General features: G+C 45.4%; 1 protein-coding gene across 1 annotated transcript; it reads right to left on the bottom strand.

Annotated features, from left to right (window-relative positions):
- Positions 1-17,023: 17,023 nt before the first annotated feature.
- Positions 17,024-77,381, bottom strand: KCNIP1 (potassium voltage-gated channel interacting protein 1). Its single transcript, XM_067304844.1, has 8 exons — positions 77,273-77,381; positions 38,503-38,627; positions 30,198-30,267; positions 27,142-27,212; positions 24,668-24,775; positions 23,470-23,574; positions 22,825-22,887; positions 17,024-20,597 (listed from the first exon to the last, which is right to left on the bottom strand). Exons 1-8 carry the CDS (start codon positions 77,379-77,381, stop codon positions 20,550-20,552), a joined length of 699 nt encoding a protein of 232 aa, XP_067160945.1. The 3' UTR covers positions 17,024-20,549.
- Between the last annotated feature and the right edge of the window lie 30,323 nt (positions 77,382-107,704).

Below are 107,704 nucleotides of genomic sequence, written 5' to 3'. Positions count from 1 at the left end.
CCCGGGCTCCCTCGGGAAGAGCCTGCCCCGCTCCCACGGGCGCGAGGGGCCGTGGTGGGCACCGCCGCAAGGGTCCTGGCCGGCCGCGGAGCCGCGGGAGCCGTGCCCGCAGCACTGCACGGTGCTCCGGTGCAGGACACAGCTTAGCCCGCAAAGCCGCGCGATGCGGCGCTGCCCACGCTCCCGCGAGGCCCCGAGCCCGGCGCAGGGCGCAGCCTGCGGCAACGGGCTTCCAAACCTGAAAAACGGCTTTTGTGCTATAAATAACTCGCTTGGCCTTTATTCAGGGTTCAACAGGGTAAGCAACGCTTGGCATATCTATTCTCGGCATTAAGGGCGCGTGACAGAAGAAGTTACCGAGTGCCACCAGTGCGCCACTGCTTTCCAACCCGCCCTCAGGTCGCCAACCATCAACCACACCACGTAAAAGCCACGAGGCCCGACACAGTCCTGGTTAATTCAGCGGGAGTCTCTCAGCCTGCAATCCCCAACCTGCTAGCTACGTATGCTTAAAACACCCCGCAGGTCACAGGGCGACTCTTTCAGCCTTTGCAGTGAATGAAGTTGCGGGCTGAGCAGGCTCCGGCAGCTTCACCAACACGCAAGGCACGTGTGCGCCCGTTAATCATCCCAAGCCTCCTGCCAAAGCCTTTGCCCTCTGCGCATCGATGCATCGACTGTAGCCACGTGGAAGCCAATGCCGTCGCCTTTCATTAGAGCCGTATTTCACGCCACAGGCCCCGACGCTTCCCGAGCGGTTTTGCAATCCTGCAACCTTCTAGGAAGCGCTGCAGCTCGCTAGAAGATGACCCAGCAGCAGCAGCAGCGGGGCAACACCTCGGCGTTCAGTGTAGGCACGCTCCCATCGCTTGCATCTCCGGCCACGGATTTGCCCATCAGAGATGTTTCCCACATACAGACACGTTGCCCTTCCTGTGCACTGCTGTACATTGCATGGCGTTGGAAACCAATGTTTTCAGCGTAGCACAATCTGTTTTGCTGCCTCTGTACGTCCTTCGGGACGAGGCAGCCCTGGCCAGGTAGCTGCCAAAGCAAGGAGACGGCTGGGCAGCACCCCATGGCCCGCGGTGCTGCCTGTATCGGCCTCCCGATGTCCCTGAACGCCCGAGGGATGTATAAAGCGGCGTCCAGAAGGCAGAAAGACATGTAGACTTGTGCCACGGGAGACACAGCCCCAAGAGCACGCCTGAAATTCCTCACTCGCGCCTCAGCTCAAAACACAGCCTAAAAACACTCCCGTTCCTCGGACAACCCGGCTACACTGATGCAACCTGCAGACAATAACCAACAGGAATACTACGAGTGGAAAAAGTCTCCGTCTCATCTCTGTGCTCAGGTACCGATTTGACGAGGTTTTGCATTTTGATACCGAAAGCCCCGTTTTCTGTGCTAAGAGCTCCCCGACCGCTTCTCAGCCCTGGCTTATCAAGATCACAGCATCTCTCAAAATTGGATGCAATGTTTCCAGTGACTACTTTTTAATTCACACATATTAAAATACACAAAAAAATTCAGTCCCTAACTGCAAGACACGCATAAAAGACACAAATCCAGATGAAAAAATAGCCCCACTAACCCACCGACCGCACTCGACCGAAGCAGAAAGGTTTGCAGAAGAGACCACGGGTTCAGCATACTTCTTTCTCTTTAGACATAGAGAAGTTTCATCAAAAGCCAGCCGCAGAGCCCCGGTCAGCAACACAGCGTACAAGCGGGCGCTCCTCCTGGGGACCGTTTCACGTCACGAGAGCAGCAGTTCCCTGAGGCACCGGCTGGGGACGCAGCAGGTACCAGCGCAGAGCAGACGCCACCAACAGGGGACACCGAGGCCATGCCCGGGTTCCTCTTGCAAAGTTTCCTACCTGTAGCTATGCTTCCTAGCACCCTCGAGGCTTGGGATAAATATAGTCCCAGCTTACAGGGGCGAGGAATTAAGAGAAGGGGCACCGCTTGCCTGTGGCCTGAGGTGAAGGTTCGGCCACGGCACGACCACGCGGGGGCAACAGCCCGACACGGGGGGCCGCTTGCGCTCTCCCGTTATCCCAATAACGGCACAGCTGAAAGCGGTCTGGAGGAAAACCGAGGTTAGAGCAGCGCTCTGCAAGCTCTCCGCGGCACCCTCCCACCGCCCGCCCGCCTGGCCCCAGGCACCTGCCGCCGCTCCGCCGCCAATGTCAGCCGCCTGCCGGGCTCTGCTCCGCCGCAGGTTATTCCTTAATAGGCTCCCGGGCCGGCGTCCGTGCTAGCGGCGGGTGGCGAGAGGGAGGAATGTGTTATCAGCGCCGATCTGGCAGCGCCGCGTGTTTGCTGCTCCGGTCCTGCCTCGCAGAAGCAGGATTAATTGCCGGGCTGGAGCAGGCAGATAAATCAAGCCGCTCGGACCGCGTTTGCTTTCTGCAACGCCGCCGCGTGCTCCCGGCGGCAACACCCGCTCCGCCTCGCTGCAAGCCGCGCCGAGGGTCGGGCTCGCGCCAAGGCAGAGCAGAGCTAGGGAAGCGCGCGGCGGCTTTCCCCAGCCGGGGAAGCGGCCGGCGCTCGCGGGCACCGCCGGGGAAGGCCGGCACACGCCCACCCCGGAAACCTGGGAGCGCCACTCGGGCGCGCCGGCATCTCGGCTAGCTACGCCCTCCCGTCCGCTCCAACCTCCGAGGCGAGCCAGCGCTCCTGAACTGCCTTTCTCAACAGCTTCTTCCCGAAATAAATGCACGAGAGGATTGGAAAAGGAGGCGGAAAAGTGATGTGCTGAAAAAAGAAACGTCATTTCACACTGCAGGCTTATTTATGGCAAACTCCGTGACTTGACGACAGTGTCTACAGCAACGGTGAAAATAAAACAGTGAATTGTTACCAGCGCTCTCGTTTTGGGTGAAACGATAACGCAAACGCAACCCCCAAAGGAGACTCCTCAGGCCACACCGCAGCTGCTTCCCGGGCTGCGTTTTTCCACCCGACACAACCGTGGGGTCCCGGGCCCCGACCCTGCTCCTACGCGCTGGCCGCAGAGTCAATCAGCGGCAGCAGGGGCAGCTTTTTCCCTGGAGTGTGCAAATCCTGGTGGGTGTCGCTTTCTTCCCGGCTTCCTTCACATCCCCGCGCGGGCGGCGTGAGCAGCGCGGGGCGCAGCACTGCCCCACGGTCACCGCTCCCGGCCCTGCATCGCCCCGCGGCTGCGCGTTTCCTCCTGTTCTAGGAAAGTGGTGTTAGGGGACCGGTACCCACCACAAATCGGAAAAACAAAGGCCCGGGAGATGTGGCGAGTGCTGGCAAAGCTTTTTCCCCCATCACTTACAAAGCTGATCCAACACAGCGATTTTTCTTGCCCTTTAAAGTGTTCTTCATCAGTTAAGTGGAAAACAGACAGACAGACACCTCTCGCTGCCCCGTGCCTCAAACGTGAACCTCACCCTCAGTCCTGCGGCTGGCAGCTGAGAGCAGCCAGCGGGGCTCCCCCAGAAAAGCTGCATGCAGCAGAGACCTAGCGCTGGGCACTGCGAGCCGCCGGCATGCAAACATCCGCCAAACAACTTCCTAAAAAAAAAAAAAAAAAAAAAAGAAAGAAAAAAAAAGAAAAAAAAAAGTACATCGCCAATCTGTGCCGGTTTCTCAGGATGGGCCGCTCTCCTCTCCCCGCGCCCCAGCCCAGTGCCAAGCCCTTGTCCACATCTGACCCGGCGCTGTAAATTATTCATGGCTGAGCTATTTGCTGGAAAATACATTTCAGGTTCCAGCTGCTCTGTTAAAAACAATCAATGCTAATAACAAATTCACAGCCACCAATATCTAAACAGCTCTAATGGGCTAATCCCTCTGATGCTTGCACCCAACAAACATTTGAAGCAGCAACAAAAGTCCTGGACTGGTACCAGGCATGTTTCATTTTTCCAGTCCAAAACCCTGTTTAATTATTTCCATCGTGATGTTGCCCGTTACAACCTGAAAGCATTACTTTATCTGTGTGCACATCAGCACCCAGTGTTCATGCCTAGATTTTCATACCTTTTTCTAACTGCACTTTATAGATAAAGAATACACTTGAAAAGTAAGAAAGGTCAGTGTAACCTCTTGTCAGACACACGAGTGAGCTTTGGAACAGGCAATTAACTGGATGCTCAGTTTCAGGTGCACAATATTTTGTTATTAACTGAGATTAACGCAGAGTTGTGCTGTAATCTTTAGCCAAAACTCTTAAATATGACAAAATACATATCCCACCCATGTAAAAGCCTGCACCCATCACAAGCTGGGGGGGATATTTTAACCAACACTAGCAAGTATCTGCCCTGTTACTGTTGGAAAGTGTTGCACATTTTTATGTTGATAGGGTGAAATACACTCCGAGACAGTAGATCAGATGAAGATGCACACATAGACAAGCTGAAGTAAGTAGTAGTTTCTGGACTGCATGTTCACGAGAAGGAAGCTCTCTACTGGTAGTGCATGTTTTGGGGAACTGTTTTGAATACCATAAGCATACAAGAACATGCAAAGGTGCTCAATTTTTTAAAATAAAGAACTTTCTTTCCCCAAAAAGGGCTTACACCTATATTGGCATATTGTTTTCTTCCAAAGGGCAAAGAATATTTTAAAGAAAAAAGTTACATATCAAAATATTTGCACTAGCACATAAAGCATGGCACAGATACTTTATGCTTCCTCTCTCTGAGTGAGGTTGCACCTCCTGATGGCCCTACACCACCTCCGGGGCGCAGCGGTCTCCCGCCGATGTGGTTGCAATGCCCAGCAGGAGCTGACGATGCACTGGGGCCCAGCGCCTCTGCGGTTCTCGGGAAACACTGCACCGCTGCAGCTGATTCAAAATCTTGCTGTTTTTCATTTTGTCCCAAACAGTCATGCACAGTCTCCAGAGTGCAAGATGACACTTTATAGCATCATTTTCACTATTCAAGAAGAGTTGTTCTTGTTGCTACATTATTTTTGAACTGAGGAGTCCAAGACAGTGGGAGACATCAGATCCACATCAGCCATGTGGGACATGAGAGTAGCAGTGTGCTGTCAGCAGCCGAGTAAACCAGTGCAGATGTTCTGCGCGTCTCACCCAAACCTCCTTCCTTGCTTAGGTGGGAGCCGCAGCCCCACGGACGCTGCCGCCCAAGGAGCACTGGGGCGGCCGGCACGAGCACTGCTCCTTTGTGTGCGCACGTGTGCTTGCTGGCCCCAAGCACACATGTGCTCTGCATCTCCACGGGGAAGAAAACCTTCCAAAACTTTAACTACAGAGCAGCTAAAATAACTGCCAAGATTAAATTTCCAAGGCACAAGCATTTTCTGCTCCTCGGAGAAACCAAATTAAGTGGAAAAATCACCTTGGGGTTCACGTGGGTTTAGCTGTATGTTTAGCTTATAACATAGTTATGGTAGGTTTGTCATGAGAAAGGCCGCTGTCTTATTACCTGGAATAGGGGAGGTGTAGCAGTCTCAGAAATACCTCAACAGTAAACAGTGTAGAAACATATTTTGTGTTTAAAAACAGTCTCCGCTGTTGTTGGAAGGGATTAAGCAACGTTTCTTGCCTTTATCAGTGCAGCATAGAAGTAAGGACAATGTGCAAAGGAAAACTGTTGTTAAACTCTGACTGAGGAAAGGCTGCTTCACCTAATTTATGCAGCCTGAGGTAAAACATTAACTCAGCTTTGAATTACGATGGGATGTAAAACAGCCTGAACAAAACATCACAGGGCTTTCTCTGGAGGGCATGAACTCAGAGGTCTTCAAAACTGCGTCTGAGCCCTACCTCAGCACAGGCCTTTCATCTCAGTTGAAACGCTCCTTGAAATGCTTATCACTGGAGCAGATGAATCTGAGCCCTGCGGAAACAAGGAAAAGGGGAGAAATTGCCTATGAGTGAGGTTTCTCAAAGGACGACTGAAATGTTTTTAAAGGGACAACCATAATTGCAGGCTTTCCTTCACTTTTGCATTTGGAAAGATTAAGAAAAGATCCAATTACTTAATTCAGTCTCTGCTGCAGGCAGGGTTTCCTACCGTTCCTTTGGGATGAGAGCTCTGGCACTGGCTCCTGATGGATGGACGGTCCGAGCTGGGCGACGCTCTTGGCATGCCCGGGATAAAGCAGGCTTCGCCTCCTGCTCCGCAGGGTCGTGCCCAAGGCGCCTCCTGATCTCTGGAGCATGTCGTGGCCGTAGACCTGTCTGCCAGCGAACACACGTGCTGCACATGCACGCGAGGGACTCTGCTAGGAGGAGGAAGAAAGCTGACATTGCCACGCATATGATTATTCACAATTTACTTTTGCTACTATAGTAAAGTAACTCCAGTCCTGAATTATTTGCTTGAACAACAAATAAAATACAAGTTGCTGCTATCAGAACTCATTGAAACAGTTGTCAGCTGAGGGAGAAGGCGAACATTTGTATGCCACTGATAGCTATCAGACAAAGAGAACATGTCTGGTGTCCTTAAAGGACCTATAGCATATTTACTGCTGCATCTAGAGTCACCTCAGATCATCAGGCACACCTGAAGGAAGTTACGTGACATCTGAAAAGGTCCGGACCAGTGTGTCCCCATGGGACCACTGGCACCAAGTGCCCAAGCAGAGCCCCCACACCATTATCCAAGGAAACTGCTTGGTATTATGGCATTTCGTTTATGATTAAAGTAATGATTTCTAATGCTGACATATGCATAGGACTCTTATAGTTTCAATATATTAGAACTAACTAAAGTTTATTTGAATTACCAAGCTTGAGAAATATCATTTTGTCCTTACAAAACCAATGAAAGTCTTACAGCCAAAAATTTGATCTGAATGCAATTACCTCTCTTACAGGTGACAGAGATCTGAGCCTATTTTTTTGAGCATCAAATTGTAAGCACCCGGGCACTAATCTCTCCGGTAAGAGCAAGCATCCAGGCGCCCTCCAGAGCTGCCCTCCAGCAGCCGGTGGGATCACTGCAGCGAGCCCCAGCCTCCCAGAGACCCCAAAAACGAGGGTACCGGTGCGGCGAGGCCGTGCGAACCCCCCGGCTGGGATCGGGGCGGGCACGCGCGGTTGGCCGTAGGGCGACGCTCCCGCAGAGCCACGCTGGCGCCGCGCAGGTCGCTCGGGCGCCTCTTGGCCGTGCGCGCCCTGGCTTCCTCTCCCCGGCAGCGCGGGCAGAGCCGGTCTGGGGCATCTGCAGCCCCAGGGGAGACGGGCCCCGAGGAAAACAAAACGTCGTAGCACACCCTGGCCATCACGTAAGAGGCTACCCCGTGGGGGCAAACTGCGGGCTAGCCCCAAAGCACTCCTATCATCACCGCTGCTTTTCAGCTATAAATACGGGTAAGGTTAAAGGTCCACCTATTAAAAAAAAAAAAAGTCTGTCTGGAATATTTGAAAGAGAGAAGAAAGAGGAGTTAGGAAACTGTCTTCCTCTAACACAGCGTGCTTCAAGACAAGGAAATATGATACTTGAGCCACTTATCTCGGGTTTCTCAGTGCATCGAGCCGTGCAAACACTACCTTTCCTCTGCTGAGTCTCTCCGTCACAGGCCACTTGCAATCCACATTTGAACCTCAACTCTACTTTCCAACCAGGGCAAGGCAAATTTGGGCTCTTTCGCAGACAGCCTGATACTGGAGTTCTGTTTCGGTGTTTGATCTTCAGCACAGCAGAGAGACGAGTGGAGCAAAGCAGGGATGACGGGTTCATCCTTTTCATTCTGGCTCTTCAGAGGAGCGTCTTGCAGAAGGTCTCGGCAGGAAGGGCCGCTCCAGCGCACGTTGCGAGATGGCCCGGTGGTGACTCCGAAGCGCCCATCTCTGCTGGCTGTGGCAGGACCTGTGCAAATCTTGAGTGCTAAAAGCCCTTTGGGGATGTTGAGAGCGGCTCTGCGAACCCGTGTGCTCTTCCCTGTAACATTTCACAAGGCACCCTCTTGAGAGAAACCTGATGTCACGTCAGATTTGCAAAGAAAAAATTTAATTAAGATTAATACACAGGGACTAGCCACCACATTTTTTCTGATTGGCTTTCATTAATTTTCTCAGCCAGTGTGAGCAAACAACACGGCCTTTTGTTTTTCCGTTTGCCAAACAGGTACCGCAAAAAGCATAGCCTGTGCTTGCCCTATGTGGTAAAAACGTTTTCCTCCTAAGCCCCTGTACTGAGATACTCCAAGCTCTTGGATCCTGACATGTCCCTTAATGGCCTCTGCCTGGAGGGAAAATTTGCTTTGCAAAGGTGGAGCAACGTCTTGCCCATTATTTGCGAGTGAAACAACAAGAAAAAACATCCTTTCCCTTCTACGCACCTGCTCTTGCAGTCCCTGCAGGGCAGCGCTGCTCCTCAGCTCTGTCCCCGTCCCCCCACTCACACGGCTCCTTCTCCACCAGCTGCTTCTCCTTTGGCCGACCAGTCACCTCCCGGCAGGGCACAGACCCCTCGGTGACCCATAAGGTGCATATCACCTGCGCTGTATGGGGGAAAAACAGGCAAATAGAGTGCACCTGCTTGTGTCTAGGGTGATTTAGACCTAGTCTCGCTGGAGAACCTGCATAGGACACTTCCTCTGGTGCACATAATCCATCACAAGGCCATTGCTAAAATAAATGCTCAGCACTGAACACACACGTGTGTGCATGCATACACACAGGGCCAGGGACGGTCCCAGCTGCGGTATTTACAGGTTAAATACTCGGGGCAGGAAAATCATAAGCTATGAAAGAAAGGAAATTCCCAAAGAGACTGAGACTTTGCAAAAGAGCCCTGACTCGCCACTTCCTTACCAGTTATGTTAAATCATAAATCCAGCAAGGTGCACGCAACTCGAACACATACCATGTCAGGACCAGCAAGCTGCAGCTATGCAGGTTCCTGAATTAAGGTGGAAAAACACACGAAATGATGAAACTCATTCTGTAAAGTCATCTAAGGTGTCACAGGTTTGCAGATTTGAGCAAGACTGCAGGATTTCATCAGCGATCAGCTCAAGCCTTTAGCAGCTCTTCTGAAAACCTGTTGGGGATTTCATCTGCAGCTGCCTGGGAACAGTGAAGGAGATGGAGGAAATGCTGCGTTCAAGCCAATTCTTTCCTAGTATACTGAATATCAAATGTTTAGAAGGACCGCACAGTTCAGACGATCAGTCATGATTCTCTTCTGAGTTTCAAAGGTGCACTGAACAGCTGAATTACGCCGACTTTAGGGGCTGAGACAGCTGAGCGAGGCCTGCTCTCCTGCCCTACAGCAAAGCAGGAACAGAGAATGCAAACGGCAAAATACTTTTTCCCCCCATGTGAACTTACCACATCCAAACAAAAAATGGGACGTAGAAAGGAAGGATCTTGTCAAAGACCAGGCCAGAGGGACTGGATTCTCATGTTCTGGAAATGAGTCGCCTACTGCTTTACAGCAAAAGGCTTCCCATTTCTTCTCTCCACAGGTTTGTTTTTGCTGCGTAGATCATCCCTTATCCATTGCTCTGAAAGCTAAAATTCATTTTCATAACTGCCTAAGAGTCTCCATCATAGCCAAAGACACCACTGTACTAGGACGCCTCTATTCCTTCACCTGACCGTCAAGCACCAACAATGCTCCAAAATATCCCTGAAGGCTGGATAATTCCACTGCGGACACCAGATTCCCATTCCTGTAAATTCAACCTGAACGGCACAAGCAGAGAAGCCTCTGAAAGCCATTTTGGAACAATGAGTCACATATACAAGTGAGAAAATTCCCCATGAAGTCTGAAAATTGAACACTTAAAATATGCTTGGAACAGAATAGATTCCTATAAAATATTTTAGTGGAATATTTTATTTCAATGATTGACATTTTGGTGTTAAGAAAAACACTGCACCAGGAAATTCAGGCTATACAAATATGTGTGATAATACTTCCTGGCCAGTGTGTGTTTACTATTAGATCTATGGCACGGTCAGAAAGTGCCAGTGTTGGGTATTTTGCCCAGATTCCCGTCGCTCTGGGTGACTGCGTTCTGCAGTGACCCCTGGAGTTTCAGTTGGCTGCTTTTCCTTTCACCCAAGTTGGCTGCAACCTAATGATATGTCATCTATAACGGACTGCACGATTCTTATCTGTCACTTGAGCTGCTGGGAAAGACAGATCACTTGCTATTTGCCGACTGTTCTGGCCTTTATAACATTTCATGACTTCTAGGCTGAGTACAACCTAGTGAGCTAAATATGGGATTCAGGAGGTAGCAGTAACACCTAGAGCAAGACTTATTTAAATTTCGCAGCGTCTGCTCTCACACCCACTGATTGCTTTCAAGTTTCTCCGTGGTGGAAATCCACCTCAAACGCGTATGGGCTGAATGAACTCTGCTGGAGGCAGACATGCAGCCCACCGTTTGCTTACACACCATCATATCACCCAGTGCAGCTACGCAGGGATGTCTCGCAGTGTCCCACCGATGTTTCTGCTCTCCCGATGGCAGCGTGAGTTCAGCATGCAGGACTCAGCACCTTTAGGAATTCCTGTTATTTCCTTCCTCCCTCCCCTTCCACGTTAAGTCTGAAGTACTGGCCACTCCAAGTGTTACTGGGTGCACTGACATGACTACAGCACCACGTGCATCAGACTTTCCATCTCCCGATGAAATGGCCTCTTAAACAGGCAAATCTCCTTCCCTTGCCTGGCTTACCTCTATGTTGTCCATCAACATCTGTGCTAAGCTTATTTCCTAGCTCACGGCCTTCAGGAGGGCAGCGGTGGGGCAGGGCATCTTGGCTGTCCAGAAGCATTGCTTAACTAGGGAACAGACAGAGGAAAAAAGGGAGAAAGTCTTTCAACGACTGCCTTTTGCCTCCTGTCACCACTTCACAGCAGGTCTTATCCCAGAAGCAGGGACACAGGCTTGGACTGCAGCACCTGGCTGGCTTCCAGGAAGGACCGTGGTGCTGGTCCTGGGACTGCACTGGCCTCTGTGGTCAGAGCAGGTCAGGCACCCATCTCCAGGCCTGCTGGGCCAGAAACAGGTGCAGCCTCAGCCGCAATCATGGACCCCTGGTGACACCTCAGAAACTTCATTTCCTTCTCTGAGACCAGCTCTGGCCCAGTCTGAAGGACCAGCCCAGCAGGCAGGAGATCCTGGCTTGAGGGCTGGAGCAGGAGGCCCTTGGAGGTACCTCCAGCCACGGGACGGAGGCAGGCTCTTCCCATGGGGGTCTGGTGTGGGCCTCGCACTGTTTGCTTCTTTCTGTCCTGAGAAAGCCATGCCCCAGTGTCTGCATGCAATGTCTCGCAGGTTAATTCCTGGCTCCACAAAGACTGCGGGTGGGAGTGGAGGGTCTGGGAGTGCCGCAGAGTTGCCTCTCATCGAAAACAAGGAAAAAGCTAGAAGAACCATGGCCCAAGGTGCCCATCAATCATTGCACTAAAAATACCTCGAGAGCGAAACCACAGAAGACCAGCCAGACAAGATCTATTTCTCCCCTTTCTTTGCCAAGTGCTAAAAAAAGCCAAGGGAGAAAACCCTAGCACCGGGAACAGGTTTGACCTGCTTTGTGACATTTTTGTGCTCGCTCTCACTCTCTAACACATAGACCCACACAGGGTTTTGTCTGTCCTGCCCAGACTCCCCCAGCACCCTGGGGTGTCTCATACCTGAGCCCAGCCTCCAGCCCCTGTCCCTTCCCCAAAGGAGCTTTATCCCACTGCTGCGGGCTTTCTCCAAGCGCCTCCAACTTGACCTCTCTTACTCCATGGACTTGTCCCCGCAGGGAAGGAATAACTCACTCATTTAGCATGTAAAGATGGGCTTGCTTCCCAGCTCTGCCAAAACTTTCTCCATGATCCTGTGTCTTCCCTCAGCCCCACACAAACACAGGCATCGGGCAGTGCTTCCCGGCCTCACGGGCTGCTGTGAAGATAAATACGGGAGGCAGCAAGGTGTTCAGAGAGTGATCACGAAGGTCCTACAAGTATTATAAATACTGCACCAAACCCATTTGAAAGCTACAGTAAAGGAACAGTACATCTCTCCTTGTCTACTGAATTTCTAAACACAGTTTTTACTATGCCTAAAATTACCTACAGGTCTCTGCAATGTCACACCAGTTTCTGCAATGATCTTTTTTTTTTGTCCTGCTGAGTTGGGCTGCTCAAGCCCTAGAAGAGCCTCTTCACAGGCTATAATGAGATTTCTGTTCCAAACAGGCATTAAGGCAAATACTGTTCCCAGAAATGACCATTTTCAAGTTCTGAAATTCTGCTTTTGGACTTTGAGGCTTTCAAAATCTAGCCTGTGTTTTCCTGATTTTGCATTTTTAACACTACTTTATGGCATGCACAAAACATTCACTGCTACTGTAAGACCTAAACTAAAAGGTAAAATATTCTGTTGATTTTATTGCTAAAATCTCCATAGGGTATTGCTCTGATTGAAATATCTTACATGCTTTTCATTTCAAAGTGCCTCTTATTTGCTTGTGCCCAGCCACTTCATTTTAATACAACAGGAGACTGATCTGGAAAAAAAATCTGATTACTAGTTTGTAGCAGATATCCTTAAAGATTTTTAAGGATTACAATATCACAACTTAATGCAAAGTAAAACAAATAATTTGCCTATTAACTACTCAATAACATAAAATTTCAAAATTCTGAAACAAAAATTCAGAACACTTTAGAAATATTTTTGCAACTTGGTTTGTCATGGAAACGCGCAGATTTTTTCCAAACAGTTTTACTAATTATCAGTTACAGCATGATAGCTTTTGTCTCCCACCAGTGTAATGCCCACCTGCATAAATTCCCATTGCTTTTCTTACGTACCACTGTTTGGTAACAGAATGGTGAAGGCTGTCATGCCCCATGACAACTAGCATCTTGTAAGGGAAACATGAATTTCTTGTACGGATCTTTACATTCCAAGTTCTCTAAGATCCAGAATATCTGTCCAGACAGAAAACATTGTGTTGACTTTTATCTCTACTTACACTGTTACACACTTTCAATTTATATTGGTTTATAAGTAAATCAATATGATAATTAGAACAAAAAGGTTGGATAAGTTTCCCTTAAAATGTCAACAAAATCAATCTAACCCTGGGACTGTAAGATCAATCTTTGTTTTTTTTTGTTTTTTTTTTAAATCAACACTTTCCAATAACTTACTATCCCTCTGGAAGGATCTGGGTCAGCTCTGACTTTTCACAAAAATTTTAACAGAAGGGCTGAATGTACATTACTACCATCGGTACTTTCACCTTCCTCGTTTACAACAGCAGTGTACATTGGCCCTTGGTTTTCTCTACAAGTATAAAGAGTACACACGTACGCTAAGAAAAGCGGGAAGCGGAAATTTGATTTTATTGATTCTTATGTCCCCCAGAGGCACCCGAGCTGCGGCTGCCCAGGGAAGACTGCTCCAAGAGGGGACGGAGGCCAGCAGGAGGACACAGTCCCCATAAAGCCTGTGGCGCAGGCAAGGGAGGCCGTGGGGCTGTGCGAGGAGTGTTCAGGCTGACCAGAAGAGCCTCATTCTTGCGTTTCTTATCTGGATTCCTGGCCCTGGGTGAGGGCAGTAAACATCTAGGCTCATTTTCTTTTGCAGTTGAACTTCAGAGCAGAGTTGATGCCTAGGAGGGAAACATTGCCTTGGTCTACTGCGACCCCATCCGCCGTCTCCTGTTTCATGGCAGCCGGCTGTGCCTGCAAATCCACAATTAGCTTTAAACGTGTCCCTGGTGTTTCAAGGAAAGTTCCTTCCCCCCTCCAAAGACTGCAGTTTCCATCAGGGCAGTGCCTGATCGCCAGGCCCGTGACGGATAGCCCAGTCCCGAAGCGCGGCTTCCCCCGGTCCAGCACCCAGGAGGCAGCTCTCCGCCGCCAGGGCTGCCAGGCAGAGCCCCAGCAACACCTGCACGAACGGGGGGCAGGACACGCTTTTCTTTCACGAGACAAAACCGCGCCTCTGAACAGAACAGCCCGGAGCAAGCACGTCCCCTGCATACACGGGAACCTCGGCTCTTTTCCCTCCTCAACCATTTCCCCCTTCTGGGAGACACCCTGCCGCGAGCGGGGTCATCCCCGGAAGGACAGCAGTCCACAGTCCCTCTGTTAAAACCCCGTCACATTGCATAAAATAATTCGAGCTGTGCTGGGTAAAAATAAAGGAAGAAGGGTGAGAATGATGCTCCTGCATGGCTGCTGAGACTCCCACCTGGAAAGCTGATGGTCTGCACTGTGCAGAGCCGGAGCGGGATCCGTGCCGCAGCATCGAGCCTCCCGGGAGCATGGAGGAGAAATGCCTAAAGCAGGTGGCCCCGAGACACCGAGTCCGTCCGCTCCGGCTGTTTTGCTCCTGTGGCCGTTACGTGTTGGGAAACGGCCATGACTCCGGCAGCCGCGCTGGAGGGCAGGTCCAGCGCCAGCTCCCTGATAGTTAACTGGGACGCGCAGGATTTCTGCTTATGTGGCTCCCGTGCCGGATCCCAGCAGCGCACGCCTGATGTGACAGAGCGACACAAAATTTTGCTTCAGTTAGTTACTTCTTTGTGAATTAAAAATAAATATTTTCCCCTAAATTCTGTATTTCAGATTCACCTTCTCTTAGCCATATCTGCATTTTAGACATATCTTTAATGGTCACAGTTATACATATATATATATATAAAAATCACATGGACCAGTCACTCCCTTTGCTTGCTTCTCCCAGCCCGTGGTGGGACATGCGCACGGAGGGAAGCGTCCGAGCGGGCGCTGCGCGGCCCGGCCGTCCCCAGCCCCTCGGAGAACCAAGGGGCCCCGTGCGCGGAGCTGCTCGCTGCGGCCGGCGGCGCCAGGCCGGCGTTCGCAGGGGCCTCAGTGACACCTAGCGTCGCCGCGAGCGCCGAGGAGCCGGCGCGCGCCTGCCCCCGGATCCGCGTGCCGAGTTGTTTGTGGATCAGACGCAACAGTCAGCGTTTAAGCAGGAGCCGTAAATCAGGAGGAGGGCAGGTCATTTTTGACAGAAACCAGAGGTATTTTCCTAGCTGCGAGGCACGGCGTGGTGCATACGTACTTATCTCGGCCTCCCTTTCCCCCTTTCCTAAATTGATTGGGCGCTCCCCGCAGCCCGGCTACTCCAGGGACAGGCCGGGACGGGAGCGTCGCGGAGGAACCGGCGCGGATAACGCGAGGGGCCCGCGGGCAGGGGCCGAGGCCCCGCTAAACCACGCCGACTCGCGTGCTCGCGGTTGCTTACCCGCCAGCTCGCCTGCACGGCTGCAGTAAACCCGGGGTTCAACCCCACGCTGCCGCCTGCCTTGCCAATTCGTTTTCATTTTGGCTGCGGTTGTTGTTCTCCAGCCCTTAACCGGGGTCCCGCGGAGGAGCAGCGGCCGCGTCCTCGAACCTGCCTGCGCGGCTCCCTCGGGGAGGACGGAGGCGACGGGGGCTCACGGGCCTGGAAACACTTGCACAAGAGGAGACAAGCCGAGGAAGCAGAGCTCGGGTACCTGCCGTCCCCGGCGCTCGCCGCCGCGCTGCCGGGCTCCCCGCACGTCTCCGTCTTGGATGCGTCTTCCGGCCCCGAGGGCAGCCGTGGGGCGGCAGGCGGTGCGGCCCCGGCGCTGCCAGGCCTCTCCTCTGGCGGGGCCTGCGGGGACCGCGTGGCTCGTCTCGCGACACGGAGAAGCGGCCGTGGCTGGGTACGGCGCTCCCGGGGCCCTCCCGGCCGCGCCGCGAGCACGTCCCGCGCATCCCCGCTGCGCGACGCAGCGCTCGGCCTGCGCCCAGCGGGGTCCAGCGCCCCCGAGCCGCAGCCGGGGCTGCGGACGACCCGCGGAGCGGAGCCAAAACGCAAGCACAGAGCAGACCCGCGTGCCTCCACGCCGCCGGCGCCGCTCGCTTCGCCTCGCGGGGCGGGCGCCACGCTTCCCGAGCGGCCGGCGGGCGAGAGCGGCGCCGCCCCCGCCCCGACCTCAGCGACACCCACGCCACGGTGCGCACACACAGCTTTATTTGCACGTTTCTGCACGTATGCAAGAGAACGGTCTTCTTCTCGGGATGTGCGGGTAGGTATATCCTACAGGATGGAGCTTGGCAAATTATAGATATTTATATATGTATATATATATAGTCCCACAAAATTTCTTCTGCATTTCCCCATGTGTCAGAATGGACGTTTTCAACAAACCAGAGGTAAAGGGACACTGATAGGTTTCGCTTTGTTTTTCTTGGCTCTAAAACAGAACAGCGCTTGCATTTTTCTACAACCTAATCAGCAGTTCTCTTGGATGTACCTAAGCAAAACCAGCAAAAATGCTGAAGAGGAAAAAAGATGTCCATAAACTTTCATTTTCACTATTCCAAGATATTACCAGTGATGCAGGCAGAGCATTTTTGAGCTCTGTTTACACAAGGGCCAGATCATCAGTTAGGTACGTCACTGCGCCAAATATAAGAGCATCCCTGCATCAGCAAAGCAAATCAAACATTACCATGTAAACGTTACGCTCACAGCACAGTTTATCGGTTTCACAGCCTCTATGCGGATAAAGGGGTGTTTATAGCAGAACCCCGTTTTTCAAAATCTGGCTGCAAGTTTTTAACCTGACAGTGTCCCTTCAGAAAAAAAAACACATACTGGGCTTACAAAAGGACACCCCCCTACAGATATTTGCTTTTTAGTATTAAAACCAACATTTTTAAAACCATTCAACAAAATTTAATACAAATTGCCATTGGATAATAGCATTTGTGAGAGCGAAGCTATGCATTGCTGCTCCATTAACATGGCTTTAGTTATCACAAGTTATATTATTTGCACACGTTTCCTTAAGTCTTTCATGGTGCTTCCATGAAGAAGGAGAAGAAAAGGTTGTTACACTGCTGCTACCGTCTTATCAGAGAGCGCACGCCGACACAAAGATGTTTGGCTTCAGTAAGTGTCACAACCCAGCAACGTCAAGGTTCTGCCTACAGCACCTGAACCCTATGGTATCCGTCCCGCCTGGTTTATAGCTTGACTCGCGATTACTCACAATATTGCAATGCTTTCAAAGGAACGGGAAAACGAACAGCAACGATAACAGACACGCTACAATTTTTTTTTTTGCATTAACATTAATCACATTCCTATTTTTCAACAGATTGTTGCCTAAAATACATATTAGAAATGCTTTTTTTTGTTAAAGAAACTGCTGGCATGACTACGTAGATTAATGTTGGTAACTAATGAAACAGACTAATAACATAGACATTATTTAAACATTCACAGCTTCGAGAAAGTTTGCACAGCTGATAGCACTGACAGAGTCTAACTGTAACTGAGAAGCCAGCATAGGAGCTACCTCCCACGTATGGGCGGTGGGATTTAGGAGGGCAGGAGATCAGACTAGCCTACTGCATTTTAGTTAGAAAGCTGCAGCAGCAAGTATTTGCCATAAATGTTGCAAGCGCCATTTAAGAGCGACAGGAGGCTTTGTGAGTCTGCAAACTAACATTCACCGAGAACGTAAAGAATGAACCCAAAAGACACGTCCATGCGGAGGGCAGTCCCCTCACGGGCACTGGACCGCTCGGCTGTCTGTCTGGTGCACAGTGCCCCGGCGGCTATCCGGGTGCCGACGAGTACCAACCTCTGGCTGATGTGCAGGGGAGCGTATACAAGCGCCAGACCACAAATGGTTTCTTACAGGTGGTTACTGCGTCACGGCTGGAATTTGCAGCTCTGTGGAGATCCAGCAAATCTTAGCCCCAGCGGACTCAACCGGAGCAGAGAGGTAGCGACCCAGGGCTGAACACCAGCTATGCTCAGATGGGGTCTGGACTGCTGCAAGACTGACAGTGAGGTTGGTTACGTCTCTGGCTTCCTCGAGAGCAGAACCAGGACCACTGACGCTTTCAGTGTCCACCTCTGTCCCCACCACATGCACCCTGCCGCCACCGAGAGCTGAGACCAGCTGTGTGCCTGTGGAGCTGCAAAGGAGATGCCAAAACTGCAAGGTCACTAATGGTAGTCTGAATTCAACATTATACTTAAGCATATACAGAGAGCAACATTCAAACATTTAACATGTGTTACCAAACCAGGGCCACACTCAACGGAGAGCAGTTACAAGCCCTACAACACAGGCACCTGCGTCCCTCCTACAGCGGTCAAGACACAGAAAATACAGCAGAGGCCAAATTCGTCAAAGTTACTCTAGAAATTAATGTGGCTTCAGAGACCATGGAATAATGCAACTGATAGTGGTTTTGTCTTTTTGAAAAGGGCACCTTCAAGTTGTGAGAACTTTTCAGGCTGCAGGTGCCATCTCATGAGCGCGTTTGGGGCAACACTGCTTGAGGAGAAAGGCACTACCCTAGCCTAGTGAAAATGCTCGCTGCCCATTCTTCTCTGACCACTTTTCCCTCAGCTGAAGTTAATTGCTCAGACTGACAACAGCCAGACGCTCTTTCGGTATGGAAAAAAAGCAGGTTATGCATTACACTAAATTCTGTCATTCGCTAAAGTGGTTGCAAGAATTAAGAAGGAAGAGGATAAACATTCTGCATTATTCCAGCGATAAGTGGCACCCTCTTCATCAAGTGCCTATCAAATAAAAATTAAATGGACAACAGTTGGAATCAATAGAGGACAAGACTACTCTCATAGCATCACACCGCTTTTGTGAATCACAGCAGACTATTGGAGTTGCTATGCTCCGTATCATTGCTAGGAAGCAATTAATTGATAGTATTTGTATGACAGCTAATAAACAGACTAGACTAAGGTATCGTTCCTGCCCACATGTAACTTCCCTCCCTTGAATAGCACTTTTGATGACAAACGGGCTACTCAAGGGAATAAAGTTGACCATGCAGGAGTGTATGCAAGAGCACAGTAAAAGGGGAAACTTCCCATCTTGAGGAATAAGCACAGCATCACACTACTACTGATCAGACCTATTTCTATAATCAGGAATATTTCCATAGGTTATTTTTTTTTATAAAATATAGGGCTACAGAAATGAGGCATCTATATATTTTGTGTTATAAAAAGCTTCTGCTTACATAATATTTAAAATATATTTTCAGTGCCAACAGTATATTTGTAATATAGTGTCTGATACAATAAAAATATATGCGTACTGGATGGCAATGATCTTGGACTACGGCAGGGGACTATGCATTGCGTGTGGTTCAAGCAGCTGGAAAAGCTGGTTGTTCTCTCCTTGGTTTCTCAGCCATCAGCTGCCAGGAGATTACAGCGGTGCTCTGATAACATTAGCTTTCTTGGAGTCCTCTGCAGAGCAGGCTGGGATATGGCACAAGGCATAATGAATATGCCTTAGCTGACAATTACCGGGCAAAATCCAGCTTCACTATGCGACTCTTTCTGTTTTACTACTTAAAAAAACAAACTCCTAAACCAATGCTCTGCTTGGCATTAGTAAGGAAATAGGACTGGTACAAGTCACGGATGTCCCAAGAAACTGCCTTGTGAGATTACACAAAGGGACATATAGGCCTGGCAGCTCTGAGTCTAATGGCAACCAAGCAGCCCCCAGTTAAGCCTACAGGACACTCTGGAGGTGCCAAGGTCTGTATGAGGAAACACAGCTGCCTCACCTGGACCCTGCGCAACTAAGCAAAACTGGAAAGCTTAAATAAATTCATAAAGTGGGAAATGCTTTGCTTTAATATCCACTGGAAAAATACAAACATTCAAATGATGCATCCATGCAGTGTGTGCCCAACCACAAGGAAAGGACCATGGGATGGGGCCACAGTGCTGCTGAGAGAGGCACCCTATTCCTGGAGAATCACCTGGTGTCCCACTACATGCTGGAAATACTGTCAGTACACATCCTCATGTGGCAGCCCTCATCAGCCTGTCGGGTCTTCCAAGAACATACCATCATTCAATGGGATTTGTTCTGTAGTTTAGAATTTGCATATGCAACACTTGCTTTGCTCCTTTCTGGCTCACACTGGCTTGAAACTCCTCTAGCTAATGTGTTCAGGGATACCTCCACCCACCTCAGGGTGGTGGCACCAGTGCATGTGAGAGGAAAAGCAGGATCTGTGCAGAAATGGGGATATTAGCTACGTGGGCTTTCTGCTTAACACACTAGGTACATTCAGCATTCGTTTTTACAACCTCACAGATCGCCCCGGTAGATTAGACTTTCGTCAAAGCAAAATAACGGCAAGGCATTCATAAAGCATTTTGCCGTATGGTGCTATGGACTGAGCGTTTCACTCGTAATAGATGGCCGAGTAAATTATCGACATGTGCTATCATAAGTAATCAAGCTTGCTAGATTAAAAGCAGGACTTGTGCCTAGCAAACAGAACATTGTATATTACTCATTGAACTCTGAGCAGCAGCTCTCTCTCATCAGGTTTCATTAAAATATTTGCATGCTTCCAAAATGAAATAAAGTTCCACCAGCGTCTCTGAGAAGGAGATATGGGATTGGTTGCGTTCGGTTGCCATTTGGTTGGAGATGTCATACAAAATCCTCACACACTGGACATGGCTGAACTGTAAAAAGCTTTCACCCAGAAAGGAGGTTCTTCGTTACACACAAAGTCTCTGACTCCTACAGCGCTCTCTCGAGGCGGTTACATGACGTTCTCAAAGAGCTGTAAGGATCGCATGATATTGTCATCCTGGAAGCAATGAGAAGACATTGTCACAAAACCAGTACTGACAAAGCCCTGTTCATAACCTTGTTTGGCCCAGGAGGTGCTCTGCAGTGCTACAAAATGCAATAGCCTTGCTTTTGCATCACTTTTCATCCTTGACGAGCTTAAATTGATTCAGGTCTAGGTCTTGCAAAGAAGTCCCCTTGTACTTTGGCACCTTAGTCAGTTTGAAGCATGCAAGCACAGGATTCTCTCATATTCAGCATGTGCTGTGCTTCACTAAAGAATAGGAGATATCAGCATTTAAACTCTTTCCTGAGCTGGTGACTGCACTGAGCCCTTGGACCTGAGTGCCCACACAGAAACTCACTGATCCTAAACACAAAAATGTGCACTTAACTTAATATGCTCAAACAGTCCAAATAAAATTGCAAGCTTTGAACTGAAAAGTAAGCTGCCCTGAAGGACCACTTGATCCCAGAAACACAACCAGCTCAAAATTCAAATACATGAAATCCCAGCCTCTCTGAGGTTCTTAGCTCCAGCCGAGAAAGTTGGAGACACACAAGGGAAATACTAGACTGTTTCTTATGAAGTGACTTGAAATATTACTTTGAGGTAATCACCAGAGTAATAGTCAAAAAACATGAGATGATTTTTTTCCCCTAGGAGCTCAGTTATTCCAAAAGTCAGAATAACTGTTTGGCTGTAATGCAACTTAGAGATCTACAGCATCTCATTCCACTGTCTTCTTTAGAGGCATTGAAAACGTGGCCATCTTTACACCTGCCCAAAAAAGCAGCATCCACCCATCTCACCTCCAACACGGTTTTGCAGGTACTAGTACTGGGTAGCGCCTTGCATGGGAAACCAACCATCCTCTCCAAAACAATGCTTGAGTTCATTGTCCATGAGTCATATCCTCAAAACGGGCAAAGGTATGCATTATAAATGCACATTTGTTTGTTTTGCATAAAGGAAAAAAAAAGCCTATCTTAGTATTGCGGGGCTCCTATCTGCAAGGAAAGCACGCATTACAGCGTATCAACCTGCACAGCTCCTAATGCAAGCGCGTCAGCAGCAACCAACCATACCAAGACTAGAGAAGAGCATTAAAGAAACTCTAACGTTTCCAAGTGAAGTGAAGCTGCTTTAACACTGGGACCACTTTTCACAGCACTTATCACACACATCCAGCTTGAGGACAAATTATGAGTGTGATAAATAAAACACAACCTGGAGACAAACACTCAGATTAAAGAAGAGGCCAGAAATAAACCAATAATCAGGAGATATCAAAAATGTAACTGAAATAAATTAGCCTTCCATTATGTTTCTGCTCACAAGGCATTTTTCCCCTGAAATCCCTGTCTGAGAAAGTCCTGCATGTTACCAGACCCAGACTTTACGCACAAGGGGTGGGATGGGAGCCCAGTCCCTCCACAGTGAGCGTCTTCCCGTCATTCAAGTACGGGCTTGGACTGTCTGCCTGCAGAACGGGACAGATTTCCCGGGGAAAGCAAAAAGCACAGGATGGCTGGTATGCAATTATTTGCACCTCCGACCAAACAGTCACACAGTTAATTACAGTCTCAGACAACAGACATTTGGCTGATTGCATATTCATGCAGATGTTTGTCTTTGTGCCAGTGCTAAAAATACCAGCAAATATTTATTACAACCAATTTAATGCATGGAATTTGCAAGAGGGAGTTCATTGTCAAACCTGAAAATTACAATTGCCATGATTACAGCATTTATTTTAATGTTTGACCTTGAAACCACCGGCGGGTTTTACAAGACTACTGTAACTACAAAGGTCCTAAAGAGACTTTCAGCTCCGGACTGTTTCAGCAATGTGGTACCTGTTAATGACAGCCAGGGACAGGTCGGAGAGACACTGTCAGCCTCTTAAAAAAGAAAAACACTGAGGAAGGTTAAGGGCTTTATTAGCTTTCTCGAGAGTTATGTACTTGTCACAGAATCAGGTATTGCAATTCACTCAGGCAAATAAAAGCACTGGGCACGAAGAGGCTCTCCCCAGCGCTCAGCCTGACCCTGCGCTCCCTGATCAGTAGCAGGCTTCCCAGACCCCAACCGCAGACCGAATCCTGCGGCTGCTTTTTACGCAGCGCAAAGGAAACCTGGGATCCGGAGGCAGCAGCTCATTTCAATCAGAGTTCACCCCAAGCGAACGCAAACACTGTGGCACAAGCTAGTCCTTTCATCGCGGTTACAATTTTGGCCTTACCTCCTGACACGATTCAATAAACTCATCTAAAGTTACAACACCATCTTTGTTTTTATCCATTTTCTGCAAAATAAAAACAAATATTTTTGGTTTCCATATGTAACACTGCAGTTGTAGTATAATACCATACTTGATACAGCTTGAATAAATCTAGGGCACTTTACAGGCTCAGATTGCAGATGGAGTGTCATTGATTAAATCTGCTGGCAGCTAAGCACTTGTCTATTCTGATATTTCTGACTTTTGAGGTCATCTCCAACTGTTCCCTCCCCAATGTACACAGCAATCTCTGCCCGTCTTACACCATTTATTTCTTCAGTACCTCACTAACTGGCACCCATACTCCTCGCTCTATTTTTAATGGGCCGTTGCGAGGAGAAGCACCTCTGGGCTGGGAGACAGGACATCTCTAGGCTTGCTGGACATGCCACATGGACACGGACGAGGGGTTGGGCCAAGAGACAAGCGGGATACCTTGGAGCCAGGAGCTCAGCAGACACTGCAGTGTTCGGCTGGATGGCAGCTAGGGTTCATTTTGGGATGCGTAGCATAGAGTAGCAGTGACCTTGGGACTAACCTTACAGTAAAGCATATCAGTGCATAGCTCAAATGCTAAGAAAAACACGCCAGAAATCAAATAAGTACCTGGAAGAATACTTCTACGTGCTGCCTCGGAGCATCTTCCTTGAGCACTGGATATGTGTACTTTCCCATCATATCATAAATTGCCTTTACTATATCCATCATTTCCTGCAGTAGTGACATGACATCAAAAACACAAAAGGGAAGTTAATAAAAACGATAGCATATTTATTTCTTTTATTGCCCTTTTCTTCACTCGCTTTCTATTACAAAGCGGTGCAGACCTCAGGCTCATACCTGCTGTCACCCTCACGGAAAGCCTAGACACGTGCATGCAGACAGATGTCTCACCAGCTATGAGTTAAGCTAGAAAACCAAGTGCATCTTTCTCACTGTGCCATGAGTTGGCATCAGCCCTTCGTGAGGCTCCTGTGGTCCCACGCCCCCGTTTTTGGGACCCGGCTGCGCAGCGTTGCAGCTTCCACCATGCTGAAACAGCCCGGTCAGGGCCACCACTGGGGACAGTGCTGCCACTGTGACACACATCTCCAGACCTCCGCCAGGGCCAGGAGCTCCACATCAGCCCTGGGAGGCCACTCGGAGCCCCTCTCTGCGCCTTGCACAAGCTACTGCATGGCTCAGGGACCAGTAGTGGACCCACAAGCACACTAGGTGCCCACAGTAGTTTCAAGATGATAGATCATGTCCTACATGTGGCTGGTCAGAACGGGCCCACTCCCATGCGTGCCTTCATGCAAAAATTTGGCAGTGGTCAGGTCATCATACTCAAAACCAAGGCTTCCCACAGAGAAAACAAGAAATGCTAGGTAATAAGAGAACACTAGATAGCAACACTGAATTGTGAGCAGGGTTGTGGACTTGCAGCACCTTGGGTAAGCCCATGCCATCATCCCAATGCAGCTGGATGTACCTGAGCTACCTGGATGATCCTGCACCTCAGTCACTGACTACCCAATGTCCCTGCTGCCCTCCCCTTTGCACAGGTTGTTTTTGTGGATAGTTATAACTAGGATTTTGCTCCTGGCTAAAGCAATCCATTAAAAGCACTATAATATAGCAAAATACAGCTAAAAAAATACGCAATACAAGATCACCATGCACTTTATTTAGACACAGATAAATGCTCAAGTCCAGTCTGATTTGCATTTAATTAGCTGCTTGTAAAATTAATTATGCTCTGCAACAGAAACCAGTCAGCTCTCTTCAGAAATAACTGGACATGTGTCAGAAACAGCCTTACCTCCTTGTTTATATAGCCATCCTTATTTATGTCATACAGGTTAAACGTCCACCTTAGCTTTTCATGGACTGTTCCTCGCAACAGAATTGACAATGCCATCACAAAATCCTGGTTCGAGGCAGAAAGAGAGATGTGAATTTTAATACCATCCTTTTCCGAGTCACTGTCTTCATAAAACTGCTCAAAAGACCCTTTTTTTTAAGGATACAACACGCAGCCATCAACCTCTCTGCCCCCCTTTCCAAAGCCGTCTCCTCTCTGCGGGAGCTCAGTGGCCACAGTGCAGTGCTAAGATGACCTGAGTAGTGCCTCACTGACAAATGGGGATGAGGTAGTTGGAAAATCAGGAAAATCCTCAGTTATGTGACCGCAGCGCACCCAAAGGCTGAGCTGACGCTACGGGTCGGGCTCCCGAGCGAGGTCGAGGGCAGGAGGACCTGGTGGGTGCCGGAGCCGTGAAGCCTCCTCGCCCGCGGCCGGCGGGAAGAGGCTGCGGAGCTGGCACCAGGCTGCTCCAACCGGCTCCTGGCAAGCCTCTCCCGAGGAAAGCAAACGAGGCCTTACCCTTTCACCGGGCTTACTTCTTCCGCCGGGGGGAGCCGCGGCACAGCAGGAAGCTGCACTCCCCTGCCGCGTGCCCCGATGGAGTAGCAGCGTCTCCCTGCACCGACCTCCGCTCTCGCGCCCCGGGCCGAACCGCGGGCTGCCTCCAGGGGCAGGCGCGTCCGGCACCCTGGGCTGCTTCCGAAGGGCGGCCGCGTCCTCGCTGATACCCGGCGAGAGCCCTGGGGCTGCTTCCGAAGCGCGGCCGCGTCCTCGCTGATACCCGGCGAGAGCCCTGGGGCTCGTCACTCATTAGAGCCGTTGCTTGGGCAGGCGCAAGAGGGGGGTTTTGGTGGTCACTGCTGCTTTTTCCTGCTAACTTGCTAATCCCTCTCCGGGATCACGGCCCCAGTCTCCGGCAGGCTGTGGGCGTAATCAAAGATCCGGTCTGAGTCAGGCAGATCGGGATCACGAAGGTCTCCGTGGCCTCTTTTGAGAGGGACCGGGAGAGCCCGGGCTCTCCATGCCACAGCATATTCCAATGCGGAGAGCCTCAGCCTCCCTCCTCCGGCAAAACCCCCGACACATTTGTCAGATATAATCCTTGCCACTAATTACCCAGTCTGGGACGCAGCTTTTTAATTGTTTTCTGTTTACAATAAAGTTATTGCCTCCAATAACTTTGATTTATTGTCTATACTGCCTAATGGCTCAGGTACTGACAGCAGCGTCACCACAGGGATTTATTAGCAGAGGCAGAGCTTCAAGCCAACACGGCTACGCCGCTCCTGCTACCTGATTTAATTTACCTAGTCCTTCCCGCGTCACCTCCGGCGGCGCTGCCGAGGCAGCGCACCACAGCTTAGAAACCTTTGCTCCTTTTTCCCGGGGCTCAGAGAAATTTGAATTTGCTGAACAATACAAAAAAAGGGGACAAAATGCTTATGTTTGACAAGTACTAAAGAGACGGGTTTGCCAGGAAGGAAAGCTCAGCACTTATTTTATTTTATTTTATTTTTTAAATACTTATCTAAGCATTTTGCTGCATTTTGGTCTATTTAGGTTTCTGGAAAGCTCTAATATTGTACTGAGTACGTGCCGTATGCATAACTCCCACTGCAGCTGCCGCCAAAGGGAAACACATATACGTGCACTAACATTTCCTTTTCCATTTGATAAGTGAAATAATTTCTCAATCTCACCTGGGACTTGCTGGGAGTCTTGACCATTTGATAGCAAAGGAGGGACTGCGTATTATTTCTGGTTTTATGATCAGCCAGTGAACTGTCCTCCAAACCATTAAGTCCATCCTCCTCAGGTGTCCTGCTCAGCACCTCCCTCTGCTGTCGCCTGCACCTCTACGACTGTGCGCGTGAGCTTTAAGGGCGGCTATTTGTGGCCGCAAGAACAGGCCTTTTTAGTTAATGGGTAGGCTTGCTTTCCGTGAGGAGCCAAGTATCTGAGATGCTTGTTCAATATATTAAATAAATAAGCTTTAAAAAAAATTCCAAAAATACAAGGGTTACCCTGCTACACCTTTTTGGATGGCTGCAGAAGGCCTAGGATGCACTGCCTTCCTCCGACCTCCAAACCATCTGTGCTGCTCGCTGGTGTCTTTTCATACACCCTCGTCCTCAGCCTCTCCTCTCTGCTGCAAAACTCGCCGCAGTTTCGCCCTCCAAGATTAACGCTGCCTGTGATATTGTCTAATGTGAATCACGTGTTTCTCTAGTCAAAGGAAATGTGCAACTCCATCTGCATGGAAAGCCTTAACCAAAATGAATCAAATTTTAAAACACCTAGTGATTTTGGTCTGAAACCTCTGAACCGTAATCCATCGAATCCTGCCCGTTTCTAATGGAAGATGGATGGAGAAGCTTCAAAACACAAAACTGAGAAAAAGGCATCAAAATAGGACGCAAAACAATTACCTCAAACTTCACTGAGCCATTTTGTGCAGTGTCAAATGCATTAAAGAGATAATGTGCATACATGCTAGCATCTGAAAAACAAAAAAGGCACCGATTGATATAGCAGTTCATTATAGATAAATGGCTCTAAACAGTGTTCATGATCATATTTTCTTTCGGGATAAAAGAAAACAACCTTGCAGCTTCTTCAGATGTTCCATGAACTAGTAAAAATTACTGTGGAATTATATAACCCTCCCCCCGCACCTCCCCCCCAAAATAAAAAAACAGCCTTGAAATGCAAAAGCTTGCATCACAGTGGTAATGACCCGGATTATGGGACTGTACTTAAAAAGCAAAGAAGCACCCAAGAATGTCTCTGTTTGCCAAATCAGACAAGGGCATCCAAACTTCAGCTTTGCCAGGCTAAGTCCTTCAGCATTAGCCACAGGAGATTCATGGAAAACAACCAAGGAAAGCTGGATGTGCTGGTAAGGTCTTGGTGGGAACCTCAGTGGCACCAGGATGCCAGGGAATGACTGGGGCAGAGGGAAGCAGGAGGTTTTCACTGGCCCAAGCTCGAGAAGAGAGGAGCATAAGACACATTTCCACTGTCTGTTAAAGAGCAATCTCATCCAAAACATATTTTCATCCTTTTGAATTTGAAACTGCTGGTCTTAAAAAAATATAAATATATATCTTTTCTATTGATAAGAACAGCCTCTACGGCCATGTGAAGGACAGCTGTTAATGGGGAAAAACAGTAACAGTATGCAGAAAATCAAATGAGTGTTTGACCTCAAGATCTTCATTGGCCTCTCTCTGCTCTGGAGACAATTCACACTTCTCCCCAGGTTACTAGAGGCAACTTTTAGCAAATGGAAGCAACTGGAATTAATATCACCCAATTATTTCATTGCTATTCAAGGAGCCATGTGTTTTTCTCCTCTGTTCTTTGCCTATGGCACACAGAGTTAGTCTAGCTTGAGTCTTCGTACTCAGCGTTTGGGCATCTGGTGACACTTAATGACCCATGCTGTGCAGGCCCTCACATGGAATGACCTCAGCATCTCTTTGGTCTGAACCCTACGAAATGATGAAATATTCTCACATTATTCAAATCCAGGGAAGAGTAGCAACGTGCAGAAAAACCAAATGCTCAGGTTACTGTCATTTGTAGGCATAGAATATGCTGGACTCCAGGATAAAAAATTGGCTACTACATTTTTAAAAGAAGGATTCAGAAAGAAAATATCTCCACAAGAAAAACATGGAATTATTAGTGGCACACTCCTACAAAAAGCCTTACTAAGCTAAAGTAAAGGATTTATTAAAATAACAAACTAAATGTTTTATTTCAATAGCAGATAATATACATAAAGAAATACTAGATCACTAGCAACATTTGATGGCAAATTAGCAAAAATGAAAACCTGTCAAGGATATAAGCCTTGTGCAACAAAAATACCACAGCCTGGGATGACATTGCACAAAGATTTGCGATTTGGAGGTACGTCACTACATGTGAGATGTACAAATTTATCTGTACGGAGAGCCATAAAAGTGAGAAAAATCTCTGAGGAATCTGAAATCCCCCAATTTATGACACTGTAAGGTTGTACAAACAGTTTGGAAACCAAGTGAAAGAAAACAGTGGAGAACGTGAAAATACTTCTGCTGTTAAACTGACTGATCGTTAGGCACGGTTGCACTACTAGCATCATTAACTGAGGGAGAACCGTATTTCAGTGGAATGGGACACAAAAAATAATGGCACATCTTCGTCAACCTCAGTAGAGGGGAAAAAACGTATCTATCTATGAAAAGAGGTGGTTTCTGTGCCCAACTGTTCTTCCCACATAGGAAAGAAGTCACCTCAGGTGTGTGCCACTTCACAAAAGGAGTTAGTGCATTTACTCAGGGTACCGGGAGCTCCTTTGGGTTACTGGAACTTGGGTTGGAAACATGAAATACATCCAGAATTACATTAAAATTATAAATGCTTAATTTTCTGCATAACTGTTAAAAAACAATGGTCTCGTTGCTTTTTAAAGCCAGAAGAAAAGCAACAACAAAAATCATCAAGTCCATAGTGAAATTTAACATGAACATTTTCTAGGTGTGTATCTTTGAGGTCACATGCAGTGTAAAACTGCATATAATATAATAAAAATAAGCATAGCATGTTTTATCTTGACACTTAGTTCAGAAACCACTTACTAATGATGACCTCCTTAAACTAAATGCACATGCACACACTTGCAGAAACCTCAGTCACCTTCCCACAATGACGGTACTCCGCAGCTATTACAGAATAGGATACATTTGGGAAGCCTCAAACTTTGCATCTTTTATTAAAAAGAAAAAAGCTTAAAACCATGACCAGTTTCTTTCATATTTGGAAAAAAAAAAATCCCTACAGAACATATCCAGTTACATGAACATATAGATTTTTGACGTTTTCAGAAGGTGGCAACAACATATGCTATTTGAGAGGTTTAATGCAATACTTGAATATTCCAGTGCATGAAGTGACCCTGCCTTAATTAGTTACACAAACACCAAAAATTATTATTTCAGCTGCCTAGGTGTTCATAGGCCAACTGAAAACTGCTCTACCACTTCTAGGAACGTTTTGATTTATTTATAGGACAAAAACAGGTCTGGGACACTTCTGTGCTAGATCTTATATGCACCGCAGTCCAACAGAGGGGGAAACAAAGACGCACCGGTGGGAAGTGCTTTAATTCTCTGCCATCCAGAAAGTCGGTAGCAGACAAGACAATCAATCCCCAATTTCTATTCCAGACTTGCACTGTTTACTGTAGAAAAAAGGGCTGACAGCTAGTAGCAATCTTCAATGTGGGTTTGTCTGTATTCTTGTGAAGTAACTATTCAAAGGGCCTAAATTAATTTCCTTACCTTGCTACTTATATTTTTGTTTAAGATTTTGCAAAGCCTAAGCGCAATTGAAATTTCTAGCCCAGATTATCTGGCGTAGTTTTGCAGCCAGCTGGCAATAATGAATGTTAAGACATGCTTCAATAAACCTGACAGGCGCAAAGTACTCTGCTTACCTCCATGTGGAAAGAACTGTGCATAGATCTGTTTGAATGTCTCTTCATTAACAACCCCACTAGGACATTCCTGTTGGAAAATCAGAAGAGGAAAAAAAAAAAAATCAAGAAAAACGCGCCGCTCTTAAGGTTCATTTGCAAAACACTACAAGCCCAAAGAGAGCAGTTACACAAGTTGCATCCCTGCTCACACAGTGCACTGGATGCACTGAAGAAATTAAATAATTCAGACTGGAGTTCCACATAAAGCATCTCATAGGATGGCTTCACCATTATTACTATTTTTACTGGTGTTTTCAACAGTGTTTAATCCCTGTTTTATAGGGTGAGCTGGAAAGGCAGCTCATTTTCTGTCATATGGGGCCTCTCCCTCATAATTACAAATAATCTTACTGCCACTAACCCGTCCCCTTTCTGTGCCTCCACATACGTTACCTCATTAATCCTCAGCAGAAGATGGTAGCTAGATAACTGATACCAACTCCATGGAGGCTCACAGACCGTACTAGCAAGTCGTCACAAACAAGCGTTGGCGTCTGCCTCCAAAAGGCAAGCTCATTTTTAACTCGTTTAGCCCTTCTGCATACTTCCGTGAAGCTGGGCTGTGCCCATGCAAATGTTCCACCTGGAAGCCCGTGGGATTATTTGATTTTTCAGCTCGGGTACTAAAACGCAGTGCATTTCCGGAGGTTGCACTTGCTCTGCTGCAGCCCAGGAAAACCTAAAGGCAGGAGGGCAGCCCGGGGCAGGAGGTGCTCCCTGGGCATGTTTGCAGAGGTCACGCGCTGCCTAGCACCCACGCAAAGGGGGAGGCAGAAGTTAAGAGGGGCTGGGCTCCCAGGGGGTTTGCCGGGGGGTGATATTTGAACCCAGCTCCTCATGTCTTCTGGGAGGGCTTTACCCAGCCGGGTGCTGGGTAGAAGGCAAAGCAATACCTGGGTGGAAAACGGCACAGCACCTGTCTCCCTTTTGTAACTCTTGCTTCCTTGCCCTCACTTTTTTCTAATTGCAATTATTTGGAAAATTCAGGCCAAATTCATGAACAGTTTTAGCCTAACTATTTGCTTTGACCAGTCAGCTTTACAACCCCCCCCCCCCCCCAAATCCTCAAAAAACGAAGCGAAGCCGGTAGCGTGCTGCAGGACGAGACCCCAGCTCCAGCGGCAACCCCCGAGCCCTGCTGCCCGCTCCTGTCCCGGCTGCGGCCAGGGAACCTGTCCACCATCAAGGCAGTGTGTCCGGCCCTCCGAAACGCAGCTCAAACCTGCTGCAGCCGGACTTGGTGCCCCAGAGCCCTTCCTCCCCTGCAAAAACACACCTTCCCCTTTCCTGCTATTGGACTCTGGGCTCCAAAGCCTGTTTCGGGCCATTACAACTGCTTAAAAGACGTTTGTTTAAGGACTCATCCATCTTGCGACTCAATAAAGCGTGCCTGAATTCAATCACACAGATCTTTACACTCTTAACCAACCAGCCTGGTTAACAATCCTTTCTTTTCTGAAGCAAATCACAATTTATGCTTAGTGCTGATGGAGAGAAATGAGCTGGAAGGAGCACAGAGCTGCACAGCCCTCGCATTCAAACACACGACTACCACACCACGCGAGCTGGAGCATGCCTGCTACATCAGGCGATGTTACCGGGGATGGAAATGCCCATCATCTCCCAGTAATTCTGTGCTGGGTCCAGACTTCAATAAAGAGCAGCCTTTGGAGCGCGGGTCAAGGTCCCGGGGAGGTTTGTAAGCTAGCGCAGAAGCCTCCGCTGCCATCGCCGCTCGCGTGCTGGCAGACGGAAGCGAGCGTAGATGTGTACACTCGCCGTGTGTCACACCCCACGCTGCGGCGTGGATAGATCCAAAGACAGACAAATCTTCTAGTAGCGTTACAGTTTGCCGAATTTGGGATGAGCCAACTTGAAGTCTAGAAACTTTGAATTGGTGACACAAAAAGCTGGAAGAAGACTCAAGTCTATGACATCTATTGGTGAGTTCTGTAGATATCTTTTAAGAATAAAAAAGATTTTGTCAAGAAATTCTTCCACCATGAAAAGTTTATAACAGAAAAAAGACTCCCCCCTGCCCCCACAAACCTCTGGCAGCATGCTGATGTGAATTCACGAACCAGGGAAGCGGACAGAACAAATGAGAGCAAATCATTTTGTCCTGTCCAAGCCACGGAAGGAGAGCAAGGAAGAGATACTGCTGGTGACACTAGCGACCAACTTGTTAATACCATGCAAGTTAATACCTGTTCTCTATTGAAATAAGGGCAATTAGATCTGAGTTCCTTCCTCCAACCCAGAAGAAATCCCTATGTCTTTTACCCACTATCTGGGTAAAAACCATCAATGACTTGATAGGTTTGAACAAAACAAAGGATAATTTGTTGGTTGAAAAGCCCTAAAATTATCCTTCAGCCAGCGTCTTCATGTCCTGACAACTGTCCTTCCAGTCTGAGTGTCCTCTAACAGCCAAACCTGCCCCTGTGGTATCAACCTTGCCACTCCTCCAGTGTCAGTATTCAGGACTTGGTCCGCAGCAAGGGGATGAAAAGACCAGCTGGAGTATCTAATATCTGTGCCCACAGGTCCAGACCTTTGTTCTTCTTTCATACAGAAAACTAACAGTTCTTTCTAAACATACTTTACAGCAGAATTCCCAGTTAGACCAGAAGCCTCAAAATGCTCCAAAGCTCCTAACAGAACAGCCACCTACTGGCTTCTTTGTTGCGAGAAAAATGACTACTTTTTCATGAGTTTCTGCCACTTCTAATAGTCTAGAAGCCATTTAAAGTAACTTAAGCGTACAGTTACCGGGGGAAGTCTCCATCCTGTTCGTATTGCTCTCTTCTGCGTTAAGGAAAGCAGAGTTTTAACCCAGCAAGTTGGCCATTCTTTTTAAAATCCAAGCACAGCACAGCTCCTAACCATGTTTTCCAGCATCGTTCCACTGGATGACCACACTACGTGAAGCTGTATTTCTTTTGCTCGTCTTAACAAATACAACTATTAAACTCACTGACAACCGTCATTTCCCATGCTTAAAGACAGTTTATAAATGCATCATTATTTTCTCTACGCTTTCCACAATTGTAGCGCTGCTCCGATCTCTCCATGCTATACTAATAACCCAAGGTTGTTAAGAGCCCCAGCCCACCGCCAGGGACCCTTGTGATCGTAAGACTGAAGGAAAGGCCTGAGAAGGGCAGGCGCAGAGGAGGGACTGCTGCTGCTGCTGCGCTCTCCTCGCACGGCAGTCGTGCCCTAACAGTTTGGGCCATCGTGCCCGATTAAATTTTCTGAATTTCCACATGATCCTTATTGCTTCTGATGCTCCGTCTGGAAGCCAAAGGAAAGTTTGCATCAAGCCTGCAGGAGCGCTGGGGAAAGGCAGCGCTGACATTGATCACCCTGTTTAGCTCGCTGTAACTGGATTGCTTTCAGACACATATGCTAGTACCAATTCATTTGCCCTTAATTGATCACAATTTTGTTTCATAAGAGTCAAATAATGCTCAGGAGGCCTCATTAGGGCTATGGCATGACTGAATACAGCTGACGCCAAAGATCTCTCTAAGCAGGTAAGCTTAGTGTCAGGTTAAATTCCACCGAAGACAGCAAAGCTTTACTCCTTCAACACAAATGCGTTACCAGCAAGAAAGTCCTTAACAGCCATAAGGCTGTGGGTTAGATTTCAGGTAAACAGCATTCATTTCTTTAACCTACGAATTCTTTTTAAACGTCAAACACGAAAAGTGAACTTTTTGGGGGGAATTGTTGTCAAGCACTCAAATAACCCTTCGTTTTCAAAAACCACCTATCGAGCACTGGCATTGACCACACAAGCCGCATACATGAGTCTACCTTCTCGGGCTTCTTTTAAAATACCAGACCACAAAGGAGCTGAATCCACATAAAAGCAAACAAAGATTGGGCTTGCTCTTCTTTTCTTCAGCTGGAATAGAAATCAGCTTTATTGATTACTTTAAAGAAGCGCAATGCACACAAACAGGGATTATCCGTGGAACTGAAGTGGGGGCTAAACGTATAGCTACCTGCCCATCCGACTGGTCCCATATAAGTCGGCCAGCACATGGAAAGGAGCCCTCGGGGCTCGCATTTTGCTAAATTGGAAGCATTTTCTATCCGCTAAGCGGTCGGAGCACAGCCGGGCTCCAGTATATTCTCTCTCAGCGTGGCTCTGCAACCCGGAGTCGAATCTCCAAGCACCCACATACACCGCACACGCTGCAGCCCTTCCTGGGTTCCCCCAGACACGCAGGTATCTTTGGGGATTGCAAAAACATCAGAACACCCCCACCTCGCGCGCGCTGTTTTAGTCTCCCAAAGCCTGCTCTGCTGCAGATGATTACTTCACATCCTACACTCCCTCACCCCCTGGCAGTCCAGATTCGCTAAAACAGTCACACCAAAGCGGGGTCGCACTTCTCGTTTAGCATTAGAGAAGGATCCTTTGCAGCCAACAGCTGTTTCCCCTAACAGCACAGGGGCCCTGGAAATGGGCAAAAAGCCCCATAAGAATCCCAATTCTTTTAAATCCTTGCAATGAACTCCAAAGAAAATATGCGCTTAGAAACATGGTCTAAAACACACGCGTTGGATTACTGGGCTCAAACCTCTGTCATTGTTAGTCATTCCATTAGTCATCAATTTATCAAATTTCATGTTAAAAATGGCTAGTTTCTCACTCTCCTCCCCTCCGTTCCAAAACCGTTCCCCAAACTTCGCTCCTCTGCGGGGTAGAAACCTCTAATTCCAGCCTATGTTTTTGTTCATGGCCATTTTGTTCCTGTGCCAATACTGCCTTTTAGCTCAAACTGTTCTCTTCTGATGTATTTATAAACAGTAAGCGTCACATTTTGTTAAGCTAAACCAAGGCAAAATCCACCAGAAGCTCTGCTGGTTTTTGCAGTCGCCGTTATCTTGCTTCTACAGAACCACAGCCATAGTAATCAGGCCAAAAGCCTTGAGTTTAATCTGGCTGCCAGTCTGACAGCCAGCTAACTTAAGGTGCAAAACAGCCTCTTCTGCATAATGCAGACTGCACCTTGGGGGCAGAGATAACTGCGCAAATAAATGAAGCCTTTTGTCCTGGCATCTGGAGAAGGTGCTAGAGGAGAGCACTATTTCACAACCGTAAAAAAGGCTGAAGACAGAGAGAGGACGTTTTGGCAGCCAGCAAGGACAACGGCTTGGTTAGTGGGCTCTGCTTCTCCAGAGTGCAACGGATCTGAATTTGGTGGGAGCCTCCAGTGGTCCAGTGCAGAAACGTGAGACCTGACCAGTGACACACTGGGAAGCAAATGAGGCTGTGGTTTATTATGGCTGAAGTGCTGGCTGACATCCAAGAGGGAGACTTTACCCTCCTCTCTGTGCCCATCCACATGTTCCTGCCACCTTCCTGCAGCAGCCCTTACTCTCAGCTTGGAGTCCCGTGTGAACCAGCCAAAATGCCATGATTTAGTGAGGGAATTGCTTTGCATTGCAGAATTTGGGCTCTCAGAGCAATGTGAATGGTCACTACTTATTTTTATTGACTCAGAGAAAGACAAGCTAGCAAACAGGGTTTCAGCCTTTCAGTTCTTTGCCAGAGCAGCTTTACTGGCTATGGAAACCCAACCGATAGCATAAAAGTCTATCAGGAACTTTGAATGATGAGGATAACTTGATCAAAGGCTCTGAATTTCTCCAAAACTCCAGAGCTATAACTAACTTTTCTTCCCAGAAATCACAGATCTTTAGAACTTGCTTCTGCTTGAGCAACCGATAGTTTTTGCTGTGACCAGCTCAATCTGTTTTGCCAGTAACTTTAGACCAGCCTCTCCCTCACTTGCTTTACGCTGCTCCAGCTGAGTACATGCTCGAGCGTGCAAACATCTCCGAGTGCCAGCACACCTTGCACCCACCACCAGCCGGGCGCCGCTCGGAGGCTCCTCCAGCCCGTGCTCAACTGGCCCTGCGCCAGCCACAGCAGATGCTGCAGCCGAGCCCTGGGTGCATCCCAGCTCCCGTACGGCGCCCGGGACGAGCGGCGCCTCGTTACCGCCGCACCAAGCGTCCCGTGTAATAATCTGGGGGTTGCCTGGTAATTAAGCAGAACCCGCGCAATCATTTGAGAGCGGGCAGTAAGTACGAGCCAGCGAGAGGAAAAATGACTCTGTTCCCGTGGGGTTTTGAATCTCCAGATGGCACTGCAACATCGTGCCCAAAAGCAGACGGCTCGATACAAAAGCAAGTGTGGCAACAGCTGAGTCAGCCTGCCTGCTGCGCCTAATTACTCATCCCATTGAGACCACCGCTTACAGGCTACGAATGCCGGAGCTGCCCTTTCGTTTCAATTTAAGCCTCAAATATTAAAGCCTTATACATACTGTGTGCATAGCAGCTGAAGAAGAACATACTGTTTCGTCCTAACAATCTGACATAAAACGAGACCTTGACAGCACCATAAATTAATCCCAAGACCTACAGTGAGGTCTTAGGAAAGGGTTCAGGCCGCAAGTTAAGCGAGGTTGCCTATCATTATTCTTGCCCTGGGAGGTAATGCAAAGCGATAGCAAAACCAGGAGGGGCAAGGGGTAGACGTCAGAGCCAGCGACTGAAGCGCAAGGAGAAGCCTGAAGCTGCCTCCGTTCCGCGCCACAGCTGCTGGCGTAGCCGGTTCCTCCTCTCAGCAAGGGGCAGTGCTCCCGTGCACATTCCCACCAAACGCAGCCTGCTACAGAGAGCATTTCAGAGACTCCAGCAAAATACAGCTGCTAAAACCTCATCAAGGTCAGTCTCCCATTGCAGACACTCATATCATGTAATACCTTACATAAACCTACTGAGCTCGATCTTAAAAGCCGTTCATTTCCTTGCTCTGACTGCCCAAAGCATAAACCTATTTCAGAGTATCAGTCTTTAGCAGTCAGCAAACTTCACAGATGAAATGACCTCCTATGGCCAACAAAGGCCACACGAGCACAACACACGCACCGAACGGAAGAATCCCAAAAGCTGGGCTGTGCCTCGGTCCGCTTAGCCAAGCAGGGAAAGAAAGGATCAGACTGCTGGACTCCTCAGGGATGCCAAGCATATACTGGAGCCATGATTCAATCAAATGCAAGAACCTGTCACCTAGAAAGGCCCTTCTCAACATCCAACAGGTTTTCCTCTACACTGACTATATTTTGTGCTCATGAAACAAAGCTCAGCTTTCTTTTGGCGGTGCTTTGCCCAATACACTTGACTTGCTCTTTCAAAGAAATCTCAGCATTTCATTGTGATGGTATCTGGAAGTGCTGAAATGTTGGGGCTGTCCTGCAAGACAGCTTAAAAACCACATTGTGTTTATTGGGCTAGCTCAGTACTGATCTATTAATCATCATAAAAACATCAGCTGGCACAAACCACCTGGGTCACTAAATCCAGACCCTCAGGCAACCATGTAATGAGTATTCATTCTTCTGTGTCCATAAAACATCTGCTCTGTGTAGCCTTAACACTCCCTATCTGTTTCTATTTATTTATGATGACTCCCCAAGAGGCAGCAGCAGGTGATCTAGAAGCGGAGGCTCAGGGAGCTGCAGAGACACTGCCAGGGACCCGCTTGGCTGGAGCGGAGGCTCGTGAAGAGCAGCCCGGTGCTGTCCTCAGCCTGCAGTCACGCCGACTGGCCCTTCCCTGCTCTCACCCATGGCTGGAGTCTCTCTCCCGCCTCCTCAGTCCTGATACCCCTTTACTTCTGATTTCTTCTTGGCTTCTGCCGCTCCAGCCTTGCTCCCTGCTCATGCTGGGTTTCATGTTTCTAACGTGCTCTAGCAACCTCCTACAAGAGCAAGACTTCTCCAGCTACAGAAAGGGGGGGGGGGGAAAAACCCACATCCTGGGCAGCTAATCACAAGCAAACAGCACAGTTCGTATTTGAATATGACAAACTGAGAGCAAGATAAATAAATAAATAAATAAATAAATAAAATCAGGTTATCGTCTTGAACTACAGGTACAGTTGAGGAAATTGCAGTGTATTTGCTGACATTAAGGGAGCATATTTGATGAGAATACTATGTGCTGAACATCCATCCAAATCCAGTTTTAGGCAGATTATGGTGTCATAAATATTAGATGGAGAGGGAGGCTGGAGCTCATTTTGTTGTGGTAGGAGGCAAGCTAGCACAAACTCCCCTCGCTCCTAATGTTTAGCGGGGGAGCGATATGAAATGCAGCTGAGCAGCTCTCATCTAGGCAGGGGAGGCTGGTGGGGACATCCGCGCTAGTCGCTTCACTGCAGTAGTGTTCTTACATTTTTGAATCCTCTGTAAAGCACCTGGAGTTCTCTTTTAGTGAAATTTGTCTGTGCTTCAAGCTGTTCCAGTCCTTCGGGTCTATGGCACACTGTAGTCATTTCTAGTTCATCTTCAATTTTATCTGAAAGAGAAGATACAAAAATATTTATTTAGCTTGTTACCTTGGCTCTGTTAATATGATGGATAGTACAAATCAGATTTCAAGAGCAATAGAGAAAAAAATCCATGACGGAACTGATCAGCATTATGGCTTTAACCCCTTGAAAGCAAAGTAAAAGCCAGACGAGTAGAGCAGCGTCTCCCACTTGGTACCCCGCGGGGCTGCCCGTTAGCGCTCTACCCGCGGAGCAGAAGCTGCTGGTACGAACAGAAGGGCAGGCAGCAGGTACGGTGCTCCAGAAGGCAACACCAGGTATTTCTCATCTAAACACTGAACCAGCGTGGAGGAATAGGCCTTTCAAAGTACTAGCTTTAAAGAAGGGTGCGCAAACATAAGTGAGAGAGCAGACCACGCTTAAGCATATTAGACAACTGCATGACACTGAGGGCAAACAGTGACAGAAACTCTTCTGTACGGTAACCAAAGAGCTTGCTATGGAGACGCTAAGGGTCACCTTCATCCTAGGAGAAATTCAAATGACGCCCAAAGTTGCTGAATCTGGAATGAATCCAACCTGTGTTTGTATGGGCTTTTTAGGGAAGTAGATAAGCAGTAAAATGTGTATTTTATTCAAGAGATAGCTCTCCCACAAGGAAGAAAAATACTTGAGACATGTCATGGTCTACCCTCCTATCCTCTGTGTTTGGGGGTCTCACAGGGCAGCATCTGTGGGCCTTGAGCACTGAAAATCCAGGCCTAAATATTGTGCTCAAGGTCCCTTGCAGGGCATTGGGCAGTTCAATGCATTTAATTATGCCCTTCCATGCCTTTTCCCATTAAAAGCTTTGGGAGGCTGGGCAAAAAAGGTAAGCTCACTTCAGCTTACTCTCTTAACCTGTACTCACTCTTGGAATAACAGCTTAACTCTAGTCAAAGAGGTCAGAGCATACAGATAGACCATAGCCTAAATATGAATGAAATACATAAGATTCAAATAGGTTGGCAACGGAATTTGGGTTTGTAGCAATACTATATTTCAGTACTTTCAGTAGTTAAATTTAACACTCTGCCATCAGGCAACACCAAAGCGGAGAAGTGGAGATCAGTTACTTTGTGCAGCTCTGAAAATCCAGAGTAGAAATAGCACGACTGAATGAAGATAAAAACCAAAGGCTCTCCTTCCAAGAATTATTTTTTAAAGATATACACAACGAGACAGAAATTCCTTCCTTCTCGTTGATCAGAAAGGGGAAGGGAAAAAAGAAAAAAAAAAAAAAAAAGAAAAAAGAGCGAGATAGAGAGAACCTCCTCCTCGTGCTTGTCCAATTCACAAGAAGCATCTTTGCATGCTTCTATTAGGAAACACTAGTTTGATGACTTGTGGCATCTTAGACAGCCGCATCCCAGCCTGGTTCCCAGAGCGTTAGACACACCGCAGTCGTACCGGCATGTTCAGCACAAACGCTTTCAAGCTGTTCATCACTGTGGTTTCAAAAATGCTTTCCCATGGCAATGGAAAGGTTAAAGTTAGGGAAACTACATATGACTCCAAAGGCAGTTCATGGAGATTTATGGGGATCAGCTTTTGAGAATTTTAAGACATATACCAGAATAGAAAAATATATATCTGTCAGGAGAAATGCCTTTTAGGAGGCGTAAGGGTTATGGAAAGTGTAAGGGAATAAAGGTGAGGGACTTTGTAACAGCATTGGATAGAATGAGAGTATCAACACTCATTTATGATGTAGAAAAGCAGCTGAAAATTGGCAAATGGCAGGAAGAGACCTGAAGGAGGCACCTTCTTCACCACCCGAAGGGAGCAAGGAGAGGCTGGAAATTACAGATCCTGTTAGAAGGAAGGGGATGGAAAAGGATGTCTGCTAGAGGAAAAAGAACAGGTAACGTGAAGTAAGGGAAAAAAGGTGCTTTCTTTGAAAGAGTACAAATGTCACAACATGAAGGAATGCAGAAAAGGCTGCAGAAAGAGAAACAAAGTGGGGAAGAAACTCCTTAAAAAGAGGGGAGGAGAATGAGTGGTGGAAACAAGGAGGGAGGAAATCAGTTTACAAGGCAGCCAGGTTAGGGAGACTCGTCACGAATCCCTACGTCGTATAAGCAGCCCCTTTCGGTTTACCTTTGGTTAACCACAAGTCACCCGAAACTCTTACAAAAAGCACACAAATCCAAACTCCTTCCCCCGTGTTTCCCTGCCGGCCCCCAGCACAAGGAACAGTTTGCACATGATCATGCCAGGTGTTGTAAAACTCCCTGGTAGTTTGAAACAACTACAGAACCTCAGCTCAAGAGTTGCATATCTTTTGCTAATCCAGATGTCCTTTATATGAACAGATGCAAAGGTAGGGCCTTGGAATTATTTTTTTCTAAATATTCTTGAATAAATCATTACTTGGTGAAACACTGTAATTTAATAATGATATAGTGCCTTTTGATAATGCTGCCTCATCCGGTGAATCATTATTTCAAAAGGGCGCAATTCATCTTCTTCAGCTTGTCCTGCAAGGATTGGCTTTTCCAACAGACGGTTCACGAGCTTTGGTCCCACAGGGCAGATTTAACATTTTTCATGTTTAAAATAAACCAGATTGTTGTAGATTCCCTTCCATTCCCCATGCTGAGAAATGTACCTCTTTCCTTTATAGCAGACTGCAGAATGGAAATTAGGAAAAACTCATCCCTTTCAAAAGAACGCTCTGTTTTTCCCTTCCATTCTCTGTTCCAGAACCAGCGTTATCTCTCTGCCGCGGATGGTTCCCGGCGAGTTAACCCCTTCGCTCTGCTTCCGCTTCCTTTCCCATCAGCAACAGCATTGAAACTTAACAAAAACTTCTGAAGCTTTAGATCTGGCCAAGAGGGCGCTCAAACCAAAACTAGATCAAAACTTTTCAAAGCAGCACACTCTGAAAATGCGGATTTCCCCACGCTTTCAGAGCGTAACCACTTCCGGAGCGGGATGGGCCGGAGGGCACCCGGGCGCGTTCCCGGGCCCCCGGCGTGAGCAGCGGCACGGTCCCGGTGCCCCCGGCGCGACACGCCAGTCCCAGGCACTTCTCGGAGCCTCACTGCGGAAAACAAACACGAGGAAGACTTACTAGCTCATTTCATCTATCGCTTCCCAACAAAGGGCTACTTTCCATCACGTTTCATGATCGCTTTTGTCTGCTTTAAAAGAGAAAACTGTTATTTTAGGACTATTTCACATTAATAGGCCTCGCCGTTCAAACATTCCCTCCCTTATGTCCATCACATATTTACATTTAAAGTTTTCTCAGTTGCCATCCAATATTCAAAGTTTTTCCTTCAGCAACATCTCTTTTCATCCCTTTCCCCTTTCCAGCAAAAGCCTGCAATGGGCATAGCACAGTCCCACGAGAGCAAGACCTGTACGTGGGTACCTAAGGACGAGGTCTGCGATGCACGACTATCATTTACAATGTCATGTCTTCTTCCCCCTATAGATTTCTTCATCATTGTTTGTTTCCTTTCACTGTCTTCTCTTAAGTCACCTCTTTTAAACCTTTGCTTCCATTCTCTGACACACTCTGAATTAGCCACAGTAGCCTCAATGCCACAAAAAGAGATTGCTGCTTCCTCGTCTAACGTTGACTTTTTTCATGCGTATCTTATTTCTTCTTATTCACATTTGCACATCACATCACACTGGCTCAGACTCTTAAGGCTGTCTCTGCATGCAATATTAGCTCTTGCACCTATAAACACTGCATGTTTTCTTAAATGGAAGCTCACTTTATAGTGGTGAGTGAAAATAAAAGTGCATATATATATATACATACATACATATATATATATATATATATATATATAAAAAAAAATAAAAAACACACACACACGGATACAAGCACATGTTCAAATTTTTACTAGGAAAGCATGGTCTTAAGATATCTAATATCATGCTCTCTCTAGTTTTTGTCTAGTTTAAAGCCTACCTCTCCCCAAGAGATTCAGATCTGGGAAATGGGCACACTACTGGTTTAAAGTAGTAGTCTTCTCCTCCTTCAGTTTGCAGCCACATGAACAGAGGTAAGGTTTGCTCGGAGACGATGCAAGGGATGCAGAGGGTCATGTCCATGGCTCAGGTGACATGGTGCGACCAGCAACTGCAGCCATCAAATACAGCCTGTGCTTGCAGCAGCTAATTTGCACTAGGACTAAGCTATGCGCTGGCGTGCGGAGACGCCGAGCTCAGGGTCTGCATGCTGCGCCGCTGGCTTAGCAAGCCCTGCACCTTTGCAAGTACGTCCAGATTTATCATTACGGATCTCAAAACAGGACTCTGTTGGATTATCTGTGCTTACCGATTAGATACGCTCAGTAACTAAAGCAGGAGGTTTCTCCTGCTTGCATGCACTGATAAATGATACTTGATTTTTTTATTTTTGGCTCCAACACTTGTTGAAACCGCTTGTGGCTTGGTCACCTCCACACCGGACAGTGGCAGTTCTGTCCGAGGCTGCTGATCCCCTGGGCCTTTTGGCAGGTGCTGAACAGGCTCGTGCCTTGCTCGGCTGTTTTTCTTGCCATCTGCTCACAAACGGAGGAATGGCAAACACCCCTCCCCAGCTCGGAATTTGCCTCTGGCCACATTTTTATAGCTGCTTTGTCAACAGGGTATGAACTCTTGGGGCTGGTAGAAGCAGCTCTGATGATCTTATTCCAAAGTCCGTCCAGGTTGTAATAATTATTAATTTTACATTTTTGTGCAAAAGATCATCTCTGTTTGCTTAGCCCACAGGATATGCATATTTTGTATATCAAACAAAATAAATAGTGGCTTCACTGTACAAAGAATAATAAGCCTAACACAGTTGTATGCATATGCATATTTTATGGATTGCTGCTAATGAAAGATATTGTATTTCATTTCTCTGCTGCTTGCTTGAGAGCAGAGAATGAATTTTCATTGGAACAGATCAATATTTTAACTGAACGCACACTTTGGAAATTACTTGACAAGGCTTGATTTATACATCCTTTCATATTTGTTCTAATTTTATCTTTTGTTACCTTTACAACTTGAAGATTTTCATACTCAGACTGCTTGCAAACAGTCTTCTGTTCCAGTGTAGTAAACAACGCTGAAAAGAATTTATATTCCCCCCAGTGATAAAACAGAGTAATTTAAGACTATTCATGTAAAAGCTGGCTTGTACAGGCTACACACCTATGGACAAAGTTGTTTCATCAGGGGGAAAAACAGCTTTTCAGCCACCGCTGAATGCTGCTGTCCACCACGGAGCTGGGCAGAGGGACTCGCTCCTTCTCCCGCCCATGTTGAAGACAGTAATTTGATTGATTTTAAAGACAAACGACCTGCTCCAATATTTCACTTCTCCAAATCTTTCCGTTCTATTGGAACATGGACACATTTTTCTGCCACGTTATGCACAAAGATATTATCAATTCGTCTTAAAAATACATGGGTAACATAATGCACAGCCACGAGTTAGCTACCCAAACGGACGCCCAGCCTAACGCCGAGTTACTGGACGCCCAACATCCACTGCGGACCCATCCAGCCGTCAGCCAGCACTAGCGGCAGGGGACAGACAACGCGCCGCTGGCGACGCATGGGCAAAGCGCTTCTCAAAGCCTCTGCTGAGAGCCAATCTTCTAGTACCTGCTTTACCTCCGTAATTCCATAGAAAAATGCCTAATCCATATTCTACAGATCCAACAGTCCTTTCTTCATAAGCTAAGAGAAGAAATCCATCACAGATGGTGCCGTCACCATATTTCCATACTGTTAAATACACAGTCTTACCCAAAAGCTGAGGTTCTCCTTGCTGGGCCAGACCTATTAACTTCTTGTGAGGCTTAAGAGCCACCAAACCCCTTCCCCACGGTGCCCACCCGAAAAAACACCCAGCATTTCCAGCGCTCTGAACCCACGTGCCTTATAGACTAGCAATGGAGATGCTTCATCGTATTATTAGGGCTGGCCAAGGACAATCTCAGGCCCAAAATACTGTTTAACAGGAGGGCGTAAGAAATGAGTTAATAAAAATGCAAACGCCCCCCCGTCCCCTGCTTCTGAAAGCTGTGAGATGAAGCATTGTCCCACCACGCCGCACAATTAACAGGGGAGGGTTTTAAAAAACATTTTGCTTATAATAAATACACTTTTTGTTAAAGAAAAAAAATCAAGAAGTAAAATATGACTAACGTGCCCAATGTTAATTGTAAAACTGACAACTGTTAGATGAAATGGGTAATTTTACAAGTACAGCAGAAGGGGATTAAATTATGTGCAAGAATTATTAGGCTGCATCTTATTTTTATTAAAAAAACATTAGCTATATTTTAGGAGTAAGGACCTGAAGAAAAAATTAACTCTAGTTTATCTACGACACCCTCAAAATTAATCTCCAAGCAGAATACTTGCTTGGCCAGATCTCGCAGGAGATAGACCTTGCTGGTGGGAAACAAATTGCAAATTTTCGAAAGTTTCATAAAGAGAAATAAGTACGGGCCTGAGTCCATAAACGTTTGTTACGGCAGAAAGCTGTGGGAATGGGAGTTAGGGAAGAGCTGCATTTCCCGCTGCCTTACGGATGCAAACCCTGGACCCTGTCTTTAGTTTTTCCGCCGTTGGCATAAACAGGAGGACATGCACTTCTGCAAAGTCGTTTGAGGTCTGTGGTTCGAGATCCCTGGGGGAAAGGCTGATAGAAAGTACAACTCCACTAACCCAAACAGTCCCTTTTAGATCAAGAGAGTCGCCCATTAGCAAGATTTCTGTGCGCTTTTATGTGTTGTCGCCAAGACAAAAACTAGCCTTAGCCTTTACACAGCCTAATCCTGCAAACACTACCAAACCAACAAGCCTAGCACGGCAGGTAATGAGGAAACTGTGGGCTTGTTCCCACCAGTATTCCCAGAAAGGCAGCTCAGATAGAAACATATTTGCACCTCTATGAAGCCTGAAAAAGGGTTAAGCAAAATCCGCTCATGGCAAACGTTAATAAAAAAAGGGGTACTGAAATATCAAATATTAAACACATTTAATTAAACTTGAACAACCCTTTATTAATAAATTATTATTATTATTGCCTGCTGAAGAGATCAATTTCCACACCAAAGGGACTCTCCAGCCGACAGAGAAACAAAAAGGAATTGATGTCTCTGCACATCCACTCCCTTTTCTTGAAATTATCCTTTGACTCTTTCAGCTCCGTTTTCCCCACTACCTCACCCACGCCAAATTAATTACACAAGCAGCCGCGCTTAACAAGGGTGTTAGGCCTGCGCAAGCCTAGAGCGGCACCAGCCGTGGAGAAAAGCTGCATGAAAACCTGATGTTGAACAAAATTCTGAGATTAAAAGCAGTCGAATTTTAAGATTTTCTTGGCTAATCCTTGCAAACATCTGTGCAAACAGTTATGTACAAGTATTTCTTCCACCTCTTTACTCCTTTAATTGATTTCACTGTTGAGCGTGGGGAAGCTAGCACGGGGTCAGCTGTCAGGAAAGAGGTGCCGGAGCAGTCCGAGGCCATGGGTACCTCCAAAACATCTCTGGCACAAGGCTAGCACTAGCTAGAATAATTTGAGCAGTCCTTTTCCTGCAATGGCAAACATGACTTTCAATGATTTTGCAGACACTGTATTAATGCTACCAATTATTAGAAATAGCATTATATTGGCCACTCCCAAGGTAAGAGATACCACTGCAGTGGACCTTACTTGGGACAGTAGTTTCTTCTTTGCTTGCCTTGCATATCCCCACCTTTCTGTAGCAGTGGGTATAAGAGGAACTTTGTTTGGTTTGCTGTCGAAGGGGCTGGAAATCTACTGAGAGCTGGCTGGGTGCTTGGCTGCATTTCCACCGGAGGCTGCAGAAAATGTTCTTTTGGGACAAGCGTTTTCCTCCAAGCAGCTGTTGGGAGGTGAAACTTTCACTGGCAAATAAGCCTCACTAAAAGCGTTAGGAAACTGCTTCACTCCTGATGATTTTCAAGAAACTCCCACCGATTTTGAGTACTTAAATGGCCAAGTACTTGCCTCAGCACGTCACGCGATAAAGCATTGCGCCCAGAAAGACTTGCAGGTTGAGCGAGAGCAGGGACGACCTTCATCCCCAGCACGTTACTGCCACCCAGCTAGAGGGGCTCAGCCGTTCCCCACGCCGGACGCTTACCCTGGCACCCGGGCAGTTTTCAACCGCCTTTTATTTTGTTTGTTGCCAGCATGGAAAACGAGAATAAACTCAGCCAGGGGAACCTGCTTCCTGTCTTTAAAAAAATAAATAAATAAGAAAAACTTTTGCTACAGAAATTATATGACCAATGTAGTCAAACTGGTTTAAATTTTACCTCTCTGATACACGTAAAACCACCGGGCAGGGTCTAGGAAAAAGTAAGAAAAAAATTTAACAAAAAGAATGTGACAACCATATACAACTTTGTCTTTTTTTTTTTCTTCCAATTTTAAGGTGGCAGTGGATGGGATCTGTAAGTGCCATGGGGTGCCCTTTCCCAGTGACGGTAGGATTGCTTCCAGGTGTATTTTACACGTTTCTTTGCCAAACTGCCTCTTTCCTTTACCCCAGAGAGTAGGAAAGGAAGCCAGCGCTCCCCTTCCCCTGTGCGACTGCGAAACTCGGGGCACCGTGTGAAGCGGAGCATGCACACAGCCATGCACCCATGCAACCACCCATGCGCACGGCAAGACAGCAGTGCAGCAGTCACCCCAGAAGCTCTGATAAGGAGCACTTGGCATGCAATTTTTGAAGTCTAAACAGAGGCCTTCCTCTGACAACAAGAGGTGCCCACAACCTTCTGCTTCCTCGCCGTAGCTTAGCTCTTCAGCAGCTGTAGAAATAAAAAACGACTAGTACAGGCAAAGAAGGTGGTCTGCAAGTCTGTGCAACCTCTGCTCTTTGGAGCCACTTCACTTGCAACATGACAATTTCACACTATCCTCACAACCCGTGGGAGAAAATTTCATTAGCAAATCAGGTTAAAAATAACTGAATTAATTGTATTTTAAAGGTATGTACGTGGTTTCTCTCGGCATCTGTTTCTTTTTACTGGAGAATTTGGCGCCCAATTTGATCTGCAACCATCTGCGAAAGGCCTAAGAGCGCTGGTTGGTCCATTGCTACCTGCAGTTCTCCCAGCCCAACCTCCACCCTGTGCAGATCCTGCCTTCGGACAGTCCAGCTTCAACTATTTCCTTACTTTCCATGCAGTCAGTGCCACCAGATGCCCCAAAGCCTTCCTAAACTCCCTCTCACCGCACCACTTCTCCTTCAGTATCTTAGCCCTCCCCGCCGATAGTGGTGAAGCACCAGGACCTCACCCTGTTTCACTCTACTGGTGCAGTAACCCAAGGGGCAGGAAATGTCATTGCCCCTCTGAGCACTAAAAAGGCTCCAAGGCCCCCAAAACTGTGCACTTCTCACTGCTGCGTGCGTTTCTCTGCAGCTTGAGGTTAAAGGAAAAGACGTATGTAAGGGCAGCCTGGGCTCACGCCGCATGTGCTGTACCAGTCCTTGCTTTTCTCTGGGTAGATGGAGAGCCCCGAGACCTCACTCTCCTGGGTAAGCCTTGCAGCGGCAAGATTTCGTTCCTCTCTTTCATGAGCTGTTACTGTTGGAAGTTCAGCTTGCTCTTGATGGAGACATAGCTGGATTAAATGAAAAAGTCTTTGGGACTGAAAGTTAAACATTAGCAAATCACCCACTGTCTGGGAAAATCTGCTTCGCAGAGCAGTCCAAGGACAGGAAGGAAGGGAGAAAAATCTCCCATTTAAAGTCTAATAAGCACAGTTCTAAATTTGCATTCTAACACTAGCTGTAAACTAATTTCCATCCATAGAACAAAGAAATGTAAATGCAACCATTCACTAGAGAAAGCATGATAATAGTGTCCTGATTTGGTAAGGGTGAAATCAATGAATAAGAGAAGAGCTAGCACGTATGGAAAGGTCCCACTGTGAATATTGGATTTGAAAAGATGAATACTCAGAGATGATCAACAGATAGCAGAAAGACAATAGCTGTGCTATAAAAGAAAAAGGAAAGGACAATCTGCTTTTCTGTATTGGGAAACTTTGTGGGTTACCAAAACTTTAGAATGAAGATAATACATTTTGAATATAACAAATATATATATATATATATTTTTTACAAAGATAGGGGGAGAAAGCTCTTAAGAGATTAAAAACCCCTCATTTAACAACACATTTTTCTTCATCAGCTGAAAAACTTCACAAAAGTCAGCTTTCAATGGCTGAACTGAAAATTAATTCCCTTCCTGAATATTAAAATTAGAATTAAAGAGTTTTTGGCTCAGAATCTATATATTTTTTACTTAACATTGATTTGCTCTTCTTTGAAAACCTGTATTTTTTCAATGAGCTCAACAGAAAACATCTTAATCATCCAAGCTCATGTGCTTATGTCTACTTAGCAGATTAAATAGGATAAATAAAAGAACCCAGAATGTTGCTACTGACGCTTCCAAAAGCTCTTCTTAAAACAGGCAAAAGCAGTTTCTGAGGACTTGAGTATTTTTCTCGTTTCTTCCAAAGAGTCTAATGTTTTTTTCCTAAAATGACACCCATAATATGGATTACTCTCTGGACAGTCGAAACAGAGCAACAGCATCAGCTCTGAGCAACTACGGATCAACCAAAAGGAAAAAGAATTGACAGAAGTTCAACTGATCATTTTGAAGATTATTTCTAATATGCCGGTGGTTTGTTCACAAACAGCAGGTAATACCATATCCTCAGTACCATAATCGAGCTATCAGAGCCATGCTTGTGGAGCATGACTGTCCACCTGGAGATGACACAAGGCCAGCTGGGGCCAACGCAAGAATACATCTTAACTATTTTAAATCCAGTTGCATTTTTCAATGTGATTTGCCTTGAAAAGTTTCCTGAATTTGTAACCTAAAGAAAGCCGGAGATAAACAAACACAAACCTTCCAGGTATCGAAATAAGATGAGGGAGGTAGAGATGAAAGAGAGGGGAAAAAAAGAAAACGGTTGAATTTGCAGGCATATAATCCTATTTTAGCACGTTGACACACTAAGAAGAGGGCTACACGTCCCCCATGACGCTCCTGCAGGCAGTACTTTCCACTCTTGCCCACACCTGTTCCCCTGAAAGTGGCAGAAGCTGCCTGAACACCACTGGGATTTTGTGCCATTCTGGTTGTGCCGGCCGAGAAGGTCTTATGCACACAAATGTCAATGCTCGACTTTGATCCTATTCTCCAAGCAAATAAACATGGCATAAAGTATTTACTTCATCACAATAATCAGTCCTATTGTATAGCAGAGCTCCAGTACAAGGGAAAAATGGGATATTTATCCTTTTGTCTGGCTTTTCGGAAAGCAGAGCATTAGAGCACTATAGCGTGTGATGAGAGCGTGAGCTGACCTGAGGGGGATCTGCCCAGATCTCTGCTTTACCATGAGCTCCCCAAAGAGGGCTCTCAAAGTCAGAAGACACTTCTTCATTAGACTGCAAACAAGAATTATCGGCTTTTTTAGCAACTCAAAGGAACTCAATAGAATAGATATAAAATAGTTTCTAAACAAATCTCCCCCTGCCAAACATACCTCAGGGGATGGGCCCATTCCTCCAGGCTGTTTTTGGGCCAGCTCGGTTGTATCCTCAGATGTGGCAAGCTACGGCCAAGCCCTCTCTAGGCCCTAGATGGGACTACTCATTTGAAAAACATGTTATTTCCTCCAGAATAGCCTCTCCCGAGTCAGCAATATCTAAACAGCAGACTCATTTTTGTCCGAAAAGACACGGCATGTTCCATGGCGCAGGTTGTGCTTGCAGACAGCAGCCATAGGGGCGAGGAAAGCCTCAAATGAACGTAAACTGCAGAGGGACAAAATCAATTCCTGGCGACGTTGTCTCGCCCACCAACACCGCGGTGTGCTGCTGCCGAAGGAGGAGTCGGTGTTAACGCGCTCACTGGATGCTACCGCGCAGACGCACCCCCGGCTCAGCAGGCTGTCAGACCTGCCTGACACTTTAGGTTGCCAAATTCCCCCGAAGATCACCCAGACGTGGGCATTAGGACCTCATGGGCAGCTCTGAACGTCCATGACTACTGCCGCCCGCAGCACCAGGCTGCTGTAATGGCTTCCACCAGGGAGCAAGGCATCTGCCACCCAAACCAGGCACCAGGTGTGCACTTCCATCTTCGGGGATCATGTAAAACAGCACAAATTCAGCGTGGCTAGTCACAAGTCTGATCCAATGCGCCCTTTCCCTGCTTCCTGGATTTCAATGCTCCCTGGTCTCGCAGCTGCCTCCAAGTCCCCTCATCCAAAATCCTTCCTCCCTGGCGCAGCAGCAGGTCCTCACCAAGGAAACACCATCCCGTAGTGAGCTGGCCCCAAAGGGAGAGGAGAAGTCCTGAGCGGTTTGGGGAAAGACATGCCTCCTCCTCCAGGAGCCTGGTGTTTGAACCCATCAACTGGTATTCTCACCATGAAGATTCAAGTCCATGCCTGACCTGGTTTGGATCTGTTGAACTTAAAAGTCCAAAATACTTGTATGTCCAAATCCTCGTTGGCCTGGGAGAAGCGGGGCCTCTGCTCACCGGGGCCCGCTCAGGGCTGCTCTAAGGGGAGCTGGTTGCTCCCGTTCGGGCTTTCTCCCATCTTTTTTGTACTTGTTTCCTCACCTCTCTTGGACCCAAGCAGACTAGCTACTTTGGTACTTCAAGCAAAGGAGGTTTTTTTTCTCCTAATGTATCATTTTTGACCTATCAGAAAAAATCTCACCTCAGTGATGATAAGATAGAAAGTTCACTTATTCTGCAGGCACCTAGTCTAGTGTAACGGTCTCCCCAGTAGCCCCAGGGTTGTTCTCCGAGGCAAGACTTGGGGGGTTGGATTAACCTCAGCAAGAAACACGTTTCATAAACACATCGCAGCCAGTGGAAGCTCAAAAGCCTGCGGTTGCATCATGTCCAGCACGAAGGAGGGATGAAAAGGCCAACGGACAGAGCTCTCCCCACGGCAGGCTCTGGTTGGGTGAAAAAGAGGTAAAAACTTCCTCAAATTACATGATTTGCTGCTTCTCTGAGTAGCCAAGGGAAAAAGAGAGCTCTGGACCTGCCCACCAGGCAGTGCTGGACCCCAGCCGCTGCCCCGGGCGCTCGGCGCCGGCTCCCCCGCGCGTGGGAAGGCGAGCCCGGCTCCGCGCCTGCTACCGAGAACAGCAGAGCGCGAACACAGCCCACGTCTCAGTGCTACTCCACGTTGTTTAAACGTCACATTTCCCCGCATCGCCACAACACAGCAAGTTATGGCACAAACAAAGCTCCACTCTACCGGCGGCGTAAAACGAGAAGTGCGCTCTTGACTATTTTCCTGCTTTGTATGGAACACAGCACATTACTCCGGATTCAAACAAGATGTTGAAGTGCCATTTAGTAACATCCCAAATCCCCACAGAAAAGTAGTAAGTGAAAAATATTTACATACCAACTTTTTATATAGTTAATTTTTGCACGGTTTGTTAAACAAATGTATTTCCTGCAATGCATATATTTTACAGGCCATGGAGCCTGGCAGTTTTACTCATTCAACATCACTTCTTTAATTCAATTTAAAACATCTCTTTCCACGAAAGACAGTTCAGGCTGACATCTGGTCCCAATCAGAAAATAATTCTATTTTGTGTGTTTTGTTGGGGTATTGAAGGCTATTTCCCCCAACTACATACAATTTCAGTTCAATATAAGGGCATATAGTTTTCAGCCCTTGGTGGCTGTTAAGACAAGTGCTCATTCCCACAGCAAAAACCTCAGAACCTTTTCTTAAACACCTTCCTCCTGTGGGTGGCCAAATTGGTACATGAAAAAGGGCTTGTACACTGTGTGCAAGGCAGTAGGTACATGCTCGGCATTTCAGGAAAACAGCAGCCTATGCCGCAGAGCTTATGCACCATAAAAAAAAGCCCAGATCAGGTAAAAATGCAGCACTAACTGGAACAGGCTCCAGCACCATCCTGGCTCCGAGACCCTCCAGATCTTGAGTCTTAATTGAGCCCCACTCCCTAAAGCGGAGATGGGGCTGCCCCCTTCTCACCTCCAAAAGATGCTCTGTCCAAACCACTACCAACGCTATTTGTACATTTTGCAATTTTTTCTGCCATTTTCAAGAAATTCTTTTTATGACCCCCAAACTACCCAGGCTTTAATTCACAGAACTTTTTCCCAGCCACCAGTAATGAATGTCACTGAAGCAGAGATCCTCTGCTCTGTTGATTTCCATAGAGGTCCTGAGAAAACCTCAATCTGAAGAATTACTCCAAGGACAAGCACCCATAATCAATCCCTTTCAAAGACTGCAAGTGGCACTTAAGTCATGGTTCTAATTAAACTGAAGGAACTGCGAGAGGAGAGAGAATAAAGATACCTCTCCAACCCCCAGGAAAAAGGGGGGGGGAAGGAAAGGAAAGGACAAAAGTTTTCTTACTCTGCTCTCTGTTTCTCATATACCCTCCAGCAGGAAACCTTAAGCCCTCCAAGAAAATCCTCACAGCACATTAATGGCCTAGCAGCAGAATTCACAATAAGTCATTTCTCTTTAGGGGAATCAAAGAAACCGACATTAGAATATACTGCTCCTCTGAAAAAAGGAGTTTTGCAGAACTGGCAGTATTTCACTGGAAACGCAAAATGGTTTATGCAAATCAGTTCTTACGTGAAAACATCAGTTCAGTTCATATCCTTAGCAGGACTTGAACTGCAGAGCCTTGGTATTTGAAAAGAGGAACGTCTAATACGAATTGCGATGCAACCTAAAAGCCAGCTTGCTTGATAGCACTGATCGCTTCTTTCAGCTACTAAGTCACGGGCATCAGCAGCGTCAGCAGTGTTCCCGCTCGCAACAATACATTACAACCAGGCAGTGCCATTTCACAGCATTCAGACGCTTAGGCATCTATCTCCAATACTGCTGGAGAAGCAAATTACGCCTCAGTAGAGCTCTGGAAGAACAGGCAGTACAAAGGCAAGTTGTAAAGCCTCATCAGTAAAATGGGAATAATAAGGCTTATGCATCCAGATGCGCGTTCCCAGCGCTCCACAAAAGTCCCCTGAACTTCATTCACCCTCAGTTAATGCACCTCCCTGTTACAAACGGGTCTGAATTTAGTGCTTGGGTCCCATATTGTTTCATGAGACAAAGCTCCACTCCAGTTATGGCAGGGGCTCTCCCAAGACTTGATTTTTTTTCTAGATTGAAATTCAGGTAGTGTTTAAAGCACACAGTAGTTCCTTCTAAATGACTTAAAGTACCACAAAGAGCAAGCTAAGGAATGCAGCCAAGAGTAACAGAGTGATGAGGCCAAAAGATGACTAACCCAAGAGCTGAAGGCAAGCATGAATTTGATGAAATAAAGGAGAAAACAGTCACCTATGTGAAGGAGGTGCACCAGATTCTTTTGCCGTACTCCCAGAGCTACTTGCAGTACCCACCGGTTGGCAGTGCTCTTTCACAGTCTACCTTACCAGCATCTACTACAAAAAACCCCAAGGAACAGTTACAAACCAACACGCAAGGTGGTCACTAATCTTCTAGCCAAATGCAACACAACCAACTTGCCCTGAGTTGTGTGAAGTTGTGTGAAGAAGTTGAGTAACCCAGGGAGATTTCCAAAGGCAAGACAAGCAGTCATGATGGTGGCGTGTTTGTGCTGTGACTAGGCTACTTTTCAAGGACTTTCCATCTGCTCCGGGGCACTAAAGACAGCTCTGTTAGAAGGCTCTGATTAGAGCTGTTCCGATGCTGCAGAAGCCAGGCTTTCTCTAGATATCCTACAGGTGCTTAACTCCAGTTAGCAAAAATCCTTTGCTATGCAAACTCACAGCAAAACTACAGCCAAGTACTGTCTGCAGACAGGAGGGGAGGGGGAAAAAAAAAAAATCAGTATTCCATAAAGCTGCATTTCCTGGCACTTCACAATCTACCGCACTGCGCCCTGGGAACAGCTTTCCAGCATTATTCTCAGCTAATCAGCGTTCCTCTTTTCTGTCAATCCATACTTTGTGGGATTTTCCTCTTTGAAAAGATGATAGACCTAAGAATGGCTATCTTGGGCGAGATCAAAAATTCCTCTAACCTGGGGAAGAGAATAAGAACAAGATGAACAGAGTGATACTCCTGGGAACCCTGTCCTGGTGCCCAGCCATCTCAGCTGGACTTCCCGATCCACAGCTGACATCTTCGTAGTCAAGGCATAGGCAGCTCTTCTGTGAAATTTTGAGCCACACACTTGCTTAGTCTCCACAAGTGTAGTATGACAAGCTTATCTGCTCTGCAAAGTGCCTCTGTCCATTTATTCCTATTGCCCAAGTCAAATAAGCAGATTACAAGAAGCAAAAATAACACACTTCTCATTTTCATAGAAAGTGTTTGGTAGCAAGGTTCTTCTCTGCAGATTTCAGTCTTCATTTAATCAAAAGTAATCTGGATATTTCTCAGCATCGTCTCAGGGAAGAAGGGTCACAGTGGAGGCTTCTGCACCACCAAGTTGAGTTTGCAGAGGACAATTCCCTTCTGAGCTTGGAATCATCCTGCTCCCTGCCAATGACAGCAGTGACGCTGGAATCGGGGCCCTACCACTGCACGAATATATAAGTAAGGACAATTCCTGCACCAAAGGCTTGTCATCTCAGCAGGAAACAAAGCATTAAGAGTTTTTTTTTTCCAGTTTACATGTCAAGCAGCACTCAGTGGGGGCAAGTGGTGCTCATCTAGCGCCATGGGTGCTGCCCACCTGGGCGAGCCCAGCTCATGTGTACTTGCTTTACAGCTCTTCCTGAACCAGATGTGCTCATAGCCACACCAGGGATCTGGGCTGGGCCCGAGGTTACACGGAGACTTCCTCAGTCACAGCTGGCTAGGTAAAAGAAAGCCAGCCCTTAAAAGCCATCATTTATAATTTTTTTCAAAATCGGTCCTGGATAGAGATAAAAAACAGAAAGTGGAAAAAAATTTCATATAAATCTATTTCCTGAAAAATTGCCATGTGGATAACTGAAAAGAGATGTCACTCTCCCCTGACAGTCATCGGACTGGAGACACAACAGGTATCAGCCCAGGTGCAGCCCCAGCCGGCAGGGAAGGGCTACCCAGCCCCACTGCCCTCCATCGAGGAGCGCTGGCCGACACCGGCAGGCAGAGGGTCTCCTCCAGCCTGCCTAGCCAACTCTTGGGGACGTTTCCCCATCGCTCCCGAGGGGTGGCTTGTGTCTCACCACTCTTTCCCAGCAAAATTGTATGTCTTTTCCCCAGCAGGATCAAATTTTTCCAGTTTTGCAGAAGACCTATTTCTTACATAGTAATTAGCCTGGCAGAAAATTCCTACCACAGCTAGTCACATAGTGTTAATCTAGTAGCTTAAACGTTACTGTACTTTTGTTGTAATAAAGTTTGGATCAGTAAACACTGCTTCAAAAAAAAAATTAAGTTGTGGGACTCTTCTGCAGGTATTTTGGGAAGGTGGAGAGATGAGGATGAAAAGAAATAAAGGAAGCAGTCTCCTCAAAAAACAGCAGTAAGCGACTGGCCTTAAACAGGGTTTTCTGGCGGAAGCCCTTCAGCTTAGGAAATACAGGGTAAATTGGGATTGAGTCAAGATTTGGTTTCTAAAGCAGCAGATGAGAAGGAAGATAGTGAGAATATGTCAAGCCATCCAACAGTGATGCTTTTCAGAAGGAATATCAGAAACTCTTCACAGGGCACTGAAAAAATGAAATACTGTAGTTATGGAAGAGCTCTGAATTATAAATGAAATAACTGAACTTAATTTCTTTTCTTTCTTGGAATGGGTTATTCAAAAACCTCTGATGAGCCAAGACAATGCAATACAAATGGACTTATTCTCTCTGAAAAGAATTATTGCTGCCAAAAGTTTTTCCTCATTGAAAAGCAAATCAGACACTTCAAGTTCCTGATTTATTACTGCACTGATTTCCATGAACATTGGTCTGCTTTAGCTTCCAGTTAGACAAAAGCTTTTAGAAGAACAATAATCAATGAATATACAATGGGGGAGAATCAAGCAATCAGAAGTAACAATTAGCGCAGTGCCTAATTCAAGGATGTCTTATCTGTGGGTTATTCTGGGAAGAATATAATTTTGTATTTGTGCATTCAGAGGGGTTTTAACTGCAGTCTAGAGACCAAGTGATTTCCCCTCTTGGGCCTCAGCACTCTGAGGCAGTTTTGAACGGGTAGGGTCACACACACGGGACACTGCTTGCATGCAGCATTTAATAGGAGAACTAAACAGATGTTCAAGACGACGAAGGTGAATCGACAGTGGTGCAAACTACATGAAACCCTTACAGCGGACGCTCTCAATCATATCTACTGTCGTTCCAGGTCGCTACTGCAGGAAATCACAAAGCTGCAGCCTCACTGGAGGTGACTTTAGTCTTGCCTGGGACCCTTCACCTGCAGAGTTGGCTCCCGTGTTATCTTCTTCCCCACTGCCACGCTGTGCCATTCCCAGAACCCCCACATAGAGTGGCCTGCAAGCTGCAGGCAGCCATCCTTGGCTTCAGGGTTCCTTGCCAAACGTCTTAACCAAAGACAGCCGAAGCATCGTAATCCACAGATCTTGCAATGATTTTTTTCGGCAACTTGTTTGTAAAACGTTGCCAGCACAGAACAGTAACATTTGTCTTGCTGAATGGAAAACGAGAAGGCACAGGCCTGACAGTGGTGAGCATGACCAAAGGAAGAATATAAAGAGCAATGAGCATGAACAAGATTTTCACCCAAAGACCTTCCTGAGCAGAACTGGCAGGAAATACAGACGTGCACCTCACAAGCTGCTCCCAACGCCTTTGCAGATCGGCACCTTGCACACATTGTCCATGGGAATATCTGCCTCTGCACGGGGTCCAGCCTTCGCAGCTCAGGTCCATCACCTCTGCAGTGGGTTCTCTTGCTGCAGCCTGCCAACAGGAATATCTATATGCAGCCAGATATGCAGAGGGCCTGGCGGCAGCCTCTAAGTGAGAAAAGCTGAAGTACTCTCGGCTTCTCCGAGGACCTGGCCTTATGACAGGCCCATACTCTGCTGGTGAGCACCTCCATGGCTGGGGCATTGCAGGAAGGGCCCGGAGAAGCTGATTTATGAGCCTGCCCCTGCCATCGGGGGGCAGGGAACTGGGACCAAAGCCACGATGTGACATGGAAGCTACTTGGCTTTCAGACTATTTAATGGAAGGTGTCACTCTTCCAGAGTTTATGTTCCAGACGGGAAGAAAATGCTGATGAAAATACAGATTTTAATTAGGGCTGTTACCCACAAACATTTTTCTGATGATTGACTTCATCCCTGGCAGCTGGTGTAAAAGTGAATGAGCAACTATCCTGGAAGGGCACCGGGAGCACACGTGGAGACTGCAGCTCTGTGTGCACCGAAAGGGAAGACACAAAGCTGCAAAGCAACAACCCTTTTCTCCCTATTCAGTTATCAGCTGGATCACAAGCCCCTTCTGACCACCGCTGCTTCCAGGAGCACCTTGGCTGGGGTTTTTTGCTGGCTAGAAGTGACCAGGAGTGCCAGGGGGACTGGAGAGCTGCAACTCCAGAGCATCTTGTCAACCCCAGCTCCTGCCCTCAGCTCCTTGGGAAGCTGGTCCTGGAGCCTCTCAAGAGGTTCCTTTGGAGTTGATACCTTGGTGGTCAGCACTGCATAGACCATATCATCTTCTGCTCCTTCTCAGAGATTCAGGGGAGAAGATCGAACGGAGCCTGTCTAGACACTGCAGTACACAGCTGGCGCCTCGTGGACAGCGGTCTGCAGGGACCCAAGGGAGATGTGCTGCTGAAGTGCCCCACACCTTTGTATGGCTCTGTCACATCGGAAGAAGGGAGAATTTAGGCATGAAACACTGCCATTAAACAGGCATGCTATAGATCACACTTAAATGAGACAGCATCACCCAAAAGATTCCTTCTTTCCATTTCACAAAGCTCGTGTTGAAGTTAAGCAGATTGCTCCAAAATGTGAAGCATAATTAAGCAGAACATAAGTACCAATTAAGTTCTATTTGACAGAAGAAATTGCTCAAAAAGTATTGTTCCAATATACATCCAGATTTTTCCAAAGGACAGGAGGAATTTCAGCAAAATGCATTTGTTCATGTAAAAAGGCTGTTTGCACAACCTGCAGAAGGGTTGACAGCATCAAACTGCTGTTCCAGTTCAAGGTAGTGAGAGCCAGCAGTGGGCACAAGTTATACTTTCGTAGGTAAGCTCTTAGAGAGCAAGACCTACCATCACACGCATTAAAGTAGGTCTGATCTCAAGTAACATATGGAAACAACCAATACTGCAGAGGTTACTTGTTCATAGAAAATGGTAGTGCCCTAATTTCTGATTTGCCAAGACAACGAGCAAGAAGTGGGTTTCCAGAGCAGTATTGCAAGTGAACGGTGCCTAAACCACTCCTATGTTGCCAGTGGTTCTTTTCAGCTGGTAAGAGTCCAGCCTGAAAGCAATAATTTGTTTCAAGACATTTAACGGAGATCTTACTTCCTTATGCACAATCATTTTTCTCTTCTTGCCTGTAGCAACCTTCCCAGGACCGGTTATTTCAGTTGCTGAGCTCAGCCGCCTCCCCCCGGTGCTCTGCACCCGTGGCTCAAGGAAGCCCCTTCCCTGTTTTACTCAGCTTTGAGCTGCTCTATGGAAAGGAAACGATCCAGGCTGCAGACGAACGACCGTAAGACAAAGTCTCCCCCAGAGAGCCACTGCCCAACAGTGGATCGTTATGCAGAAGCTACTTAATCCACAGTCATGCACACAGCATGCTGCTTAAAATTTTATACAGGGGCCAGAACACAGCTCACTGGAGTGTTGTGATCCAGTTTTAAGCATCTGGAGAATGACTAAAAGACCATTAAACATCTCCCCTAAGATGGGGTGGAAGTTTTTCTAGGAGTTGCTAAAGAAGTGATTTCTTTTGATTAAGAGGAGGCTCTGCAGAAGGGCTGAAGGAAGTGACCAGTTTCCAGCTACGCCTTTCCTTTTAGCCAGGGTTTCCCATCTTTCCCGCTGTTCGGCCAAGCTGCAGCAGTTGCTCACAACCCCGGAGTTACCCGCTGAGCTGCTCAGCATAGTTTGGGGATCTTGTCTAGAAGCGCCCTTAGCCAAAACAGCATCTTTGCTAAGTGAGAAAACGGAAACGCACGCACAGTGCCAAGAAGAAACACTTGCTGACAGTGCTGGGAACCTTGAAAGTTTGCCCCTGTCACTTACGCCAGTGCCTGCAGCAAAGGCGAACGGAGCCAGCGCGCGACTCGGCCCCATCTCTCGATTTCTTCGCTCTGCTCCTGCTGGGAGGGCAACGGGGGCTGCCACCAGGAGCGGCAGATTGCACAACAACCGCACAACACGATTTCTCGACACACATCCTGCTTAGGATGTAAATGTAGCCCCTGATAAACTTGATGAATTACCATGAAGCCAAAACGAGTAACTATTTAAACTTGACCCTGGTAAAGTCAGTTAGGAACTCTTCACCCCACTAACTTACCTGAGGAGCCACCTGCTCCTGAAACGCAGTAACCTGCGGACAGGGAGGGAAGGCCACAAGGTCTGTGGAGCAGCTGAGACAACAGCTGCCCCGGTTGGGGACTGGCCTTTAACCAAGACCCCTAAAAATACTGGCAAAATCAGAGATCTGGTCTGTATTCAGAAAGCTGCCAGCAGAGATGATTTGAGGCTAAAACGTCAGAGCTTGTCAACACCAGAGCTATTCTAGTTGACATTGTCTGAGGATTTGTGTAGGCAGAAAACAAACACACAGTTGAGGACATGACCAATACCAAAACGCATCTTATCAAATTTTCATGCTGTCTCAGATTACTTTCATTTAGCAACACAGATGTGGAACCAGGATTAGGAAAGATAGTGCCCACAAGTAGTGGGAAATGGCTAGCAACATGAGCAAGATTTGGAAACCACTCGGAGCAAATGCTGCTCACATTCGCACTTCTCAGCTTTTACCAGTGACTTGGTTTTAAAGAATCCATGAAAAATATTTATTAGATTTTGTGATTCTATTTCTTCCATTCTGTTTCAAGGAAGTCACATATCAGTCTACAAATAAGAAGTGAAAAGCAGCGATAGAAGAGTATAGCTAAGAACAAAAAAGTTAAAAAAAAACAAAAACAAAAACCACAGAAGACCCACCCATCCCACACACGAGCAGTATTAAATTGGGATATTCTGTCTGAGGAGTCAACAACATATACTGAGCAACTCTAACCTACTCTGTGTCAGGAAAACTGAGCAACAAAGCAAGAGGCAAAACAGCCAGTTTTGGTTTTAAATGGTCGTGCCACCACGGCTAAGCTCACCACAGTATTGTCCCTAGAGCATCTCGGATACGGAGCTCTTGGTGCATAGGTGCCTGCTGGCTCTTCGCATTTCCCTCTGAGCTCCGACTTCGGGGTGCCGGGGACCACGGTCAAGGCAAGGGGCACCAAAACCCATAACCTGAGGGCTGACGGCAACTGTGCACCAGGGACCTAGCTGGGGAAGTTGGACTTGTCTGTGCAAGCGCTCACTCCTGCTTCTTCGAAGGAGAAGGAAACATCTCGCTTGAAATATTTTAATAGTGGGTGGGAGCAGTGGTGAAGACTAAAACAGAACAAAGAAGTTTTCCCGTTCCCCTTTCTGAATGCTCCAGATTTCACCTTGCAATTTCAACTCTCCTTTTAATCACCTACAAGAAATGTAATAAATCACAGACTCGCAGAAGGGTTGAGGCTGGAAGGGACCTCTGGAGATCATCCAGCCCAACCGCCCTGCTCCAGCAAGGTCACCTAGAGCAGGTTGCCCAGGATCTCTGGCCTAATCCCACAATAATGGAAAACCGGGGAGTCGGAGCCTTTCAAAATGCATATGCCCTTTGCACAAAGACCCGTACGGGAGGCTGCCACCACGCGATGGTGGGCGGTCGAGGTGTCCGGGCAGGGCAGCCCCGCGCGAGGACGAGCGCCACCACAGCCCCCTGCCCGCCGAGATCCTGTGGGGACCACGCTCCGGCCACAGCGATCCTCACCCTCCCCTGCCCCGCAGCATCCTGGGGCGCGGGCACCCCCTGCCGCGAAGCCTGCGGGAGCCGGCGGACACGGCAAACTTTCCGCACAGCGCAAAAATCTCATTTGGAAAAGGAAAGGATTAACTGTTCAAGTGGTTAAATTAATTAAGACTTAATTAAGACACGTTTGGACATGAATCCTCCGTTCAGGGTTCCCATGTGTGGATTTAAGAACCATAGGAGAGGGATTAAGGTAATGTTAATTATTTTCCATTTATATTGACTATTTAAATAGCGATCCTTCTCCAATTATGAACCTCCCTAACTCAATTTAGTCAAGAAAAGCAGCCTTACTCTCAAATTCTCAAGGATGTTCTTTAGCCAAAAGAAATGTTTCCCCCTACAACTGTAAATTTATTCACTCCAAGTAAAACGATTCTGGGTTTCAAAAATATGGGATGTTAGTTCAGAGCAGCTCTCTCCCGTGGCTCTTGCAAGACTGCGAGAACGAGGAGAGAACTGGGCCAGCATAGCTGGGTTAGGACCGACACTCGCTCCAGGAAGCGGAACGGACTGCTTTTTACAGACCTTATTAAAAACTACCAAAAAAAAGTTTACAAGGTTCAAAACAAATAGGATTACAAACATCTTTTGTGCAATGATGATCTAAATTGTTTTTAATAACACAAGTCAAGGAACTAACTTTTTTTTTTTTTTTAAATCAAACTTTTTAACCTGGCCCACGTCTCTTTGAAATGAACACAATTTTTCACACTGTTTAGTTTTTAATTCCTTAAAGCTCCACGGAGAGTTAAAAAAACCCCAAACCCTTGGAATTATTTTCCTTTCTGCTGCAATGAGAGACCACATTTATTTCATAGAAAAATCTACCACCATTATTTATTAGCAGGCAGAAAGCTTCTGGGTATAATAAGAATTTGCTACATAAAGCTGAAGCTGCCTGAGGAAAGGGGGAATCAACTGTAATGAAACTGGTTTAAAGAGCCTCATAGTATCACTTTAAAAATACGAAAAAGAAGGGGGTAGGGGCAGCAGGACAAAGGAAGGGGGTTTTTTTGTTTGTTTTTTGAAAAATCACAAAATATTACCTGTTCTTTCTGCTTAGTTTCTTGTATGAAAACAAAGGCAATTTTTCTTCTTCTCACCTTTACATTTAAGGTGTACAGCTGGAGAGAGAAACGGAGCAGTGACAGTCCAACCCTGGCCCAGGGTTCTTCATCGCCACCTTTCTAACACACAGAATTCAGATCACTACAGTCCTCTGGCATTATAAAAGCCAAAACATACTATTAATACAGGATGCGACTCTGAAAGACTCGGCAAACTGCTAATTTCTAGTTTGGCCACTCCAAAGCAGCTAATCAGCACTTTGCTTTATTGAGCTCATATATATGAGCACTCTGAGAGGCGAAGATAAGCTGCCAAATTTCCTATTGAACTAAATCCATGTGGCTGAGTTATAAATTAATAATAAAGATTCACTAGATAGAAGCTCTGTGTTTCTACATTTTTGCTCCTGAAGTTTTTTTTTTTTTCTTCCTTCTCTCTTTCCCTATGGAAAACTGCTCAGGTTCACAGTAGATAAATCAAAAATAAAGTATGGATCCTGCATATGAATTTCAGCAATCCCCCAGTGACAAAGCCAGTGCTGGTGGTACAGTGGGCTTGAAAAAAAAAAAAATATATAACTACTTTGTGCTGAAACTTGGTGCATGATACTACAGCACAACACAATTACGTGCAAGCAGAACTGTATTCAGACTATTGTTGCTGTGACATTCATTATCACCAAGACCAGCCTGGATCCTAACGTTGTCCAAGATGGGCTGCATTTCCTTTCCTAATTCTTAGTTAGAATTAATGTTAGATATTTGCATTTAATCTGCCACCTATATTCAGATGTGAATATTGACATGGACAGAAATAACTCAAACCTGTCACATAGTACCAGTAGGAATTACTGCATGTTTTCCAAAAGCAAGATGCAAGATAAGGGGCCAACGTCATTCATAGACTCTTTGGTTAGAATTTTTTCCCCAGAATCTAAAGGAATGAAATACAAAACACAGATTACGGACTGCATTTGTAATGTAGAAAGAAAAACATATAGATGGAAGTGCCATGACAGAGCTTCTCCTTCAGCTTCCTCTCTATCCCACATCCTTGACCAAACTAAACCAAATGCTTCTTCCAGTTCAGGAACGCCCTTCGCTTCTGCCTGCGATAAAGTAAGGGCGGCTGGCGGATCCCACACCTTGCAGACCTCAACTCAGCCCGGCAGGGAGAGCGGTGATAAATCCCCTGCTTCCGTCAGCGCAAAGCCCCTTCCTCGCTTCTTTACCGGGAAGGAACAATACGCAAAACGCCTTTTGTAAAACAAACAACTTCACCGGCTCACCAAGACGCAGAGACAATGCTATTACTGTTCCTGAGCACGGCTCAAAAGGGCTTTCCCGACTGTTTCTAGACATGCAAACAATCTGAATTTGCAGACCACTGCCACAAGAAGCCTTTACCTTGAGGTGGTCCACATGGATGTGATTTGGTTCCTGCAGTAGGATCACACTACCCTAACCTGAGCTGCTAGACCAAAAGGTTCCACATTAACCAATTTCAGTTAAATACTATTCAAAAAGACACACTGATGCCCAAGTTGGCTACTTACACGTTCCTTCGGCTTCTGCGAGAACAGCTCCTACGAGACACGTGAGACTGGAGTCCCCTTCATTTTGCACGGTGCACTACGGCCTTTCCAACGCACACCTACCTGCAGCAAAAGGAGGCTGAACCTGCATCAGCACTTACGCTTTTTATGAGGTTTATTATACGGCTTTTGTTGCTGCTCTCCTTCAGAGGGCCAAGCCAAGCTGCTCTCTCCTTCTTTGATGGAAGGATTGCTCTCTCCCACAGCAGCCAAAAAGAAATCCACTGAGGGTCAGCACGTACTTAGAGCTCACCTTCAGTACAGGAGAACCTGAAGATGAAAACCTTTTGAGGCTAGGAGAGCACTGGGAGGAAACATTTTACAGCTTTGCTTTGTTCTCACCCCTCTTAACTGCATACCCACTTTGGCCACTGAGGTGGTGACAACGTGCAGCCCCTGGGGGTATTTTAGGAAGATCAACCCGGTTATTTTCTACCTCAATAATCGATGGGCAGGTTTAATGGCTGAGAAAGTAAGAGATCTTGAGAACAGATTAGGTGGCGAGCTTTGCCCAGACTTCACTACACAGTGTCAAACGCAGCTCAGCTATGCTCAGCACTACCCTAGCTGATGCTCTGGCATCTCTCTAGAGCAGAAGACGGGAATTTATGAGGTACGCAAATAGCTCTAAGGGCCACATTCTCTTCTCACTAGTGTAAACCAGAAACAAGTAAAAGTTAGAGGAGCTCAACCAGCGTGAATGAAATGCAAGGTGGATTTTAAAATAAGACCACATCATTTCACACTTACGCAGCAACATTGTGATTCCTAATGTTATTTTCTGAAAGGCAGCAAAAGGAAGAGTAGGTATTCCAACAAAAGACTCCCCTTTTCTCAGGAGCACAGCATTATTCACTACTGTAACCATTTATGCATCCTAATGGAAGGAGCAGGTGCAATTCAAGAGGGATAAAGCCTAAACGTGTACACTGCAAAGTGCAAAAATGACTATCGTCCCTGAGTGCAGAGCAGTGCATACAGAATCCATGTTATTAACTATCCTATGAAGTTCATAATAATTTTACCACTGCAGAGTACCTTGACTTAACTCTGAAGGAGCCACAGTTTCTGGGTTGGTTGGCTTTTGGCATCTTCCAGACAGTAAATCGATATATATAAATTATTTTAATTATTATGGACTTGTGGGGATATGAACTAAGTTTTCAGAAAGAGCAGATTAAAAAATTAGGGATGAGTCTAGGAGAATAGATATATGTGTGGTTACATGCAGCCTATGTCAATGTCATGACACCCTACTAAAGATTATAGAAGTAACAATTTTCATTACCTGTACATTAACCCGCAACACAACACTAGCTCTTTTTGTATTTTATACTCAATCTGCATGGCATTTATGCCTCCCCCAAATTCTGTTATGCTTCAGTTCCATGAGGAAAGTCTGCATTTGTGTCTTGCCATTCAGTATAAATGTAGAGAGATACTTGAGACCAGCAGAGTTTAAGAACTTCTGTCTGCAAAGGATTATATATTGCAGGCCTTGCACAGATAAGATCTATTTTATATTTACTATCGCTTCTGTAAAGCTGTTGACATAAAGCAAGGAAACAGCCATGTAAATAGCATTCTGAGAAGGAAAAAAACAAAAGACAAAAAATATTGTCAAATAAAATGATCAAGCTGATGGATATTATCTAAGTATTGTATGTCCAGAATAGGATGAAAAGAGAAATAAAAATAAGTTTCATTCTAGCTTCAGACAAATAAATCCATGAATACTTTCAGCACATAAAGAAGCTGCATTAGAAATTCATCTTCATTACCCAGATCTGACTGATGAGACTGACTTCATAGAAAGTCACCCAGCAGGACAGTGGCCAGGCCAGGATTAAAACCCAGAGTTTCACTTATCAGACACCAGCTCCCAATTTACACTCCCCTGTAGCAGGTAGGCAAACACCTGAAGTAGCTAGAGCACATACATTGTGATATTTTGTTCGGATTGCTGGCTTTTATTAAGAAGATTTTATTATTCCCCCACTGACAGAGTTGTTGCGGTCCCCTAAACCCTGCTGCACCAGAGGAAATCAGCCACATTAGCTAGACTGCAACAGGCAGAACACGATATTGTACCATCAGCACACGCAGTAAGCTCCCTCCAAAATAAGCCTTAATAAGATCAGTGTATCGTTACAAGAACCTCTACGATTTATAAACAAGTGCCCAGTGTTAACTGAAAAGAAGAGGGAAGTGACTGCACCCTGCCAGAGCCTACATGTACTGCAAAATCTGAAGGTGTCTGAAGTAGCCGAGAGAGCTAGAAGGATCAAAGGTATCTGAATTCCTTCCAGACAGAACCGGCAGGCATTTGAACCCCTCCAGAAAATATTCTGAAATCTTCTCCGACACCAGTTCTGCCTAAAAGAGTTTTGAGATGGGACGTTCAGAGAGATTCAGTGTCACAAGACCCTTCCTGGAAAGCTTCTCCTCACGCTGGTGCTCTCCACACCACTCCTGTAGAGCCCGTCACCTTCCTGCTGAGCTCCGCCAGCCACGGGACAGCCGGATTTAGGAGCGGCTCAAAACTCAAATGTCCATTTCTAGCCCCCTGCAATAGGACAAGCTGCCTCGCAGCAAGGAAACGAGACCTGTGGGCGTCCAGCTAGACTTAGCTTTTGTTAGAACATCTTCAACTTGTGTTTCTAATTTACCGATTCATTTTATTTAAATTTATCAGCAAAGATGTGCTTCGCAGCAGATGGTATCCACACCTGCGAGGATTATAGATAAGCACAATTAGAGCTTAGATGGAAGCCCAGTCCCTCGCATCTGTCGACACCAGGCAACTTTGCTGCTCTGATAAATCGGAAAGGAAAAAACTCCTGAGAAAATGAAATCCCTCCTGGCCACACTTCCCACCTCTGCTTTAACCTTGAGGAGAGCTTTTTTCAGCTGCCTCGCTCCGAAAGCGCGCGCCCCGCGGCACGACGCAGCCCGCGTGGGACCGGCGCGCAGCCCGGCCCGAGCCGCCCGCCGGAGCTGCTTGTCCCAAAACACGCCCGAGCGCGCCCTCGAAGGGCAGGGCAGGGCAGGGCAGGGCAGGCGAGGAGAAAGCAGGCGGCCGGGCTTACCGGACGCGCCCGCTTTGATCCGTAGCGATTAATCACAGACAGCTCGCGTCCGCCGAGCGGTCTGATCCCCGGTTCCGTAGCACTGGGGCAGTCTTTAACTCACGGCACTGCCAGGGGACGAATTAGATCGGTTTCAGCAGCCTTTACGAGATAAGTTTTGCACAAGGACAAACTCATTTTCAGCGATGCTGCCATTCTGTTTAGGAAGTGCTACGCATCTTTATTAATTCACATTAGCTTCACTTTAAAACAAGCACCTCCTTCGCCATCTCTGCATTCCTGTAACCTTGTGAAGCATTTCCTTACTTCTCCCATCACACCTTTCCCCTCCAGAACAACAGTTAAAACCTGCGGCCTGGCCAAACCCGGTTACGACGAGGTAAGTGTAACGCCTCAAACAGGTTTCAGTTTTGTGCCTGTGCAGCTGATAGAGTGCTTGGGGGATGCTTGCACCTATTGATCCTAACCTTCAGTTTGGAAAGTAAACGCTTCTAAGCAACTGAATTAATTGTTATGTCTCACTCGAGGAATTTATTAGATAACAACCATAAAAGTTTCACCGTTTCAGCACTGTTAAATAACCCTGAATAAAGATGTTCTTACCAAATTGTTGCAACACTTACGGCTGTTTTCTGCTTAGTTCTTTGCATAAGTTAGTATGGAAGAAGCCGCTAGTCTCTAGCTCAGAATCACTACAGCAGTTTATACTTTTGCCTCCTCAACCTCCCCACCCCCCCCCAGTGAGAAAAAATTAAATACTGTTACTCAGTAATGGGGAAAATATGATTTCACCTGTGGAAGTATTACAACTTTTGGCAGCAGCTTTGAGAATCTTTTTGATAAAGATGAGGGTCTACTTGATTTAGTTTAGGAGACACGATAATCTCCCATTTTCCAGTTCTGAGTACTTAATTCTCCCCGCTAGAGAGGCGGCCAAGGCAAGCCTTAACAGAGCTAGAGAAAAGGGGTATTGTATTAATTCTACCTCTTAATAACAAATGAGCAAATAAAAAGAAGTTCCTGACTGCTGAAGCCACAACATGCTAATCAGAGTAACTGAACACTTGCAGGGAAGTCAATGGACAGGACCATGTGCTAAGGACGAAGGAAACCTTAAAGAAATTCAACATGAGAAAGACAACCAGTGTGCAACTTCAACATCATCCGTTTGGTGCATTTAGTTTGCGCTAATCTTGCTTGAACATAGAAATTCAAGTAAGCAAAAAGGTAGGTTTTTGCACTGAGCAAGAAAGGCAGAATTGTCCCGGGGAGACAGACTAAAGAGATCAAAATCCTATTTGCAGGATTGTACAAGGAAGTGAAGTTTATAACCTTTTGATAAAAAGCAGAGGGACGCTAGCATGAATAGTTGCAAAAGATGGGATTTTGCAAGGCAAAGTCACATGTTGGGAAGATGGAGCCAGCCAATACCGCTTTGCTCCGCGACGGGCTGTTGGGGAGAAGGAGCATTCCAGATCCCCGATCACGGCGCAAGGACGAGGAGCCACAAAACCCAATGTATGCAAGGGCTAGAAAGGAGGAAAAATGGCAATTGCAATAGCAACCACAATGGAAACGGCATACGTGCCTAGATTAGATGTAAAAAGCCACCGAAGTGTCACGTGGAGAGCAGCGGGAAATTGAGAAGTCACAGAAACCAAGGTAAGGTGAGAAGTTACTATTTCAACAGAAAGGTTAACAGTAGGGCAACTATGATAAACATCAAAATATAAAAAAGGCTGTAGTGCAGTAGGCTCACGTAAATACAGAGCGACGAGTAATCAGCGCTGCTGACTGAAGCTCTGCAGATCCGGAGGGCAGAGGCAGGATCTCTGCTGCCAAAACAAACTCCTTTGGGTGAAATGCTCGAATCATCTGTCTGACGGAGTGCTGGACGCTAAACGCTTCGGTGTTATTAAGACAGCAATGGCACGAACAACTCCAGGTTCCCTGGGTTTGTTATGACTGCAATTAATCCACAATGTCAAACCCTCTCCCTTGCCTTAGTAGGGCTGGAGCTGAAAGAAAAGCCACTAGACGTCTGGAGCAACTGTCAGCAGCTCCTTGACCACTGCCAAATGCCACCAGGCCTGGGAAATCAGAAGACGATGTGCAGCAAACAAAATCCACTCCCTTGGCGATGGGGAGCCAACAGCTCAGGCTGCTTGTAAGGCTACCAAGTGTTAGCAGCTTCTGGCCCTGATGGTATAATGAAGTCTGGGAGCCATCTAATTAGGTGAGCGAGAAAACCTTGAAAGCGGGAAGTGCTGCAAGAAATTCAGAGATTTCCTTACAGGAAACCTGTAGTGATTAGTCAGAATCCCTTTAAAAAAAAACTAAATAGGAATAGATTATAAATGCATATATGCACTTCCCCGAGTCGACACAGACTGTGTCCCTGTGAGAGAAGAGCACGCAGAACACGTCAATAACCAGGAACCATCCAAGTCAAGGCCAGCTGCACAGCCCTAGTTCTGCCCTTTCACGGGTATATAATATATAATGAAGTTTTATGATATGGACACACATAATACCATTCTGAAACAAGACCATGTCCATGAGAACTGAAGACTCTGCAGGCAGCAATAATTTGGGCATTTGTTTATCTTCTGATGGCTTTCCTTCAGGGCTTGGGACTTTGTCTTGCCAGTTACCAGGTGTCTGAGTGAGTCGAGCATTTAGAAATGTGGTACACCTATGCAAACTTGGACACACGAACACAGTGCTATCAAGATACATGCCTGGCCACGAAAAAAAAAAAGTGAAGTTCTGAAAATGACAATTCACCACAATTTACTACTGACAGACCTGTCTCAGAGCCAGGTTCTCACCATTTCCAGAAATAACTGCATCAGCTCACTCAGACCAACATGCCATGAAAAACTTGATACAGCAGAGATGCTGAGATTTAATAGGTGCAATAAGAGCTGAAGCCCAAAATTCTGATCAACAAAAGTGATTCATCTCCCCAGACTCTCATAAACAGGAAAAAAAAGCCATTTAATTTTGCTCTGAGTCACAAAGGCAAGTGCCTGTGCAAGTACAACACCACAGCTTACGCCCAGCTTCTGAGCACTAAAGCCTTCAAATCCCCGCTGCTACATGACCTAGAAGCGGTGGGTTGGGAGGAAAGTGTATGGAGGGGTGGTTAGTGCACCCTCAATACTCTTGCAGATGGGAAATGATCTGGGATGGCCTTGCTAAAAATGACCCAGCACTAAAACATGGATAGCTGTAACGTAATTTGTTGCATTACCTTGTGTATGAGACTAAAGGAATGTACCAGGCACGCATATGCCCATGCATATAAGAGCAAGAGGAAAATTCATCAAGGAGTAACAAAATCAGAACCTCCATCCCTAATTAGACTACGCATTTTCTATCAGTCTGCACCAAATCATGTGCAAAATGGCCACCTTTCCTTGCAAACAACAGTCCTTAAAATACAGATGTCCCACTCCTAACAGCAGGACCACTATCAAGCTAACTATACCAGATTAGGTACATATATATTCTCACTTAAGTGGCATATTACAATATATAATGTTCTATTATATGACTAACTGGGGTATTCAAAAGTGCGATGGAGTAATCCTTAGTCTAACAATTTTTTTTTTATTCCTTAAAATATAAGAAGCCATACGCTTTAAAATTTTATAGGCCCTTGCCTTTCTCATACAGTGAAATACTGAGCAGGATATCTGAGTGAGCAGGACAAAAAAGAGAGAAAAAGAAAAGGAAGGTCAAGGTGGGAAAGTGCAATACTAGAACAGTGCAGAAAACATCGAGAAACAACAACAAAAAAAATTGCAAGCAGCATGATCCAGCCAGCACGTGTCCTCAGGTACACTGTTTATTGAACGGGAAATGGCAATGAACACCAACAGCGGAGGACAAAGAGAAAGAGGAGGAGAAGAGGAGGAGCAGCATCAAGGAGCCCAATAGAAACAGCACCCAAAGCAAAAGCAACCGGGGCCCAGGGAAAGCCACACACAGGCTCCAGCACCGCTGCCATGTGCTTCGTGGGAGGCAGCCTGTGATGATAGTTTGATGAACAATAATTATTCTTATATTCCATATGAGCTAAAAATAATTGCATGGATATAGTAAAGGGAGAAATTAGCCTGGGAGGAGAACAGAATTTGAATCTTTTATCAGTCTCCTGCTCCAACCACGACCAGCCCGGATGTTTCGGTGATGTTGTGGAAATGCCTCCCAGCACGGTGGCCGAATTTATCATCCTTGGCTGATCAGTGAGGTTCGCTCTGGCTCTGCAAGCAGCAGAGAGCAAATACACTTTACGGTGAAGGAGGTAAGGAAATGTGCCGATTCAGCTGCGATACAGCCTTTGCACCATGCACCATTCAGCATCAATGGGCTGAATACAGCATTTTTGGTATCTATTAACTGATTTCTGCATAAGTGGATACCTTGAAGAAAGAGATTCCAGTTTTTAATCCGCTCAAACCTCTCCCCTCTCTCCAAAGTGGGTCTGAAGTTCCCATCTGAAGCTGGAGGAAAGAATATGTCCTCACTAGAGCTTTTTTAAAAGAATATCCCTATTCCATATCAGGATGGAACAAGACCTTGTAAGGGGATGAAAACAAGAATACACATCTTGGTGCAGGACAGCTAGTACCTAAAGCATTAGGCAATAAATGCCTTTGCAGAGCTGGGCCCAAGGGGTGGCAGCAAGAGCCCTGGTCTCCCACGTGTGCCCCAAGTGCTCCTGTCACTGGACTCGAGGCTATTCCACATTAGATAACTCTCTCCCTCCCTTTTTCCCTCTGTTTCAAGGACTCTGGTTTTGTCTAGAATTTCCAAATTTGTTAAAATTCATAGTTACAGTCCTGTCAAACATATTGGTTCTGCCATATCAATTTTGCAAGCTGCTTTTTTTTTTTTTCTTCCCCCCTTTTGGTAAAACTGGTCTCTTCTTCAAAGGCTTTAAACCTTTATGTGCTGTTAGTTAAAACCATACAGTTCCTCATGAATCAGGTCAATAAACAGGTAAGTTTTGTCTTGGGCTGCTCTCAGTCCCAGCACTTGCAACAGTACCACATGCAATGATGTACAAATCAGAGGCGACAAATAAAGGCACTGAGAGGGAAAAAGTCTCCCAGAGTTCTGTACTACCTTAAAGATTACTTGGTACAACAGTGAGTTGCATCTATCACATCTCTACGTACAACATGTGGTGAATACACCACGTGAAAACACTTCCACTGGGAAAAGAGGTCATGCGTGTCACAACAGAGCAAGAGAGACCAAGCAAGCACTTATCCTAGTCAGGTTAGGTGGAACCGCTTTTCCATGCTTGCTTTGATGAACAATGTTGAGGTACTTGAACTTGTTATCCCACCTATCCCAGAAAGCATGCAAGATGCCTCAAGAGAAGGATGCAAACTGTATCTCGTAATGCAGCTGGGGACAGATTTGCAACCAGGAGCCTTTGGGCTGATGACACAACTCGGGAAATCCTGCAGGTCACTTGCCAGATGTACCTGGAGGCCACATACCTCTCCTGGCTAGAGAGTCATTTCATGCAGAAGTTAAGGTCACATCCCATCCTAGGATTGCCGACATTGCCTCTGCCTTTTGCACGAAAACCAGTGGGATAGCTAGCAGCGACCAAGTTGTTTCACAGCCTCTGTTGCACAAGGCAGGGGCTCGATAGCTCCAGCAGACACAAGGTAAGAGCATAATTCCCCACACGCGGCACAGGTCGTGGGGCAGCTACCCAGCCCCAGGAGATACGGAGAGCAGGTCCCATACTTATTCCTTGGCTCCAGAGAAAATAGGAGCAGAACCTGGGAGGGGGGTTTCTGAGTGTCCTCATGAACAGCGTCAACCCTGAAAGCATCTCGGGACTGCAGTTCATGGGCATGGGCCAAAATGCAGCTGCCTTCCAGTTTTACGCGATTGCCCTGTTTAATTATGAACAGCCCTAAAGAATGGTCTAATGTGGCATAATAAAAAACGTATACTCAGAAAACATACTTTGCGTCCAACTCCATTGGCAATCACATTAAACTGTTCACTGGCAGCGAATTCTACAGGTTGGTAGTGTATTATTTGCATACTACTGAACTACGCAGGTGCATATGGTAGTTGCTGTATGTTACTCTTAAGCATCTGAGATAGATTTACAAGTCAGCAATCCATTAGCTCATGAAAAATATTTAGCACCTGTGTCTAATCTTCTGTTGTAAAAATAATTGAGTACAACTAGAGAAAGCAGGCTTTTCTTCATTAAGAAGTTAAATCTCTGACAGTATATTTGGTAGTGTATTTTTAATCTGCTTATTTTCAGGATTTTGGAACCTGCATAGCTCTTATCTAATCAATACTGAGACTAGTCCAAAAGCACAGTTCATATTTGCCCTGGATCCCTCCAATTTGAAGAAGTATGATTTATAAGTACGTCAAGGGTACCTGGAGGATGGATGGATATTCAGCAAAGGAGTTAGAGCCAGACTCAACCAGTTCTAGTACAGCCAGAATTTACTCTTGCCTTATGGAGAAGCTTCACTATCTTCAACCATAGATTAGTACAAAATTTCATCAGATGTTTCCCTGAATGCCATTAAATACAAACAAATATGCATAGACACATCATTGCACTTGATAAGAAAGCCGATCTTTGACTCTTAGCCCACTCTTTGGGACGCGGTTGGGTGCAGTTCCTCCTCAGGAGCAGTCACCAGAGCTGGGACCTGATACAGTGGGACCGCACCAGCTCCCTGTTAAAGCAGCACAGGAGGGCAGCAAGGGCCTGGCTGAGACAAAACAACCCCCCAAAAGATAAGGCAACGGGAGAAGGGCATAAAACAACAAATCTTCAACTTTTCTATTCCTGTTAAGCTCAAACAAATCTACCCACGCTGTGCAGAACTTGTTTTCTCTCTAGTTAAGCAAAGTTTCTTCTCGCCATGTCTGGATTTCCCCGCCCAGAACTCTTAACTTTAAGCAAATGGGAACATTTTAATGAAGAACTCTGGAAAATACAAACAGTGCAGCTAGGACAGCTCTGATCTCACCAGAGCTCTCCTGTTTGGAGGAGCTTTAGGGGATCGTTTCCTCATAGACTTGCTCCCCTTGCATTTCAGGGGAAACCAAAGAACTCAAAACACATCCCCCCAAAAAACGCTTAACACAGGCTCAGGTCATGCTCTGAGATTAATTTCTATTACCGGGCTGTAATCCTAAAACTGCTACTAATGTCTCTGGTTTCAGTCTTTTCCAGTCAATTCCCTGTATGAGTTAATTGTGAGAACAGGACCTCACCTCTGGAATATAACTAAGAAGGTGGGATTAGGGAAACATGCATTCGGCTGTAGCATTTTCTAAAATTCCACATTTACTGGACTTCCATCTACACTATTTCCCTCTCCGTAAATCTTGCTTCTTATATTAGACTAGTGAGGAATCAGCACTCAACAGCCTTTTTTTTTTTTTTTTTTTTTTTTTAAGCAATACAAAGGAACACTTAAGTAAGCCTGTTTCATCTACAGGAGACAGAATAATACCAGTTCTAAAAAGGAGTAAGAACACAGTCAGCTTCGGTGGCCAATGTTAGTGTTATTACACACAGCCACGAGAAAGCATACGGAACTTCTAGATCTTTATAAATAGAAGCAGTGATCATTTCTAGTGAATACAGAGATGCTAACACTATTTATGGTGTAATATACACACTCAATGTACCCTTCCCATCGCTGCCACCTACCAGTCAAAGACAGAGTTTAATGCTACCTTTAAAGATTTCCAAGTGGTTGAAATCTGTGTTGCACTACATTAACAATCACTTGTATTATATTAATATAACAACTTATACATGTAAGTAATACCCAGCACAAGTAGAGTCACAAAGGGGGAAAAAACCACAAGCTTATATAATTTAATGAACACCAGAGAAATATATCTTGGTCTCCAAGAGAACAATTTTGCAGGCAGAAGAAAATTCCAGCAAAAATTAATCAAAGCCGAGCAGGTTTATAGCACCGTGCTCCTATACACTGCCAGCCAAACCATCAGCAATCAGGAATTACGCAGATCAGTAACTCCTGCAGCGTTCACCCACAAGGATTTGGGAGAAAACACCGTAACGCTCTACACTTGAATGGATTTAATGTTTACGGACTGCTGCTTGCAAACGAATGCATCCAGAGTTGTTCAGTGAATATGATTTAGGACTTTGTGCTCACTTTTGCTCGTTTTGCCTGTGAACAGACAACCTTCTCGCCTGTCACTTTGACTTTGCTAGAGAAACACTGCGGAGACTCTTCTCTTTGAAAAGCGCAGGCATTGGAATTACAGTAATTAGTTCTGCAAAGAAGGTATAAAAGCGTTCTCGCACTTAAACAGGTAGAATGCAACTGCCTCAGCATTTGACAGCTCATTTTTAAGGCAAGCACTTCTGTTGCCATGATCTGAAGTTAGTTGTCATTGTCAGATATCTTAATTTATTTGTGATTAGACTGGCACTGGAGTTCAATTATGTAAGAGTAAACTAAAAGCTCCCATGATACTCATTTCATAATAAGGAATACCAACACGCCCGTAATGACAAATTCACATCTTCTCTAAGTCTAAACAAAACCACTCTTATTCAGGCCACAGTTCTCATATTTGGTCCTTCTAGGATTTTGTGATAGCACAGATTTTACAGTGGCAAAGCTAAAATTTCATCTGCTTTCCTTGCTTTTAACATTATCCAGTAAAAGCTCTTTTTATATATATATATACACACACACACACACACATAAATAATATATACATATAATGTGTTTCCTCTACTTTTATTCAACCTTTAGTCAGCTTTACCATATTCTAAAGATAAATCTCCAAGTAAAGTAACATGGGTGTTTATGCTAATATTTGTTATTCCCTTGCCAGGCAAACTTAGTACAGTTAGTGATCTAAGCAAGAATAAAGTCAGTGACTTGTGGGTCCCTCTTTGTTTCAAAAATATCTCATTTGTTTCATCCAGAAGTTCTTCTCTTTCGAAACTCGCAGTGATCCACACGTACCTTTATGAAGAGATAACACTATTGGCAAAGTTGACTTCACTGTTAAAATATATATGCCTTACTTCCCCAGGAAAACCTTTAGGGGGGGAAAAAAAGTTCATTATATCAGAAAATGGAGAGAGATCAAATCCTCCAGTTCAATACTTGAAAACAGAAATATTTCTCCCTATGTATTTTTGCTTCTGGTTACTTTGCTGAAGTGTCTGGAATAACAAATACAGAAAAGTTTCCTTTGTTTTATTCCCATTCAAAAGCTTTATTTCCACCATGTCTTTAATCTGTGAATGTCACAACAATGCTGTTTTAGGTAACCCTACGAAACCATAGATCTAATTATCGGCTGTGCTTCTATTAGCCCGAGAGAGACTTCTCTTTTTTCCAGGTTGGGACTAATTTATTTTTGAGAGAGAAAAAGCATTAATAAGAAGATAAAATTAATTAAAACTAATAAAATGAGATAAAATACATGTGGAAATTAAAAAAAAAAAATCACAGCATAAGATTCTCTCCAGCTACAGTAATATAGCAAAAGCAAAAGTCCTGAGTAAAGCATAAAGCATAATTGCACCCTTGCAGCCTGTATGATTCTTACTAAGAGACGAATATGATACTGAGAAATCGGTGCACTAAAAGCAAAATACTTCCCACAGCCTCTCGTCCAGTGGCTTAACTGAAACACATTGCAACCAAAGTAAACAGGAGCTGGAAAACTGGGAAGTTTCTTACCATCCGACAAGTCAATTAGCCCGAGGTAGTGCAAAAGTTTCAGAGAGGAGCACACCACCACCACAATCCCTAGCGTCTGGAGCCCCTCCGACTCGCCTTTCGTCCACATCCTTTACGGCACCGCACGGATACCTACTGGTGCGCGAGCAAAACCACTGGCAGGCATCGAAAGCCGAGAAATCATCTGCTTGAAGCTCTCCTTCCTGCCGCTCCGCTCAGCGTACGGCACGCTCCCCTCTCCCCCTCTTGCTCAGTCTCGCACTCCCGCCGTTTCCCAAGCTCTCCCCCTATTTCTAGTTCTCCTCTTCCCCCTCTCCTGCGCTCGCTCTCTCTCTGCTTTTCTAATTTTTTTTTTTTCAAACATGCAAGCAATTTCTGCATTTAATAGTAATCTATGGTTTTATTTTCTATCACTTCAGGGTAATTCTCCCAAGAGTTTACTCTGCTCCCAAACAGCTTAACACTGTGCTGCTAACCTCAGCAACATCGCTTTGTTTGTTTTTTTCCTTTCTTTTTTAAGTATCTCCAATACCATTCAATTTTTGCAGCTGGGATTTTTTTTTTCCCCAGTGATTCTGCCAATGCAGATGCTTTCTGCCGATGCCTCTTCTGCCCTGCACCAGGGAACACGGCATGTTGCAGGGGAGGGAGTGAAAGATCTTTCCCTCTTACCCCCCCCCCCTTTCTCCATGGTCTGTCAAGGCACCGAGCAGAAAGCATGCTTAGCATCACTCCGACACGCCGGGATACACCTACAGGCACGTCCTGCCTCCACGCGCGTGCCAGCACAGAGCCCAGCACCTCGAGACCGGCTCCATCTACTACACAGCAATTCTGCTGGCAGGCAAGAGCCCCAAACGCCATCGGGCAGCTAACCCAGCAAAACCACGCGCAGCGATTTAACATGTGCATGGAGGTCAGGGTGGACCATTACTGGCCCCAAATGAGCATCCACTGGAGGTGGACGCAGCTCACACTGCTCATCTTTGCAGTATTTCACAGGGCTGCTTGCACGGGGTAACTGTGTGGGTTGGTCTCACATGCTAATGCGAGAAAGAGATTATGTAGTGAAGAAATACATTCACGTCACCAAGGATGAGTAAACACCTGGCAGGCTGGGTGCTTTGTCAGGATGATGGGTGCAAGGTTGCAACACCAGTAAAGGCCAGCCTTTTCAAGCGGGGTACTAGCAGAAGGTGCTGGTCTGCCCCACGGGGGATGGTGAGAAGAACAGAGATGGTCAATCCCTTCCATTTTACAGTGAGAACGGGGTACTTAAACTCACACCTCCCAGGAGTCAGAGGCTGTCCTGTTCCCCCATGGTCCCCAGGCTCCCAGCCCCTGGGCGAGCAGCACTGCTTTGCTCCTCAGCCCTCGACACGCGGAGTGGGCTGGCTTTCACCCCTCCACGTGGCTCCCGTTGCCGCTTCCAACGCTGCCTATGCCTTTGACTTTGCTGCATGATACCACCAGGTGCAGAACTGCCAAGGGATTTTGTATGTCACCTTCACCAAGTGATGTGCTGGAAGCACTTTGAGATGTGCCTGTTGAAGCCAGGTTGGAGTTGCAGAGTATTCGTACCTACTTGAGCAATCAAGTCACAAGTAACGAAAGCTTTAATTGAATTTGAGCTTTGTTGCTGTATGCAGGTGGCCAATGAACAGGTCACACTTGCAAATGTGTTATTCATAAGGGTTCTGTCACTGGTACCTACCTAGCCAGAGCTCAACGGCATGGTATCAAAGCCATCTCCCCTGACGAATGCTTGAGGCCAAACCGTTTGTTTGGGGTTTTCTTTGTACTCTGCAGCATCTGCCACTCCAGGCTTTTATGGTCCTGTCTGCACGCCTGGCTGTGACGTCACGTTATGGTTCCTACTCCCCAGGTGAACACGCTCAACTTTAAAACTGCAGAGCAACTCAAATCACTGCAGTTTCGAGTCTCTCCCAGATACAGAGAGGAGAACTTGAAAGAGAAACATGTATGATAAAGAGGACAAAAAACATTTAGTTCATTTCTAAGTTTTATCATGTCCCATTTACATGAAAAAAGAACATTATATTTGGCCAGAGACATTGACCACAAAAATAGCTGGGCTCCTTCCTGTCTGAGGAAGAGAGAGATCTGACAGGTTTATCAGCTGCTTGGTGGACTTTGCACTGTCTTCTCAGATTCCCCGTGTTAACTGAGCTCAAAGAGTGCCCAGCAGGAAACTACTCACCTCACCCACCCGCTTAATCCCACATACATGGCTTACTTGCATGAATACTTACCACATCACAAGATGCGTATTAGTCTTTTGCAGACTAAGAAAGTTTCTCCCCAGCAATGCACAAAACCCCTCAATCTAATAATTGCCTCAAAAGTGATCTATGATGAGCAGTGAAACTCAAAACACCCGGTTTCCTGCAGATGCGCTTTGCAGTTCTCCAGACCCCAGCGTAATGCCCCATTTCTGTATCATCTAAAGCCCTGTAGCAGCACCCCCAGCAAGAGGCACGTGGGGGGGGGGGGGGGACATGAAAAACTTCAGATTTCATCATTGCTGTTACTATAATTTATGCCAAGTCCAACATTTTTGATGCTTCAGGTGGAACCCCTGTTCCTAAAACAAGCAACTGCAAGAGAATATTGGGTTTCATTCCTAAAATCCTGGCTGCATGAAAACCTTGTAGCTGCAACCCTCACTCATGCCACAGCTCAGAATCCATTCGGCAGCGTATCTAATGTTGTTAAAGCCTAACCATTATTTCCGTGAGGCCAACCCAGAGTTTTGAACAGGCGTGTGGGGGGAACGGAGAAGGAAGAACTTCTTCTGTTCAGGACCTTCAGTCTGTTTTGGGATCATCTCCCGTGTGCTGCCTCCTCAGTTCCTAATGCTTGCTTGCTTCCTGCCAGTCATTTGGCCTAGCATTCGCCTGCTTGTTAATGCCCCAAAATGAGGATTTAATTGCATTAGGGACCTACATATACAGTGTCAGGTCATGCTTTTCATGGAAGTTACTGCTGGCTGCCTGCCAGAGCAGGGAGACAGAGCACCAGGTCCCTCCAGCCATCCAGCTTGGAAAGCCACACAACGAGTAATTAAAACAAATCAGCTTTCCGCTGCTATTTTAACACTCACATTGTCAGGAGTGACTGCCCACGGAGGTGGCTAGGGATGCGTTAGGGGAGGCAAACTGTGTGCGCCCCGAAAGTCATCTGTGTTCTCCCCACTACAAGAACTGCTTGAAGTAAAGAAACACCAGCTTTCCTCAGAAGCCTACCTGACACCTTAGCTCATTAGCTACAGCAACACTCACTCTTTACTGTAGCAGTGAGCTAATGAGAGATATTGGCTCTGTGATTTAAACCAAAGAAGGGCTCCTCAGTGTAGCGCACCAGTATAAATCTGCACAGAAATACAGTATCTCTTGACAAGGTAGAAATATTAATCAAGAATTTATTAGGTGTTTTATCTGAACCACTCCTGGACCACAGACAAAGCCCTGAACCAAATCAATGCCAAATAAAGAGTTGGATTCAAAAATTTTTGAGTTCCCAAGAATAAATATTCGGCAGCCCAAAAAACATTTTGCAGATCTACAGCAGCTTTTGGATCAATGCTTCTCAAACACTCAGTAATTCTGCTGTAAGATACATACTGTTATCCTCAGAGAGGCAGATAACTCAAGGGACTAAATGATTTTTATCTAGAACCGCACACAAAATAAACAGCAGAGACTAGAACTGAAGAAGGCCTCATTTTCTACCGCAGCCACGGAACAATAATTTTTGTAGACCAGCAACTGGAAGAACACAGGTTTTTCTAGTTATATACAAACAAACTTACAATGTTAAGTTCCCCAGTGAAACAATAATAAAAGCTTTATGTTTGCCAAATACTAAAAAAGAGGAATGTAAACCCACAAATGTTTAAAACACCAGATGCCTCGATAATAAAGATAGATGTTCTTGCTAATGCCTAGTGTACATCTCTTGCACACGGCAAAAGGGTTGAATGCCTCAATTAACTGCAAAAAAGGTTTATGCTGGGTTTGCAATGTGCACCCTTTGGGAACATAAGGAGCAACTTTATAGAGATCAATCAAAATAACATATAGTGAAAAGGATTTGGGGGTAATAAAAGCATTGCTATGATGAATCAGACTGATGATTTATGTAATCTATAATCTCCCCTTATAACTGGTTGGGTAAAAATACATCACATAAAGGTGCAAAAAGTATAACAAAATACAGAACAGCCTTCCCATAGCAGAAGTTTCTCCTCAGTGTCCAAGCTACTTGGAAAACATTCACATTTTCAAGGAGGAGGACTCCTTTCCTCACTGTGTTTTAAAACAAATATAGCATGACACATTCTCATTATCCACACCTGTAAGAAAATCTCCAACGATAGTCTATTATTAGCCTGGTATAAAATCCCTCAATATTAAATTTTTGTCATTTTGATTGAATATTCTTTTGCTCTTGTATTATGGTAAAGGATAAACAGGACCATCTGATTGATTCTTCTTGTACAGTTCATTATTTCCTCCATCTCCAGAACATCTCTGCTTATGGATCTTTTTTGATACTTAACAATCCTGCAGTCTTTTCACATGGCTATTGTCCATAAATCTAACCATTTTCATTACAGATCTCTGAAGCCCTTTCATTTCTGTTGCATTTTAAAAATGGCATAATGAGATCATTCACAGTATTGCAGGTGGCTATATCAAAAATACAAAATTACTATTCCATACGTATTTATCCAATATGATCTTTTGTGTGCGCATAAACAAGTTATGGGTTTTGTTGTTGCTTTGATTTTAAACCAAACAAACCAAAATGAAACTTGTCCTTTCTCTTGAGTGATTTTAACTTATCTGGACCCACTCAACGACATTAACTGCTTAAATTTCAACTTTTTAATCAGCCTGCCTTGGTCAACAATCATTCATCTGCCCCATTCGCCACATGTGGTTAAGTCCCTTCTGTGTTTCTCAAATTTCTCTGGCTCCCGCTAGCCCTAAATAATTTGTGCCATCTGCAAATGGTGTGACAAGAAAGCCATTGATTGATAACTCCCGACTACAATTTTGAAAAAATTACACTATGAGTGAATGAGCAAATCTGGTCTCTTCTAAGTAATTGACTGTTTAGGGTCCCTGTCTAAAGTACAAGCCATCTCCCGTTAAACTAATGGCCATTTGGTGAAAACGGGCTCAGCTCCAACCCCATTTGCACTGCTACAATTCTACCCCGACCCCTCTGCTTGCAAATTAATTTGGCTTCATATCTCACTTGTGTTTTCCAGCACTTATTCACCAGCCTGGAGTCTTTTTGGAAGTCCAGGCTAATTACCCGTTATTATTTTTGTCACTAGAGATACATTCTGCATAATGATAGGTGAACCACAAAGGTCTCATTAGTTCGGTTTGGATAATATAGAAATTCAGATGCTTTCTAGTAGTGCTGCACAGGGAGCTAGAAATAAGGAGTTCAGTTCCTCAGTCTACCATTTCCTCTCTGCGTCATCACCCCAAAGTAACCAGCAGATGAACCCTGGTCCTGACATTATTCAACTGTTCTGCTGTAACAAAACAAAACAAAACACTGTAATTCCCTCAGAAGTTTCCCCCTCAGTTCAGTTCTTCCAGTGTCGTGCTTCTACCAATGTCTCCGTGCTTCCTGGCAACAGCATGAAGCTCACGGGTCTGAGGAAGCATGGACAAGTTCTGCAGAGAAACAGGAGGAGCCCACGCTGCCTTCCCCTAAGCCTAGTCTTGAGGTAGCAATTTCCAGCCTTCCACAAGCCTTCTGTTAACGCAATTAGCAGTGAGAACTGGCCAACTTCGGAAAATACAGAAATATCTTTGAAAGAAAGATTCCAGAAACTCAGCAAGTCATTATTGACTTTCTCAAGGCCAGTCAACTTGAAGCACAGACAACTAAGTCCTACCTTGCAGTTACCATGCACAGCCGAACGGAAGACTTGGTTTTACTCTGCACCACCTAATGGCAAAAGCTGGGGGGGTGTTAGTGATGTCAGAGTTATAGCAAGCCTCCTATGAAGCTACAAATTGTGAGAAGACCAGCAATTGAGGAAGAAATCATGTAAGCTTGGAGGACTAACTTGAACCACAGTTTACACTCTGTCTGAAATTGGGTCAAAGGCAATATATAATCAATGCAAGAGTAATAAGAACCTCTGCCAATATTAAAATATCATTGATAAGAATTTAGCCAGGCTCCATTATACTTTTTCCCCCTATTTACTAGTTTTCGCTGGTTTTCTAAATTTTTATTTATAAACCAACATAGCTGCATGAACCATAGCAGCAAAACCAAAGCCAGATGGCTCCCCAAGATCACAGCTAGCTTCTTCCTTGCAGGAGGGCACCAGCAGCCCTCAGGAATGGCCCAAAGAAGTTCTCCAGCACTGAACTTTTTCTTTTCAGTGCTGTTCAGGGTCATGAAACAGTTGTTAGGCATGAGGCTAAGAGCCATCAAGTCTGGCTGCAGTGATTTTCTCATTACAGGCGGATTTTTCCCTATATTATATATTTCCCATGGGCATCAGACTGTCACAGCTTTATTCTGAATTTTAATAAAAAAAGTGATTAACAATGTAGAACCTCTGCTCTCAGACTTTTTTCTAACAGATTGTATTTTTCCAGATTCATACTGAATAACTGCATGAGAATGATAATGAACAGGTAGTTTTTTCAAAGACTCAGAAGATCAGAAGTTCACAGCAAGGGCAAACTGATGCGTGACAAATCACAGGTTAAAAAGAAAAGAAAACAAAACTTGCTTAACATCAACTATACCCAGTTATTTAACATAACTGCATCCATTATTTACAGTTTTTGGCATCTTACCTTTCCAATGCATGTCACAATTTGCAGACAACTGGTAAGATACTCCTGACCAAGTCTTTTGCTCTTTCCAGTCCTTTACTTTATAGGAAAAATCCCTGGGGGATAAAACTAGTGAAACCATCCAGCACTACATATGCTTTATTCTCACACTCTTCTTCCATCCAGAAGATCCCTCAGGATCTTAACATTAGTCACAGCAGGAGGAACAGACAGCTAGTTATTTGAGGGTTTCACTAAAATTATGTTGCTCTCCTGGTGTCTCTAGGCATTTCATAATTTCGTAGAAACATTAGTTGGAAGGAACCCTGGATGTCGTCTGCTCCAACCTCCTGCTTGGAGCAAGAGCTACCTCGCTGTCAGCACAACACTTGCCAGACTGGCCAAGCCTTGAAGGCCTCCAAGGATGGTGGCCCCACCGGCTCTCTGGGTTAGCTGCTCCAATGCTGCACTACTCTGAGTGAACAGGTTTCTCCTACTGCCCAATCCAAGCCTCTCAAGACACTGGCTTCTCACCCCATGATTTACCTGTTCCCCTTTATTTTTAAGCAGTGAACTGAAGAATCAGTCTGTATGGTACATTCCTGTGAAAGATTATTTTCCTCATTCTCTAGCAGAATATAAAACTCTGTGGGGTTTTTTTGTTTGTTTTTCATGAGAATTATGCAAAATAGTGCACAGTTATACATTTTTCTTAGTTACAATAGACACGTGTTACTGACTTCAGCACCGAAAACACTCTCCGTTTGCAGAATATTGTTCCTTTGCCTGGTATATTAAATCATGTTTTCTCAGCACTTTTTGAACTGTCCTGGACTTCTTATTTTTAAATGGACTCAAGCAACAAATGCATGCACATGGCTTTCTCAATCATGCTATGTTTCTTTTGCCTGTTGATCTGTCATAAGAAATGCCTATAAATACTGTAATTGGCTCTTCTTTACTGGCATCTCATCTTCATTGTAACACCTATGCATCTTTTTTTTTTTTTAAATCATCTATAATTTGTATTACTGTTTTTCCCCCCAGCTTGAAAGAAGGTTTAATTGGATATTTGCATAATTATTCTGAAAAGTGCCACAAAAATAAGACTACTACTAGGAGATCAGAGTAATATACTCATGAAGAAATTACGAAACAGTACAAAACTAACTATATTTTAGATCCATCATAGTCTCAAACATCTTCCCTAAATATTTGGGATCCTGGGCCAAGTACCAAAATTCTCATCAATTAATGCTTTGTGATGAAATGGAAACCAATTAAAAAAAAGTAAATTTATTAAGCCAGTTTCAAAAGTTAAGCTTTCTAAAGAAATAATCTCAAGTTGGTAAAGTATGGCATGGACAACAAAGACTTAAAAAGCAACCAGAATTTCACGCTGTATCTCTACATATGTAGAAAACCAGGAGAACGTTTGGAGGACCCTAAGAAGCGGGATGGCTTTGCACCCTCCAGAAGGGCTCCAGCTATTCTCCTAGGAGCATGACGGCAGTTTTATTTAAGTTACACTCAGTATAGGGGTCAGGCTTGTAGGTTTACCAGACTGCCTCTGATTTACAAGCCATGGCCTAGCTGCTCCTCTAGTGGCACCACTGTTTAAGCTCTGCCTTGGCACAGCACAGGTAGGCTGACATTCATGGAGGCATGAAGGTCTGACTGACAGAGAGCTCAAAGAGGAGTTTTAATAAGGTGCACATGACAGAAACTATAGTCAGGATAAAAAAAAGAAGGCAATATGCCATAAAGCCCAGAGATAACAGAGATCCCCCTCAAAAAAAAAAAAAAAAAAAAAAAAAAAATCAGGAGATCAGGAAGAAAGGTAAAATGCTCCAAGTACATCAAAAGACAAAGGATGCATGGGAAAGAGCAGTAAGGAAAACTAAGATACTGGGGGGTTATGCAAGCAGATTTACATTCAGCAGTTCAACTGCAATTACAAGGGCAAAAGCAAACTAAAGGAGATGTATGAGTATAAAGTCACATATTGGCATGGGCAGCACAGCTAGAAGAGGATTTGCGCAGAGCTCGCGCCAGGTTCCTAAGCACCGGGGTGCGGGGATGCATTACGGACCGCAGGCACCGTGGCGGTCTGAACGCTCCCCCACAACCCTGCACCCGCACGAGCACAGCTCAACGCTAACTGGCTTCCAGGACAGTATGAGACACTTGCAAAGCACCCCTTGAAAAAAGAAACGTTCATCTCCATGAACAGGTAGAGACGAGGGTGTTTTGGCAGTGCTGGCCTCGGCCGGACACCCGTCTCCCGCTGCCTGCAGGACATCGGCAGTCGTTTTGACTTCCTACCACAGCATTCGTTAGGAACGGCCCCAATGCTAATGTCGTACTGCGAGCCAGTTTGTCCTGGGGGTATGTTTACAGAGATGTTTTTTCATACAGAATATACTTATCACACTGTACTTTACATGCATCATTTGTACTATGCCACTTCTTAATAAACATCAAATACACAACATGCAAGGTATTAAGAGGAAAGGCAAGATCCCATTCTGGATTATGCTGGTCCATTATCAGAGTCAACTTCAATTCGGCCAGCTGAAGCATAAGAAGTTCATTACACTTCAGAACATCACTGCTGACTATCTAAAGATCCTCATAAGTAGTAGTTTAGGAAATAAGTACATATCAATTCACTAGATATTTCCATGGTGATCCCTAGGATTCTCTGGAGCCCTTAATAAATCTCTGCCTCTACTTAAATATTCCTGTCAGTTTGCTGATTGGAAAATGTCCATATTAAAGCAAAACAGTAGGTTGGAGGACACTACTCCCCCCACTGCTCCATCCCCCATTTTAATTAAGCTCCAGCTTATTAATTGCAAGGCACGTTCTTGTGAAAAAAAAGTACAATGCCTAATTTCCATTATTAAACTAAATATCAGTTTGGATAAATCAGTGGATGCTTCACTGCCGCTCAAATGTATCATAGTTCAGGCCTGGAGGGAAATACTTTTAGATGAAATGAAAAGGAATTTCAGTTGTCAGTACTTATTCAGTTCAGAGCCCTTTCAGGCAAGGAACAAACTCAAAATCTAACAATGATGCCAAATTATGTCTGGAGGTATTGGAGATGATCATTTAATACATCTAAAACACAAAACACTCTTCAGTACATTGAAAAATCCTTGGTTGGAGCTTTCTCTATCCTTAAGCATTTTACATGTACAGGGAGTAGCTAATTATGATCAACTCTTTTTGTTAATCACCAGAAAAGTATGTACTACAATAAACTCATTTTGATACAAGATTTTTCCTCCAGTCAGAACTTAAAAAATTTAAATGAAAGCACTCTCAGAAGTTCTAGAGCAGAATCCCACTTTCCTCCGTTTCCAGAGAGGAGAAAGATGGCGAAACATCCTAGCACTTAACTCTTTACTCAGCAAAGAAGTATTGAACCCATTTATGGTTGGCATTCAAATTGAAGGCCTCTTCTCTGTTTGCAGAAAAACACAAGCACGCAAGGAAAACCTCGGGGATGTAAAGGAAGGCAGAAGTTCTTCAAGTGCTGGCAGATCATGAAATCATTCTGCCAGTTCAGGCTTCTTAGAGTGGTCTACAAGGCTTCCAGGACAAGAATTTGAGAAGTTGTCTGTACACTTATGTGAGGTTACCACCTGCCCCAGATGCTTAGAGGTTTCTACTGTACCATTGTTCTTCTGCAGAGAGCGCGAGAGACATTGTGGGGTCTTCTGCCGCTTGGGAGAGAAACTGATGATACGAGCTAGGATTCTTCTTCAAAGCAACTACGTAAAGGTTTAGTTTGCTTGAGGGAACTGGAATGATCTATGCTGAGAAAACTCCCCCCCCCCCCCATCTGCAAAATATTCACTTACTAAAAAACGTAGCCTTTACAGGCTGGGCACAGCCTACACCTGAACTGGAACAAAGGCTCAGCTGGGAAGATTAGCATCTTCCTGCATAGCTTTGCCATTTTAGCTATACAGGCTTGTTATAAGAAAGATTGTTTTTAAGATTAAAATAATTATGCCTATCTGTATCTTAAGGCATTCATCACAGAAAAACCCATACATTGTGATTACTTTGGGGAAGGGGAAAAAAAAGAAAAAAAAGAAAAAAAAGAAAAGGTGAATCTAAACTAGCTTTATGATCCCGAAAACAGTGTGCAAGATTTGCAAATCATCATCATCCAGTTCCACAAAGTGCACTAATCCCTATTCAGTTGCTTGCTGCAATATCATCAAAACAGGAAAGAATGGAAAAACACTTGATTTCACACATAAGCACATAGGCAAATTGGCATGGATTCTGCTAAATAATTGATCTGAACAGGAAGGAATTTTCTAGTGTTTAGTTCATTGCCCAGATTGCAAAGCTAAAATCTTTTGTGCTAACATGCACAAAAATACATTTCCTGCGTATCTCTCCTGAATACCAAGTAGGCAGTCCCTTGCTGTTAGGATATAAAGCTCACACATACATCTAAGCACCAGCAAGCATTAATATTTAGGTTTCTTCAGACCTGGGCATAAGCTATTTTCCAGCGGGGGAAAATATATCTTCCTAAACAACAGAACAGTACCTTGAGAGTCAGTTAAGAGAGCAATCATGTCTTCTCTGTACATCATCTCAAATCTACTAAAAAATTCCTCTTATTACTCCAGAAAGTGAAGGTGAAGTTAGCATATTTATTCAATACTCTCAGTTCAGTTTATGCAATAATTGTGCTCCGAGGGGGTATTAGACCTTGCACAGGCTTGGAAATCCCATACAACAGCCTTAAACTAACTGCCAGCTGAGGATTCTGGTTATCAGTTGTTTACGGTAGCATTAGCTGCAAAGACACTCTATTGACTTGAATGGCACAATGCCATTTTAGGCCAGATGAAGACTAGGCTTTGGTTTTGGTCTCTTCGCTAGAATTTCAAAGCACGCAGAGCACAGAGACAGGGGAATTAACTGTGCTACAAAAACTGAACCTACAAATCTTAAACAGGGGGTTTACTTGAAAGGAAAGCCCTGCCATAAAGAGGTGAAAGACTGCAGCTTGCTTTGTGAATTGTCAAAGCTAAGCTCAAGCCTTCACAGGAGCAATTTCTTTAATACCTTGTTCATTCAGCGGAGTTTAAGGAAAGGATGCTGACCCCCACCAGCATATCAATGCACCAGCAGAGCAGGATAAACTCTTCGTGCTCAGTCCCACCAATAGAAACAAATGAATCCTCAGGACATCAGAGGACCTCCGGCTGGACTCGGCGGGGGGTGCTTGCACGATGCACCAGATCTGGCAACACGAACAGGGCGGGAGGTACCTGAGGTCCTTTTCTGCACAGCTGTATTCTGCCTGAAGGGCCACAAAATACCTGTACAGGTAGTTTGGCTTTGGAGATAATGCCATACTTCTATCCTCTCTTTTTTTCTTCTCAGGCATATCTAAGTCAGCAGCTCTTTGACACTGAAGCGGACATTTTCTCCCCAATAAGCAAGCCTTGCTTGGCTGAAATGTTCTGGGTCACTCATGTTTTGGCTTCTACTCTGTTGTTGCTGGGTTATCACTCCTTACTCCACCCCATTAGCCACATTTAACTGGTGAGTGCGTGCTCTGCTTTGCTTTCCCCTGACGGGCAACAGAGTGACAAAAAGACAGGAAAGAGTCTGGGGTAGGATGCTAACCTGACTTTGCAAACCTGGTTGCTCTGTTGGGGAGAAGCTGTATAACTATGGCCAAGTCACATGAGACCAAGATCCTCCAAGGTGTTTTGGGGCCCAGAAAGAAGGTACACATCCATGCGGACCTCTGAGCTTCCATCCCTCATTTTGCAAGTGGGCTAATGGTGCTTCTTCAGAGGGCTCTTATGAGAATAAATGTGCTAAATGCTGTGAAACCCTAGGAAGTTACAATATGGGTGCATTTAGAGAGCCTTAAAACAGGACTAGTAAGGTAAAGTCAAAGAGAAACATTCACAATACAACAAACTGAAGCCACTAAACATACACTGCTATCAACCTGGCCTTAGTCCAAGACGACAACTGTATGTGACAAGGAGTCAATAGCCCCTTTACATGTGGTTCAGTATCTCAGTGCTTGGTGAATTACTGCTGATTTCATCCCAAACAGCCAAGGACACGAAGCCATTTGGGATAAGACTACATCTCATCCTCAAGTCTCCTTGGCTTAATTTTGAAGACATTTTCTTGAAAAACAGTTTCACCCTTGCACACCCACCTTCCATAGTTCTACCACTAAGATGGAAATATGTTTTCGGCTCCACCATTTCAGAAACTGCCTAAACTGGGGACCCATTTACGTAGCAGTGCTCAGAATGGCATCAGTTGCTGGACATGCTGTGATATGGGTTTACTGTCACTTGAGGGGAGGTCTAGTCCAACATTTCCATTTTAATACAGAAATCAGTTATGAGAGATGCCATTGGGGGAAAGGTAGCTCCAGTACTGGGGAATTAACAAGTCCCTGCAATTGGCCAATTAATTATCTTGAATCTAATTCATTAAGAAGTTGCATGTTCTCATTTCATTCGTTTCTCCTCCCAGCCTCCCCTTCCCAGCTAATTCCACTTGCAGCACAACTAGAGGATGAGCTACCGGCCTTGGCCAAAGCGTCCTCAGGCTGGGGCTTTCAGGGGCTGCCTGGAGAAAGGCACGACCAGCGGCAGCAACGTCCCATGGAGCCACTGCATGGGCTCAGCGCGCTCAGAACTGGCCACATTGCACGGCCATCCCCACGCCAAAAAGCCTGAAGGAGCTCGGCAGTCGCAGGCTTACCCAGAGCCAGCTGCCATTACACAAAATGGCGATGCATTTTAAGTAGTGGCCTGAACATGATATTCAGGTATGGATTAACTGGCCCAGATCAAGCCAATGCCTGGCAGCATGAGCCTCTGTGCAAGGAAGGCCACTTGGGTATCGCTACGTCCAGGATGCAATATCCCAAGGCGCCTTGAGGAGCTCCTTCAGGACCCTGCTCTGCCAGCGTGGCATATGGCCAATACTTGCCAAAATCAGCAGAGAGGAAGGGACGGGAAGCCCCTAGTCACACCTCCCAACCCTTGTATCACTCAATCCAGGCTCAAATATTAAAGCCTGAGGTTTTCAAAGATAAGGAGAACGATGTTGCAGCTCCCCCTTAAAACCATTGATGGCAGGGAGGGGTGCTGAGTTCCCCTTCATGGTTAATTGCTTTTTGAGTTATCAGCTCAGCTCTCTGCCTCTTTTCTCTTTCCTATCACTAAAGAGAAGGAAAAATGCAAAGTGCTATTTTTGCTTTTGTTTCTGCTTAAAATTCAAGCCACAAAAATCTGTCTTAGCCTCTACCTATCAAGTAGGAAAGCATTCACTGGCTATGTTCTGAACAGGCACTTCAATTCTGTCTTCTCCTAGCGTTCGATTCTTTCTCAAGAAGTAAAGCTGACACCAAGGTCTCCATTTCCCAGCTATAATGAAATGGAAATAAGTCCCTGAGAACCTCCACTCTCTCATGGTAAGTCTGTGGATATTTTTTTCTGCTGATAAATGATACAGTTTGTAGATGATGTTGCATAAATGGGCTTTAAATTTCTACAAGGCATAAAAATTTATCAAACTGCTAAGAAATGGGAGAAAGTGTCCACACAACCTATTAAATACTCGCTTTTTTTAGCCTATGCATGTAAGAAGTGAGCAAACTCTTTAGTTAAAAAAATTAAGTAAAAATTAAATTTAAAGGCCAACAGATAATTACTACTTCTACTATCATAGAATTTTCACATACAGCTTTTGCAATATTTTACAGAGAAAATCCTAATAGGGAAATTGAGAGAAAGAAATAAAGCGTTGCCTAGATCACTAAAGGGAAGCCAGTGCCAGCGGTCAGGTTTGCTGAGGTCTGGAGCAGTTGACCTGGGCACCCTCTGACTGTCTGCACAGTGATTAATCTTGCCCGAACCCTTAAACAAAATTGTTCAGGCTCAGATTTACCCACAGACCTACCTTCATTTTGTTCACTCCTCAGAGTGGATATTTGAATGCTGTTTTGAATGACCTGTTCACTAAAGTGCTTTTTTTTTTTTTCCCCCTCTTCAAAACCACAGACTTAAAACCTTCACTATTCCTTGACTGCTATTGAATTATCTTATCCTTCAGAAAGCTTTGAAACTGAAAGAACAACGTGCAGTGAAAAACAACAAAAGACAGGAGGAAACAGTGAGAAATCGAACGATAAACCAAGACTAAAAAGGAAAGGAGAGAAACATCAGATAAAAGCCAGTTTATTCACACCACATGTGCCAGCCAAAGTTATTTTGATTATTCTTCTAATCCTAAATAGGGCTGCTTGCCTTTGGTAGGAAAAATATGTCATTCTAGTGGATCAATCTTGAGGAAAAAATGCATTTCAGAGTCACAGAGGGAAAAACTAAAAATGAGGAGATTGCCTGTCACAGCCTCGATAAGCAGCTCAGAAGGACAGGACAGATTGAAAGCCTTTATCTGCGTCCAAATGCTTCTGGGGGGAACGAGGAAGCATTATCCAATGCCAGTTATCCCTGGTTTACATCCGTAGTTACCCGACAAGAGCAATTCTGTTGCCTCTGCAGATGATATTACAGATAGACAGCGATAAAACAGAGGCCAGTACCTGGCGCTCTGGGGGGATATCACTGCGAGGTCTAAATAAGTTCACAATCCCCTCTGAAATCGTGTTGAACGGAGCCTGCTCTCGGACTCAAAACTTGGAGCGAGGCGGGTGCACAGGAGCTCATTAAAGCTTTCCGGCCAGTTCTCGAAGCCCTTTGCTCTTACTCCAGCAAACACCAAAGAAGCCTTTCCGACTTTGGAGATGGAAAGACAAAAAGAGGAAAAAAACACCAAAAAAAAAAAAAGGAAAAAACCTATCATGGAAAGACCCAGAAGCACTAAGCACTGAAGACAATTGAAAGGAAAATGAACACTGAAGGAGGAAGCGGTATTACGCTTGTATCTCATGGCTGAGTGTTTTGTTTGTGGAGTAAAGCAAAACCCACCAGTTCTCCTCTGAACAATAACAGGGTTTAACCTCATTTGGAAGCTACTCATTTGAGTGAAAAAAGTGAACAGAATTTGCAAATTCTATCTGCTCTTCAAAAGACTCTTTTGGACTGAACTCTGGCAAATACAGGAAAAGCTCATAAGTGGATTAGCAATAACAACTCCCTTAGCTTTCAGGGCAAGCAAATACTGTATTTGCGTGAAGAATTGTCCCAACATGTCACCGAGAGCACGAAAAGCAAATTCATTCCCTTTTGGAGCAAGACTGTGGCAGCTAATAGACCATGCAGCAGAATAAAAGGGCTGTCTTCAAGACAAGCTTTCACATGAACTCTACTCTCTATGTATTTTTCTTCCCCAGGAAGCAGTAGGAAGAGCAATCAGAGCCCGAACCCAGTAAGCACACAGCAACAAATGGGCTTGTCATGCTGGGCCGGGGCGAGGGAGGAGGAAGAGGAGGAGGAGGACGGGGACAAACCCTGCCTGAGCGCTGCCGGTGGCTCGCTCCGGGTGCGGGACAAGGACTGGGGACACCAGCCGGAGCAGGTCTGTAGCCGACAGCCGCTGTTTAGACGAGCTGCTGGGCTGTGCGCCAGGCGGACCAGACCTGTCGCCTCCGTGGGGTTAGAAACGGCAGGTTTGAATTCCAGCAAAGCAGGAGAAAAAAAAAGATTTAGACGCAGTGAGAACGCTGCGGGGGGGATTTTGGAAACCACTCAAAGCCACTTCACTTTTGAATGGATTTGGCAAAACAAAAACACACTTCTCGGGTAACAAGGTTTTTGTTGTTGTCCGCTTTTGATTAAATGAGAATTCGAGAGAGGGAGAGAACAGGCATCAGTCAGAATTTAAATTTCCCGATAAAGGAAACCCTGTGGGGCATTTGCAGCTGTTGTAGTAGTGTCTAGAAGCTGGTCGCCCCACCGATACTGCTGCAGAAGTTCCTGCTTCCCAGCCATCCGCCCGCCCCGGGACCCAGCCCTTCCGTCCGCCCGACCTGGGTCATGGCCACGCAACGCAACGCAACCGTTGAGCCACGCGCTCAAACCAGAGCACGTCCCCTCGGCTGCAAAAGGAGCAACTCTCTCGCTTTGGCTGCTGCATGGAAATGCACTTTTTTGGAGATACCCACAAATAAACAAACCCAAAGTTATGGTTTTAAGAAAGAACTAATGATTTTCAGTGTTTAGTCTAGGCCACAGTGGATCCATATATTTTCTTAAAGCGAGTCCAGCCTACCCTCCAAAGCCCTCCAGAGGTCTTCCACTGAACACTTAAAATTCACGGCACCTAATATCACGGGCTACTTTAGAGAAATCTATTTCACAGTCCTGTATTTTTCAGCATTGAATTTAAACTAGGAGCTTTAAAAGCAGGCTATGAGATTACATACTATCAGTTAATTCATTTTAAAAGCGCACACTAAATACTGGTTGAGCCATAGAAATTTTAAGCCCAGCTGTGCGATAAGCAGGGCCCCTGCCTAACACCAGCTATGCATTCCCTGCGGATACACAAAGATGCTTTAAATCCCTTTCCAGTAACATTTTTAGCTGGGACCAGAATAAAGGCCTTGCAAAGCCATGCATAAGACAGCCGGATAAGACGCCATCAGGATTCACTCAGGAATGCCCAGGCCAGAAACGCTGTCTGCATCCTGGTTCTCAGTCAGGCAGCACCACGTTCCTGAGGCCGCTTGCGATCACCGTCTGCAGCGACAGCGGCGCGTGCAGCCGTTCCCATTTCGGGTCGTATCACAAGACATCCTTCTAGCGTTTTCTTAGAGCAGTCTCGGGGGAAAAAAAAGAAAGAAAAAACCCAAACAGTTTGTTCCAAGAAGTATTTCTTTCGCCAGTACATCCAGGGCCCAATTCTCAGGCAACCGTATTTTACTTCAGCAGTGTTGCACCAGCCCATAAAACCCGGACGCTCATTCTGGGCTCCGAGTTATAGTCAAGCCCCTAAAGAGGCCGCTTACAAACAGAGAAGCGCGCTAACGCTTCCGAAGCGACAAGCTCCAAGGAAGTCATTTCAAATACGTAATTTCTACTGCTCGGGAGAAAGCAATAACTTTAAATTGACGCAGAGGCAGGCAATCTATAATAAGGAGCATTTACATCCAGGGGTCTATCCTGAAAGCCTTTCAAAGGCAGGCACTTTATAAGAATATTTCATGAATTATGTCCGGCATCAATATAAATGGACAATTAATTAACATGTATTTGGAAAGCAATACTTTCCCTTTTGCACGGAGAATTTTTGAGGTTCTTCTATGTAGCGAGAGAGAACAACATAGCTGTAGCTGGAAAGCCCAGTACAGCAGATTTAATAGCCTTCACTCAGATACATTATAAAGCTATTAAATGTCTGCCATTCAGGTAATTATTGGAGGTTTGCCACATCTTTTACTGTCTCCAGGCCAAGACATGATGGGGGGGGGGGGGGAGAAGGGGGGAAGCTTAATGGATCCAGCCAAAGAGCTTTGCTCAGTAATTATGTCTGATTGGAAAATTGCCTGCTTCAAAGAGCAGAAACCTGAAGCTTTATTAGTAATGAGAGATCTCAAGTTTCCAATTAGCTGAAAACAAAAGTACCACACATTTCACATTGTACATTCTTGTCACATATAACCCCCCATTTTCAAATTATTCTCTGAAGGACTAATTTGCCCATGTCCTGATTGGGGGGGGGGGGGGCAGGGAAATTAAAAAAACAAAAAACAAAAAAACCCCCATACTTTGGGAAACACAGTTTGGCCGGCGTAGAGTTCAGGCTGCTCACCTCTGACAATCTAGCTTCTCTAAACCTGCGCAAATTTGAGCGCAGATGGATACCAGCCTTCCTGTGGGAGGACGTAAACCTAGGGTCAACTGTGGGAAAACACCCTGGTCTTCTGTTACGAAGCAAAAAAGGAAAACTATTCAAAATATATGTATTTCCTCATGAGTAATAAACGGGAGCTGCACAAAAGCAGGGGAAGAGGCCTGGGTGGCAGCGGGGCAGCCGCTCTGCAGGTTACTTTTACCTGCACGCCCAGCCCACCCTCTGCACCCAGAGCTCTCTGCAAGGACCAGGACACTGGTGGGACACCTGCGCTCAGCAGGAGCTGGACGTTACGTGTGCCTCTGAGACAGGCCTATTTCCAAGCACCTCGGTGCGAAATTCTGGAGCTGGTGGTCAGTTTTGCATTTGGGAGCCTCAGTCGGAAACTGAAACTTCAGGACAGCAAACCTCCTTGCGAAGTCAGTCCAGTAAAGCTTCTGTGCTGGGTTTGAGTTCCCAACTCTGGGGTTCCAGAACGTTTATGAACGGCAAATAATTCTCCCCTAGTCGAACCTCATTACAAAACCTCCGACTTCAGTAGGGTTTGGTGGTTGGGCGCCTGCTCTCCTTAGCCTGGTGGAGCCCGAAGCTGGCCACAGGCACGTCAAGGCACACCGATCTCGCACGGCCCCTCATCAGCGCTTCCACAGGACCACTGTGCTGGGCAGTTCAAAAGGCTACAACACAAGCCCATCTGGTATCGCACTGTTTTTATAAGAAAAGATCAGATTAAGCACTTGATTAACCTTCCCTGAAAATGCCGACCAGCCTGACTGAAACAGGCCTACCACCGAATCACAGGGCAACACCCTAACTTCATCTCCCTCCTAGGTTTTAGACTTCTATCTCAATCTCATTTTTGCAGGATATTAGGACACTGTCTGACAGCATTAGAAATAACAGAAAAGACATTACTTACGTTTTCCAGCTAGATAAGAGTTCAATCTCACCAAAACAGAAATGAGAGGAAATACAGGAGAAGTGCTTCCCAGTGAGTTGGTCTGCTCTCTATCCCACCAGCAGCATGGGAGAAGTACTCAATACTGCTTTCAGTTATGGACCTATCCTAGCAAGCCAGGTGCATATTTCAGAGTCAAAAAGTTCAACCTAATGCTGGAGAAGGTAACACCTCTCCTGGCATCCTCCTGCAGCCTGTCACCAAGGGCGAATGCTCTGCTAATGGCGAAGGCGCTAGTAGCACACCCATACCTTGCTAGCAGAGCTGTACTCTGCTTGGCAGCATGCTGCACTCCCCAGCATGGACTGTGCTGGCCATGCATCCCCCTGCATGCTTGACAGCTCCTGTGGGGTTTCCAAAGTGGGTGCAACAACACTCTGCTGAGGCTGACAACAGCAGGGGCACAGGAACAGGTCCAAAACTGATGCCAGAGTCACTGCAGACTTGGAAGACACAAAGCAACGCAAGTGCCCCTGTTGGACACCGGGCCCAAAGAGCCGACACTACTTCTGAAGCAGCATTCAAAGTTTCTACAGCGTGAAACAATTTTAGAATAAGACATGTGGTCACAGAGGTGCACCAAGGTCATCCAAAGTTGGAACAACAACTGGATACTTATGAAGGAATAGACAGCATGGTCTCAGATCCCAAAAGAAGAGGATAAAGACCCACGCAGGATCACTTTATAGCAGAGAAAACCACCACCACCACCAGGATGGGAAGACCAAACCATAAGACAGGGCACAAATGAGGCTTAATGGACTTGCCACAAATGAAAACAATATTGTTGGTTTCTGCAAATCCATGTAACAAAGCAGGGCATGTCAAATACTAATTGAACATGATTGGATTTAGATTAGAAAATTCTGTATGCATTTGAAATTCTGGATTACATTAACAATGGCAACTGTAATTATGATGATGGCTGGGAAAGGAAATCAGGAGGAGCCGTACCTGCAGAACATTTAGTAGTAGCTGCTGTATATGTAGGCTCTTTTGACATGATGCTGAGAAGTAAACCTCTGCAAGACTCCTGGGCTCTGAGTGATCACCGAATGACACAGTTCTCCCACTGTCCTTGAAAATTTGGCAATTCACTATTACAAGTCTAGTTGCCAGTCCTTTCAGAGATTGCCATCAACCTGCCACTGAATCACAAGCAATTCTTCTTCTTTCTGGTGAGCAGCTATAACGTACAATTTCACCTTCAAGCGAGGAAGGGTTTTTCTTTAGATACAGTATTTTTTCCACACTTTTCAGACCTCATTGAAACACTCTGAGGGGACCATAAACAACATGTATGCTTCAGCTTCCAATTTGACTTTACTAGGTTTATGGCATTGAACATAAATCTTCCATGCTGTTGAACGCGGTACCAGCAAGTCCTTTCAAAGATCCTAGCTGAAATATCTAGTAAAGTTTGGGCCTGACTATTTCCATGCTTCATATCTTTGCTGATATTATCATCAAGAACATGCATTACATCCAGCTGTGGAAGCAGACAGAGAAGAGCTCCCCTGGCCAGTGACAACTGGAGTAAGACTGCCTTATTTCACAGATGGTGAATCCAACAGTTATTATCTGGTAATGACAGAACCAACATTTAATCTATCACCTACAAAGACAATCAAAATCAGGATGTCTGTCTCTACTGTGTGTCCAATGGAAACCATAATTACATGCAGAGATGGCAAATCTCGTTCTCTATTATATGCAGCACACTGTAAAACAGAAGTTTGTAAGCTTTCTTTATCCTCTGCTGGAATGATCCTTAAGTCATCTCTACACTTTCATTTCATCGGAATAAGAGAAACAGGTAGATCTAATTTATTGCAGGTGAATAAAGTATGAAGAGAGCTAAGTTCTTTTCTCTCCTCTATTAAATATTTCATTTTGCAATAATTTATCTCCTCATTCTTCTAGTGCAAGATTCTGAGACATTAACTACCCTCTCCCCTCCCCCCCCCCTTTTTTTCTTGTTTATACAGAATCACTGAATAGCTGAGTTTGGAAATCACCTATGGAGATCATCTAGTCCGATCTCCCTGCTCAAAGCAGGGTCAACCAGAGCAGGTTGCTCAGGACCTTATCTAGTTGGGTTTTGAACATCTCTAAGGATGGAGACTTCACAACTTCCCTAGACAACCTGTTCCAGGGTTCAACCACCCTTACAGTAAATTTTTTTTCCATAAGTTAAAGTGGAATTTCCTGTTTTTCAGTTTGTGCCCAGTGCCTCTTGTCACTGCATACCACTGAGAAGAATTTGCATCCATATTCTTTACTCCTCCCCCATCAAGTATTTATACACAATGATAAGATCTCCCTGAACTTTCTCTTCTCCAGGCTGAACAGTTCCAGCTCTCTCAACCTCTCGTTGTTTGACAGATACTCCAAACCCTTAAATCATCTTAGTAGCCCTTCACCGATTTGCTCCAATATGCCCATGTCTGTCTTGTCCTGGGGAGCCCAGCACTGGACCCAGCACTCCAGATGTGGCCTCACCAGGGCTGAGCAGAGGGAAAGGATCACCTCCCTTGATCTGCTGGCAACCCTCTTCCTAATGCAGGTCAGGATACCATTGGCTTCTTGGCCACAAGAGCACATTGCTGCCTCATGGTGAGCTTATCCACCAGGAAACCCAGGTCCTTTTCTGCCAAACTGCTTTCCGGCCCGCCAGCCCTCCGCCTGTCTTGCTGGATGGGGTTATACCACCTCAGGTGCGAGACTTTGCACTCGCCTTTGTTGAACTTCAGGCAATTCCTCTCTGCTCATTTCTCCAGTCTGTCGAGGTCCCTCTCTGGTGTATCAGTCTCCCAGTTTCGTATCATCAGCAGACCTGCTGAGGGTGCACTCTGTCCCTTCATCCAGGTCATTGATGAAGATGTTAAACAGTATTGTCCCCAGTATCAACCCCTGGGGGACACCACTAGTGACTGACCACCAGCTGGACTTTGTGCCATTGATTGCAACCTGTTGAGCCTGAACAACTGACCCAGCTTTCAGTCCGCCTATTGGTCTGCTTATCTAGTTTAGTTACATAAAGCACTCTCTTAGGATGAGGAACTCGAGCAGAATGCGAAGCTGGCACTATGAGCCTTCATAAGAAGGGCTGAACAGGGAACTTGACAAGAATGGGTCCTTGAGAAGGAGGTTCAATACGTCTCCATTAAAATGCTTTGACCACCTTTCTATTGATTTGGGGGGGAAAAAACCCCAAACTTTTAACAGCCTTAACTCACATTTAAAACAACACTTTTTTTGGTAAGTAAAACTTTTTTCATCCTATTTCCTGGGTCATGTCTGAGTACATATTTAGCCAAAAAGCATCTGTTTTATCTATGATTTCATGTTTTAGCTGACTATAGTACAGAGACTTGATAGGTACAACTTCCACATGCCCAGAATATATATGCGTATAGTCAGAAGGAAAAGCAAATTTATAGAAAGCTTTGTGATTTTCTGAAGCTAAAGAGTCAGCCTTGTCATTTTGGGGCTCTAATGAAGTCTATAATAAGAAACGGAAAACAGAACAGTACACTCAGGAGGAGTCTGCCAGAAGGTCCAAAAGCAACTTTTAGCAAAACTTTCTAAGTTTGCTATATGCTGTAAGCAGAATGCAAAACTGTTGAGCCTGTTGAGGTTTTGCTCAACAAAGAACTAAGAACAAGAATGCCTGCATAGTGTTCGAAACAAACGGGTTTCAAAGTAACCAGGGGCTTGGGAAATACATACAGAAACAAAGAAAGCAAAACAAAACCTCTCCACGACTGGGATGCTTTCCAAAGGAAAACGATGGTATGGGGACCTGCAGCAGGAAACCAAAAAAGTGACACAAGAAACTCTTGCACAGTTATACATTGTCATCCTACCGATTTTGCCATTGCATCTGAGTGGATCTCAGACTGCCAAAGATCATAAAAGACTGAAAAAAGTCACATGGAACAAGTGCACATAGACAATAATATCATGACAATCACAGCCAAACAAAATGCTATGTGAAGAGATTAACTCATTACTGCTAGGAGGTTTAATTACAAATATTTGTACTGGTGCATTACATTAAGATTAGGATTTTAGGTGCTATTTTACTCTGACGGAGATGACTGGAGATTATATTTTAGAGGCTGAGCTTGCTAGATAGAAAATTAGATGGCATGCAGGGGAATTCTTGCTGTTTGCACACACAATAACAGCCAGTCTTACATGAACTCATAATGTTAAATTTTCTTCAAGAAGCTTAAACACTTCTATGCACTGAACTTAAACACTGAACTATGCACTTACACCAGTATATCCTGACCAAACACCACGAACACTCATCCAAAAGTCCCACAGGGACAAACTGAGCACAGGAAAGATGTTTTTTGAAAGATTCTGTAATACCTGCAAAGCCTATGCCTCAATTTGTATGGCTACAGTCTGCAGAGTGATAAAGCATGAAATATATTTTGAGGCAGTGGAAGGTACTCTCATGAGAGCATGAAAAAAATAAGACTGCTTTGGCTCTCAGAGTCTACTTTTCCAGAAAAAAAGCGTACCTCACTGGAGCATCTGCGCAGAGACCCAAGAGGATTGCTGTGAGGGGTCTGAATCCATTGTACTTATGTATAAATTCACCCTGGAATGTGATTTTGCAGTACTGCTATACCTGCATTTCTGCACATTTTCATGGACCTGCATAGATACTTAGGCTAGTCAACATTCCTGCTGGATCGCCCTCAGAGCGTAACACATGGTGTGCCAGACACCGCGACCCAAAACCCACTAAAGTCAACAAGCAACCTTCTACTCACTTCAATACATCCCAAGTAATCTTGCATAATCATTCATTATTTAGGCCCATAAATACTCCAGAAAGATCATGGAGCCTTTCTGCAATCAAGTGCTCTTCCTCCCTACTTCATAAACATCCACATATTTCTTTCCAAGACAGTTTGATTCAGTGGTATGCGAACAGTACATTAATCATTCAGCACAGGTTGAAGCCAAAGAGCTTGATATTTGCTTATTTATTAATTCTCCATGTCTCATTTGAAGACCAAAACCAATGTAAATCTCTTGAACACGCTTTCATAACTTTTAATTAAAAGAGTTTTCTGTCTTATACAAAATTTATATAGATACCTTGGCTTTAAGGACTTGTAATAGCATCATATAAAAAGACCTTGCCATAAGACCTAGTCTTAAAACACTTTATCCATTGCAGGAATTCACTAACCGAATGAAACTTAAAAAGTTAGCAGGAAGGCCACACAATCTATACAATCACATCATAAAAAAAAAAGTTTTCAGAAAACTGAAACAGTGCTGCTTCAATTAACTCTTAAAAAAATCTACCAACTTTTCATTATCTCGAACCAAAGCCTAGAGGAGAGTTTTGTTGTTAGGAAGCCACAACTTCATTGGAAAGGGCAGAATAAATTAAAAAAAAAGAAAAAAGAAAAAGAAAAGCAATTGATAATTAAGAGCAAACAAGTTTTGACCAAGCACCAAGATTTTCTCACCCCACTACCGCACATTTGGGTAGCTGAGTCTATAAAAGGCACACACTAATTAAAGGATGTCTGTTTTTATGAGTTGTCCTAGCTTACACTGATCAATGCATCAACTGAATCAGACATAAAAGCTAAAATTTTGTGGCTAAATCCAGGAGGTTCAGACAGTGGAGGAAGCTAATTGCATCGGGGTGGAACTGACACCGTGTCCTTTTGCCTCTTGTCAAACTCAGGACAAGTACGGATTTATGTTAGTCCAGATTCTGGTCGATGATACCAAGAGCCTAAAGCAAATCTGTTTCAAGCTCCTTCTGACTTGAAATATTCATTCTGCTCCCTATACTTCAAGCAGTGAATAATTGCTTAGCATCTCTAGCGGGAGAGAACTATGGCGGGGCAAAAAGTTACTCAAAAATGTTCAAAACTGGAAAAAAAATCTCTAAATTCTACAAGCTGGATTCCTTTTTGTTAGGCTTGGCAAAGATGGCTATGCATCAAGTTAACTAACATTCTGGATGCAGCAGGCAGGACACAGCGTGCTTTCCTTCCTCCTGCTCACCATGGTCTGCAAGGCAATCTTGGCCATGCTAGAAGAAAAGATTTCTTGCAGACTCGTTTTTTTTTTTCAAATGCATTATATTCCCTCCAACATCTATTTTATAGAAAGACTTTTAAAACAGGAAAAAAAACAAGTAGAAAGTTTTTTCTATCACAGCAGGGTAACAGACCTCACCAACAAGAAAACTACAACAGGGACATAACCTGTATGCAAAAACAAGGAGCGGGGGGAGGCAACGAAGGCACAACAGTAAGATTTGACAGTCGGTTCATACAGTTCCTCACTACCCCCTTGGTGCCCCGTGCATGCTAAGCAGTGTATAGCATTAGCTCTTTCCCTAATTGCAGGCCAAATAAAAGTGCGGTTTACACTGAGCCCTTCAGAGACGGCTGGAAGTTGTGGTCAGTCCCCATAGCCGGGAGACTCTGGAGCTTGGAGTTTATCAGCTTATTTTATTAGTCAATATGCATTTCCTCACACAAGGCAAACTATTTCTCTTAGGGAGGACGGCTACAGAGAAGTCAATACTGAGCTTAAGCTTGCCCTTTCAGTCTGGATAGCTGTATTACCTTTTTTTCCTTCATACATCATATAAGCAGTTAATAAATACACAACATTAAGCGCCTTTCTCTTTTTTTAAAGGAGGGGGGAAAAAAAAACCCAAAAAACCCACAACCCACGTTCACAGTAGCATCATTAGAAGTCAACATGATAACGGTGCCCTGCAAGTTGCAGTGCTAATTGGATTTCTTAATTGGATTGGATTGAAAGGGTTCAGTTCTATTTTTGCTGGGGGAAAAAAGAAGAGAGACAAAATGAGAAGAGACCGATCCCAGCAGCTCGATATTAGAACGGCAGGCAGGTTTCACCCCCGGTTTGCCTCCTCACCTCATGGGAAACGCTGGACAAGTCGCCGGAGCCCAATGTCTCAGAGCAGGTTAAACGAGCCCGGATTCTGACAGCCATCTACGATGCCAAGCACTACTCTTGGATCGATCTTCGCGCCCTACAGAATTTTTGCCAAAACCTTCACTATCTGAAAAAAGGCTTCAACTTCTCACAAAAAAAGCCACAAAACTCCAAATGAGCCAAGATGCAATAACATCCAGCAGGCACAAAGACAGAAATATAATAAAAGCAGGCTACTGTTTTGATACAATAAAAACTAGCTACTATGATTACAGCAACGACAATGAAACCCTGACCACACAGTTTAAGGGACATCCCTTTTCTAATCCTTTACCTTATAAAGCTAATCTACAGCTCACTTTTAAGGGCTAAACGCCCCAGCTGCAGCCCAAAGTTAATGGTTAAACTTGTTTCCATCAGCAGATCCCAACTCTCAGTCGCTCACCGAAGAGCTGCAGTCCTGAAGTTAAAGGCTGCTGTTGCAACTGTGAATTTTAATTTTCTAGGCACCTCGGTTATTCCCTTCAGAAAAGCACAGGATTTTGAAAGACTGAAGGCACTGAACGGCATACAGGATGGTTAGAGCGTGGTGTTACTGGTCTGACTTTCAGCAGCTAGTTTGGGATTGTACCGGACACAACTTACTCTCAGACTTCAAGATCCGAGCACAGTCACTTGCTGCTGCTACAGACGTAACTCGAGACTTGCGTTTGCCTATATCTGATTTACACTGATGTAAAACCAGAATCTGCAGCTTAGTTTCCCTGTTCTGTTTAGATATTTCCTCCCTAATTCATGGCATAAATAAAATTTAAAACAACTGCATCTTGCCTTTGGAAGTTGTTCATGCCAAACAATCAAGAGCAGATTCAGAAACATCAAGCCAGTGCTCCCAGTGACCCAAACACACCACGCTGTCTTTTAAGGAACTCCCCACAACCCCAGTCCTACGTTACTGTTGTATTGGACTAGTATGGGAGTCCAATACAGCCTATGTGTTATTTGTTTTCTAAGCAAAATACCTCTGAGTTCTGAGTATTGTTGCTGGGATTTTTTCCATTATTATTGGATTTTTTTGCTTTTTCCACTGTTTGCAATATTTCTGATTTATAGTGCACATTTTGGTACATGATACTTCAACCAAGCTTGCTGGATTGTAGAAGTGTATTTAATACATAATCTTTAAATCTTGGCTAACAGAAGGGAAAAGAAAAAAAGGAGAGATTTGGGATAAAGTTAGAGAAACTGTAAATCCTTGGATGGATACTCATAAATGCAGGGGCAGATGACCATCCTTTTTTTTTAAAATCTGTTAGACTATGAGAAAGCTTTCAGTTCTCTCTAAAATTTAAGCTATTCCTCTCTCCTGCAAGGTATTAAGCCATTGTTGGAAGGATGTTAACACTAAGCGGCTTTTGTCCATCTCTCAGTGTTTTTTCTTAGAGCAAGACTTTTACCTTAGTTCTTTATCACCTACACAAAAGAACAAAAAGCCTAGCAAGGATATAGCAGGCGGACATCCGTCTGTCCAAGAGGACAAAGGTACACCTTGGTCTTCAGTGCATCGCTGCGAACAACCTGAAGATCTCTGGGCAATGGATTAACTTCACGTTACAAAGGCAAAAGACTGAAACTGCAAAAAAATTTAAAAGGAACATGGAGTCCCTAATTTAATCCTTATTCTTCAGAAGCAATCTGAAATCCACAGTGAGACACGTTTTTAGCTTGAACCACTCTGTTCAAATGGAGGATAACCTGGCGCTTCCCCCCCAAAGCCAAAGCCAAGTTCCCATTAGCTCAAACTGTAGCATTAGGAGTTAGCATCTGTCTTCATGTCTTTTGGGAACTGAACTAATATCCAACAGCTGTGGGAGAGAAATAAACAGTCTGAGGACATACTTGAACTGAAGGATTTGGAGACAAAATCCTGTACCCCAGTATCAGCTTGTTGAGCTATTGTTCCTGCAGAATGGAAATAAATACCTATTATCAGCAGGCTGATTGCATGTTAAAGATCTGCTGCATCAGAATATATCAGAAATGCAGTAATAACTGACAAGAGGCGCAGCTGAACCAAAGCCATGCTTTAGTTCGTGCATAATTGTATTATTGATTTTCCCGAGGTCTACGATTTATTTGAATAAAGAATTATTTGACGGAACTGAAAATGCCAGAGTTTAAATGATTGGGTTGTACGGTACTTCTGGTGACAGCTGAATTGCAACTTCAGAATTAGAAACCGTTTCCATTAATTGCTACAAACAGAATAAGCTTCGATTTGACTTCTGTCCAAATTTTGCAGAAAATACATAGGCTGAACAAAACAGAACTTGCACTCACATCTTTTGAGGGGAGAGAGAAAGCAAATGAGCAGCTAAGAGTACTGAAGAAAAAGCTGTAGAGATTAAAGGCCTTTTATTTATCCTCTGAGTAGACACAACAGAAAGTCTGTGCCGCATCCCCATCCACCCGGGCCAGCCCTGCTCTGCAGGGCTCATGAAGAGATTTATGGATCTGCTGCTCCCGAGCAATCTGTTATATGACATGGGGAAGAGGCTTTAGCTGCCTTTATCCTGCTGCAGCTCATTCATAGAAAACATTCATATTCACTAAATCTGTAGAGCTAATAAGGGACAGATTTTAAAGACAGCAGCCAGCTCACTGAAATTTGGTTTTTCTCCTACTGTGCAGAATGCACATGGGATTAAGTCACTTCTTTTCCCCTCTCTTCAACTGCATCTGCTGAAATCTCGAAGCGTGTGTTCTCCTTCACAGCCTCCTTGATAAACACTGGAGGCTTTTCTCTACCCACGGCTACATCACGGGGTTCTTCCCAATTGCTATACCGAGCAGGAAAGTAGCTGTTCACACGGACCACTGCCTGCTGGTCAGCTAACACTTAGCAGCTCATGAACTAGGCTCTCTGCACGCATATTCATCACAGCCCTTTACAAAAATGTTATTTGTTAGACAATGTTCAACTACCATAATACATGGGTGAATATCAACCGTGCTTCCAGGCTTAAAGCAACTCCTGCTAATGCCTTAGAACAGGGGCTGCGATTGCCCTTCCCTAATCCCTTCTAAGCTTGATAGCTATTTATTTTTCAGTTCAAAACAGAGAAACACGGCGCTTACCATTTGTTTCATGGTCGTGTCTTTGGAACCAAATAAAGCTCTTCTCTTCTGCATCTCTGACCTGGCTCCCAGCTGCTGCTTGGCACTGGCACCGTTGCAGTGATAAGGATTAGTAAGTGAGCTTTATCGCGTACATATTAAGTCATGTTAAACATTCATCTCATGTACAATTATTTTCCTGCAAACATACAAACCGGCTAGATTCATAGATGGCCTTCATCTGCATCTTGGCAACGATTATGGGGGATAAGATCTACCACGTTCCTCCGGTACCATTCCTCCTCCGTGGGAACGGGGAAAGTCTGGCTGGCAAGAAGCTCGGGTAGGAGCCAGGACACCCATGTTCAGGCCCATCTTTCCCAGTGAGCTGCATGAGGACATGAAACAAGTCGCTTCACTTCCTTGCCTCTCAGCTGTGTTATCTCAGCTCAGATCTGTTAGATGGAAGAATAATGCTGGCTCCTTAATTTTCCTGGCAATTTTTTATTTTATATGCAAAAAAATAAGAACACAGTACCAAAATGAAGGCTGGTGATTGTCATTTGTAAATAGCACTAATTATAATTTACTGCCTGCATGTCACCGGAGGTGACTAGTGTTTGCATTAACTCTGTTAGAGGAAATGAAGAGGATCAGTCACGGTCCAGCCTGTGCAGCCAACAGACTGGGGAGTTCGTGTCCAAACTC

The sequence above is a fragment of the Apteryx mantelli genome, chromosome 14 (assembly GCF_036417845.1).
Source record: "Apteryx mantelli isolate bAptMan1 chromosome 14, bAptMan1.hap1, whole genome shotgun sequence".
Classification (NCBI taxonomy): Eukaryota; Metazoa; Chordata; class Aves; order Apterygiformes; family Apterygidae; genus Apteryx; species Apteryx mantelli.
The sequence above is the reverse complement of the archived record's forward strand: the minus strand, read 5'-3'. Positions and strand labels throughout refer to the sequence as shown.

Coding starts and splice junctions, on each gene's coding strand:
- KCNIP1 (XM_067304844.1), bottom strand. CDS start 77,381: ATGTGGACGAAAGGCGAGTCGGAGGGGCTCCAGACGCTAGGGATTGTG. Junction 38,628..77,272: donor GCTAATTGACTTGTCGGATG/GTAAGAAACTTC, acceptor CTTCTCTTTCAG/ATAAAATTGAAGATGAACTA. Junction 24,776..27,141: donor ATGGCTCAGTGAAGTTTGAG/GTAATTGTTTTG, acceptor GCCTCGAACCAG/GATTTTGTGATGGCATTGTC.